General features: G+C 45.8%; 3 protein-coding genes across 3 annotated transcripts in view; 1 reads left to right on the plus strand and 2 right to left on the minus strand.

Annotated features, from left to right (window-relative positions):
* Nucleotides 1-10,755: 10,755 nt before the first annotated feature.
* ttll3 (tubulin tyrosine ligase-like family, member 3) lies at nucleotides 10,756-66,337 on the plus strand (the record flags this gene model as incomplete). The annotated part of the gene is made up of 13 exons (XM_084315608.1): nucleotides 10,756-10,834; nucleotides 11,519-11,634; nucleotides 26,851-27,001; nucleotides 27,780-27,844; nucleotides 27,992-28,105; nucleotides 28,851-28,965; nucleotides 29,113-29,217; nucleotides 35,734-35,926; nucleotides 37,035-37,183; nucleotides 58,603-58,846; nucleotides 62,711-63,146; nucleotides 64,729-65,498; nucleotides 65,659-66,337. The coding sequence occupies exons 1-13, from the start codon at nucleotides 10,819-10,821 to the stop codon at nucleotides 66,335-66,337; spliced, it is 3,153 nt and encodes a 1,050-aa protein (XP_084171734.1). The 5' UTR covers nucleotides 10,756-10,818.
* Nucleotides 66,338-71,831: 5,494 nt separating this feature from the next.
* On the minus strand, nucleotides 71,832-76,424 carry LOC311231236 (class E basic helix-loop-helix protein 40-like). The gene is made up of 5 exons (XM_084317782.1): nucleotides 76,075-76,424; nucleotides 75,581-75,644; nucleotides 75,176-75,283; nucleotides 74,505-74,628; nucleotides 71,832-74,067 (listed from the first exon to the last, which is right to left on the minus strand). The coding sequence occupies exons 1-5, from the start codon at nucleotides 76,131-76,133 to the stop codon at nucleotides 73,139-73,141; spliced, it is 1,284 nt and encodes a 427-aa protein (XP_084173908.1). The 5' UTR covers nucleotides 76,134-76,424; the 3' UTR covers nucleotides 71,832-73,138.
* A 5,361-nt stretch (nucleotides 76,425-81,785) lies between these two features.
* LOC311229533 (inositol 1,4,5-trisphosphate-gated calcium channel ITPR1-like) overlaps nucleotides 81,786-128,476 on the minus strand; it is a 323,615-nt gene continuing 276,924 nt past the window's right edge. The window contains 6 exon segments of the mRNA XM_084315609.1: nucleotides 81,786-83,771; nucleotides 86,720-86,881; nucleotides 89,936-90,096; nucleotides 120,255-120,420; nucleotides 127,860-128,014; nucleotides 128,140-128,238. Coding sequence (XP_084171735.1) covers nucleotides 83,685-83,771; nucleotides 86,720-86,881; nucleotides 89,936-90,096; nucleotides 120,255-120,420; nucleotides 127,860-128,014; nucleotides 128,140-128,238 — 830 coding nt within the window. The 3' untranslated portion in view covers nucleotides 81,786-83,684.

Here is a 128,476-nt window from a genome sequence, read left to right on the forward strand (position 1 = left end):
CTTCCATTGGCTGATTTGCTGAGGACCCTCGCTTCCATTGGCTGATTTGATTTGGGTCACGTGACCGTCCCACCCAATGGCTGAATTGGAGTGTTGCACTGCGGGCATTGGCTGATTTGGGAATCAGACTCCTGGTGGTGGAGGGGGGCGGCTACGACGCGCTGACGAAGAGCGGGCTTCCGGTCACCGCATGTCTCGTCCTCTACAGGGGGGGAGGGGGATGGATACTGGGGGGGAGGGGAGTGTACGCATTAAACCCATGTCGATTCGCCATATGATTGGTTTATTAAACTGTTCTTAGGCTTTTATGTAGCCTATTAGTAAGATTAAGAATACATCATGTGTTGTGTTTATTTTTACCTTTCCGTTTATAAAATAAAAGTTTTGCCATACGCCCCGTTTTTGTATTCATCAATGTATGTATCAATATCTGGAATGACTCCTATTTCCTATTAGTTGGCTATTTATATATTATATGGTTATTGTAAGGAAGTTATTGTATCTTATTTCTCAGGCTACACACATTGATATTGCAGAACCACGTCTCCGGCTGAGGATACGGTGGGCTGAGGACTATTGCAGAACCCGGCGGGCTGAGGACTATTGCAGAACCCGGCGGGCTGAGGACTATTGCAGAACCCGGCGGGCTGAGGACTATTGCAGAACCCGGCGGGCTGAGGACTATTGCAGAACCCGGCGGGCTGAGGACTATTGCAGAACCCAGCGGGCTGAGGACCCGGCGGGCTGAGGACGCTCGCTTCCATTGGTTCCATTGATTGAAAACTTTATTAACAGATTGCAGAATGGGTACACGTGACCGCCACAGGCCCTGATTTATTGATTGATTGAAAACTTTATTAACAGATTGTAGAATGGGTACAGTGACCGATTGATTGATTGATTGTTTGATTGAAAACTTTATTAACAGATTGCAGAATGGGTACAGTGACGTCACAGGCCCGGATTGATTGATTGAAAACTTTATTAACAGATTGCAGAATGCAGTACAGCGCAATACACACAATTGTTAAGGGGATGCAGACCATGCAGTACTGTTACATTTGTGACATACAGTAAATATATACAAGGGGGAGGGAACTGTACATTTATGATGAATTGAAAATGGAAGTCTTTCTCTGGTTTGCATCCCCTTAACAATTGTGTGTATTGAGCTGTACTGCAGATATATTTCATTTGCCTTACTTATTTACATAAGTATTATAGGCCTACAGCAGTATTGTACATACAGTAACTATAGAGAGTGTGCTGACCTACGGTGTGTCTGTGTGGTTCTCCAGCTGCACAAAGGCAGAGCAAGAGGCTCTACAGAGGGCGGTGAAGGCGGCAGGCAGGATCGTCGGGACTCCTCTACCAAACATCACCTCCGTCTTCACCTCCCGCTGCCTCCACCGCTCCAAGTGTATCATCAAGGACCAGTCTCACCCAGCACATCACCTCTTTACCGGCCATACATGCCAAGAGTTCAAGATTTAAGAACAGCTTTTAAGTCCAGTGTGTCATATTATTAATAGATGTATACAAGTGGGACTATGTCCAAAGAGATGGAAGGAGGCTAAGGTTACTCCTTTACCCAAAGACTCCAAATCATTTTTTAATGAGGGCAACTCCAGACCTATAAGCATTTTACCAGTTTTAATCAAAATCATGGAAAAGTGTGTTTTTGCACAAATCCAAGAATATTTTCAGTTTAACAGTCTGGCTACAGAGTCTCAACATGCATACAGAACTGGTCACTCCACATCGACTGCTCTAGTTCAGATGACTGACGACTGGCTCAGAGCTATTGATAACTCCATGATAGTGGGAGCTGTGTTTTTAGATTTCAGTGCTGCATTTGATGTGCTTGACCATTCTCTCTTGATTGATAAACTATGGTTTTAATCCCCTGGCTTTGATGTGGATGCAGTTATCCGTCCTCCAGATCTCAGCAGGTTTATTTGAATGGCAGCCTATCTAGTAGTAGAAGTTTGGAGTGTGGTGTTCCACAGGGGAGCTCCCTAGGGTCTCTGCTCTACTCAGTGTTCACCAATGACCTACCGTGGGCTACTAAGAATGCCAAATTGGTCCAATATGCAGATGATTCCACCTTGTATTATGCTTGTCCATCAAATGGTATGCTTAATGAAGTCCTGAGCAGAGAATTTAATGATGTGAATGATTGGATAGTAGCTAACAGGCTTGTACTGAACATCTCTAAGACAAAAAGTATGGTGTTTGGATCGAGGCATGGGTTGTCTTGTAACCCAAAGCTTATTTGAAATTCATGCAACTCCATAGTTAAGCAAGTTGAAAGCATTAAGCTCCTTGGAGTGACACTGGATAGTACTCTATTTTGGTCAAACCACATCACTAACATTGTCTCAAAGATGGGAAGAGCTGTAGGCATTGTTAGAAAATGTGCTTCTTTTGTTGATCGTCCTCTTCTACGTCAGATTATTCAGAGTCTAGTCCTGTGTCATGTTGATTATTGTTCTGTGATCTGGTCATCTGCCACCAAAGGTGAGATCAGGAGACTACAGGTAGTCCAGAACAGGACAGCACGGTTGGCTTTGGGTTGCTCACTAAGGTCCAATGTCAACCGTATGCATGCTGGTCTCTCCTGGCTCACAGTTGAAAAAAGGTTATCGTCTAACTCATTTGTATTGTGTAAATCAGTCATTAACAGCAAGACTCCATATTTTGTGTTTGAGCAACTTGTTTACAGAAGCTCTATACAAGACCATAATACAAGAGGGGCCAGAAATGGTCAGTTTGTACTCCCTCGTCCTAGAACCAATGCTTTAAAGCGTTTTTTTATTTATAGGTGCATAACACTCTGGAACAACCTACCTAGTTATCTCTACACTTTTAGTAAATCGATTTTTAAAAAGAAACTAAAAACTCAATTACAGCTGTTGCCTTAATGTATGGGTTTTTGCCTATTAGCCTACAAGTTATCATTTTGTATCTTTAAAAATGGATATTTATTGTATGTTTTGTTAATTGTTTAGTTTTTTATTTCTATTTATAGCATCTGTGAAAGTATCTTATTTGCTACTAAATCCTTGTTTTTAACTTTTGTATTGATCTATGCATTAACTGTTTTATGTATTGTGTTGTGTGGACCCCAGGAAGACTAGCTGGGAGCCATGGCACCAGCTAATGGAGATCCTTAATAAAAACATTTAAAAAACATAAAAACAGCAGTAAAAAATTAATAAAAAGACAGGCATAAAATGAGTTCAAGTTCTTTACTTGTCAAATACACAACGCATGTAATGACATTTTTGTATTTCGAGCTCAGACTCAACAGTGCACAACAATGAAAACAAGAATGATAACAATAAGTAGTAGCAGTAATTTTAAATATAAAATAAGATGAAATAGTAAATTATTTGCAAAATAAATGAATGCAACACTCCCAGACATACCCCACGCGAAGGTAAGGAAAAACTCACTAAAACCTAGCAATAGGGAAAAAATGCTCCACAGGCAGTGTGGAGGTGAGAAACCTTAGAAGGGCCATTCAAGGGGGGATCTCCCTTCTTAGATGTCGGTGATAGTAGTGTTGCAGACGGACAGTTGGTAAGCATGCACTCATGTGTGTAGTGAAACACAGATGAGTGCATGCAATAGCAAATCAAATTATTTATAAGGCCCGACAACACACGTTAATGTCCCCATGGGCCGTACATGTCTTCTTTAAACAAGTCAAGAAGAAAACATAATAATAAGTCAAGAACAGAACACCATAAGGTCCAACAAATTTAAAATAAATGCAAATAAATGAAAGAATGCAAGCACTCCCAGACATACCCCACGCGAAGGTAAGGAAAAACTCACTAAAACCTAATGGGGAAAAATGCTCCACAGGCAGACCTTAGAAGGGCCATTCAAGGGGGGGGGATCTCCCTTCTTAGATGTCGGTGATAGTAGTGTTGCAGACTACACACTTGAGGGCATGCTTACCAACTGTTAGTGAACACAGATGAGTGCATGCAATAGCAACTGAACATTTGAAAGATTGAAGATAGAGCTGATAGCGAATCTATTTGAGGCACAGGGGCGGCGCAAAGAGGGTCGCGTCCTCCCCGTCTTAATCACGGGACATTCAACACTCCGGTCATTGCTCAGAGACAGTCGGAGACAGGGAGATAGGGGCGGCGCAGAGAGGGTCGCGACCTCCCCGACATCATCGCGGGACGTCCAGCACTCCAGTCACCACTACGAGACCGCCGGAGACAGGAGGGCACGCAGAGAGGGTCGCATCTTCCCGGCCTTCATCAGGGGACGTCCGACACTCCGGTCAGCACTCCAGGACAGCAACTCACAGGGGGACAGGGAGACGGGACAGGCGTTAGACAGCTCGTGTGATTCTAGTGGGCGGACATAGCAATAGATACCACAGTGAATAGAGTAGATATATGAAGTAAGCATATTATGTGAATAGAATAGAAGTACTTACCCAGAAATGAAAGCCGTGCTGTAAGCTCGGTGGTGATGTCATGATATATTTCCATCATCTGTCTGTCTGTCTGTCTGTCTGTCTGTCTGTCTGTCTGTCTGTCTGTCTGTCTGTCTGTCTGTCTGTCTGTCTGTCTGTCTGTCTGTCTGTCTGTCTGTCTGTCTGTCTGTCTGTCTGTCTGTCTGTCTGCCTCTCTCTCTGCCTCTCTCTCTCTGCCTCTCTCTCTCTCCCTCTCTCTCTGTCTGTCTCTCTCTCTGTCTCTGCCTCTCTCTCTGTCTGTCTCTCTCTCTGTCTCTGTCACTGTCTTTCTCTCTCTTTCTTTCTGTCTCTCTGCCTCTCTCTCTGTCTGTCTCTTTCTCTCCGTCTCTCTCTCTTTCTGTCTCTGTCACTGTCTTTCTCTCTCTTTCTTTCTGTCTCTCTGCCTCTCTCTCTGTCTGTCTCTTTCTCTCCGTCTCTCTCTCTTTCTGTCTCTGTCACTGTCATTCTCTCTCTGTCTCTCTTTCTTTCTGTCTCTATATTAGGGGAGAAGGCATTTCTAATTCCCTTCATGTTAAAAGGAACACACCAACATTATGGGAAATGCCCTTACCGTCTTCTCCAAAGTCAGACAAGAAGATGGATACCAGTTTCCCTTGCGTGCGTTCAATATAAAGCTATCTGTCTGCATGCTAGCCTAGCTTAGCACACATGAATGGAAGCGGATACGGACCAGCTACCCTAGCTGTTGGCCAAAAAGCTAAGCTAGTGGTCCGTATCCACTTCCATGCATTTGTGCTGAGCTAGGCTAGCATGCAGACGGATAGCTTTATACTGAACACACAGAGAGGATAATAATTAGGATCTATCTTCTTTGTCTGACTCTGGAGAAGACGGTAAGTGCACATCCCATAATGTTGCCGTGTTAAGAAGTGACCCAGAGACCTGTTCCTGTTGCATTGACCTATTCAGAGAGCACAAATGTAACAGTACTGCATGGTCTGCATCCCCTTAACAATAGTGTGTATTGAGCTGTACTGCATTCTGCAATCTGTTAATAAAGTTTTCAATCAATCATTCCGGGCCTGTGACGTCACTGTACCCATTCTGCAATCTGTTAATAAAGTTTTCAATCAATCAATCAATCAATCAATCAATCAATCAATCAATCAATCAATCAATCAATCAATCAATCAATCAATCCAGGCCTGTGACGTCACTGTACCCATTCTGCAATCTGTTAATAAAGTTTTCAATCAATCAATCAATCAATCAATCAATCCAGGCCTGTGACGTCACTGTACCCATTCTGCAATCTGTTAATAAAGTTTTCAATCAATCAATCAATCAATCAATCAATCAATCAATCAATCAATCAAACAATCAATCAATCAATCGGTCACTGTACCCATTCTACAATCTGTTAATAAAGTTTTCAATCAAACAATCAATCAATCAATCGGTCACTGTACCCATTCTACAATCTGTTAATAAAGTTTTCAATCAATCAATAAATCAGGGCCTGTGGCGGTCACGTGTACCCATTCTGCAATCTGTTAATAAAGTTTTCAATCAATGGAACCAATGGAAGCGAGCGTCCTCAGCCCGCCGGGTCCTCAGCCCGCCGGGTTCTGCAATAGTCCTCAGCCCGCCGGGTTCTGCAATAGTCCTCAGCCCGCCAGGTTCTGCAATAGTCCTCAGCCCGCCGGGTTCTGCAATAGTCCTCAGCCCACCGTATCCTCAGCCGGAGACGTGGTTCTGCAATATCAATGTGTGTAGCCTGAGAAATAAGATACAATAACTTCCTTACAATAACCATATAATATATAAATAGCCAACTAATAGCCAATCATATGGCGAATCGACATGGGTTTAATGCGTACACCCCCCTCCCCCCCAGTATCCACCCCCCTCGCCCCTCCCCCCCTGTAGAGGACGAGACGTGCGGTGACCGGAAGCCCGCTCTTCGTCAGCGCGTCGTAGCCGCCCCCCTCCACCACCAGGAGTCTGATTCCCAAATCAGCCAATGCCCGCAGTGCAACACTCCAATTCAGCCATTGGGTGGGACGGTCACGTGACCCAAATCAAATCAGCCAATGGAAGCGAGGGTCCTCAGCAAATCAGCCAATGGAAGCGAGGGTCCTCAGCCCGCTGGGTCCTCAGCCCGCTGGGTTCTGAATTGCTGCAGCTGCATACTATTGTTCATATGGGGCTGCATGGCGTCTCGTGTCTCCAGGGTACGGTCGTCATGGGAACTATAAACAGTCTGCGATAATGTGAGGGGGGCGGGACTGCGCAAGTGTAAAGAGAGTGGTCGCGACTCGGGTGGGTCACTGCCTGGGAAAGTGAGCTGCTGGCGCTGCAGAACGTAACCTAGTCTACTGTGTGCGCAATTCTTGCACACATAGAAACAAGATATGTTTATTTACGAATGTGCGTAGTAGTGGCATTTGATCTTTCACTCAACAACTCAACAACAGGTTCACACAGGTAGGCACATTTTCTGAAGCGTTTTTATTGTGAGTCCTCGATGCCTAGTCAAGTCAAGAGTTTTATTTGTCACGCCGGCATACAACTGTATACAATGAAATGCGGGTGGCCTATACTTAAAAAGAGAGCAGTGACCTACAACAATATGTTGGTCAATTTAGCCAGTTGTTTTGTAAAAAGAAACAGCCGTTCGTATGAACTTTGTTTTGTGCCTCGTTTGTGTGCCTCTCTCTCTCTCTCTCTCTCTCTCTCTCTCTCTCTCTCTCTCTCTCTCTCTCTCTCTCTCTCTCTCTCTCTCCCCCCCTGTGCGTGTGTGTGTGTGTGAGGCAGGTGACTGTTTTGTCTCTCTCAGTTTAGCTCCAGATTAGCTGGCTATATCTGAACCAATTATAGACTCCCTCTCCGAGACAGTGGGTGCCAAGCGCCATGCAATATATAGCGGAGGCATTGTCTCCTCCCTGATTTAATTACACAGAAGAACACTACTGTGAAGCCTGTTATGGTTGGTTGGCATGATTGATTTGGAAAGACAAGGTTCATCCTGCACACATGTGTCCATGACATCCATCCAATTAGGAACCTAAGGGGACAGCCCCGCCCCCCCCCCCCCTCCGTCCTGTATGTGTTAGGGTGGTGTCTACTGTCTAGACTAGAGAACCCAAGAGCAGACCACAAGGCACAGGAGAATGAGGCGGTTTAGGGTATTTAATAACAAACCCAGAAGATGACAAGGCAGGCAGTGAGAAAATATAGGTGGGGGATGTGTGTGTCCATGAGGTCCCGGGATAGTGCAGCCTGGTGATGTCCGAGGGTGGGGGTGCAGGCCGGAGGTGTGTGATCCTACACACACAGGAGCCAAGGGTATGTATGACGCGGAATACTGAGCATACAGGTAACACAAGGAGTAACACATCATAGTGTAACAGCTACCATAGGTGACGTCTAAAGAAGGTCCTACTACCAAGGCAGGTGAAACAACACTTGGACCAGAAGTGGCAGGGGTGCAGCACCGTGCAGGCCTCTTATCCTGGCTCCGTGATGAGTCTTCGGTTAAAAAAACTAACTCTGCAAGACCGACGGCTTCTCAGTTACAGTGGGTGACAATATTGTCACAATAGGAAAGATGAAATTACATACCTAGGTTCAAGTTCAAGTTCAAGTTTCCTTTATTGCCACACAACCAGGTTGGTGGTATTCTTGATCGGTACAGAGTGGATACATAAAACAGTACAACATGACTAAATACATAAATACAGCACAGCACGACACAGCACAACATAAACACACAGAAGAATCTAGTCCATCAGGTCAGGAGCTTGGTTAGTGTGGGGGCGGAAGGGGGAGAGGGGGGGGGGGGGGGGGGCCAAGGGAGTTCAGGGTCCGAATGGCGGTGGGGAAGAAGCTGTCCTTGAAGCGGGTGGTTTTTGAAAAGATGGACTTAAAGCGCCTACCTGAGGGCAGGGGCTGAAACAGGGGGTGTGCTGGGTGTGAGGGGTCCTTAGCAATTTTTTTTTCTATACTAGAGGCAAATCTTTCCTGTGACAAAATGGCATCCAATGTAATAAAAAAAAAGTCAACCAATGAACTATATTCTTGTACCGGATCTCCTCTCTGGTAAACAAGAATACCCTGAAGACTCTGGCAGGAGCACTCATTCAAGGGTACTACGACTATGCTTGCACCTCATGGTACCAAAGCACCTCAAAGGTGCTAAAAACAAAATTACAAACATCACAAAACAAACTGGTCAGACTACTGCTTGACCTTACTATAGAACCCACCTCACCCCTGCCCACTTTGACAACCTAGGGATGCACCGATCCGATATTGGTATCGGTATCGGCCGCCGATATCAGTAAAATAGCTGGATCTGGTATCAGTAAAAAAAAAAAAAAATCTGATTCTTTTTTTTTAAATTATTATAATTTTTTTTAATAATAAATAAAGTAAGAAATAACCATCAGTACATTTATATCTATGTGTTAATTTGTTACATTTAGTTTCACTAAGTTAAGAAAGTAATGTTTTAAGTCAAGCCTGATAATAATGATCCCAGTCTCTTCCACACAGTGACAGTGAGGCATACAGTTTATTAATTGAATGAATGAAGTTTATTTTCTGTCTTTGTTTACAACAAATAAAAAACACACTTGTGATCCTTTACAATTCTTAAAAACAAAATATATTTGAATAAAAAAATAAACATGGATTAAATGATTTTCTTTTAACTTTTTTGTATTGGCCGATACCCAAACCCAAGTATCGGTATCTGTATCGGGACTGAAAAAGTCAGATCGGTGCATCCCTACCTAGGATGGCTTAGAGTAGACGAAGAGTACAGCAACTTGCAATGGGCCTGGTCTACAAGATACACTACACCACTAAGTGTATTTTGACCATGTACATGTCAAAATACTTCCCAAAGGTCAGTGAATACCATGACCACAACACCAGAGGGAGCTCCACAAATCATGTTAAACCCACATTCGGCTCAAACAAGGGACTAAACACATTTCGCATTTATGCCACAACAATGTGGAACCCCACCTACCCAACCTCCTCCAATGTACAGTTTCTTCCCCCTCAAATGTATATACTCTCTTTTTAGACTATTTTTGTACTCACAAACAGTACTGTATATTTGTAGATCTGGTATGTCATAAATGTCTAGATGTAACAGTACTGTCTATCTGTATGTCATGTATGTCATATATGTTATGATGAATTGAAAATGGGGGACCCTGATTTAAACAAGACGAAAGTCTTTCTCTGGTCTGCATCCCCTTAACAATTGTGTGTATTGAGCTGTACTGTATTGTACCCATTCTGCAATCTGTTAATAAAACTTTCAATCAATCAATCAATCAATCAAAGTCTCAGGTGTGTAGACCGGCCCAGGTGCCTATTGCTTAATAACAGCGGAGCAGTGCTGCCTTTGCTTCCGCGTTTTCCCTGATTGGCTACGACACGCCCCGTGGCAGGCGCGGCAACCGCAGAGCGGAGCTCTGCTGCCGAGCGGAGCGGCAGAGCTTGCGGAATTATGTAACCGCCCTAATCCGCCATGATTTTCATTTGGCGCTTCAGCTCACCTGGCAGAGCAGCGGTCCTGCGGTCCGTTGTTGACGAGTTCGAATCCCATCAAATTTTTTTTTTTAACGTGATTTTTTTTTTAACGTGTATTCTTTCGCCGGTTAAGGTTAGGCATGGTTAAGGTTAAGGTTAAGGTTAGGCATTGTTTCGGAGTTGGTTAAGGTTAGAACGGTTAAGTTTAGGCGCTGTTAAGGAGCTGGTTAAGGTTAGAGTTTGTCTTAGAGACAGCCTATTTCCGCACTGCCGCTCTCCCGCGTTGCCGCGGTCACATGGTCAAATTGTCACATTCTTGCACTGCTCCGCTGTTAAAAAGCAACACGCGGCCCAGGTAGACAGGCTGAGAGTGAAGCGGGATCATGGAGGGGCCCATATATGGTAGCAGGGACCTGCTGATAGACAGGGGGGAGAAAGGCCCTGGCTGTGGCTGTAACAGTATGTCCACATGTACCCCTCATTGGAGAGTGGTGCATTTAGCTAGAATGATGATAAGAGGATGGATCTGTGTCACCATAGAAACATTTGAAAATGTCTTCCCTGTTAGGTTACCATGGGAGACAAAGTAAGTAACATTGCTCACTAACTTCTGTCAGAACGTGTGACCCATCCCCTAATTCTAGGCACTTTAGGGAGAGCAGGATGGTGACGTCACGTGAGAAGGGGCGTGGCTTTTGTTGTGTATTTTTACATTTTAACTGATTCATGTTGTTTTTCCAAACTCGTATAGGGCAGCTTTAATGATGACGGGGAGAAGAATTCATCACTGAAACATCTTGGAGAGAGTTCTACATGAAAGCAGGATGCAGCATATGCCACGTAAAACACACACACACACACACACACACACACACACATTAAATACATTATTTGAATTCACAGATTATTATCGCACATACACAGGATTCATATTGAGTATTGAATATCATTCAACTTATTGCGTTTCAGTAAAAACGTAGGGGTACTGAAAAAACAGTGTCCTGACTTAACTACCCATTAGGGCAGAGGCGTGATATTTTTTTCCGTAGCCTCTGTTTGCGAAGACGCTCTGATTGGCTAGGCCGCGTACAGCGAAGAAGAAAAGACCCTCTCTGACTGGTTTAGCTCCGAAGGGTCTCTTCCGCCTTGTACATATATTCTCTGCTTCGAAGTGGTTATGCTTAGGCTTCTTTCGAAGTGGTTAGCTTAGGCATTCTTTCGAAGTGGTTATGCTTAGGCATTCTTTCGAAGTGGTTATGCTTAGGCATTCTTTCGAAGTGGTTATGCTTAGGACCTCTTTCGAAGTGGTTATGCTTAGGCCCTCTTTCAAAGTGGTTATGCTTAGGCCCTCTTTCGACGTGGTTATGCTTAGAGTTAGGGTTAGGGTTAGCAAATCGGAGAGCGTATTTTTCTTCTTCGCTGCAATCAAAGAGCGTCTTCGCTCACAGAGGCTACGGGGGAAAAAGCATGCAGGGCAGAGATCCGTGAAGCTATTTGACTGAGATGGACTGTTGTGATCCACAGTGCCCCCGGTGGAGGGGAGATTGTTACGACGCAGTGTGCTGAACCTGCCGAACCTGCCTGTGATCAACCCGGACCGGCTGAGAATGGCCAAAGGCCTGGTGGAGAAGGCCGTCAAGGTGATGACAGGGACTTTTCCAGTTATGTACCTCTGTATGTGCCCCCCGACCCAAAAAAACCTCGATATATATATATATATGTAACGGTTGTGACAACATCACCTCAAACTTCGATGCCTTGAGGGAGATTCGAACACGGGTCTGCCACGCTGCGTGCAACAACACAGACCGCTATACCAAGTGGTGAATTCACTTCTTTGTACCGTGTCTATGTGTCTTTTGAGGATGTGAGAGTGAGTTTAACCCAGTGGTCACCAACCTTTTTAAGCCCAAGATCCCTGACATCGGCCTTGGTGAAGGCAAGATCTACCTATTGAAGCGTTGAGAGAAAAATACAGCCAAGATTGTACTTTAAACATAATGACTTTTATTTGCCTGTATTCTAATTACATGCAATGCTTTGGTCCAACATTAAAACGTCAAAGTAGAACTGTAATATGTACTTTCTCAGTCAGTGCTAAGTGCAGTCATCTTATGCAGCATCACTTTTCACATCAAAACAAAAGTAGAACTGTAATGTGGACTCTCAGGGAAAGATCTAAAAAAAGATATTTTTTTCTTTCTGGGAAAGATCTACAGGGAAAGTCTCAAAGATCTACCAGTCGATCGCGATCGACGGGTTGGTGACCACTGGTTTAACCCATAGCACCGCTACTCACCCCAGCCCTTCTTGACTGCGCTTCACGATACCATCCGTTACATATATATATATATCTCTCTGCGGGGGAGGACATACATGTACACATACACATATATACGTACATTTACATTTTAGTCATTTAGCTGACACTTTTATCCAAAGAGACAGTTCAGTAGGAAGGGTACAACTATTTCAGCTGATTAACAATGTAATGGGGGTAACTGTACATTGGATTATCGACGAAACCTTACTTGGTCCCAAGAAGAGGGTCTCGTGTATTATTGGGTTAGGACATTTACTGTACATTGGAGGGGGTTGGGTTAGGACATTTTAAAGCCTGACAGTCTTTCTTCTTGCTTGATACTCACATAGTTCGATACCTGACAGTTTAGAACCTGTGATAAAAGTCATAAAAGAGTAAATAGTGTAATCAGTACAATCAGCAGCGGAGTGTATTAACTCATTGAACGCCAATAAAAGCAGTATTTTTATTTATTATTTTTTTTTTTTTTTATTATTATTATTATTATTCTAAACAGTCCGCCGGACCTTCTTGTGTGAGCTCTGTGTGAATTGGAATTGAAATCACGATTGAATCCCGATAGGTGGCAGTATCACCTACCTTTTTGAACTGGGCTATTTTACTGTGGGGAAGTGGTTGCTCACTCACTGCTGGCTCACTCACTGCTGCTGCTGGCTACCACTAGCCTGCGGACTGTCTATGCAATGGCGAGCGAACTATTGGAGATTATTATGAAGAGGACAAAACGATCACACTTATGGATGATAAGGTGCGTTTTCACCAGACTACATTGGACTCAGAACTTTTGGTAAATCATAAAAATACTAGAGTCAAACCGGCCGAGCATGTAACATCTGTTCACCGCTCCGTGGTAGTTGCCGACACTAGAGTTGAGAGCACTCCAGACTAGGGCCAACTAACATTTGGCAATGGCGATCATCTAGACAAGCGAACTATTGGAGATTATTATGAAGAGGACAAGCGGTGACGATCCATCCATAGCATAAGGTGCGTTTTCACCAGACTATGTTGGATTCTAGTATTTTCAAACAGGCTGTTTGGATGTAAGGATAACGTTATCTGTTGGGCGCTGTCAGGGCCAACTAACGTTATTTATTGTTCTACTATGGTCATGTTACCTTTGACCTGGAAATAATATAGGTGGCAGGCGAGCAACCCGCATGAAATGCGCATATGCACACAAAACACAAAATATCTCGCGTTCCAGGAAACTGAACTGGATTATTTTGAAACGGGACAATTTTTAGCATGGGATGGCGCAGGAACGAAGGTATGTAGAACTAAACGTTTTTTCCCCTGTTGGAGTATACATATTTCCTTTCAAATGAGCCATACTATTGTCTCCATAGCTATAATATAGAATATACGATGGGTCTGCAAACATCGTGAAAATTGTCAAAAAAGGAGTACAGATGGAAAAACAGTGTGGCAGTCAAAGAGTTAAAAGGCTATGGTGAAGAGGTACGTTTTTAGCTTATTTTTTAAAATATTTAGAGATCTGTACTTTAGTTCGTACTTTAGTTGTATATTGTATAATTTGTATAGTGTTTGGTCTTTATTCTTTTTACTTTTTTACTATATGAAGCACAATCTCAGGAGGCTCATACAGAACCAAGCATTTCACTGTAATGTACATGTACCTTATACAGTATGTGACAAATAAAACAAAACTTGAACTTGAAGATTATCTAGTTCAAGTTCAAGTTTCTTTATTAGTTGTCATACAGAAGTACAGAATACTTTTATACAAAATGCTTCTTTCTGTTACGCTCCAGAGACTGTGCTAGACAAAAAAGATAAGTATAAAATAAAATAAGTATAGCAAGTAAAAAATAGAAGTCACGTACGTAGACACAAGTGTTCAGTATGTACATATGTACAATGTTCAATGCAGAGTAGAAGTAACTGAGTTACCATACAATATACTATACAATATCCTAATATACAATATACTATATAGTGCAAAGCAGAAATGGGATGAGGTACAATTAGGTACAATTTAGGTACAATTTACAGTAAGGTGTACTGAGGTATGGGTTGTAGTGCAAATTATTTGCCAATAAATATAAAGTGTGTTTAATAATAATGGCGTGGATTTATATAGCGCTCTTCATGACACCCAGAGCGCTTCACAGAGTCCATTATTCGTTCATACACAGTCATACCGGTGGTGGTAAGCTACAATTGCAGCCAGAGCTGCCCTGAGGCAGACTCACGGAAGTGTGGCGAATAATCATCGCCTACGGCCCCTCCGACCACCACCAACATTCATTCACATGCACATTCATACGAGGCAAGTAGGTGTTCTAAAGTGTGTAGAGTGGGTGCTGCAGTGAGTTGTTTGTTTAAAGTGAGTGTGTGCATGTGGATGTGTGTGCTGTGAGTGCATTTGATGGTTGTTGCATAGTGTTATTGTTCGTTGAGCAACCTGATGGCCTGGGGATAGAAGCTAGTAGCAAAGTGCATAATAGTAAAAGATAGTACGCAGTTTATTAAAAAAATGTCTTCATATATATATACTGTGACGAGCCTGGTGGTGTTCAGACTCGTCACGGTTAAAAAACAAACAAATTCCAATGTCCACACAAGTGCAATATCAATCAATAAGAATATTTATTGATTATAGGCAGAATATAGTTCGACGGGCAAATAGAATGGTCGTAATACAGTCCGATGGTCAAAACACAAAACAGGCTCTCGTACAAAGAAAGGGATTGTTCAATACTCAGAGTAGTCGTCCGGTCCAGGGTCAGTACACAAGAGAGTTTCTCAGCCAGTCTAGGGTCCAGTACACAATGAACACCTTCTCGCCTTCACATCTCCTCTCACTACCTCTCACCTTACAAAACTCTGTATACAACAATCTCTCTCTCAATGCAACAACTCCAACCTCACCTCCACTCAACTCACCTCTCACTAACCTAGTGTATTTGTAGTGTGTGTCTGGGGTGTGTGCGTGTGAGATGTGGGTGAACTAATGATGCACAGGTGTGTTCTATCAGTGTTGTGAAGGATCAGATTAAACCGAATATATATATTTATTTATATATATATATTTAAATAGTATTTGTATATCGTTTGATATCCCCTGTATATTCCTTGTACAATATGCACTGAATATCCCTTTAGTCTACTAAACAGCCCATAATAGTTTCATTCTACCATTGGACGAGAACCTGGCACCAGCAGCCATACCCCTAGGTTCAAGTTCAATCGTGCCGCCCAACATGTCGTGGCAAGCCCCGGTTCCGCGTAGGAATACGTCTGGCGAAATACGAATGGTACTATTTGTTCATAGCGCATATATATATGGCGCAAGTAAAGTAGAACTTTCTTTTAGTCCAGTTCTTTACCCTCCAACCGAGTAACAGACGCGAAGCCTCACCCACGACGCACGTGTGGTGCAGTAAGGCCTACTTGGCCTCAGAATAGGCATTGAGATATCGTGTGGATTAATAGTTGAATTGTCATAGTTTGGCACTATACCGTCGAGTTGGACGTATTCTATTAAGCTAATAATAGTCTATTTATGTATGGTGCATCGTTCGGTTAGAGTTATAAAGTTATCAGTACCCCCATCGTTCCTGACGTTATCTGGAGTCTTAACCAGGCTGGGCAGACCACTAGTGGTGCTTGCATCCGAGGAGCTCCGGGCCAGGACGACCAGGACCTGTATATTGGATTACTCTACCCGGACGACGGCGAGCCTTCCACGGCTTGGATTATGCTTTGGGTGCTTTGATTATTCCATGGATAACGGCCAACACTGCGGAGTGTTGGAACTACCCCCCGGAGAGGACTCCAGGTGAGACGGCGCTCTACACCAGTGAGGTCGCCTCACGTCTCTCCGTTGTGGACCGGCAGCTACCGTCCACCAGAGGGTCCAGCTGTATTCGTCTGCGGACCGAGGTTCTGTGGGCACCGTGTTCAAGACTTTGGATTCTCCCAAGAAATCGTCGGCCAGATGGGATACCGCCAGCGGCTTCTCTAACCCCCCCCTCCTACTGTCTTACAACCAGCGGGACCCCCCCCCCCCTTAGTGTATCCAGCTATAATCATTTAAGTACCATCGCTATAGTTTCCTAAAGAACCGGGTTGTATACTTACTCCCTGCGTAACCAGAGATTGGACATTCAATGTTGATTTACCTACGAATACTCATTTGCCATACAAGTGCATTTCAAATCATAAGTGTAAACAAGTGAACGTTGTATATACCCTTTGCTATATTAAATATTCGATTTGTACATTTGTGTGGACTTCGTTTCATCAGGTGGGAAAGTGTTCATCATATTTATATCATGTACTGGATGGCCAGAAGTTAAAGTACAAGAGGTAGTGGTTTAATATTACCATACCTAACAATACAGTCAGGGAATTGTACCCCTCAGTTACAATTGGTCCTTCGAGCCGGAGGGTAACTAGTGTAATATTAATATAGTGTTATTAATATTAAAATGGCCTATGATGAACACTCCACGAAACGGTCCTCCTAACCTAGAACGCCCGCGGCGCAGACGACAGCCACCTCAGTACTTAGAGGATTACACTGTCAGTCAACTACCTAGCCTTCGACAAACGGTAAACGCGGTAAAAGTAGAAAGTAAAATGATGTCTGACCTTAACGACCAGGTTTCCCCGACCACAGAGGCCCTAGTAGGTTCTAATGTAACTGACCAAGCTCACGGTGGGGACCAGGAGGGAGCTGACATGCCTTTACCCCCCGCCACTACCGAAGAAGTAGTCCCCGACCAGCCCCGGGAGGAAGACAACCCTACAGAGAGAGAACTCTGCACGGAAGAAGAGGAGGAGAGCGCCGAGGAAATAGAGCTCCAGGACTCCCCAACGAGTACACCCAGGAGCGGCTCACCCAGGAGCGGCTCACCTCCACAACCGCCTTCCCCCAGCGAAGCGGAGAGGATGCTACAACAGGCGTTCCTCGTCAGCCTGACAGCCTCTACCGAACGCGATCGACTCCAAGCACAGACGCTTAGCGAGCGCGAACATTTTACTATTGAAAGAGAACGCCTCCAAGCGCAGCAACGGAGCGAAGAAGAGCGCACACGCCTGGAGATGAGACGCCTTCAGACGGAAGAGAATATGGCAAGAGACCGGGCCGACGCCCAGCGCGCCGCTGCCGGTGCCCAAAGAGAAGCAGATCTCACCAAGCGCGAAGTCGAGCGCGACAAGCTACAAGCGCAGCTAATGGAGCAGCTGATCCGCAAGGCAACACCCTCTCCCTCCGCCAGGGGTTCAAGGAACTCGTCGAGACAACAGTCAAGGGCAGCGTCTCCTCACCGAGCAAGCGACCCTGAACTTGACCAACAGACCGAGCCTATACCCCCCGCAGACCCCCTTCCCAGACCGGTCCAAGCGAGACCCAGCTACAAGGAAGGAGCGGCATACACTGCGGAGAAGCTAAATAAACGATTACAGGATCGGGAAGACCTGATAGAGGAAGAAGAGGGAGAGGAGGAGAACCAAGCCCGACGACAGCACAGTACTCCACCGGACCAGGAGGTCCAGTACAGCCCAGGCTATACCCCCGCGGCGCTGCGCTACAGACCCCCGACTCTATTCACGGGTGAGCACGACGCACGACCAGCCCCGAGGAATAGCACCTGGACCAGCGGGCCATGGTACCCTGTCGGTACCAGCCCACAGAGAGGCGCAAGAGGGGACTCGCCTAGGAGGTCTCTCCCCCAACGCTCGCCGATGTATCAGCCATCCACGGCGTCATACATTGCCACGCCGTCGTTTCCAGACTTCGCCTATGAGAGTCGAGCACAGTACACGGAGCTCCGGATGTGCTTAGAGACAATGATGGTGGATGTCGCTGATGAACGCTACAAGTATGCAATATTACTGAAGCACCTGAAAGTACCGCGAGCGCACAATATAGCGCTGGCCTATGCTACCTCTACGACCCCATACACAGCGGCCCTTGCAGCGCTGGACCAGAGATATGGACGTATATGGGATTACGTAATCCAAGAGATAAGGCATATTGATCGCCTACCCCCAGCAACAGACAATCGCTCATTAGACGACCTGTCAATCAAAGTGCAGTCCCTGGTAGGGATGCTGGGAGCGCAACGGGAAAAGGGCATGCATGAGCTATACGCCAACTCTAACGTCGAGAGGATTTTGGAGAAGCTGCCACCCGCAAGACAAGAGCGTTTTAGGCGGCAGAGAGACTACCAGGATCCCAACGGCCCCGAACCATCCCTCCTTGATCTAGCCGACTTCCTGGCGAGAGAAGTCAGCAGCTTACGACTGGATACGTTCGGGCGGAGCACGCCAAGCTCCAGAGAGGGACCCAGGAGAATAAATGATGGAAGAAGATCGGTGACTGTCATGCACCAATCAGAGTCAGTACCGAGCAGTAAGAGCCACAGTACCCCCTCGAGAAAGGAGAAGTGGAAGATAGTGTGTCCCTACTGTGAGAAAGAACACTGGCTGTCACAATGTGACCTGTTCACAAAGATGAATGCAGAAGAAGTGAGTCAATGGATAAAGTCCAACAGGCGCTGTTACCGATGTGCGCGACCACACATGGCAGCCGAATGCCGCCTAAAGAAAAGGTGCAGTCGGTGCGACGGAGCCCATCTAGATATACTACACGAAAGTAACAGAAGACGGCCTCCACCTGCACCATCGAGCGGCACCAAGGCAAGTGTCATGTACATTGACCCCGCCAGCAGCAGCGGCGCCCAAGTGCTCTTAAAGGTAGTCCGTGTGACATTGAGCTACCAAGATAAAGTCATGGACACTTACGCCGTCCTTGATGACGGGTCAGAGAAGACCCTTCTGCTCGCGTCCGCTGCGGCCCAGCTGGGACTGCGGGGGAGCAAGAACGAAATGACGATTCGGACAATAAGAAGAGATTTAAAGACGATAAAGGGCGAGAATGTCTCCTTCACTATCGCAGCAAACGGGCAGCCAGAGCGACGGTATAAGATTACAAATGCTTTCACCAGCCAAGAAATAGGACTATCGCAGTACACCTACCCTATCGCCAAGTTGATGGATAAATATGTGCACCTGCGACAACTACCTATCCCGCTCATAGACGGCGCTACCCCGACCCTGCTGATAGGCTCCGACCATGCAGAACTCATAGTCCCGATTGACCGGGTCCATACAGGACCCCGAGGCTGTCCTGCAGCAGTCGAGACCCGCCTAGGGTGGACACTACAAGGCCCCCTCGCTAAATCTCTCAACCGAACAGCAGCCACTAGCTGCCTCCACTCCAGAACGACAGAAGAAGACACCACTCTCCTGCAGCATGTCGAGAGGCTATGGACACTAGAGACAATGCCCTTTAAGAACGAAAGGAAAGATATTCGTTCTAAAGAAGACATTTACGCCATCAACCTACTCGAGCAGGGGACAAAGAGAGTCACAGTCGGCGGAGTGATGAGATACGCAACTCCACTCCTGAGGCGAGAGGGAATGCCCACCTTTCACGCAAAGAAAGACGCCACGGAGCGCTATCTATTGAACACGGAGCGGCGCCTAGCCAAAGACCCCGCTCAAGAGCGTGTGTACCGCGCTGAGATTGAGAAGCTAATCACAGCGGGACACGTAACAAAGATTGACATTAAAGAGGCCGATCAGACGACCGAATCATGGTACGTGCCGCATCACAAGGTCCACCACAACGGCAAGGATCGCATTGTGTTTAACTGCAGCTACCAGATCGGATCCCAAAATCTGAATAAAGAGCTCTTGCCCGGCCCCACACTCGGCCCCTCCCTACTAGGCGTGCTACTGCGCTTCCGCCAGGACAAGGTGGCTATCAGCGGGGATATCAAAGGGATGTTCCTGCAGGTGAGACTAGTAGAGGAGGACAAGCCCCTGCTGCGGTTCCTATGGAGAGAGAGGATCGGAGATGAGAACCCAGCCATCTACCAGTGGGAAGTACTCCCCTTCGGAACCACATGCAGCCCGTGCTGTGCTACATTTGCACTACAGAAACACGTCGCAGAGGACCCAGCAGCAGATGAAGAGGTCCAACACAGTGTGAAGAACAGTTTCTACGTGGACAACTGTTTACAAAGCGTTTCGACTCAAGAAGAAGCCGAGGCTCTCCTAATCAAGCTACGCGCCTCCCTGATCAAAGGCGGCTTTGATCTCGGGCAGTGGGCCAGCAGTGACCCGCACGTATTGCGCAGCCTCTCCCCCGCGGACAAGGCTGCCAGCAGCGAGACCTGGATGGCGACCATCCCAGGAGAGACCCAAGAGATGACACTGGGACTAGTCTGTCGCTTCGGAACAGACTCGCTCCACTATAGACACAAACCCCTGACAGAGCAGGGAGGGTCGACGGCGACGCCGACCACCAGACGGAGTGTGTACAGAGCACTCGCCGGACGGTATGGCCCGTTGGGATGTATTCTACCTTGCACCACCAGGGCAAGGATGATTGTACGGGCACTATGGGACAAGGACCAGGGCTGGGACGACCCAATACCCGCACACCTTGCCTCAACATGGAGAGAGTGGGAGACGGAACTCCGCTCACTCCCAGGCGTCAATATACGCCGCAGCTACTTCCCATCCACAGTGAGGCCAGAGACATGCGAGATTGATCTACACGTCTTCAGCGACGCCTCCGAAGTAGCCTATGGTTCGGTGGCCTACTTGCGTGCCCAAGAGAAGGGAGGAAAGATACACACTGCTTTCATCCTGGCCCGCTCAAGAATAGCCCCACGAAAGCAACAATCTATCCCGCGTCTAGAGCTCTGCGCAGCCCTAGCAGGAGCGCATCTAGCCACGTTAATCCAACGTGAACTCACCATTCCGGTGCACAGAACAATCTTGTGGTCAGATTCCACGACAGTACTCACATGGATCAAGTCTGATTCATGCAGATACAAAGTCTTCGTGGGAGTCAGAGTCACCGAGATTCAAGAGTTAACAGAAGCAGCGAGCTGGCGGTATGTGGACACCAAACACAACCCAGCTGACGTCATCACCCGGGGAATGTCTCTGGATGACCTCACCCGTCGCAACATCTACAGTGACGGACCAGAATTCCTCAAGCTCCCGGAAGGAGAGTGGCCTACGCCCACCCCACGGGAAGCAAGTAACGAGGAGGCCGAGAACAAGAAACCTATGTTCTGTGGACTGAGCACAGTCGCCTCCACAGACCCCAACATAGATGACTGCATTACCCTAGAGAGTGCGCAGCAGAGGACATTCCTGTGGCACCACCCAGAGATTCAGTCCACCACTGACATGTCAGCAGCTGACTACGAAGAAGCAGAACTTCTTCTACTACAACGAGCCCAGAGAGACTCGTTCCCCGATGAGCTAGACTGTCTACAGGGAGGAAAGCCCGTCCCATCAGACAGCAGACTGCTCCACCTGGCACCCGAGAGTGATGCCCATAATCTCATCAGAGTGGGTGGTCGCCTACGGAGAGCCCCCGATCTACCGGATGACATTAAGTACCCGATAGTCTTGAACAGCCGACACAAGGTCACAGAGCTGATCATAAAGAAATACGACGAGGATGTGCACCACGCAGGAGCAGAGAGAGTCTTCGCGGAGATCAGACGTCGCTATTGGATACTTCAAGGAAGAGAAGCGGTGCGACGCTTCCAGCGAACCTGTCTAGACTGCCGAAAGTGGCGCGCGCAGCCCAGCATACCACGGATGGCTGACATACCTCCCTGTCGCCTCCGACTCGGCGACAAGCCATTCCACTCCACAGGCATGGACTGTTTTGGCCCGTTGTATATAAAGAGAGGAAGAGGAACCGAGAAGCGGTGGGGTATTGTATTCAAATGCATGACCACCAGAGCGATACATATCGAGCTCCTTCCGACCATGAGCACAGACTCATTCCTTATGGCCTTCCGAAGATTCACATCACGGAAAGGAAAACCGTCTACATTGTTGTCTGATCACGGGACAAACTTCAAAGGCGGAGAAAGAGAGCTGAGAGAGAGCTTCCAAGCTATGGGCCCAGAACTTAAGACCCACCTAGCTCCATCCCAGATTGACTTCCAGTTTAATCCCCCGAACGCACCCCACTTCGGTGGAACCTGGGAACGAGAAGTACGTTCTATAAAGACAGCCCTGTACGCCGTGCTTGGGGCCCAGACGGTGGCGGAGGAAGTCCTAATGACAGTCCTCACGGAGATCGAGGGAGTATTGAACTCAAAGCCCCTCGGTTACGTCTCCAGTGATGTAGCAGATGTCGACCCAGTCACCCCCAACACACTCTTAATGGGGCGGCTGGACCCTGCGCTACCCCAGACAATGTACAGGCCTGAAGAAGCGAACGGCCGAAGAATGTGGAGGTACAGTCAAGTACTAGCTGACAAGTTTTGGAGCAGCTTCCTACTCCACTACCTACCGTCTCTACAGACCCGCCAGAAGTGGGTAAAAGAGAGAGACAATTTGACAGAAGGAACAGTCGTTATGATTATCGACCAGTCCCTACCCAGAGCTATCTGGCCGGCTGGCCGCGTAAGCAAAGTGATCACCGGTGCCGATGGCAAGGTCCGAGCAGCTGAAGTACTCGTCCAAGGGCGCACTTACACACGACCCGTGGCGAGGCTAATAGAACTGCCCCGACTCCCAGATACTATCGATGATGACCATGACCCCATGACTTTGTGAGTTGACTGACCCTTACAGCGGACCTTGAGTGGTAGACAGTGCGGTTAATCTGTCTCTGCTTAGCTAATTAGGTGGGACTAATTAGGGGGCGGCTGTTGTGAAGGATCAGATTAAACCGAATATATATATTTATTTATATATATATATTTAAATAGTATTTGTATATCGTTTGATATCCCCTGTATATTCCTTGTACAATATGCACTGAATATCCCTTTAGTCTACTAAACAGCCCATAATAGTTTCATTCTACCATTGGACGAGAACCTGGCACCAGCAGCCATACCCCTAGGTTCAAGTTCAATCGTGCCGCCCAACATGTCGTGGCAAGCCCCGGTTCCGCGTAGGAATACGTCTGGCGAAATACGAATGGTACAATTTGTTCATAGCGCATATATATATGGCGCAAGTAAAGTAGAACTTTCTTTTAGTCCAGTTCTTTACCCTCCAACCGAGTAACAGACGCGAAGCCTCACCCACGACGCACGTGTGGTGCAGTAAGGCCTACTTGGCCTCAGAATAGGCATTGAGATATCGTGTGGATTAATAGTTGAATTGTCATAGTTTGGCACTATACCGTCGAGTTGGACGTATTCTATTAAGCTAATAATAGTCTATTTATGTATGGTGCATCGTTCGGTTAGAGTTATAAAGTTATCAGTACCCCCATCGTTCCTGACGTTATCTGGAGTCTTAACCAGGCTGGGCAGACCACTAGTGGTGCTTGCATCCGAGGAGCTCCGGGCCAGGACGACCAGGACCTGTATATTGGATTACTCTACCCGGACGACGGCGAGCCTTCCACGGCTTGGATTATGCTTTGGGTGCTTTGATTATTCCATGGATAACGGCCAACACTGCGGAGTGTTGGAACTACCCCCCGGAGAGGACTCCAGGTGAGACGGCGCTCTACACCAGTGAGGTCGCCTCACGTCTCTCCGTTGTGGACCGGCAGCTACCGTCCACCAGAGGGTCCAGCTGTATTCGTCTGCGGACCGAGGTTCTGTGGGCACCGTGTTCAAGACTTTGGATTCTCCCAAGAAATCGTCGGCCAGATGGGATACCGCCAGCGGCTTCTCTAACCCCCCCCTCCTACTGTCTTACAACCAGCGGGACCCCCCCCCCCCTTAGTGTATCCAGCTATAATCATTTAAGTACCATCGCTATAGTTTCCTAAAGAACCGGGTTGTATACTTACTCCCTGCGTAACCAGAGATTGGACATTCAATGTTGATTTACCTATGAATACTCATTTGCCATACAAGTGCATTTCAAATCATAAGTGTAAACAAGTGAACGTTGTATATACCCTTTGCTATATTAAATATTCGATTTGTACATTTGTGTGGACTTCGTTTCATCAGGTGGGAAAGTGTTCATCATATTTATATCATGTACTGGATGGCCAGAAGTTAAAGTACAAGAGGTAGTGGTTTAATATTACCATACCTAACAATACAGTCAGGGAATTGTACCCCTCAGTTACAATCAGTATTAATCAGCTACCTAATTGTTTCCACTCCTTCCGTGGCAGTAATATCTCCCATCTTTCACATATCCATGAGAGGGGGGGTGATATCTGCCACAATACATATATTCAGTCTTTTTTGCATTTTCTCATATTTTTGAAAGTCTGAAAACGTCCTGCACTCTGAGGTGTAAAATGCATGCAACCTTCGCCCCAATAAAGTATGATCATTGGGCCTAATTTATCAAGAAAAATACACAACAATTGTACAGAGATATCTTTAAATATTCAACACTTAAACCCTGCAGTAGGTAACTTCTTCCAATTAACATGTCTATTTGAATTCTAACACCAAAAAGAATTTCATGAAAAGGTTTGTCACCAATGAGGTAGATAATGTGAGAGAGTCTGAGAGAGCCTGAATTAGGAATATCTTATCTTAACAACCTGCTCCAATAGAAAACACATTAAATCACAGAATATGTTCTTAATGTCATTTCATGTGGGCATTTTAAACACATAATACAGCGGCCTGGATATTTTGTTCTAGCCTTTGGTTTGATAAATAATGAATTTTGGCAAGTGCAAGATAATAAGCATAATTTTTCCATGAAGTGCCCCTGTAGGTGCCTGTGTTTACATGCTGTTGTCATGGTTTTTGCTTTATTTTGTCTTTCTGTGAGGGACAGCTGTCTATTTCGTCTTCCTGTGAGGGACAGCTGTCAATCACTGGCCTCTGTGGTTAATTGCCTCATGGTAGGGCAGGTGTGTGGGCTTGATTGTACCTGATTCAGTGCAGCTGTGCCTATGGTATCTGAGTCTATTTAAGTTTGAATCTCGCAGTGTTAGCTAGTGATGGTGAGATGAAGCTTCATGAAGCATTGAAGCTTTCCATCCAATAGTGTCACTCATGTGCCGAAGCTTCATGGTGGTTCATTGCTCTACTGTGCCATCAAGTGGGCAATAAATGTACAACAGGCAGAGTGATTATAATACCATGGCTTTGGTGTGTGAAGCTTTGATGTGTTGAATGATGATGCCAATAAACAAATAATATTGTGTCTGTTTATCTGACAGAATGATAGCAGGGACAGAGGAGAAAGTTCTTGTGTTACTTCATTCATTTTTATTCAGAAAAAGCAACTCAAAATCGACATGCCGTCCTGCATTTGGATCATACAGATTTGGTCACCCTATAGGCACAGCAAGTTAAACATTACAGCGAGTTTATATGTAACGGAGCTGATATCGTCACCTTTTTCGATGCCCCGAGGGAGTTTCGAACCCGGGTCTGCCGCGACACGGGCAACAGCACAGACCGCTATACCAAGTGGTGAATTCACACTTATTATCGTGTCTATGTGTCTTTTTAAGTGGAGTGAGTTTAACTCGCAGTACCGCTACTCGCCAGTCACTTCACAACACTTGAAGTCCATCGTGACTGTGTGCCTCGCAGTACCATCTGATCTGTTACAGTTAGGATACACATTTATTTGTCTTTCCCAGTACTCCAGGGGATTCTCCAACGCAAAGAAACGCGTAATGAATTCCTACACAGACACAATGTGAAGGGATAGGAAATGTCCATTGTGTTTTGTTGCCTCTTATAAAGTTATACACTTAAAATTGCGCACCAACCTCGAAGCCATTTCCTGAATCGGTGGCCGCGGAGCGATGCTTCGGACGTCATCACATACTGTCCTGTTTTTTGGACTTTATTTTCTTAGAATACTCATGTTGAGGCTTCCACCTGTAAAGGTTGTTTTTTTGTTGTTTACTTTTCCCCTTCTCCTTAATTAATGTCTGCTTAGCGGTTTAGTGGTTATTCATTATACGAATAACTCAAAGAGTCGCTATTATCTGCTCGTGACCCAAACCATAGATATCTATAGAACACTAGATAGCTTAAGGCGGAGTCACCAGCGTCACTGAACCGCCGCCATCTTGGGAGGGTCAGCCTTGAGTGAGAGTGAGTGAGCTGCACAGACAAAAATACTCATAACTCGCTGACATATTGACGGATTTACAAACGGGTTGGTTTGCTATAAACATCAAATATGTAGTTATGATACTGCATACTTATAAAAAAAATAAAAAATGTAAGATGTTTTTTTTTACAAACCGCTTGAATCATAGCCACGTTAATAATGATTGTAATAAACCAAACCGTTTGTAAATCCGTCAATATTTCAGCGAGTTATGAGTATTTTTGTCTGTGCAGCTCACTCACTCTCACTCAAGGCTGCCCCTGGCAAGATGGCGGCGGTTCAGTGACGTCGCTCTCCATTGGCCGGCAGCGCGGGCAAGCTATCTAGTGTTCTATATATATCTATGACCCAAACACCCGCAGCCCTCACAGCTGTAAACATTGTCTCATCCTAGGATGTCTCTGTTCTTAAACCTTCTACCCCCGCTTCTTTCTCACGGTAGTTGCGGAAAGTGTTCGAGGTGCATGGACCCTATCCGGTGATCCGTGCCGCCTTGTGGGCGAGAGGATGGGTGGAGCGTCGTTTGCCATGCCCCTCCCAGCGAGTGCCTCGTTGCCGTGACGACGAAGGGGACGATGGCAACGATGCAACTGGTGAGAAGCTATATTAACCCTTTCACTGCCACACTACAGAAGGTTAACCCTTTACTGTCACACTACCGACCCAACCTGCTCTGCCACCTCTTGTAACCTTTTAACCGGTAACCTTTGGTTTCAACATAGTGTCAACAAATGAAGACGATATAAAACAATTCTTGATTGTCTATTTACTGAGAACCCCTCCCCCCAAACACATTTTTCTTTCTCTTTTACCATTGGTGGGGGCACCTAAAGGGAGGCGGGCCTTGAGCACAGTGCTTGATTTGCCTGCAGGAATGTTCAAATATCATAGAGGTTCAACATGGTCTTGCTGTAGGACATCTATGGACACAAAGAGCATCTTCTTTGCCACACTGTCTGTCGTCTTACAAGCTGTTTGGACGTTCTCCTTGACAGGCATACAATCTTCAGGCCATCAACGGCAATGAGGTTACCAAATATATCAAAATCAATAGCCTGCAATTATAGCCAAGGCCTCTGATTTGTGTGGCCATCTGGTGATACTTTGTCCAGGGAGGCTCGTTCCATAGAAAGGTCAAATTCACAACCTCTCATCTCAAGGAGAAGCACTCCGTCGTGATCTTCATCGACAAGAGTGATGTCTGGGGTGTTTGGACACTTGGACACACACACACACACACACACACACACACACACACACACACACACACACACACACACACACACACACACACACCTCCACCCACAACTGAGAGAGACACCACTCATACACACCTGATACAAACAGACTGGTGCTGCTCTCTTTTTTCAGACACGATGGAGGAAAGGCATAAGGGGCAGAAAGATGAGGACCTCGATGAAATCTGTGACCTCATGGTAAGATATTGTACCAAAGAACCCCACGACAGCTCGATGACGCACTGCATGGTCTGTAATCTTTCCCCTCCGTGTATTCACCTGGAGTCTCATGACCCCTCGCATTCCAACCATCCCGTTGGTGTTCGTCTTGTCAATTTCTTTCAGTCTCGCTTAGTGCGAAATGAAACGACCTACTTTTACTGGACGACGCGCAGGCACTCCTTGATGAAGGACCAGATGACCAATCACTACGCCAACTCCGGCACCTTCACCACCAAGGTCTCGTCTAACAGCAGCTTCTACTTATTGACTAGCAAATACACATCTTCTTCAAATACACATTTACATTTAGTCATTTAGCTGACGCTTTTATCAAAGTTCTGTACGACAGGTCAGCAGGAAGGGTACAACTCTGCCAGCTAAGTAACAATGTTCATAAAACAGTGTTGAACTTGAGTGCTACAGTCGTGAGTGCATAGTAGTAAAGACATATTAGCATAGTACAGTAGGTAGTAATATAGGCAAGGTAGATTACTTAGTAGCAAAGTGCATAATAGTAAAAGACAGTACGAAGGTATTATTTATTTTATTTATTTTATTTATTTTATTTATTTTATTTATTTTATTTATTTTATTTATTTTATTTATTTTATTTATTTTATTTATTTTATTTATTTTATTTATTTTATTTATTTTATTTATTTTATTTATTTTATTTATTTTATTTATTTTATTTATTTTATTTATTTTATTTATTTTATTTATTTTATTTATTTTATTTATTCTTCCTTGTCTATATTACTACCTACTATGCTAATATGTCTTTACTACTATGCACTCAAGACTAGCACCAAAGTTTCAACATTGTTTGAACTTGTAAGTCGCTTTGGATAAAAGCGTCAGCTAAATGACAAAATGTAAATTTCAGATAGACACATGTTCCTAAAATTGAGAGAAAGTGAAACAGAGAGAGAGGGGGGGTGGTCTCTCTGCTTCACCTTCTCTCTATATTTCTCTCTGTCAGGTGGGGCTATTGCTGAACCTGCGTAACCTCCAGTGGTTTGACACGGTAGACCCAGACACCTTCTTCCCACGATGCTACAGGCTCGGGGCGGAGGATGAGAAGCATGCCTTCATAGGTCAGCTAACCTGTCAAACATCATCTTCAAGTTCTCTCTGTCCATTCATCACTTGATCCACACTTCCTCTTGTGTGTCTGTCTGTCTGTCTGTCTGTCTGTCTGTCTGTCTGTCTGTCTGTCTGTCTGTCTGTCTGTGTGACTGAAGAGGACTTCAGGAGGACGGCGTGCACCAGCCTGCTACAGTATGTGGTCGAGAGGACCAGCTGGAATGAAGGAGAACTACCAGCTGAGGAAGTAGTCTCTGTGGAAGGTAACACTTTGGTGCAAATTAACTCATTCAGAGCCACGCCCATATGACCAAATTAGGGCTTCTATGCCAGCTAGGTCTGACCTTCGAAGCTTTTTTTGGCAATCGAAGCTTCGGGCCGAGGTTCGATTTTAATTCGAAGCTTCGAGAAAAAAATTAAATTAAAATTCTTTTTTTATTATTTAATTTTTTTATCTTATGTTGTGGGACTTGTACAGCACTTTGGTAAACGTTGTTGTTTTTAAATGTGCTCTATAAATAAAGTGGATTGGATTAATTAATTAAGTAGCCCCTTTCGTGACTGTGACGAAGCCAACAAGGTTTCACTCGGCTGTGTGATTTAATTCAAGGTGGATCGCTGTTGTCATTTGAACAACTTCAGATTTCATGAGAACTACCAATCCCCAAAATCAAGAATGTTTAAGATGAATGAAGTAAGATTTTGATTATTTGAAATATGGCCTGTGTAGACTAAACTATGCACAGAATTATGTCAGTCTACAAGGTCCGGATTCTACATGGTCCGGCAATGTAGACCTTGTAGACTCCACTACAGACCAATTATCAGTGAATGTTCATGCATTTTTAAGAAGGGCTACTTCCACAAAAAAACAAAGAACTCACCAAAACATCTCAGTAGCACCTTATCTAAATGTTCTATTTCATATATGGAGATTCATATTTATTGATGTATTGCATGCATTTCTACATTTTATTTCCTATTTTGTTTATTCATCCCAGTATCTTTCTTTCTTATGCGTGGAATTCTACAAGGCATGTAGGTGTATGTGTTTGAGGATGATATCCTCCAAACAGGCAATAGTTATGATATAATTTGGGCAGTGCTGAGCTGGGTTACTTTCCTCCAGTGTATTTGTCCCCCGGCCCCACCCAATGGCCCCATGCACACACACACACACACACACACACAGACACAGACACAGACACAGACACAGACACACACACACACACACACACACACACACACAAATCGAAGTAAACATTTATTTATTTATTTTTACTTCGATTATTTTTTTATGTTCGAAGCTTGTGCCATCGAACGAAGCTTCGAAGCTTAGAAGTATTTAAGACAGCCCTAATGCCAGCGCTTTAGTCAATGGGAGGACGGGGATATTTGTGAACGCTTAAACTATATCTTAAATTATGGCTATGGGTCTAATACACCCTTCGCTTATCAATGACTTGCTTGCAGTCAACATGTACGAAAGGATTGTTTTTTCATCGGTACATTTCCGTTTTATACCGTTTTGAATACGAGTATAGTTTTGGAGATTTCTAGTAATTCCAGAGAAAGACACTATAATAGCCCTTTAGTGGAATACACAAAACACGTTGTAATTTTTCGGCTGATTTATGAATCGTTTTCAAATAAACACTAGATTATCGATAGTATGTGTCCTCATGTACGAAGAGAAGCGGGGTCTGAAAAATCGCTTCTCCGTACTTTGGTCGGCGCAAACCTCACACACACACGCTCCGATGGCGGAGAAAGGAACATCTGATTACCTCAAGATTCGTAACATAAAGATTAATCCAATTCCTGATCGCCATTCCAAATATCGATCGTGTCCATTGATCCAACGTTATAGTCCAAAACACATAATCCACGATGCTCCCAGTGGGGGGACTCAATGCAATTGTATCCAGCTGCATGCCCGAGAAGTAAAACCTGGACCGGAGTTATTTTTTTGATGCACAGTCCCAGCCAATACAATCCAATGATGTGCAATACCATCCGGGAGACGATAGGAGGCGGTATTTGCCCTTTGCTAGCTTAGACCCATTCCCAATGATAACGTCAGGCTGGATGGATGAAAAATGAATGAATGAATCCACTGACGATGCGGTCTCCCAAGTACTACACAACACACTATCTCACCTTGACAGACAGAAGGGGGGCTACATGTATGTGAGATTGCTGTTCATTGACTATAGTTCAGCTTTCAACACCATAGTCCCCACCAGACTGGTTGACAAGTTTCAAGTTTCAAGTTTCTTTAATAGTTGTCATACAGAAGTACAGAATACTTTTATACAAAATGCTTCTTACTGTTGCGCTCCAGAGACTGTGCAAGACAAGATAAGTATGAAATAAAATAACATAGTAAAATTAGAAGTAAAAAAAATGAGGTCACAGTGTTCAGTTTAGACATATGTACAATGTTCGATGCAGAATAGACGTAGTTACCATACAATATACAATACTGTGCAGTGTACTAATATACAATACTATATAGTGCAAGGCAGAAATGGAGAAATGGGACGAGGTGCAATTTAGGTACAATCCACAGTAGGTGTACGAGTTGTAGTGCAAATCCTTTATCAATAAATATAAAGTGTAAGTGTGTTTGTGTGATCTAAAGTGTGGAGAGTGGGTGCTGCAGTGTGTTGTTTGTTTGAGTGAGTGTGTGCGTGTGGGTGTGTGTGCTGTGTGCATTTGATGGTTGTTGCATAGTGATTATTGTTCGTTTAGCAGCCTGATGGCCTGGGGATAGAAGCTTCTTCTGAGTCTTTCTGTGCTCGCCTTAAGACTCCGGTATCGCTTGCCTGACCGCAGCAGTTCAAAGAGGCAGTTGTTCGGGTGGCTCGAGTCCTTAATAATTCTCTTAGCCTTCCCCTTGCACCGCTTGTTGTAAATGTTCTGGAGGGTGGGAAGCCCCCCTCCAATTGTGCGTTCGGCTGAACGTGTCACTCTTTGTAGTCTGCTACGGTCTTGTGCAGTGCTATTCCCAAACCAGGAGGTGATGTTGCCGGTCAGGATGCTCTCTATTGTACATGAGTAGAAGTTCCTAAGGATCTTCTGACTGACTTGGAACTTCCTTAGGCGCCTGAGGAAGTAGAGGCGTTGTCGTGCCTTCTTCACAACACTGTCAATGTGTGTGGTCCATGTCAAGTCCTCGGATATGTGGGCTCCGAGGTACTTGAAACTGTTCACTCTCTCAACCGGTGCCCCGTCGATGCTGAGGGGGCTGTAGTCCTTGACCCCCGACCTCCTGAAGTCCACAATCATCTCTTTTGTTTTGCTGACGTTCAGGGAGAGGCAGTTCTCCTGACACCACTGTGACAGGTTCTCTACCTCTTCCAGGTAGGCCCTTTTGTCGTTGGCAGAGATCAGGCCCACCACTACTGTGTCATCAGCAAATTTGATGATGGTGTTGTTGTTCCGCTGTGCTACACAGTCATGTGTGTACAGGGAGTAGAGGAGGGGGCTCAGAACACAGCCCTGGGGGGCCCCTATGTTGAGCGTGATGGATGAGGAGGTGCAGTTGCCGGCTCTTACCACCTGGGGTCTGCCCGTCAGGAAGTCCAAGACCCACTGGCAGAGGTCATAGTTCAAGCCCAGGTCCCTGAGCTTGGCTATGAGTTTGGAGGGGACTATGGTATTGAATGCTGAGCTGTAGTCGATGAACAGCATTCTCACATAGTTCCCCTGCCTCTTGTCCAGGTGTGATGCTGCTGTGTGCAGCACATGGGCTATGGCGTCCTCCGTGGACCTGTTGGGGCGATATGCAAATTGCAGAGGGTCCAGGTTGATGGGGAGGGAGGAACAGATGTAGCCCTTCACTAGCTTCTCAAAGCACTTCATGGCTATGGAGGTGAGGGCTACAGGGCGGTAGTCGTTGAGGCAAGCGGGCGTAGATTTTTTGGGTACAGGGATGATGGTGGACTTCTTCAGACAGGTGGGGATGACAGCCTGTTCCAAGGACAGGTTGAAGATGTCAGTGAATACCGGGGCCAGTTGGTCGGCACAGACTTTTAGGACGCGGCCGGGGATGCCGTCCGGTCCTGCTGCCTTCCTGATATTCACTTTTTTAAAGATCCGTCTCACCTCATGCTCTGTTACCCTGAACACTGAGTCTCCATCAGCAGACCCCCCCCCCCCCCCCCCATTGCCGTGGTTTGTAGGCTGGTGTTGTTATTCACAGCCTCAAACCTCGCATAGAAGGAATTGAGATCATTTGCTAAGGAGATGTCACAAGCTAATCAATCTGGGTCTGAGCTCCGCCATTAGCGCCTGGATCCTGGACTTTCTAGTGACAGGCCCCAGGCGGTCAGGGTGGGGGGTCATACCTCCAGCAAAATCACCCTGAGTATCGGGTCCCCCCAGGGCTGCGTTCTGAGCCCCCTGCTGTATTCACTGTACACACAAGACTGTGTGGCCAGGTTCAGCTCCAACTCCATAGTGAAGTTTGCGGATGACACAGTGGTGGTGGGGCTGATCTCTAACAATGACGAGAAGGCCTATCGGGAGGAGGTTGATGAACTGGCACGCTGGTGCCGGGATAACAGCCTACTCCTGAACATTGGTAAAACCAAAGAGCTGATCGTGGATTTTAGGAGAATACAGCAGGGGACACACACGCCACTGTGGATAAATGGGGCTACTGTGGACAGGGTGAGCAGTTTCAAGTACCTGGGAGTCCACATCACAGAGGACCTGACATGGTCAACACACATAGATTCTGTGGTGAAAAAGGCGAAACAGCGCCTCTATCACCTGAGACAGCTAAGGAAGTTCAGAGTATCAGGGAAGATACTCCACTCCTTCTATTCCGGGGCTGTAGAGAGCATTCTGACTGGAAACATCACTGCCTGGTTTGGAAACAGCATGGCACAGGACAGGAAGGCACTCCAGAGAGTGGTGCGCTCAGCAGAGCGTACTACGGGTATTGCACTACCACCCCTGCAGGACTTATATAACAGGAGGTGCAAATCCAGAGCCTGCAGAATAATGAAAGACCCTCACCACCCCAACAACAGCCTGTTCAAGCTGCTGCGGTCAGGCAAGCGCCTACGTACACACGCTGTGAGAACAGAGAGACTCCGGCTCAGCTTCTTCCCCCAAGCCATCAGAACACTGAACACTGAACTCTCCACTCACAAGTACACATGAGCACACACACACACACACACACACATACACACACACCCACACACACTCATGTGGCAACCGCTAAAACAATCACTTTAAAGAAAATGTCACTTTAAATAATGGAAAAGTCACTTTAAAGGAAGGAGGTATTGTATCGTTTAGATACACTAAGTATAGAAATGGCGGAGTTAAAATTGTAAATTGTATATTGTATAGTAGTGTACATAGGAACCAGTTTCTCAGGAATTTAGCATGTCTTTTTTTATCATGCACATCTTGTGTCTTACCTATTTTAATAAAATTTGTATTATTGTATTTTGCACAATCGATGCAGGCATGACCACCCGCATTTCACTGTATGCCCTGGTATGTATGTGACAAATAAACCTCTTGATTCTTGATTCAGGTAATAATCTGGTGAAGGAAACGGAAAAGGTCAATCTCTCCACTAGAGGTCAGTAAACATACCAATACAAGATATGTAAATATAGAATATATCAAGAGGACAGTGCATAAGTCTGTCTAGCCTGGAGGCGTCTATGCTTTTACTAAACGGTTCGTGTTTTCCGCGTTCCCGTTTTGCGCTCTGATTGGCCACGCACGTTTCTGGTCATGTGACATGTGCGCCCAATCGCATGACGAGCAGTGTCTTAGCCCATTTCCGCGTCAAACAGCCTGCAAACGACCTAACGCCTAGTTTATTACTGGTTAAGCTTAGGCGACTCTTTCGCAGTTGGTTAAGGTTAGAGTTTGGAATCGGGGCTGGCGTTCTATCGCCATGCTCTAAGACAAACTCTAACCTTAACCCACTTTGAAAGAGCGCCTAAGCTTAACCGTCCAAAGAACTTGCCGTCACACGATTGGGCGCACATGTCACATGACCAGAGACGGACCAGAAATGTCAGTGGCCAATCAGATTCGCAAAACGCACAAACCGTTTGGTAAAAGCAATGAGGCAGCCTGCGGCTTATAGATCCAGAGTCATTAAGACCAGAGAACATCATAGCCTGGAGCTTATAGATCCAGAGTCATTAAGACCAGAGAACATCATAGCCTGGAGCTTATAGATCCAGAGTCATTAAGACCAGAGAACATCATAGCCTGGAGCTTATAGATCCAGAGTCATTAAGACCAGAGAACATCATAGCCTGGAGCTTATAGATCCAGAGTCATTAAGACCAGAGAACATCATAGCCTGGAGCTTATAGATCCAGAGTCATTAAGACCAGAGAACATCATAGCCCTGGAGCTCATAGATCCAGAGTCATTAAGACCAGAGAACATCATAGCCTGCGGCTTATAGATCCAGAGTCATTAAGACCAGAGAACATCATAGCCCTGGAGCTCATAGATCCAGAGTCATTAAGACCAGAGAACATCATAGCCCTGGAGCTCATAGATCCAGAGTCATTAAGACCAGAGAACATCATAGCCCTGGAGCTCATAGATCCGTTGGCTCTCTTTTTGGTTGAGTATTTGTTAGGATGCTTAAAGGTATAATTAAGGTTTGCTTGATCTGTTGAGCATGCACTGACAGACGTATATATGCAAACATAATGTATGTACAGTATATGGTAGCTGAGAGACACACATGAATGTAATGCAAGGTATGTTCTTCTCAACAGGCCAACAGAGACGGCAGAAACACCCAGGACATCGATGCATTGGCCCGGGAATTATCGACAAAGCTTTACATGTATGCCAGGAGTTCCTCAACAGCCTAGACCACTGTGACATTGACATCACCATGGAAACGCCCCCCTCCCTGACAGAGCAGCAGTGGGCGGAGTTCTTGCGCGACTACTACCTGGTTGTACAGTGAGTGTGCTGCTTGGGGTCGGCAGTTTGACGGAATGGCTTTAGAATACTGGATATTTGAAAGGTGCACTCAGAAAGATGTTTGATCATTTGGACTAAGGACCATGTAGACTCCACATACATTACGTGGAATTATTTTTTTTTTTATCCACTTTTTCTCCTTATTTTCTATTTTTCTCCCATCCCAATTTCGTATTTCCAATTCTCCCCTCCCCTGTCTTGAACGTTGCTAGACTATGCCTCCCACTGGTCGGCTGTAGTGAGGATAGAAGCCTTGCATCACGTGTCCCCTCCAGTACACGAGGAGGCAGCCTGTCGCATCTTTTCACCGCAACAGCTCGAACTCTCAGTGGCGAGGAGTAACGCATGGGAGGCTCACGCTGCCCCCGATACTTCCTGTTTCCGTCGTACCGGCGTCACACAACCAACCTGTAGGAGTCGCTGTCCACAACGTCCGATCCCCACCCACCGGCTTTCCCACCCTCTAACACTGCCAATTGTGTTAGTATGACGGCCGGCCAAGCCGGTAGCAACGCCGAGAGCTGGGCTCGAACCCAGCGTCTCCTGCGTTAGAGGCGAGCGTCTTGCCCACTGCGCCACTCAGCCGCCAACATTACGTGGAATCTTAATGGTTGAGTCATGCTGGTATACGTAATAGTGAGGACTGCGTAGACTCTACCAGGACATGACGTTCTTATTCCACGCAATTCTAGCCCACATCATTGAGTATGTACTGTCCTCATTCCAAATGATTGAAAGCCTTACTTAGTGCACCTTTAATTTCAAACTTTATCTGCAGTAGATACTAGGAAGATTAGAGAAAGTTTTAGTTACAATTTACAAATTAAGCCAAAATGCAAGTGGCAAGCTAATAACACGTGCAGGTGACAGTGGCTCTGAAAGTAGAGCGGTCGTCTGGTAATCAGAAGGTTCCTGGTTCGATTCCTCCTGGCAGCGTGTCGAAGTGTCCTTGAGCAAGACACTTAACCCCTAACTGCTCCCGATGAGCAAGTTGGCACTCCGCCGTTGGTGTGAATGGGTGAATGTGAGGCATAACTTGTAAAGCGCTTTGGATGAAAGGCTATTTACATTTATTTTGTGTGTATAGTGGAGGTGTGTTGATCAAAGGTGGTGGAGTTTATGTGAAGGGCTGCCAGACCATGCTAACCAGGCTACAGGAGTTATGCCCCCAGCTGGACACGGATGGACTCCACAACATCTGGATCATAAAGCCAGGGGCCATGTCACGGGGAAGAGGTGAGGCCTCTTTCTCAGCAGCAACATGGCTGCACTACATTCTGGGGTTTTCCTTCCCCCTCTCCCAACCCTCGTCCGAGGCGAGACATCATCGGGCTGAGTGTTCCCAAGATAGCCGGGACGCGTGAACACTTTAGGCAACCAACATGCGCTTCCGCGTTTCTCTGATTGGCCGAGCGCCTTCCGCGTTTCTCTGATTGGCCGAGCGCGGCTCCCCCTTAAGCTCCAGGAGAGAGGAGAGAGGCTGAAAACCCGCAGTTCTTGCCCGACTGATGGGAGCCGAATCCCGGATCCGATTTTTCTGATGAATACCCCTAAAACATGGAGGTCCCGAACGCATGGAAGTATTGATTGCGCTGTAACGAATCATTAAAAAAATATACCGTTAACTGGAATATGTTGTGCCTTTACACATATGTTGGATTATGTAATTGGTTTGTCATGACAAACTAATAAAAAATCGCGTTCATTGTAAACAATGATGAATGTAGTCACTGTGTGTTGTTTTAGCCACCGGGTAAATCGCAATTTTTTATTAGTTTGTCATGACAAACCAATTACATAATCCAACATATGTGTAAAGGCACAACATATTCCAGTTAACGGTATATTTTTTTAATGATTCGTTACGGCGCAATCAATACTTCCATGCGTTCGGGACCTCCATGTTTTGGAGGTATTCATCAGAAAAATCTGATCCAGGATTCGGCTCCCATCAGTCGGGCAAGAACTGCTGGTTTTCAGCCTCTCTCCTCTCTCCTGGAGCTTAAGGGGGAGCTTAGTATTCCTGCCTCTGAGGAGCGCGTCGCGGCTCATGCGCATGCGCGCGCTCGGCCAATCAGAGAAACGCGGGAGCGCATGTTGGTTGCTGTCATGTACAAAATAGTAACTGGAGCCGGCTGCACATGAACAAAAAACAGCCTCTCTCAGTAAATGCTTTCAAAACAGTCCCGGGCAGGTAGGTAATAAACAAAGACGTTTTCAAATGGTAAATAATATTTATTGTAGCGGGACTTGAAACCCACTGCTTTTCCCAAAGGGAAAATGATGTTTATTTTAGAGGGGATTTAAACCCAGAACACACACAAAGGGAAAAAGGTAAGGGGAGAACAAACAAGGTAAGAATAAATAAACAAACTAGATTAGCGTCCACCGACACTAACCAACCAGCCAGAGGTTGGTACTGGGAACCACCCAGCCAAAACGTACCAAAGGTACAAGTCCACACAAAGTGGCAATGGCATACAGTTTACAAATACATATATATATATACAGTTCCACTTAAAGGGAACAATAGCAAAAGGGCAGCAAAGTATCACTCCACACTCAGTGGAAAATAGGCGCAAAGGCCAACAAGAGGATACTCACTCAGGTAGAGAAGTGGCACATAGGCCAACAATATATATATATGAACACACAGTACTTGGTCCACCCAAAGAGGTAAATAAGCACAATAATAATCCCACACAACAGTGGAAAACAATGGCAACCCCACTCCACTCTGGTCACTGGCAATTGACAGAATGAGGCGCCCCGATGTGTGTCACCTCCCATTCTATTAACCACCCATCTCCACTGCCTGTCCGAAGGTGCACCAATCAGGCGCAACCAATCCAATCAGGGAGATGAGTGGCATCTGTGGAACAGAACATTATTACTTATTACCCAACATCAGATTAGTACCACATACCAGGGAGAACAGAAACAACAACAACCTCTACTTTGACAGGCCGCTCCACCGATACCGACCGGTCAACAGGAGACAACAAACTTCACTTTGACAGGCCGCTCCACCGATACCGACCTGTCAACAGGAGACAACAAACTGGAAACTTTTCCTGGGAAAAAAATAAAGGACAGAAAATCATCTCATCGCGATTAACAGGACAGCAAACAGGGAAACAAAAATCAGCACATTTCCCTGGCACCATCACAGCGCCCATCTCCTTTCAAAATGGCGTCACAAAAATAACATGGACAGGATCCAAAATGGTGTCACTCAAATTAGAACTTTGGTAATGGCCGGAACACTAATTCCCCCTCCTTTATCACAAAGGCCGGGTTCCTACTAACAGCAGCACTGGCCACTGCCGCAAAACAGCTTGATAGGGAGGAATCATTGTGCTGAGTAGTGATCAATGCGTGACGTCTCAGTGACAATGGTACGTCAGCAAACTTGGGAATTACCAGCTCCCCCTGAACGCTACTTACAGCAACCTTTTCCATCTCGCCAATAGATGGCCCCCCTCCTGTCCTCAGCGAGAGCCTCGCCACAGACAGAGTCACCCAACGTCAAAGCTTGAGTTCGCTTCCTCTCCTGTGCCTTGGTGACAACACAAGTAGAAAAAACATTGGGGTGATTATTAATCAATTCATCACAACACAAGTCAGTCAATGGAGCGTTTTCAACCTCCACTCCTTTTGGTTCCTGGACTGACCCTTTTCTCTCCTGTCGCTTCCTCAGCGTATGACAACTTTTTACCATATGGCCCATCTTTTTACAATAATTACACACCACCGGTCTCTTAGACGGCGGTGAGCGTGGCTGGAATGCTGACTCACGAGGAGTGAATGAGCCACCTCCACCACATACATTAGGACGTACAGAAACACGTTTGTGTGACCATTCAAACTCATCTGCCAAAATCGCAGCCTGTCGGAGTGTTGACACCCCCTGCCCATGTAAATAGAGCACAGTTCGGTCTGGCAGGGAGGCTTTGAACTGCTCCATAAGTACCAATTCACTCAATGATGCAAAGTCTTTTACCTCACACGCAGAACACCACCGATCAAAATTAAGTCTCTCCTCCCGGGAGAAATCAACATGGGTTTGGGAAGGAGACTTACGGCGGTTGCGAAAATGCTGCCTGTATGCTTCTGGTACCAGTTCGTACACACGCAAGACAGCGCTTTTCACACACTCATAGTTTAAGCCGTCATCAAATGACAACGCGGCATGTGCTTCTTGTGCCTTCCCCATGAGCCTGCATTGCAACATAATTGCCCACATGCCCAGTGGCCAACACAGAGCCTGCACGATGCGTTCAAACGCAGAAAAGAACACCTCCACTCTAGACTCATGAAAGAGAGGAACCAAGGACATATGCTGGCTAATATCAAAGGGTGCCTGGGGGTCGGAAAGTACTGGAGAGGAAATGGTGCTACGTTTAGCGTCACCACACTCCAACTCCAGTTTCCTCATCGCCAATTGAAATTCCCTATCAGCCACCTCCTTTCTCTCCAGCCTGTCTCTCTCCTCCTTTCTCTCCAGCCTGTCTCTCTCCTCCTTATCTCTCACCTCCCTTCTCTCTTCTCTGTCTCTTTCCCTCTCCTCCATCTGGAGACGGAATAAACGCAGCTTAAAGCGTGCGCTCAATTTACCAGAAGAAGCAGTAGAACTATGGTCTGAACCTAGTGCAGAGTCAACACTCTCAGGATCCGACACACCAACATCCTGATCACAAACCTCCATAGCTCTACTCATGAAAAATCTTTACTCTGCACTCTGCACTCTGCACTCTGAATACAGTTATGAAAGAAAGTATACTGCCGTAGCAACACACAATACTACCCACAATACTACAACAAATCAGACTTCAATAAGCCAGCGTTTCCGTTAGCCGGTAATTACCGGTATTTGACCGGCAAAATCTGTTGAAGTCCGACATATTTAATCTCTCCGGTCATAATGTCCGGTGAAAATAATTCCCTCTAAGCACAATTAGATTATTTGAATTGTATTAAAATAGACTAAAATTAAATAGCCTATGCGATGAACGAAACAATCATTACATTTTGTTTCATCGTTGCTTCACCAAGCAGCCGGTCTAATAATGACACCGCTGTGTCAGCGCGAGCTTGCTGCTCCTAGATTTGTGAGAAGCATCCATCTGCAGCCCCACAGAATGCAGTACTCCAATCCAGCCATTGGCAATTCAGCTGTTGGGTGGGCGGCGCTGCTGAGCCCAGACCGGACCGGACCTAAAAACACCGCTGCTCTGTCGGTCTGCAGCTCCATGCTTCACGTAAATCTAACAACAGCCAGCTCGCGCTGACACAGCGGTGTCATTATTAGACCGGCTGCTTGGTGAAGCAAAGATGAAACAAATGTAATGATTGTTTCGTTCATCGCATAGGCTATTTAATTTTAGTCTATTTTAATACAATTCAAATAATCAAATTGTGCTTAGAGGGAATTATTTTCACAGGACATTATGACCAGCACCAAGTCGTTGGGAGGTGGAGTCATCACGCAAACCCACGATAATGTTGCCGTCTCTCTCTGCCAAATTTCTCAGTTCTTCGCTTGATATAATTAATACAAATGTCCAATATAACGGAATTCGTTAGCTCATAAAAATGTGATTATAACAGACTGCTGTTTAATGTCGGGCAGACTGCCCACCGACACCTCAAGTTGGCAGCAGCACGAAGTCTCGAGGGACTTATTTTATTTAGAATATATTAATGACTGTATATGCAAAAGTAGCCTAGTTTTAAGTTAAAATATTATAAATGCCTTGATGATGTCATTCTTTATATAGGCCTATCAATTGTTTTTAAGCTCAATAAACTCTGACCGGAATTTATCCCATTTGTCCGGTAGATTGAAATCTACCGGACACTCAGACCTGCAAAAAAAAATTCTAACGGAAACCCTGCAATAAGCCCTACAAAATAGCCACTCACCCATAGTACTCAATAATGTCCCTGTGCAACACTTAACAGCCACATTATGCAGTATGACAACCTGACCAATTCGATTTAATATCCACATCTAACATTCATGAAAACAATAAATGTCGGTTCTAACCACCTAACTAGGATCACCTGGGTAACACTAACTACCCCGTCTAAACTACTTCCCTAGCGGAATGAGGACTACACATATCTTCAGTCGCTTACCGATTTCATTGCGCGCTCCACCGGAATAGACAACGCGTGCCCCCCTCCCCCTAACCAAGCAGGTGATCCACCCTTTACCTATGTGGAAAAAATAGAATGGTTAAGAGCATAACTTACAACGGTTTACAACAGTCAAGTGTGCAGCACGGAAATACGGATATATAATAATATAACTTACCAAATGAAAAAACGCAACCTACCTGACACGCCCCAATCGACAAGTCCACATGTCACATAACAACAAGGAACTATACAATTGTGCAAACTAGCGAGCCCCCATGTCATGTACAAAGGTCTGATGACCACACAAAATAGTAACTGGAGCCGGCTGCACATGAACAAAAAACAGCCTCTCTCAGTAAATGCTTTCAAAACAGTCCCGGACAGGTAGGTAATAAACAAAGACGTTTTCAAATGGTAAATAATATTTATTGTAGCGGGACTTGAAACCCACTGCTTTTCCCAAAGGGAAGATTATGTTTATTTTAGAGGGGATTTAAACCCAGAACACACACAAAGGGAAAAAGGTAAGGGGAGAACAAACAAGGTAAGAATAAATAAACAAACTAGATTAGCGTCCACCGACACTAACCAACCAGCCAGAGGTTGGTACTGGGAACCACCCAGCCAAAACGTACCAAAGGTACAAGTCCACACAAAGTGGCAATGGCATACAGTTTACAAATACATATATATATACAGTTCCACTTAAAGGGAACAATAGCAAAAGGGCAGCAAAGTATCACTCCACACTCAGTGGAAAATAGGCGCAAAGGCCAACAAGAGGATACTCACTCAGGTAGAGAAGTGGCACATAGGCCAACAATATATATGAACACACAGTACTTGGTCCACCCAAAGAGGTAAATAAGCACAATAATAATCCCACACAACAGTGGAAAACAATGGCAACCCCACTCCACTCTGGTCACTGGCAATTGACAGAATGAGGCGCCCCGATGTGTGTCACCTCCCACTCTATTAACCACCCATCTCCACTGCCTATCCGAAGGTGCACCAATCAGGCGCAACCAATCCAATCAGGGAGATGAGTGGCATCTGTGGAACAGAAACAGTGATTAGGAGATGACACAACATCACACATACAAAACACAACACACACATATACTAACCTGTGAGATGGCGCTGCTCCGACCGGCTGCCTTTCTGTTCGCTCCGTCGAGACTGTGCTTACTTTTGTTAATATTTATAGTTTTAAGAGTTTTGTCTGTACCAACAGTAGGTGCATTTAATGTGTATGACCGTCAGTCACTTATAGACATCGGATTACGGGAAACTTACCGATTGGATTACTCACTGGATAAGCTTTCCGAACCGCAACAATGGCCTGTGGAGATTCTCAGGAAAATGGGACCAGAGCCCGACCCCAGGAACAAAGGAACCAGACGGCGTGGGAAGAGAGCTGGGATCCGTAACAGGCTGAGATCCAGACGACACCGAACGCCATTACCCAGTATATTGCTAGCCAATGTACAATCAATTGACAATAAACTGGACGATATCCGAGCAAGGATTCAATACCAAAGAGACGTTAGGGACTGCAACGTTCTCTGCTTCACCGAGACGTGGCTCACGCCGGACGTCCCAGACCACGCTATCCAACCGGCCGAACACTTCTTCATCCACCGCAAGGATCGAACAGCAGAATCCGGTAAACAGCGGGGAGGTGGAATAGCCTTCATGTTGAACAACAATTGGAGCGATCCAACTAACGTGAAGGAATTATCCAACCACTGCTGCCCAGATCTGGAATATATAACCATCAAGTGTCGTCCTTTCTTCCTCCCGAGGGAGTTAACGGCGATCGTCCTGATCGGAGTGTATATTCCACCGCAAGCCAGTAACAACGTCGCGCTCTCCAGACTCCACAACGAGGTAAATAGAATACAAGCGGCGAACGTTAACGCCGCCATTTTAGTGCTGGGTGATTTCAATAGCGCCAATCTGAGAAAGGTATTACCTGACTTCTATCAGCATGTGACTTGCAACACCAGAGGCGGTAACACCCTAGATCACTGTTACACGCAATTTAAAGGTGGCTACAAGGCTCATTCTGATAGTGGCTTTGGTAAATCAGATCACGCGTCCATTTTCCTTTCACCAAAGTACAAACAGAGAATCAAAAGCACTCCCGTAGTCTCGCGAGAGGTGCAGAAATGGGATTTGACGTCAGAGGAGACACTCCAGGCTGCGTTTGACTGCACAGACTGGAACGTGTTCCGCGACACAGATAACATTAATGTCTACACGGAGACAGTGCTGGACTATGTTTGTACTTTGGTGGAAGAAACAATCCCCACTACCAAAATGAGAGTTTACCCAAATCAAAAACCCTGGGTAGACAAATCCGTCCGTGAAGCTCTGAGAGAGCGCACCAAAGCATACAACGACGGCCTAGTGGCAGGCAACATGAATGACCACAAGGTGGCGCGATACAACGTAAGGAGGACAGTGACAGAGGCCAAACGGCGCTACAGGGATAAAATTGAACTCCAGTTTGAACAAGCTGACTCTAGAGCTATGTGGCAGGGGCTCAAAACGATGACAGACTACAAAGGCGCCTCCCTCAAACTGAACAGTGACATCTCCTTAGCAAATGACCTCAATACCTTCTATGCGAGGTTTGATGCTGGTAATAACAACACCAGCCCACAAGCCACGGCAATGGGGGGGGGGGGGGTCTGCTGCTGATGGAGACTCAGTGTTCAGGGTAACAGAGCATGAGGTGAGGCGGACCTTTAAAAAAGTGAATATCAGGAAGGCAGCAGGTCCGGACGGCATCCCCGGCCGCGTCCTAAAAGTCTGTGCCGACCAACTAGCCCCGGTATTCACTGACATATTTAACCTGTCCTTAGAACAGGCTGTCATCCCCACCTGCCTGAAGAAGTCCACTATTATCCCTGTACCCAAAAAATCCAAGCCTGCTTGCCTCAACGACTACCGCCCTGTAGCTCTCACCTCCATAGCCATGAAGTGCTTTGAGAAGCTATTAAAGGGCTACATCTGCTCCTCCCTCCCCATCAACATGGACCCCCTGCAATTTGCATACCGCCCCAACAGGTCCACGGAGGACGCCATAGCCCATGTGCTGCACACAGCAGCATCACACCTGGACAAGAGGCAGGGGAACTATGTGAGAATGCTATTCATCGACTACAGCTCGGCATTCAATACCATAGTCCCCTCCATACTCATAGCCAAGCTCAGGGACCTGGGCTTGAACTATGACCTCTGCCAGTGGGTCTTGGACTTCCTGACTGGCAGACCCCAGGTGGTGAGAGCAGGCAACTGCACCTCCTCATCCATCACCCTCAACATAGGGGCCCCCCAGGGCTGTGTTCTGAGTCCCCTCCTCTACTCCCTGTACACACACGACTGTGTGGCTCAGCGGAGTAGCAATACAATCATCAAATTTGCTGACGACACAGTGGTGGTGGGCCTGATCTCTGCCAACGACGAGAGGGCCTACCTGGAAGAGGTCAAGGTCCTGGCGGGATGGTGCCAGGAAAACAGCCTCTCCCTGAACGTCAGCAAAACAAAGGAGATGATTGTGGACTTCAGGAGGTCGGGGGTCAAGGACTACAGCCCCCTCAGCATCGACGGGGCACCGGTTGAGAGAGTCAACAGCTTTAAGTACCTCGGAGCCTACATATCCGAGGACTTGACATGGACCACACACATTGACAGTGTTGTGAAGAAGGCACGACAACGCCTCTACTTCCTCAGGCGCCTAAGGAAGTTCCAAGTCAGTCAGAAGATCCTTAAGAACTTCTACTCATGTACAATAGAGAGCATCTTGACTGGCAACATCACCTCCTGGTTTGGGAATAGCACTGCACAAGACCGAAGCAGACTACAAAGAGTGACACGTTCAGCCGAACGCACAATTGGAGGGGGGCTCCCCACCCTCCAGAACATTTACAACAAGCGTTGCAAGGGCAAGGCTAAGAGAATCATTAAAGACTCCAGTCACCCGAACAACTGCCTCTTTGAACTGCTGCGGTCAGGCAAGCGATACCGGAGTCTCAAGGCGAGCACAGAAAGACTCAGAAGAAGCTTCTATCCCCAGGCCATCAGACTGCTTAACGAACAATGAACACTACACAACAACAACCACCAAACGCACATAGCACACACATCCACACGCACACACTCACTTTAAACAGACACACTGTAGCACCCACTCCACACACTTTATAGCACACACCCACTTTAAACAAACACACTGTAGCACCCACTCCCCACACTTTATATTTATTGATGAAGGATTGCACTACAACTCGTACACCTTACTGTAAATTGTACCTAAACTGTACCTCATCCCATTTCTGCTTTGCACTATATAGTACTGTACATTAGTACACTGCATAGTATTGTATATTATATGGTAACTCAGAACATTGTACATATGTCTATACCGAACACTGTGACCTCATTTTCTTCTTCTAAATTACATGCTATACTATGTTATTTGATACTATCTTGTCTAGCACAGTCTCTGGAGCGTAACAGTAAGAAGCATTTTGTATGAAAGTATTCTGTACTTCTGTATGACAACTATTAAAGAAACTTGAAAACTTGAAACTGATGTTCAGATGGTGTCATAAATACAGTAATAATGGTAATGACCAACCCACGTACCCATGTACGTCACAGTTGCCTAAAGTGTTCACGCAGCCGGGACAGCTGGAGAAGTCTTATCAGCTCTGTGGTTCGTCCGCTCTTTATCTTTATCTTTATTACGGATCCCCATTAGTCATCACCGCAGCAACAACTAGTCTTCCTGGGGTCCACACACAAAAACAGTACATACATACATAACATTATAGTAGCATACATTTAAAAATATATTCCAATATTCCTACATATTAAAATAATTCCAAATAGTATTACAGTACACAAACAGAGTATCAGATCACAGAAAATACAATAAAAGGGATTAAACTCTCAGACAGTCATATCTTTACAGTGTAAACTACAGTATATGTGTTTTTCTTTAATGTAAACTAATTTCTTTTTCTCTCAATGCTCTTTTCAAATTATTTTTAAAACGTATCTTACTGGTTATCCGAGTAAGATGTACTGGCAGTTTATTCCAATATGACATGGCTCTATATAACACAGTTTTCTTTGCTGCATTGGTTTTTGGTAGTAGCAGTGTGAACGTTTCCCTACAGGCATGCCTAGTATTATACTTATGTCGATGATGTGTACATGTTAGCTGTGAACAGATAGGTTCTCTTGAAATATATATATTCCTCTCTCTTCTCTCTGGAATTTGTTTTGGCTGGCAGGCATTTCCAGAAGGGAAAAATGCCACGTCGTCATCATCCATTTCAAGTCTATTTAGTTTTGAGTAGTAGCCGAGTGAATTTTGACACCTCCGTCCAAAATGACTGAATGCACCCCTGTTGGTCCTCTGCGTGAAACGCAGCAAGTGTCTTAGACAGTTCATTGAGGCAGGTCCTTTGCGTGGCAAACGGATCCAAAATCTTCTTATAGCAATCCAAAATCTTCTTATAGCATAGCCAACCACATAACGCAAGTGCTCCAAAGCCGAGTAGCATGAATGCGATAATCCAAATGTCCTCCACGTCTTCAATTTCCAGGGGGAATAGGCATGCACTACGCCACGCACCCCAGCTGTCGATTTGGTCGCCAGATTGAAATGTTCCTTGTGGGCAGAGAGAGTCAACCTTCTCCTGCTTTCTTGACGAAAATATGCGATCCACTACTGAAAGTGACCAGCTAATTAGATCCATATAGAGTTGATTTGAGTAGAATCCGACAAGCGGCACGAAGCACAGAGAGTAGCAGATAGCAGGTAGGAGAGGAGCGGAGAGGAGCGCGAGGAGGATGCGACTGTTATAACCAAAAATGTAAACCATTGATTTCTTACACCACCCTGCCCACCTTCTCCACCCTGCCCACCCTCTCAGACTTCTGTTAGCCATAGCAACGTCTCTCTCTCTCTATCTATCTATCTATCTATCTATCTATCTATCTATCTATCTATCTATCTATCTATCTATCTATCTATCTATCTATCTATCTATCTATCTATCTATCTATCTATCTATCTATCTATCTATCTATCTATCTATCTATCTATCTATCTATCTATCTATCTCTCTCTTTTTCTCTTTCTCTTTCTCTTTCTCTTTCTCTTTCTCTTTCTCTTTCTCTTTCTCTTTCTCTTTCTCTTCTCTCTCTCTCTCTCTCTCTCTCTCTCTCTCTCTCTCTCTCTCTCTCTCTCTCTCTCTCTCTCTCTCTCTCTCTCTAAAATAATGGCAGTGAGTTTGTGAAGTGTGTGTCAGTGGGGGGGTGTTCTTAGTCCAGGTTCTGTGGTGGCAGAGTGAGAGCGGGGGGAGAGCTGTGAGAGAGTTCAGCTTCCTGACAGCCTGGTGTATGACCCTGTCTTTTAGTCTGCTGGTCCTGGCTCCTCATTCTCCTCCCGGAGGAATGTCTGACTCACTAAAAGTGTGTCTGACTCTTAACCACCAAAACCTGCACGTATGACGTATATCATGCCAGTCAGGGTACCTTGTGTATACTGTTTACTTTTACTCCTACTCATAGTATATATTCAGATTTAAATGTTGTATTGCCTATGTAACTGAGGGGTACAATTCCCTGACTGTATTGTTAGATATGATACTTACTACCACTACCTCTTGTACTTTAGACTCTGGCCACCCAGTACTAGGTATAAATAATTATGATAAACACTCCCACCTGATGAAACGGATCCAACACAAATGTACCAAGTCGAAAGTCTGCGTTTAATAATAATACATAGCAAAAGGTATGTACAACGATCACTTAATTACATTTATGATTTGAAATAGTATGCACTTTTATGGCAAATGAGTATTCGTAGGTAGATCAATATCGAATGTCCAATCTCTGATTGCGCAGGAAGCAAATATACAACCTGGAATATTTAGGGAACAATAGCAATGATACTTGAATGATTATATAGCTGGATACACTAGGGGGAGGTTCCGACTGCTTGTAGGACAGCTGGAGGGGGGGGGGTAGAGTCTGGCTGTATCCCGTCTGGCCGAGGGTATCCTGGGAGAGCCCACAGTCGTGCGACCCGGTGCCCAGCGATCCTCGATCCACAGATGAAAGCAGTTGGACTCTCTGTGGCCGGCGTCCTCCGGTCCACGATGGAGAGACGTGAGGCGACCTCGTCGTGTAGAGCGTCTTCTCACCTGTCGTCCTCTCCGGGGGGGGTATTTCCAACACACCGCAGTGTTGGCCTTTATCCATAGAATAATCAAAGTACTCAAAGCATAATCCAAGCCGGGGAAGGCTAGCCGTCGTCGGTAGAATAATCCAATATACAGGTCCACTCGCTCTTTGGCCTGGAGCTCCTCGGGTGCAGCTTCACGTGGGGTCAACCACCCTGGATAAGCGTCCAGCTGATGCCCGAAACGATGGGGGTGCTGATTACTATAGAACTCTTACCGCACGAGGCACTACATATGAATAGACTATTATTAGCTTAATAGAATACGTCCAACTCGACGATATAGTGCCAAATATGACTATTCAAATATTAATATACACGATGTCTCAATGCCGATACTGGGCCGAATTGGCCTTACTGCCCACACGTGGTTCGCGGGGAGGCTTTTGCGTCTGTCACTCTGTTGGAGGGTAAGGAATTGGACTAAAAGAAAGCTCTACTTTAATAGCGCAGTATATATACGCACTATGAACAAATAGTACCATTAGTGGTGCGGTAGACATATTCCTACGCGGAACTAGGACTTGTCCATACATGTTGAGCGGTACGATTGAACCTGGTCTGAGGGGTATGGCGACCTGGCACCAAGGTCTCGTCCAATGGTAGAATGGAGACTATTATGGGATGTTCAGTAGACTAGAAGGGATATTCAATGCATATTGTACAAGGAATATACAAGGGATATCAGGGGATATACAAATACAATTAAATATATATATATAAATAAATATATATATTCGGTTTAATCTGATCCTTCAGAACAGCCGCCCCCTAATTGGTCCCAACCCAATTAGTTAAGCAGAGACAGATTAACCGCACTGTCTACCACTCAAGGGTTCGCTGTAAGGGTCAGTCAACTCACAAAGTCATAGAGTCATGGTCATCATCGATTGTGTCTGGGAGTCGGGGCAGTTCTATGAGCCTCGCCACAGGACGGGTGTAAATGCGCCCCTGGACGAGTACTTCAGCTGCTCGGACCTTGCCATCGGCACCGGTGATCACTTTGCTTACGCGGCCAGCCGGCCACATAGCTCTGGGTAGTGACTGGTCAATAATCATGACGACTGTTCCTTCCGTCAAATTGTCTCTCTCTTTTACCCACTTCTGGCGGGTCTGTAGAGACGGTAGGTAGTGCAGTAGGAAACTGCTCCAAAACTTGTCGGCTAATACTTGGCTGTACCTCCACATTCGTCGGCCGTTCGCTTCTTCAGGCCGGTACATTGTCTGGGGTAACGCGGGATCTAGCCGCCCCATCAGGAGGGTGTTGGGGGTGACTGGGTCGACATCTGCTACATCACTGGAGACGTAACCGAGGGGCTTTGAGTTCAATACTCCCTCAATCTCCGTGAGGACTGTCATTAGGACTTCTTCCGCCACAGTCTGGGCCCCCAGTACTGCGTACAGGGCTGTCTTTATAGAACGTACTTCTCGTTCCCAAGTTCCACCGAAGTGGGGTGCGTTTGGGGGGTTGAATTGGAAGTCAATCTGGGCTGGAGCGAGGTGGGTCTTAAGTTCTGGGCCCATAGCTTGGAAGCTCTCCCTCAGCTCTCTTTCTCCGCCTTTGAAGTTTGTCCCGTGATCGGACAATAATGTAGACGGTTTTCCTTTCCGTGATGTGAATCTTCGGAAGGCCATAAGGAATGAGTCTGCGCTCATGGTCGGAAGGAGCTCGATATGTATCGCTCTGGTGGTCATGCATTTGAATACAATACCCCACCGCTTCTCGGTGCCTCTTCCTTTCTTTATGTGCAGCGGGCCAAAACAGTCCATGCCTGTTGAGTGGAATGGCTTGTCGCCGAGTCGGAGGCGACATGGAGGTAGGTCAGCCATCCGTGGTATGCTGGGCTGCGCGCGCCACTTTCGGCAGTCTAGACAGGTTCGCTGGAAGCGTCGCACCGCCTCTCTTCCTTGAAGTATCCAGTAACGACGTCTGATTTCCGCGAAGACTCTCTCTGCTCCTGCGTGGTGTACATCCTCGTCGTATTTCTTTATAATCAGCTCTGTGACCTTGTGTCGGCTGTTCAATACGATCGGGTACTTAATGTCATCCGGTAAATTGGGGGCTCTCCGCAGGCGACCACCCACTCTGATGAGGGTATGTGTGTCACTCTCGGGGGCCAGATGAATCAATCTGCTGTCTGATGGGACGGGCTTTCCTCCCTGTAGACAGTCTAGTTCATCGGGGAACGAGTCTCTCTGGGCTCGTTGCAGTAGAAGCAGTTCTGCTTCCTCGTAGTCAGCTGCTGACATATCAGCGGGGGACTTAATCTCTGGGTGGTGCCGCAGGAATGTCCGTTGCTGCGCACTCTCTATGGTAATGCAATCGTCTATGTTGGGGTCTGCGGAGACAACAGTGCTCAATCCACAGAACATGGGTTTCTTATTCTCAGCCTCCTCGTCACTTGCTTCCCTCGGGGTGGGCGTGGGCCAATCTCCTTCCGGGAGCTTGAGGAATGCTGGTCCGTCACTGTAGATGTTATGACGGGTTAAGTCATCTAGGGGCATTCCCCGGGTGATGACGTCAGCTGGGTTGTGTTTTGTATCAACATAGCGCCAGTTTGCTTCTCCGGTTAACTCTCCGGTTAACTCTTGAATCTCAGTGACTCTGACTCCCACGAAGACTTTGTATTTGCATGAATCCGATTTGATCCAGGCGAGTACTGTCGTGGAATCTGACCACAGGATTGTTCTATGCACCGGAATGGTGAGCTCACGTTGGATGAGCGTGGCTAGATGCGCTCCTGCGAGGGCTGCGCAGAGCTCTAGACGTGGGATAGACTGTTGCTTGCGTGGGGCTATTCTCGAGCGGGCGAGGATGAATGCTGTGTAGATCTCTCCCCCCTCTTCTTGGGCCCGCAAGTAGGCTACTGATCCGTAGGCGACCTCGGAGGCGTCACTGAAGACGTGTAAATCCATTTTACATGTCTCTGGCCTCACCGTGGGTGGGAAGTAGCTTCGGCGTATATTAACGCCTGGGAGTGAGTGGAGTTCCATCTCCCACTCTCTCCAGGTGGATGCAAGGTGTGCGGGAATGGGGTTGTCCCAGCCCTGGTCCTTGTCCCACAATGCTCGTACAATCATCTTTGCCCTGGTGGTGTACGGTAGTATACATCCTAACGGGTCATATTGTCGGGCGAGTGTTCTGTACACACTCCGTCTGGTGGTCGGTATTGCCGTCGACCTTCCCTGCTCCGTGGTCAGGGGTTTGTGTCTATAGTGGAGCGAATCTGTTTTGAAGCGCCACACTAGTCCTAGTGTCATCTCTTGGGCTTCTCCTGGGATTGTGGCCATCCAGGTCTCGCTGCTCGCTGCCTTGTCCGCGGAGGAGAGGCTGCGCAGTACGTGCGGATCGCTGCTGGCCCACTGCCTGAGATCAAAGCCGCCTTTGATCAGAGAGGCGCGGAGTTTAAGTAGGAGAGCCTCGGCTTCTTCCTGGGTCGAAACGCTTTGTAGACAGTTATCTACGTAGAAGCTGTTCTTCACACTGTGTCGGACCTCTTCGTCCGCTGCTGGGTCCTCTGCGACATGTCTCTGTAGTGCAAATGTAGCACAGCATGGGCTGCATGTAGTTCCGAAAGGGAGGACTTCCCATTGGTAGATGGCTGGGTGCTCATCTCCTGGCCTCTCTCTCCATAGGAACCGCAACAGGTGCTTGTCCTCCTCTACTAATCTCACCTGCAGGAACATCCCTTTGATATCCCCGCTGATAGCCACCTTGTCCTGGCGGAAGCGGAGTAGTACGCCCAGTAGGGAGGGGCCGAGTGTAGGACCGGGCAATAGCTCTTTATTCAGATTTTGGGATCCGATCTGGTAGCTGCAGTTAAACACGATGCGGTCTTTGCCGTTGTGATGAACCTTGTGGTGGGGCACGTACCACGATTCAGTCGTCTGGTCGGCCTCTTTAATGTCAATCTTTGTGACGTGTCCCGCTGTGATGAGCTTCTCAATCTCAGCGCGGTATACACTTTCTTGGGCGGGGTCCTTGGCTAAGCGCCGCTCTGTGTTTAGTAGGTACCGCTCTGTGGCGTCTTTCTTTGCGTGAAAGGTAGGCATCCCTTCCCGCCGCAGGAGTGGCGTGGCGTATCTCAACACGCCGCTGACTGGGACTCTCTTTGTTCCCGTCTCGAGGAGGTTAATGGCGTAGATGTCGTCTTTAGAGCGAATGTCTTTCTTTTCGTTCTTAAAGGGCATTTGTTCTAAGGTCCATAGCCTCTCTACATGCTGCAGGAGTGCGGTGTCTCCCTCTGTGACTCGGGAGTGGAGACAGCTAGTGGCTGTGGTTCGGTTGAGAGATTTGGCGAGTGGGCCTTGGAGAGTCCATCCTAGGCGGGTCTCGACTGCTGCAGGACAGCCTCTGGGTCCGGTATGAACCCGGTCTATCGGGACAATGAGGTCTGCATGGTCGGAGCCTATCAACAGTGTCGGGGTAGCACCGTCTATGAGTGGGATCGGTAGCTTGCGTAGATGTACATATTTCTCCATCAGCTTGGCTACGGGGTATGTGTACCGCGACAGTCCTATTTCTTGGCTGGTGAAAGCGTCTGTAATCCTGTACCGTCGCTCGGGCTGGCCGCTTGCTGCGATAGAGAATGAGACATTCTCGCCCTTTATCGTTTTCAAATCTCTTCTTATTGTCCGAATTGTCATTTGGTTTTCGCTCCCCCGCAGCCCTAGCTGGGCCGCAGCGGACGCGAGCAGAAGGGTCTTCTCTGACCCGTCATCAAGGACGGCGTAAGTGTCCATGACTTTATTCTGGTAGCTCAATGTCACACGGACTACCTTTAGGAGCACTCTGGCTCCGCTGCTGCTGGCGGGGTCGATGTACATGACGCTTGCTTTGCTGCTGGATGGTGCGGGTGGAGGCCGCCGTCTGTTACTGTCGTGGAGTATGTCCAGATGGGCTCCATCGCACCGACTGCACTTTTTCTTTAAGCGGCATTCGGCTGCCATGTGTGATCGCGCACAGCGAAAATAGCGTCTGTTGGACTTTATCCATTGACTCGCTTCCTCCGCATTCATCTTGGGGAATGAGTCACATTGTGACAGCCAGTGTTCTTTCTCACAGTAGGGGCACACTATCTTCCACTTCTCCTTTCTTGAGGGGGTACTGTGGCTCCTACTGCTTGGCACTGACTCCGATTGGTGCATGACAGTCACCGATCTTCTTCCATCATTTAGTCTCCTGGTTCCTTCTCTGGAGCCAGGGGTGCTCCGTCCGAATGTATCTAGCCGTAAGCTGCTGACTTCTCTCGCCAGGAAGTCGGCTAGATCGAGGAGGTTCGGTTCGGGGCCATTAGGGTCTCGGTGGTCTCTCTGCCGCCTAAAGCGCTCCTGTCGGGCGGGCGGTAGCTTCTCCAAGATCCTCTCTACATTTGAGTTGGCGTATAGTTCATGCCTACAGACGCAGCGCTCAAAAATCAAACCAATTCTGCTGCTTGTCTGCTGCTTGTTGCTGCTTGTGTGCCACTTAAGTCTACTCAGGTGTTAATTTTCCGGGGGTGTTGGCTGGGGGAACAAAGGGAGGGTAGTTAACTTAAGTGCTTCCCCAGGGAGGGGGTCGGGGGCTACTGCCCTCAGACCCCCAAAATAATTTGTATATGGGCAGTCTGACTTGGGGTACTGACCATATATTAGTGTTGCAATGCATGATAAGTAAACAGTGAAAAAAGCTAAGAAATCCGATGGGGCTGGGACATTTGGGACGAATACAAATGTAAGATGAAAATCTGCCCAGCCTGTGGGAGGAAGTGGAGGTGTGAAATCTGGCCCGGTCAAGAACAATAGAGGAGTGGTAGAGAGTGGTAGAGAGGCATGAGAGGTTTGAGTTTTGAGTGCTGTATCTGTACCCTTTTCCCTCTGCGCTCCCAGCATCCCTACCAGGGACTGCACTCTGATGGACAGGTCGTCCAGTGCTCGATTGTCTGTTGCTGGGGGTAGGCGGTCGATGTGCCTGATCTCCTGGATCACGTAATCCCATATACGTCCATATCTCTGGTCCAACGCTACCAGCGCTGCGGTGTATGGGGTCGTGGAAGTGGCGTAGGCGAGCGCTATGTTGTGCGCGCGGGGTACCTTTAAATGCTTCAGTAGTATCGCGTATTTATGACGTTCATCAATGACATCCACCAACATTGTCTCCAGACACATGCGGAGCTCCGTATACTGGGCCCGGTTCTCCTGGGTGAAGTCTGGTACCATAGGTGTGCCAATGTATGACGCGGATTGTTGATACATCGGCGAGCGTTGGGGGAGAGGCCTCCTAGGCGAGTCTCCTCCTGCTCCTTGGCGTGGGCTGGTACCGGCTGTGTACCATGGCCCGCTGGTCCAGGTGCTGTTCCTCGGTGCGGGTCGTGCGTCGTGCTCACCCGTGAATAGCGTCGGGGGTCTGTAGCGCAGCTCCGCGGGAGTATAGCCTGGGCTGTACTGGACCTCCTGGTCCGGTAGAGTACTGTGCTGTCGTCGGGCGTGGTTCTCCTCCTCTTCCTCTTCGTCTTCCGTTAGGTCATCCAGGGCTTGTAGTCTCTGATTTAGCCTCTCCGCAGTGTATGCTGCTCCTTCCCGGTGGCTGGGTCTCGCTTGGACCGGTTGGGGAAGGGGGTCTGCGGGGGGTATAAACCTCGTCTGTTGGTCAAGTTCAGGGTCGCTTACTCGGCTAGGGGATGCCGCCCTGGAGTGATGTCTAGACGAGTTCCTGGAGCCTCTGGTGGAGGGAGGGGGTGTTGTCCTTCTGATCAGCTGTTCTATTAGTTGCGCTTGTGCTCTGTCGCACTCGGCTTCGCGCTTGGTGAGATCCGATTCTCTCTGGGCACCGGTGGCGGCGCGCTGGGCGTCGGCCCGGTCTCTTGCCATATTCTCTTCCATCTGAATGCGTCTTATTTCCAGGCGTATGTGCTCTTCTTCGCTCCGTTGCTGTATCTGCAATCGATCGCGTTCACCCTGGAGTCTATCGCGTTCAGTAGAGGCTTTCAGGCTGACGAGGAATGCCTGCTGTAGTGTCCTCTCTGCCTCGCTGGGAGAAGACGGTTGTATAGGGGAGCCGTCCCTTGGGGTACTCCGTGCGGAGTCTTGGAGCTCTATCTCCACGGTGCTCTCCTCATCTTCTTCCGTGCCGAGTTCTCTCTCGGTAGTGTTGTCTTCCTCCCGGGACTCGTCAGGGACTACTTCTTCGGTATTGGCGGGGTGTAAAGTCATGTCTGGTTCCCCCTGGTCCCCACCGTGAGCTGGGTCAGTTACGTTAGAACCCATAGGGGCCTCTATGGTCGGGGTAGCCTGGTCGTTAGGGTTAGACATAATTTTACTTTCTAGTTTTACCGCGTTTACTGTTGGTAGAAGACTAGGTTGTTGACTGACAGCGTAAGCCTCTAGGTACTGAGGGAGCTGTCGTTTGCGCCGCGGGCGTTGTTGGTTAGGAGGATCGTTTCGTGGAGTGTTCATCATAGGCCATTTTAATATTAATAACACTATATTAATATTACACTGATTACCCTCCGGCTCGAAGGACCAATTGTAACTGAGGGGTACAATTCCCTGACTGTATTGTTAGATATGATACTTACTACCACTACCTCTTGTACTTTAGACTCTGGCCACCCAGTACTAGGTATAAATAATTATGATAAACACTCCCACCTGATGAAACGGATCCAACACAAATGTACCAAGTCGAAAGTCTGCGTTTAATAATAATACATAGCAAAAGGTATGTACAACGATCACTTAATTACATTTATGATTTGAAATAGTATGCACTTTTATGGCAAATGAGTATTCGTAGGTAGATCAATATCGAATGTCCAATCTCTGATTGCGCAGGAAGCAAATATACAACCTGGAATATTTAGGGAACAATAGCAATGATACTTGAATGATTATATAGCTGGATACACTAGGGGGAGGTTCCGACTGCTTGTAGGACAGCTGGAGGGGGGGGGTAGAGTCTGGCTGTATCCCGTCTGGCCGAGGGTATCCTGGGAGAGCCCACAGTCGTGCGACCCGGTGCCCAGCGATCCTCGATCCACAGATGAAAGCAGTTGGACTCTCTGTGGCCGGCGTCCTCCGGTCCACGATGGAGAGACGTGAGGCGACCTCGTCGTGTAGAGCGTCTTCTCACCTGTCGTCCTCTCCGGGGGGGGTATTTCCAACACACCGCAGTGTTGGCCTTTATCCATAGAATAATCAAAGTACTCAAAGCATAATCCAAGCCGGGGAAGGCTAGCCGTCGTCGGTAGAATAATCCAATATACAGGTCCACTCGCTCTTTGGCCTGGAGCTCCTCGGGTGCAGCTTCACGTGGGGTCAACCACCCTGGATAAGCGTCCAGCTGATGCCCGAAACGATGGGGGTGCTGATTACTATAGAACTCTTACCGCACGAGGCACTACATATGAATAGACTATTATTAGCTTAATAGAATACGTCCAACTCGACGATATAGTGCCAAATATGACTATTCAAATATTAATATACACGATGTCTCAATGCCGATACTGGGCCGAATTGGCCTTACTGCCCACACGTGGTTCGCGGGGAGGCTTTTGCGTCTATCACTCTGTTGGAGGGTAAGGAATTGGACTAAAAGAAAGCTCTACTTTAATAGCGCAGTATATATACGCACTATGAACAAATAGTACCATTAGTGGTGCGGTAGACATATTCCTACGCGGAACTAGGACTTGTCCATACATGTTGAGCGGTACGATTGAACCTGGTCTGAGGGGTATGGCGACCTGGCACCAAGGTCTCGTCCAATGGTAGAATGGAGACTATTATGGGATGTTCAGTAGACTAGAAGGGATATTCAATGCATATTGTACAAGGAATATACAAGGGATATCAGGGGATATACAAATACAATTAAATATATATATATAAATAAATATATATATTCGGTTTAATCTGATCCTTCAGAACAGCCTATATTTATTGTAACGTAAAATATAACCAATAGGTCATACAGACCCTCATCTGCACCTTTGTTTACACTTGTTTTACACTTACATTTGTTAGTTTATCATATTCTTATATTTCAGATCTAATTGTATTGCCTATATTTATGTCTTTCTGCTATTACAGTTATTGCTTAACTTAACTTAACTTAACCTTAAGTTAACTAACCTTAACTTAACTTGTTGTCTTGTCTTGTCTTAACATACATAACCATCTAGTATATGTCCTGTCCTGTCTTGTCTTGTCTTAACATACATAACCATCTAGTATATGTCCTGTCCTCCTCTCTCAGGTATAAGGTGTATGAATCGTCTGGACGAGGTGCTGACGTTGGTGGACTGCGACCCCACCCTGATCAAGACCGGTAAGTGGGTGGTGCAGAAGTACCTGGAGCGCCCGCTGCTCGTTCACAACACCAAGTTTGACCTGCGCCAGTGGTTCCTGGTCACGGACTGGAACCCTCTGACCGTCTGGTTCTACAGAGAGTGCTACCTCCGCTTCTCCACCCAGCCGTACTCCACCAAGACTCTGGACAGGTGAGACAGGGAGGGGGAGAGTGAGTGGGGGATGTGAGAGGGAGGGAGGAGGAAAACGGAACGCTAGACACGAGGAATAATACAATTTCAAACACTTTTATGTAGATGATGTGCAAAAGCAAGGATGCAAATCGAATCAGAATAGTCCTCATGTAGTGCTGCTGAGTGGCGCAGTGGGCAAGGCGCTCGCCACTAACGCAGGATATGCTGGTATCGAGCCCAGCTCTCTGCGTTGCTACCGGCTTGGCCAGCCGGCAGTGTTAGAGAGTGGGAAAGCCGGTGGGTGGGGATTGGACGTTGTGGACAGCGCCTGTACAGCAGAATCAGGAAGTATCGGGGGCAGCGTCCCTCCACGCGTTACTCCTCGCCACTGAGAGATTGCGCTGTGCAGGTGAAAAGATGCGACAGCTGCCTCCTCGTGTACCGGAGGGGACATGTGATGCAAGGCTTGGTCCTCACTGCGGCCGACCAGTGGGAGGCATAGTCTAGCAACGTTCGAGACAGGGGAGGGGAGAATTGGAAATACGAAATTGGGATGGGAGAAAAATAGAAAAATGGGGAGAAAGCATGGATAAAAAACAAAGAATAGTTCTCATGTGTGTGAATGTTTCTGATTTCATGTGATGTTAATGTACATCTATAATTAGGGGTGCACACTAGGGTTGGGTACTGAACTCTGTACTTTTAAGGGTACCGACTGAACTACAGAGTACCAATTCATCCAAGGAGGGGTCCGGGAGGGGGGGGTTCGAGCTGGAGCATATGTGTGTAGGGTTTTAGAAAATAGGTATTAGGGGTATGTCCTATATAAGCATTTGTATAATTGTTAATTTCGCTGGATATACACTGTATACGGTAAAATATTATTATAGACTTTTTTTTTTGTCTTGTTTCTGTACTTGCATGTCATTTTAACCACCTTGACTGTTAGTTTCATTATGCATTATGTGTTGAGTACTGACTTTTAATCATTTCTGTTTTGCAATAATAAAAAAAAAAAAAAAAAAAAAAAGTACCAATTCATGCTAGATCAATCGGTACCACATTTCGGTACCTTTACATGTTTAGTATAAGAGTGTAATATGCTAAACAAGAGGGATCTTTTTCCACAAATATATATATTACTGTCCCGTCTCTTGGGTCTTTAGAAAGACCAGAGGAGTTTGATCATATTTACTGAGGATGTCCAGATAATGTATAATAGAACACAATACATGTATTTAGTGTGGTGTGTTACAACAATAAATAACAAAACTATAAATAACAAAATAAATAATAATGTTGAAATTGAGATGTTTGGACATTTTTACAACTGAAATCGTTTTTTTGTTATTACAGAGAGAGTTAAGTATCGAAAAAAATTTACCGTTGGTAACTGGTACTGGTACCGGTATTGGTTCAAATGTGAACAGTACCCAACCCTAGTGCACACGCCAATACTGGTTGGTGTCAGGGGATTTCCCCTATACTTAAATTTGATACTAGGAGCCAGTGTTGTAGTCGAGTCACTAAATCTCAGTCCCCAGTGTCACCAAAGAAGAGCCCAAGTCGAGTCCGAGTCAAGTCCCCATTACCCTAGTCCGAGTCCAAGTCCAAGTCATCAAGGTTGAGTCTGAGCTGACATTAAACATAAATGACACAGCGGTCACCATTTCAAAGGGAGTTTATTTACTTTGTGACACAATAGCCAAACAAATGCACTAGCCATCAATATCTTATGCCAAATTATTAGGGCCTATTACAAAAAATATATAATAACTGTATTTATCAATTAACAAGTCTGAGTCCGAGTCTGCACCTTCCGAGTCCGAATGCAGTCAATGCTCAAGTCCAAGTCCAGTCACGAGTCCTGAAAATAAGTCCAGGACTCGGACTCGAGTGCTACAACACTGCTAGGAGCCACGTGTAACATGTCAGAGCAATGGGACTTTGAGTCCTATTTGTCCAGTGACCCTAAACTGAAGGACTATGTCTATAGTGTTCAGTAAAAGCAGTGCACTGAAATTGTACTTGATATATGGACCAATACTGAAGGTTTAGGACACAGAATTGTGAGAGTGGAGGGTGACAGTGACGGAGGCAGTTCCCACCCTACATGTAAAGCTCTGAGTGTCTAGAAAAGCGCTATAGAAATGTAATGATCATTCACTCCTTCATGATCATTAATTCATCCTGCATCTGCACGTGACAAAGCAGCAGGGGTGTGTCCCTATCATCCAGTCAGTGTTGTAGTAGTCGAGTCCGAGGCCAGGACTGATTTTCAAGACTCGTGACTCAGACTTGGACTTGGACTCGATCATTGACTGCATTCGGACTCGGAAAGTGCAGACGAGGACTCAGATTTGTTAATTGATAAATACACTTATTTCTTAATTTTTTATTTTGTAATAAGCCCTAATCATTTGGCATAAGATATTGATGGCTATATTAATACCCTAACATTATTTAATTTCGGTGGTGACCACTGTGTCATTTATGTTTAATGTAGACCCTTTCAGGCGGTCAGGTGGCGTAGCGGAGATTGCGCTCGTCACCAACGCAGGAGACGCTGGGTTCGAGCCCAGCTCTCGGCGTTGCTACCAGCTTGGCTGGCCGTTCACACTAATACAATTGGCAGTATTAGGGGGTGGGAAAGCTGGCGGGTGGGAATCTGGCGTTGTGGACAGCGACGCCTACAGGTCAGGTCTCGGCGCTTGCTAAGCGGGGCAGGACGCGTTACACTTCACCAATGAGAGTCCTCGCTGCCAAGTGTAAAGAGCGTCACTGGCTTGACGGCGCACATCTCGGAGGAAGCGTGCGTTCGACATCAGGACACCCTTGTACCGACTCGTGGGAGAACATGCGTACAACAACCAGGTAGGGGAGGGGGGGAATTGGCACAATGACTAATTGGGACGGGGAGAAAATCAGAGAGAAATAGGAGAAAGAGAAGGTTAAAAAAAGAAAAGAAAAAAATTTAGACCTTTTTTTTGTTTGTATGTCAGCTCTTTGACTGCCAGAGTGGAGTGGACTCAACCTTGATGACTCGGCCTAGGGTAATAATGGGGACTCGACTCGGACTCTTCATTCGTGACTTGGACTCGGACTCTAACACTGGGGACTCGAGACTCGACTCAGACTCAAAACTCGAGATTTAGTGACTCGACTACACTAACACTGCATCCAGTAACTTTTCACTAACACGACCTCCGACCCCCCGCCTCCCCCGTGGTTCTGTGGCAGTTTTGAGGTAGTCCAGGACCAAGGCGGCTGGGTGGCGCAGCGGACATTGCGCTCGTCACCAACGCAAGAGACACCGGTCTCGAATCCGGCTGTCAGCGTTGCCTCCGGCTTGGGCCGGCCGTCATACTAACTCAATTGGCAGAGTCAGCGGGAGGGAAGTCGATGGGTGGTAATCTGGACGTTGTGGACAGCGACTCCTACACTACAGGTCGGTCAGGGCGCCTGCCTAGCAAAGACAGGAGATGGCGGGGGTAGTGTGAGCCTCCCACACGTTACACCTCGCCAATGAGAGTCCGCGCTGGCAGGTGAAAAGATGTGGCTGGCTGCCTCACGAGAGGAAATTGGGATGAGAGAAAAAAGAAATCACAGAAAAAAGGGGGAGAAAAAGTTTAAAAAAATAAAAAATAAAAAGGAGGTAGTCCAGGACCGGATGTTCAAAAGATTGCATCGCTACTGACTGTGGGTCTACTCTGTAGTCATTGAGACAGGTTCTTTTGGTGGTTTTGGGGACTGGGATGATGGTGGATTGCTTAAAGCACTGTGGGACTGAACAGAGTTGTAGGGATGTGTTGTAGATGTCAGTGACTTTATCATCCAGTAACGCTTCACTAACACGACCTCTGACCTCTGACCCTCCCGCAGCTCCGTCCACCTCTGCAACAACTCCGTCCAGAAGCACTTCCTGCCGTCTCAGTGGCGCCACCCGGCGTTACCCGAGGACAACATGTGGTCGTGCTCCGAGTTCCGGGAGTTCCTGCGCGGCCGGGGCCTGGGCGCGGAGTGGGCGGCCACGGTGGTCCCGGGCATGCAGCGGGCGGTGGTGCACGCCCTGCAGACGGCTCAGGACCTGGTGGAGAGCCACAAGGCCAGCTTCGAGCTCTACGGGGCGGACTTCATGCTGGGGCGGGACCTGAGGCCCTGGCTGCTGGAGGTCAACTCCAGCCCCACCATGGCCTGCTCCACGGCCGTGACCGCGCGCCTCTGCCCCGCCGTGCAGCTGGACACACTGCGGGTGGTGCTGGACCGCCGGGCCGACCCCAGTGCCCACACGGGGGGCTTCCAGCTCATCTACAAACAGGTCAGAACCGAGAGGAGCGTGTGTGGCAGGGTGGGAGGAGGTTATCATGACGTGGAGCGTGCGGCAGGGTGGGAGGAGGTTATCTCGACGTGGAGCGTGCGGCAGGGTGGGAGGAGGTTATCTCGACGTGGAGCGTGTGGCAGGGTGGGAGGAGGTTATCTCGGTGTGTTGCGTGTGGCAGGGTGGGAGGATGTTATCTCGACGTGGAGCGTGTGGCAGGGTGGGAGGATGTTATCACGACGTGGAGCGTGCGGCAGGGTGGGAGGAGGTTATCTCGACGTGGAGCGTGCGGCAGGGTGGGAGGAGGTTATCTCGGTGTGGAGCGTGTGGCAGGGTGAGAGGAGGTTATCTCGACATGGAGCGTGTGGCAGGGTGGGAGGTTATCTCGACGTGGAGCGTGCGGCAGGGTGGGAGGAGGTTATCTCGACATGGAGCGTGCAGCAGGGTGGGAGGATGTTATCTCGACATGGAGCGTGCAGCAGGGTGGGAGGAGGTTATCTCGACGTGGAGCGTGTGGCAGGGTGGGAGGAGGTTATCTCGACATGGAGCGTGCAGCAGGGTGGGAGGATGTTATCTCGACGTGGAGCGTGTGGCAGGGTGGGAGGAGGTTATCTCGACATGGAGCGTGTGGCAGGGTGGGAGGATGTTATCTCGACGTGGAGCGTGTGGCAGGGTGGGAGGAGGTTATCTCGACATGGAGCGTGTGGCAGGGTGGGAGGATGTTATCTCGACATGGAGCGTGTGGCAGGGTGGGAGGATGTTATCTCGACATGGAGTGTACGTATATCGACTCCCGACGCCGGGGCGACAGCGGCTTGGGAGGTAGAGGGGTCGTCAGGTAATGCGGGGGTTCCAGGTTCGATTCCCGCTCATCCCGGGCAGCGCGTCGAAGTGTCCTTGAGCAAGACACTTAACCCCTAACTGCTCCCGATGAGTGGGTTGGCACCTCGCATGGTTGCCTCCGCTAATCAGCTAAGACAGTTAAAGGTCGACACACAGTGGTCGGAGATCATCCTTTTAAATCAAAGGAAAAAGCCGTTTTTCCTAGTTCAGAGCAAACTGGAGGACCAACCAGTAGAATACAACGTGTAGAATAGGTTCCAAGATTCCATTCCAACAGTGTTGTGGTGTAAGAGGGAAGTTTACCAATAAGGGGCTTTAAAAATAAACAAATACCAATTATAGTTACGCCTTTCAACCAGAGAAGGCATAAAGGAAAGGTTGGTCCAATTTCACAGTCGAAATTGGATCTATTTCTGTACAGGAAGCCAATTTTCTGCCGGAGCTCGGAAGCAAGACTCTCAATGTTAGAACTGTTTGCTGTAGATATGTGTACTTCATCATAATCAACATTTCTGTCTAGATAGATAACGAGAGAGAGAGAGAGAGAGAGAGGGAGAGAGAGAGAGAGAGAGAGACTTTACCCCTTCTGTTTGTGAATTAAATCGATACTGCAGTTATTCTAAAACATGCAAAATGATAGGACAATATGAACACTACTGTGTTTCATATCAGATAACAGTCTAATTTCAACCCAATTCCAATCACCTGTACATGCATGGGTTTTGTTTCACACACACAGGTGGCGGTTGAAGTCCCTCAGTATGTGGGAGTGAACCTGGTGGTGGAGGGAGCCTCGATAAAGCGGCCCAGGCTGCCATCTCAACGAACCTTCGCCGTTCACCATCCGCCTCTCGCCACCCAGCTCTCTTCAGAGCACCCGCCTTCGGAGGAGGCTGAAAAGACAGCTAAACCGTCCAATCGCAGGCCTTCTGCGGTCGCCACTCACTTCCCCCCGGGCAAAGAGAGGCAATCGGACGGAGCGAAACGGAGGCAGCCGTCGTCGGCGTCTCCTAAGAGGGAGAGCGACGCGAGGACAGCGGACCGGCAGGACGTCCCTGCCGCCGCCTCCGGGTCGTGTCGCAGGCTGGCCCCCGAGCAGTCCTTGTCGGAACCCCAGAAGAGTGCTCGCCGTCTGAGTCTGAGCGGCGGCGGGGTGCCCCTGGTCCCCACGACGTATTCCCTCGTGCCCCTATGCAGCATGTTGAACTCTCAGCCCCGCCCCCGCCTCGTCAGATTCCGGGCGGTGTTGGAACCCCAGCGCAGGGCCCTTCCTCGAGGGCTTCCCTCCCTCGGCTGCGCACTCGCCGCCATGGAGGGGGTCAGCCTGCGCCCCGGGGCCCTGACGGGGGGGGGGCCTGTTCTCTCATCCCGGCCTCCGCAGGCACCGACTCCCTCCCGGCTGCCACGTGTGAGGAGGAGGCGGCGCCGGGAAAACACAAACACTGTGCCCCTGGGTGTTTCAGAGGGGCGGGGGAGGGAGCTCTGTGCAGTAGTGGCGGCGGGGGATTGGTTTTGTGAGATCAACAGTTGAGTCCTTCAGAGGAAGAAGCGTGTAACTCTGTTTTTTAAGTTTTCATATGAACAATGGCTTCAAGCCTAATAAAGGCCTCACACGGAATGGTCGTTCTCTTTTCTTCCAACATGGCTGCCTGTAAACCACTGTAAATAGCTACACTACATTTTGCCAATCATCCCTCCCCACCCTCTCCAACTTCTCCACCCTCTCCACTCTCTACACCCTCTCCACCCTGCCCACTCTCTACACCCTCTCCACTCTCTACACCCTCTCCACTATCTACACCCTCTCCACTCTCTACACCCTCTCCACCCTGTCCACTCTCTACACCCTCTCCACTCTCTACACCCTCTCCACTCTCTACACCCTCTCCACTATCTACACCCTCTCCACTATCTCCACCCTCTCCACCCTGCCCACCCTCTCCACTATCTACACCCTCTCCACCCTGCCCACCCTCTCCACTCTCTACAACTTCTCCACCCTGCCTACCTTCTCCACCCTGTCCACCTTCTCTACCCTGCCTACCTTCTCCACCCTGCCCATCTTCTCCACCATCTCCACTCTCTACAACTTCTCCACCCTGCCTACCTTCTCCACCCTCTCCACCTTCTCCACCCTGCCTACCTTCTCCACCCTGTCCACCTTCTCCACCCTGCCCATCTTCTCCACCCTCTACACTCTCTCCACCCTGCCCATCTTCTCCACCCTGCCTACCTTCTCCACCCTGTCCACCTTCTCCACCCTGCCTACCTTCTCCACCCTGTCCACCTTCTCCACCCTGCCTACCTTCTCCACCCTCTCCACCTTCTCCACCCTGCCCACCTTTTAAAAAGGCATTAAACATACATACAGAAGTGTTTTCTCTTATTCAAAAAACGTTTGTTTATGTTTTGCTCACAGACTTATTTTAATGAGGCAACACACGGGTGGAGTTTGTGTGGAAATTACTATTATTTTGATATTATGTCGTTATTATTGGCTGCAGCTTTGGAGGAAAATAATAACCATCTGAACTAGAAATGTATGTATCCCGTTTCCCCAGCAGGTGGCGACGTAGGACCTAATAATTGACCAGCGAACCAAGCTGGGAACAGCAAACCATGTATAATGATGGTCCAAATAACAGCATCAACCGTTTCCTCTGTGATGGTGACTGACAATGGAGTGAGGTTTTCATTTGTATTTATAGCAGTTAGGATGCTGTATTGTCATCATAAAGCACAAGTATAATACAACTAAAAATAAGTTTGTCATCCAACCAGAGTGCAAATGCAAATGTAACAGTAAAGTGCAATAGTGATATACAATGTATAGGTGATAATTAAACTGGGTATAAAATATATAAAATAGTACTACTGAGTAATAGTGCTAATCAGATGTATGTACAGAAAGTTGTAGTATTAATATGTACAGTGATCCAGGTATAAAGTCACTATGGTAGTAAGTCATACTGACCAGCAGTGTAACTAGTAAGAGTAGGTAAGGGATATGGGAGGTAGAGCAGTCGTCTGGTAATCCGGAGGTTCCCGGTTCGATTTCTGGGCAGCGTGTCGAAGTGTCCTTGAGCAAGACCCCTAATTGCTCCTGATGAGCAGGTTGGCACCTTGCATGGTGAATGAGTGAGTGAATGGGTATAAAATGTGAGGAACAAATTGTAAAGCGCTTAAAAAAATTCAGCCATTTACCATTTATATATATATACGGTATACAGCATTATTGTACATGCTATCATACAGTTATATGGGTTATACATTTCAGCTGAGTAACAATGATCAAACAGTGCTGAAACTTGGGTGCTGCATTATTGAGTGCATAGACATAAGACATATTAGTATAGTAGGAGGAGTGCATGGTAGTATAGGACAGTAAAGTGTTTTCTTCATTTGGTTATATGGTTATATGCAGGTGTATAAGGAGGTACTGTATATACAATGGTTATATATATATATATATATATATATATATATATATATATATATATATATATATATATATATATATATGCTATCATACAGAGTTATATTGGTAGACTGTAGTATAAGGTAGGTAGTCATGCTCATTATGATTACTGTGATTACAGTGAAAGCAGTAGGTAGGTATACATTTAGTATACAGGAAGTACATCCCATAATGACCTGTTGTCAGGGGTGGACAACCACGACAGCTGTCCCAGGCCCAAAGAGGCCCATACACAAGATTATTGATGGGCTAGTAACGTCATGAGCAAGGCCCAGATATCCAGGTTATCCCCAGGCCTTAGGAACCCCTGCCATACCAGCACAGAGGCACCATCTCGTCTGTTGGCATTTCCTTTATTTGGACACAAAGGAAACTTAGAGCAGAGCGACCCGATACGTGGGTTGTCAGCAGCAGGCTGAGCTTAAGATATTCCTTTATTGATCCCCTTGGGGAAAGGCGAGCATTGTAACAGCGGTATCATTCAACCCAGTGAGCCTAATACACTTTAAGATCCTCGACGGAGGCAGTTGTTTCAAGTTGTTGTTTCAAGTCAGCAGGCTGAGCTGTTAAGATAAGATAAGATATTCCTTTATTGATCCCCTTGGGGAAATCCGAGCATTGTAGCAGCATGGGGGGGGGGGGGGGGAGGTACAGGTATGGTCAGGGTAATAGTAGAAAAACATGAATATAGGCAATACTATTTGATCAGAATGTGTGTTCTTTAATAAAGCCTCTGAGGACCGGTACAAAGCAGTTTCTGAACCATTAAGCTTGTCTTTACAAGGCATCAGGGTCATCAGTCATCTGTTTCAGTCATCTGGCGTGTTATCCATCCCTTCTGACTTTTGGTACAAAGCAGTGAGCGGTATCATTCAACCCAGTGAGCCTAATACAATTTAACATCTGCGACGGAGGCGCAATTGGCTAAAAGCGCGACGGCGTGGGTTCGAGTCCCGCTGCCTCGCGTGTCATTTCCATCTAGGCGTTTAGCTGATGCTTTTATCCAAAGCGACTTAGTTACAAGTTCTGTACAACAGGTCAGCAGGAAGGGTACAACTCTGGCAGCTAACAGTGTTCATCAAACAATGTTGAACTTGGATGCTACAGTCTTGAGTGCATAGTAGTAAAGACATATTAGCATATTGATTGATTGAAAACTTTATTAACAGATTGCAGAATGGGTACAATAATAATAATAATATCTTGGATTTATATAGCACCTTTCATGAGACCCAAGGCGCTTTACAGGAGGGGGCAGCTAGGGGAGGGGATCAGGGGAACAACGTAACAACAAAGTAAAAAGAGAAGAAAAGGGGGAAATTAGGCAGAGTAATTTATAAATTTGGTGAAGAGGTGAGTTTTGAGTTGGGATTTGAAGGAGTGCAGGGATGTAGCACTACGGATGTTTGGAGGGAGGGAGTTCCAGAGGGTGGGTGTGGCAACAGAGTAGGCTCTAGGACCAACAGTCCGCATGTTGGTGGTGGGGATGGAGAGGAGACCGGAGTCACAATACAGTACGGCTCAATACAAACGACTGCTAAGAGGATGAAGACCAGAAAAAGACTTTCGTCTTGTTTACATAAGGGTCCTCCATTTTCAATTCATCAAGGCATTTATGACATACAAGACATACAAATATATGGTACTGTGTAAGAAACATCATAAAAATATTGAAATCTGAAGGGGAAGAAACTGTACATTAGAGGGGGTTGGGTGGGGTGAGGGAGTGGGGGGGAATTTTGACATTTACAGGGGCCAGTTTCTAATTGCAGCCACCCCTAGGTGCTCTTTGAGAGCGGTTTTGAAGGAGGGTAGGGATTCACATTCATTTACAGCTGTGGGTAGGGTGTTCCACATTATTGTGGCATAATTGCGAAACGTGTTTCCCTTGTTTGAATCTGGGTTGAACGTGATTTGTGGAGCTCCCTCTGGTGTTGTGGTCGTGGACTTCACTGACCTTTAGGAAGTATTTCGACAGGTACATGGGTATCTTTGTGGTGTAGTGTATCTTGTAGACCAGGCCCATTGCAAGTTGCTGTACTCTGTCGTCTACTCTAAGCCATCCTAGATTGTCAAAATGGGCAAGGGTGAGGTGGGTTTTAGGAGTAAGGTCAAGCAGTAGTCTGACCAGTTTGTTTTGTGAAGTTTGGAGCCTTGTTTTTAGGGCCTTTGAGGTGCTTTGGTACCATGAGGTGCAAGCATAGTCGTAGAAACCTTGAATGAGTGCTCCTGTTAGTCTTCAAGGTATTCTTATTTACCAGAGAGGAGATCCTGTAAAAAAATGATTTTAGTTGGTTGACTTTTTTGATTACACTGGTTGCCATTTTGTCACAGGAAAGATTTGCCTCTAGGATGTAACCCAGGTAAGTAATTTCATCTTTCCTTGTGACAATATTGTCACCCACTGTAACCGAGTTTGTTATTTTATCCAAAGAGAATGGATTCCGTTTTACCCAGGTGTAATGATAGTTTGTTATCAGTGAGCCATGTGCAGATTCTACCGAGTTCAGAGCTGAGGGCTTTTTCAACCTGCAACCTGTCCCTGTCAGAGACCACCAGGGCAGAGTCGTCCGCGAACAGGAACAAGTTGCAGTCACAAGCTGATGACATGTAATTTGCATAGATTAGAAACAGTAACGGTCCTAGTATGCTTCCTTGTGGAACACCCCAGCTCACTTGGAGGGGGGGGGGGGCAGTGTACCGTTCACCTCCACCATCTGTTCTCTCCCCTCCAGGTAGGATTGTATCCAGCTCACTGAAGAACTATCAAAACAAATTTCTTTTAGCTTATCAATCAAAATGGAGTGATTGACAGTGTCAAAAGCCTTTTGTAGGTCTAGCATGACCATGCCGCAGTATTTGCCCCTCATGTTTGATGTGGTCGTTAAAATAGAGAAGGCATGTGTCAGTGGAATGGGATGTTCTGAAGCCAGATTGGAATTCGTAGATTAGCTTTTTTTCTGCAAGGTACTTTTTGACATGTTCGTAGACTATTTTTTCCATCACTTTTGAGATGGAGGTAAGAATAGAAACAGGGCGGTAGTTGCCTGGGTCTAATTTGCTGCCTTTTTTGTGCAGGGGGGTCACTCTCGCAATTTTGAAATCTTTGGGGATGTGTCCCTGTTTTATGGAGAGGTATATTATGTAGGTGATGATGATTGGGGTGATGGTGGCCGCTGAGTCTGAGAATTTGGAGGGGATGTTGCCATGGCCAGTAGGTAGTAATATAGGCAAGGAATATTACAGTATATATATATATATAGTATATATAGTAGTTCAGCAATCAGCATACATTGTTAACAGAAACAGCTCCAGCTCTTAGTAAGGTCTGTGGCTCAATGTCAATAAGACATAGATTGAAAAGTATCCGCCCAATTTGTACAAGTGATGACTTGTTTTGAAGGTATGAAACTGTACTTTCATATCATGTAATCTTTTTTTGAAGATTGCTCAACAAGACCATAAAGTCTGTGCCTGGTCACATTTAATAGCGAAGATATTGACATCAGGCGTGGATATTGTGCTCCGTCTCCTTGCATTCGATTGGAGGTGCCTACTTAACCCTTTCACTGCCACACGACAGAAGGTTAACCCTTTACTATCACACAACCGACGGTCGCCGGCTGTTGTGTGGCAGTGAAAGGGTTAACCTTATGTGAATTGTCGCAGTGAAAGGGTTAACCCTTTTGGTAGCGCGGTGGTGAAAGGGTTAATAACTTCAGGTCCATGCATCCTACCTGACTGACCCCCCATCTGATTAGGTTGTCCAAGCGTTCAACTCTCTCAATAATGACATTATAGGATAGTTCTATCTATCGGAATCTGTCGAATTAGCCATTTAATAGAATTGTGTGAACTCAATAACACAACCAGATCTGATGTTAAAGCGTCTGCTCCTTTGACAATAAAATTGTACGCATCACTTATGGACTGAAAAAAACGAGTGAAAAAGAGAAACCAACGGTACTGTAAAAAAGATCATCGGATTTATTACCCCTGCCTAGGTCAATAATAAATATAAATATATTTGAAACTAAACTGATTACAAGATGGCTTTAGGAGTTTGACTGAACCTGTGTGTGTATGTGTAGTGTGTGCTCAGTAGTAGCAGCAGGAGGCACCAACAAAGCCAGGCTACAGCATTACATAAGTGTTCCCTCGGACACGAGGCTGTGGTGCTGTGAGAACTTGATCTGGACAGATTACGTTTCACTGCTACACGCAGTGCTCTCTCTCTCACCCCCCCCCTCCCTCCCTCCCTCCCTCTCTCTCTTATCCAAACACCCACACCCCCAGACAGTACTGTACATAGTGTACATAAGTATATTCAAACTCACATGCAGGAACAAGGCGAATAGGCTCTCCACGGGAAAAAAAATACTTTATTAATACACATATATAATGTATATCAACATTTATAGACAAAAATATGTACATCAAACGTCTTTCTTGCAGGTCCCAAAATATAAAATCTCAAGTACCTCTTTCTATAGAAAACTAATTCTGTTAAAACGTTTTACATTCATTTCTCTTCACTCCGCTCCTTTTGACTCCAGTATTCATTACCAAGTACAGAGAATAAACATTTTGAGCTTTTTTGTTGTTGTTTTTCTCCCACAAGTAAAAGGCATCGACAGCATTGAACAAACACCAGGTTTGACTTGGGCAGAAAACAGATGTGTTGGAGATGCAGACCAGGTCCAGCACAGTGCTACAGTATTTACAGTATTCTTGAGTATACAACAAAATATTGCCAACACTTGTCTCTCTCCCTGTCTCTCCCCCTCTCCCCGTGGACAGAGTGATTCTAGGACAAGTATCAAAAATAGAGATGTACAAGAGGTCTATTAACAATAATTACAGTGGGTTCCGTCTCGACTGTCTGCGACGGTCTGAGTAAGACGGTCTTCACGTTCAACATGGTCGTGTGGTGGGCGGCCCCTCCCTCTGCCCCCCCCGGCGTGGATAGGTGCGACCACGCCCTCGTCTGCACACGCTCGAGGGAAAAACCCTTACGCATCTATGTGGATGCTAGTCATCATCACGGGGGGCAAGGTCAAAGGGCATTTTTCAGCGAGGGTACCGGTTGACCCTAGGATATACATCAAACAGCAATCTTTGGGTGAAAGGTTACCACTAAAAACATTTGGTGTTGATGAGGTTTTACAAGTCTTTATGGCAACGGCTGAGACACGGCGGCGGCGGCGGCGGCCTGCCTACTTCGATAGCAGCGTCTGAAAGAACATTTCCTCTTTTACATTCAACAGAGTGTGTGCGCCGCGTGTGTGCGGGGCGGGTCCAGGTGAACTGGCCTGGCCACCGACACACCGAAGCATCAAGTCCAAACATTCAGTCAGAGCAGAGGGCTAACTGGAGCTCAGCCGTCGGCCTCAGCAGGGTGAGGATGGATGGATGGATGGATGGATGACGCCCACCTCTCCCTGATGCTCGCTTGCTTTCTTTCTCTCCTCCTCCTCCTCCCGTCTCCTGCTGTCCGACCTCTGCGCTGAGTGAACAGGGTGAGAATGGGTCACGGAGCGGTCCGCTTGTGTTCTCCTCCTCCTGCCAGTGTCTCTCCTCCTCGTCACCGGGGGGGGGGGGGGGACGGGGGGACGACGACGACACACAAAGCGTTTGTCTTCTACAAGAACGCTTTTGCTCCTCGCAGCTCTCAGTCTTTGGTCTCCAGGTTGAGGAGCGGCACCTGTTTCAGGGCCTGGAGGAGGGCGGGGGAGTCCATGGGGCTCTGTGGCACGGCGGGGGCCGGGGAGCCGCCCCTGGGGGACACCATGAGCTGGGCAGGCTTCTCACTGTGCATGGCGGGGTAGAGCATGGGCATGGCGCCCGGGTACCAGCACTTCTCCAGCATGGGCAGGTAGGCGGCGGCCGAGGGCGGGATGAGGTAGAAGGGCATGCAGATGGGGTGCGGGGCAGGCGGCTGGTGGGGGGACATGCTCATGTAGCTGCTGTGGCCGCTGGAGGACGAGGAGGACGACGACTCTCCGCCCGAGAGCGACTCGTCCTCGGACGTCTCCACGCGGGGCCGCTTGTTGTGGCGCGCCTCCTCGTCGCCCTCGTGCTTCACGCCGGGGGCGCCCCGCCTCTCGCCCAGGCCCCTCTTCAGCTGGCTCTCCTGGCCATAGTAGCCCGGGCGGCACTGCAGCAGCTGCTGCGCTCCCGCGGACTCGCCCTTCTCCAGCTCCCCTCCGTAGCCGCTGTCCGTGTCCGTGTCGCTGCCACTCTGCTCGCCGCCCGCCTGGGCGTGTGTCCGCTGGATGACGGGCACGCAGTTCCTCCTGTAGCCCTCGCTGGGTTTGGGGGCTACGCTGGCGGGTTTCTCCTTGTGGGTCTGGTGGTGGTGGTGGTGGTGGTGGCTGTGGGCCGGGGGCTCCTCGGCCCGGGCGCTGGGGGGCGTGCGGGGTCGGGGGGGACCCTGCAGGACCTCAGCGGCCACCGTGTGCAGGTGGTTGATCAGGTGGGAGGGGGTGAGGTCTCCCTCAGCCTCCTGGTTGCCCAGGTAGTGCAGGATCTCCTTGGCACACATGTGGAAGCCAGAGCGGAACATTTCCTCCGTCTTCTCCTGACTGATAGCAGGCTGGTCTACAGGCACAAGGGGAACAGGCGCAAAGAGTCAGAAACACTGCAACTCTAATATCTATATCTAATCTAAAGTTAATCACATGATGCCGACATTGTTTTTGTTTTTTGGTCACTTTCTCTTCACGTGTTCAATGACATACATTCTTGTAAATAGACCCGTTTCCCCCGTATTGTTTCAATGTCTCTTTATAAAGCTGTTCTCAGTGTGTGGTGGCCGTCTACATTAAAACCAGCAACGGTCTGCATTAAAACTCACTTATTTGCATGCAGTTCAGCAGAGTCACGTCATTGTGTGTGTGTGTGTGTGTGTGTGTGTGTGTGTGTGTGTGTGTGTGTGTTGCGCAGGCTTTAGTTATATTTGCATGCCGTCTGACATAATCACCCTATTCAGTGTCTGTGTGTGTCTGTGTGTGTCTGTGTGTGGCGCCCTTCCTCACCTATTTGCATGCCGTTCTGCAGGGCGAGGATCTTCTGTTGCTGCTGCTCCAGCAGTGAGGAGAGGGCCTTCACGTGCTTCAACGTGAGCTCCAAAACCACAGCCTTCTCCAGGTGGCCCAGAGTCTATACAGGAGAAAACAAACCCGTCAGCTCATCCTCTCAACCTCTTATATAACAGAGAGAAACTGCACCCTACTACCATTAGAATAAAAAAAATTAAAAAAGGGATTGGCTGCCGTTCCAACAACACGACGACAGCCGCAGAAGCAGGAACAACTGCAACTATCGACTAATATAACAATTTAATGATAGAAGAAGTAGCCTATAGGAATGACGTAGGATTACACATTTCAGGCACATGTTGTTATAAATGTTATTTATTCTTAAATAATTAATTTCAGGTTATATCAACAATACAATCGCTAGACTATATCTTGAACAAATGAGAAGTAGCCTACAGGCCTACGGTTATATTTCCCTAAGCCTAAAAGGTATTCACTCAACAACAGATGTTTGTTTGTTCATTCATCAACAGACGCATTTATTTTTTGTAAAGAGTGTGTAACACCACCAGACAGCAACTGGGGGGTGCTGCGTATCACCAGAGCCAGCTCATACTACTAGTCTACTACAGTGTCATTCAAACACATCCCGGAGGAGGTGAACTTACCGTGAGTTTTAGGTGCTCTGGCAATAAATCTTTCAACTGAGCGATGCACTCGTTTATCCGGTCTCGTCGTTTCTTCTCGATAAGTCTGTGGGGCAGCTTGTAGGTTTCCTGTCAGGATAAAGAACAAGAGTGAGTCCATGTGATCTTCGACATAGTTCACATTAATGTCTCAGACACGTTTAGGCTGATAGCGAGGTGAGTTATGTCACCACGTCTCCTCTGGGACATAATGAGTACAGCATGTGCTGAATGTTGTTATCCTCTATTCTATATATTATATGGAAATCACATTTTAGACATATTAAAATAGCCATGGATAAGGCACGTTTTATTACTATTATTATTATGAATAATAATAATAATAATAATAGTATGTATTATTAAAAGAACATTGAATTAACAAACCTTGCTTTCCTCCCCTCTCTTCATCCCCCGCCGGGGTTTATAAACATACATCGGGAAATCCATCCTGAAGAAACAAAGAAAGAGCAACAGTGAGCAACGAGGTATCTTACTGTGGTAAAGAGCAAAGACCTGGTCTGGTAAAGCCAAGGTACAGAGCTGGTCTGGTAAAGCCAAGGTACAGAGCTGGTCTGGTAAAGGCAAAGAGCTGGTCTGGTAAAGGCAAAGAGCTGGTCTGGTAAAGGCAAAGAGCTGGTCTGGTAAAGCCAAAGTACAGAGCTGGTCTGGTAAAGGTAAAGAGCTGGTCTGGTAAAGGTAAAGAGCTGGTCTGGTAAAGCCAAGGTACAGAGCTGTTCTGGTAAAGGCAAATAGCTGGTCTGGTAAAGGCAAATAGCTGGTCTGGTAAAGGTACAGAGCTGGTCTGGTAAAGGTAAAGAACTGGTAAAGGTAAAGAACTGGTAAAGGCAATTTAGTTCCCCCCCAAACTTCCAACTCACCCTTGCTGCATGTCTGACAGCTCAGACGGTGGTGGCTGCGTGCTTGGAATTCGCTCCATTCTCTTTACTCCAGTTTTTACGCAGCAGGCAAAGTCAACGTGCGGTGTCCAGTGCACTCACGAATGCATACGCATTTATTATGTATTTGATTTAAAAAAAATCGTGTAAAAAAGTGTTTCAAAATAAATAAATATATTTTTTCATCAATTTTTTAGTGGTTAGTTTTTTTTTTCTTTGGGGCGAGTGTGTGTCTCCCTCGCGATCTCCAGGTCGTTCAGTCAGCAGTCAGTGGTCCGGTGGCGGCGGAAAGCTTCCCTCTGTGGTCGGTGCGTTGTGTGAAAGTGGGGGGAAGGACAGAGAGACGTGTTAAATAAACCTTCTGTGAGTCGACATGAGCCTCACGTGCTAAACGGCGCGGTGTGCCCGGCGTAGGGTCCCGCCCACATTATACCAAATTGGAGTCTCGGGGGGCGGTCCGCGGCCTACGTCAGAGCGGAGGGGGCGTGTCTCCCGGGTCCCGTGTATCTCCACGCTGAACTGTATGGAAACAAGGCTCCGCGCGCGAGCCCCACGGCGCCGGAACGTGCTGGCGCGAGAGCGAAACATGTTGAGCACGCGCTTCTTGGACGCGGATGTGCACACGCGCGTTTGTGACTATCAAAGCAGCCTACTGTGGACAATGGTTCTGTTTATTCCACACGTTAGGTGGGGCTAGGGGGCCATTTAAATGATCGATATATAGTTGGGAGAATGTTGTTGGGAAATAATATAGATTTTAGGCACCATATATGTATAACAAAAAAGGTAACATTCAAAAGCTTGTTTTCACCAGGCTAAATCAATCTGCACTTCAATGACACAGCAATGGACCTAAAGGAAGGTATTTATAAGGTATATTTCTCTTTTTATATTCAGAGTTAATTGTATTGTTTACACTGTTTATTATTATGTTTTTATATTCAAATAAAATTGTATTGCCTATATTTATGTATTTCTACTAATACAAACCAGTACCCCCTCCCCCCTGCTATTGATGCCCGAATTTCCCCAAGGGGATCAATAAAGGAAAACTGATTTTTATCTTTATCTTATTTTCACACTATAGCTTATGGTAAAGGTAAAGCCCCACGGGTCGGTCGTAAAAGGTTGTGAACGGTGACTCATCCATCCATGTCAAAATTACATAAAAGCAGCAGCAGTACCATCTGTTTGTCCACGTGCACCTGTCTGTCACTCTGGACACAGACAAGTGTCTGAAGTCAGGTTGACGTGTTGTCGCGTGCACTCCACCGGTTGTCACGTTGATCTCCTCATGGCCCCGGAGCACGCTGAGTATAGCGCAAGCGCACATTTAACCCTTTCACTGTCTGCCACACGACAGAAGGTTAACTCTTTACTATCACACAACCGACGGTCGCCGTGTGGCAGTGAAAGGGTTAACTTTCTGCGTATTGTCGCAGTGAAAGGGTTAACCGTTCGGTAGTGCGGCGGTGAAAGGGTTCACGGTTGTTGTCGCTGCAGCTGCCCTGCACGCGCTGTGGACACAACAAAGGCGCAAGACTTCTAACACAACAAGGCTAAACTAGGCTACATAGAATGACAACGACCCAGTAAAATCAAGGTGGGGCATACAGTAGCTCTCTCATGGCCTATCGGATTCGGATCAAGACAAGAATATTGGATATTTAACACTGTAAACCGTCTTGTACACTTATTTGGATTGAGTTAAATAGTTAAAATGTGTGATGTCATTATGATGTATTAGTACTCCTACTAGAAGTATCGCAGGAAGTAATAAATAGGCCTACAGCTCAGTGAAGTTATGAAAATTAAAACTATCATTAAAAAAAACGACCTTAGCTAGTGATAAAGTTCCTGGAAAGCCATATGCTACTGTGTGTATATATATATATATATATATATATATATATATATATATATATATATATATATATATATATATATATATATATATATATAACTAAATAAGACTTGTGCACATCTAGTTGGACCCCGACTGGAGGTGCAGGTCAGCGCAAGAGAGATGTATAAAGCTAAAAGAAGAAAACCTTCAAAAGAAGGGACCACACACTCCTCAGGACTGATTTCGCTTTTTTATTTGTTTGGTGCACAACGCGTTTCACTTCTGCTTCCTAGCACCTGAAGCGGACTCCAGGGAGGAAAAACAGCGTGGCAGTCAATGAGTTAAAGGTGAATAATGTCGCACAGGTATTCAGAGTATACAACTTGCATTTTGATTATTGCAGAACAATAGATTCTCTGCAAGGTTCCTGGTAAATTTCTACCTCCATCATCATCATCATCATCATCATCATCATCATCTCAAAATTCACCAAATAAATGTTTTGATGATGTAAATACAAAAAAAGGTCCTTTCTGGGGAGCTTGCCTCTGGACTACTGGCACCAATACATCCAATCCTATAACCCAGTCAAAGATCCTGCTATGATCATAGACATGCAAGAGGAAATCTTAATTCCAGGCTATCAGCCAATTTTAGAAGATTGGGGTGCGAAAAATAATTAATTTTGTTCTTACAGCACAAACACGTTTCATATCTAATTAGTTGTAGATACGTTGTAGAACCAGTCTCTCTGACCGGTCTTCACACCATGGTTCTCCTCTCTTCTGTACACTTTCTGAACGAAAAGTCCTATAAGGCCGATAAAGCCGTTTAACCGAAGGATCATGAACTAATTTCAAGAATGCGGTGCATTACGTGGAAATGGAGAGGGCCAAGACGATATAATTATAAAATGACTGTGACACGCATGTCACATCGTGATCTAATCCTGAAATAATGAGATAACTCTTGGGAATGGAGACCACTACGGAAAGCCCCCTGGACACGGTACTCCATTCAAAATTATACTTAAGTAGAAGTATCTGATAATGGATGTACTTTAAGTATCAAAAGTAAAAGTATGTATTCTACATGATGTTTGTGTATTCCAGTGATTGGGAGTAATTCGATCCCCGAACCATTGACCTATAAAGGTTATGTTTAAAGTGGTATGTGGTCCAGTTATGCTGCTCTGATTACATCCTCTTGATGTTCGCAGGCTTTCAAAGTACATCATCTTAATCAATCTTTGCCGCGTTTTCTATGCAAAATCCTTTTAATCAAAGTAACTAGTAACTGATGGGTTCAGATGACTATAGTGGAGTAAAAAGTACAATATTCCCTTTGCACTTTTACTTCACTACATTTCAAAGTTCCCTGGAATGAAAATACTCGAGCACAAGTACCTCGGGGCGCCACGGTGGCGCACCACGTAGCTGCGCTCGCAATGTAATCGCAGCGTCCTGGGTTTGAATCCGGCCCAGGACCTATGCTGCATGTCCTCCCCATCTCATCACCCAACTCTGTGCCTGTCCTATCCACAATAAAGCTGTAAAATGCTGAAAAAACATATCTAAAAAAAATTAGGTACAGTACTTGAGTATAAAATACTTTTTTTTTCTCCCATTTTCTATATTTTCTCCCATCCCAATTTCGTATCATCCAATTCAACCCTCCCCTGTCACAAACGCTGTTTCTTGCCTCCCACAAGCCGGCTGCAATGTGGACTAAGTCATACATAGCACAAGTCCCCTCCGGTACTTGAGGTAACAGCAGTCGCATTTTTTCACCTGCGCAGCTCGATCTCTCAGTGTCGAGGAGTAACGCGTGGGAGGCTCACGCTGCCCCCGACACTTGCTGATTCTACTGCGCAGGCGCACCAACCGACCTGTAGGAGTCGCTGTCCACAACGCTCGATCCCCACTCATCAGTTTCCCACCCCCTAATACGGCCAACCAGCTAAACTGAAAGCAATGTGGAGCGCTGGGCTCGAACAGGCGAGCCCAGCGTCTCCGCATTTGTGGCGAGTACCTTGCCCACTACGCCACGTAGCTGCCCAGAGTATAAAATACTTTCTTAGGCAAATGGTACACAATAAAATCATCTCAACCTGATAGGCCCCGAGAGCTTAAACTCTTAAATGAAACATAAGCTTCACTGCTCAAAACGCGGGAATCTGGATTTCCTGACTATTATTCACTTACAAAAGTCTCAGGTATCATGTGATGTTACGTTTTATCTACTGTATAAATATGGAGAAATTAAAACGCATACAAGAGGAAAACAAAGGACCGTTTGCAGCACGGAGCTCAAACACCATAAATGTTGTGGCACGCTAAAAATCCATTACCCTGAGGTCACAGCCATTGTGCTGTAGGCTATTGGCCATCCCTCTCTCTCTCTCTTTGTCTTGGTAAGTCAACCCACTCTTGCCCTCTGGCCAACCTTGTACCAGACTTAAACAGGAACTGGGCTTGTCCGGGTCTTTGGCACGAGGTCGAACTAGGAAAACATCTAAAAGGGACATTGGATTTGCTCGACTTTAAAACCCTGTGTTGAATGATCACGTCAAAGCCCGTTTCCTATAGGCGGCGGGGTCGGGAACGGTAATGTTTGACAAAATCTCAGTCACAAGTGTTAGTTTTTCCAAGGACTGTGAAGTGAGGTAACAGCATTTTCTACGGTGCCACAGTATATGTCATGAGGCCCCACGGTAAGAGAACGTTCTCGCATGACAAATGCCTTGTGAAGGTGCACATGCAGTTTGGAGAGAGGGAGAGAGATTTGGTTAACATTTGCAAAGCTTGCAAATTCCTTTACAAAATATGATTTACAACACATGGAATTCCTCGTTAAGTCGGAAACAAATCATTTTGAGGCACTGTGAACTGTGAACCAAACGTAAGCCTAGATGATAATCATTTGAACAGAAAATATGTTGCAGGGCCCTTCATTGTAAACCACAAACGAAATGGTAACTGTTCCGGTAGCATTCTAGTTTCAAACAGTGTTTTCCAGGGACCCAGTTTTCCTCTGAGGACAGTTTGTTTATTCAGTCGTGAAGATATACCATAGAACGACTTCCATTTTCTCAGAGATTCCCCAAACTACGTAGTGTACCTTTAAGAAATGTCAGTTGCGGGGGGCTCCAGTAGCTCACCACGTATCTCGGCGCTATTTCTGCGTCGGGAGGAGCCGTGCTACGTCACGGTTCTGGTTGACTCCGAGTTCGATTCCCGGACCCGCCGTCATTTGCCGAATGTCTTCCCCTGTTCTCCCTCCCGTTTCACTCTACAACTGTCGGTCATGCTTGACCAGAAAAGCGATAAACGCTAAAAAAAAAAGTAAAAAAAAAAAAGTAATGTCAGTTGCAATAGGTGAGGCACCCGTGGGCTACATATCACAGTGATCAAATCCAAAAAGAGTAGATTATATTATGCACCCTGTAGCATATAATGAGGAGTTAAAGAGCACCATAGCACTTCCTCATTTGCAGACGAGATCAGATTTCACAGTTATTCTTGTGATCAGATTTCACAGTTATTCTTGTGGCATTCCCCTAAATCTGCTTCTGTACGTGTGAGCCTCTTCATTCAGCGCTCTCACCACGGTCGGCAGCGCCAGGGAATAAATGGCACTACTCTAGTTATAATCGGATGAGCAGTTACACGCATCATATGATACACATTGAAGAAGCGAACAGAAACCCCGCGCGGAGACGCCTCTGGAGGAATGTCTCCCCGCGGCGACGTCTTAAAATCATCGCGTACTCGCTCATCCCTTTGTCTCGACTTCCTCGTTGATAAAAATACAAACCCGGTGCGTCTCCACCACGTTAGATTTCGTAAACTCATCTTTATTAAATAGACTCCAAAGAATGGAATGTACATTTCAAGACTCAAAACCACAGTCATATTAGTATAAAAGTCGAGTTTGGTCAAAAGGCACTCCAAATGACCTCTATTCATTCTTTGTGTGTGTGTGTGTGTGTATGTTTTACATCAACACCGAGTTCAAACCCATGGAGGCCATTTTAGAAAGTGACAAATCGAGTGAAAACAACATTCATTCATGTGTTACAGACAAAAAATAATATAATATCAGTGCTCAAAGACTAAATAGCATTAATGGATGATTACATACGTAAATCAGTGCCAACATATAAAACGAGGGGAAACCATAGTACCGCTTCAGTGTTATCTTTGCTCCCAGAATCCATCTGAATGTGGCTCCTGACTCCTACCACTGATATAAAGCACTACATTCCCGATGACCCTCAGCGTGAAACAAGCGAAGGATGTGTTCCCTCCCTCTTCGCAGGAAGTCAGTGTCATTTCTCACAATAGCATCTGAGGAACTCCGACTCAAGCTCCGACGGCTCCATGTATTTCAATCAAGCTTCAAACACTCTTTCTGAATTCAAATCTGAACCCCAACCTGAACCTGAACGCTTCCTGGAATGACTGTGACCTTCATTTCATTTTTCATTTTTTTCTCATTATACTTTTCTTTTACAATATAAGGAATTATGGAAGTATAATAATTCATTTATATACCAGTATGCCCTAAAATAAAATGTGTTAGAAAGACTGTAGTCCTTTCATAGCGTTTAGAAATATTGAAAAATATAGCGAACTATTTAGGATAGCTTTCAAGAAAACGGTTTCTCTCCACCACGTTTTAAATACATGACCTTATGATTTTGAATACAAAAGCAAATAAACAGATTTTCCAAAAAATAAGTCTTCCTTCATGTCCTTCAGACATTGCATATCATTAAAGGGGCACTTTCCTGAAAAACAGTGCTGATTAACTTCGCATGCAACCTCAGTTTTGTAATTTAGTAATAATATGTCCTCCTGTGATGTCATCGGAGGTCACGGAATCCATCCTGTGCTAATTACAGCTCAATTAAATTATGTAGATGAAAAGAAAATACTAGCAATCCCTATTGTAATCTCAATTGCTGTTTCTCATCTACATCATTTCACTGAGCTGTAATTGACACAACAATGTGGACAACAGGATTCTGTGTCCTTCGATGGAGGACATTATTCAAACTCATTAGCTCTCAATAACCGCCAAACTAAATGAAAGCGTGCGCAAAGTGGAGACTATGGAAAATAAATCCGCATTCCAATTTTCAGCGAAGTGCCCCTTAAGTATTCCTACTGCGGTCGCACGAAAGCACAATGTGAAATACTGTTTACCCCGACAGGCATCAAAAACAATCCTTCAACCTCACGATAGGACCTGAGTTCGCTGGTGCAAAGTGGAGGCGTCAAAGCCCCGGGTACAAGGCCACTTGAGAGGAAAACATTCTCAGGTACAATGGCTGAACTTTGGTGGCGTGCTTTTTCCGAGTGTCACGTAACAACAGAGAAGGCGTTAAGTGTAGTAAATATCAAAGTCGGTACATTCAGGACCGGCTTCAACTCCAATGTCCCGGGGGCACTTAGTGCACACTCCAACCCACAACAGGTATATCCACACAACAACGCCACGTGTAACGTAGCGACGCGCGCACAACAAATGTCCCCTTCACACGACACGCCTGCCGCCGGAAGCATGTAGCCTCCAGAAACCCTTACCGCGGGAGTGTGCCTTGTGAAGTATATAGTTGGACATCATCCCACGTTCACATCCAAGACAGACACTGTATACGCATGCTTTTTGGCATTCTCCTGTCTTAACGCGTTACGGTAGACCGTTCTGCTCGGGCACTGTTGGAGCCAGCCCCTGGTCCTCAGGCGGGCTGTTGGGGGTTGATGTTCAGGTGAGGAGGGTGACCCAGGAGACCGATCCTCTGCTTCTGCTTTCTCTGCTCCGTCATCTGAGCGGGGATAGATGGAACAAACAAACTATTATGTAATTTGTCCGTAGAGCAGGTTTTGGGCTCAGTTCACTTTCTACGGTGCCCCCATGTGTGAAGCCATCTTGTCCATCTTTATCCAAAGAGCTTTACAATTTGTTCCTCACATTCGCCCACTCACTCACGCATTCACACACAGACGGCGGAGGCGACCATGCAAGGTGCCGACCTGCTCGTCGAGAGCAGGTATAGGGGTTAAGTGTCTTGCTCAAGGACACTTCAACACGCTGCCCGGGTGGAGCGAGAATCGAAGCAGGAACCTCCGGATTACCAGACGACTGCTCTACCTCCCGAGCCACTGTCGCCCCCCCAATACGCCCCCCAATATGTATGAAATCCGGATGAGTGGAATTTGTGTCGCTCCAAAGAAAATATAGAGATGCAAGAATGTTTGGCTCATGTTCACTTAAGCAATATAATCTGAGCATCGTGATGAAGGCACTATGCCGAAACACGCCTGATGTAGCTAAATAAAATGTGAACCTGAGCCAAAATAGTCTTCAATCTCTATAATTCCTTTAGAGTGCGGCTACTTCCACTCAGCGTGTGTATTCTTCTTCTACAAATTATCGACTGTAGCCGAGCGCCCACGGCCAAGGAGGCCATTTGAGGCTGCTCTGCATCGCATACCTACGAAATCCACTCCTCGCCTCAAAAAGATGCCAGTTTATTTTATTAAATCAGAAAAGAGAGTAAAAATTAGTCTACAATGACATTTTATAATTTTATTTCAGAATTACTATTATTAAAACTGTATTACAAAAGTGATGCCTAGTTTTATGCTCTATTGCTTATATTTAAGTCTTTCTAATATTACCCTGCCCATACCTCCCCTCCCCCATGCTGCTATGACACCCAGACTTCCCCAAAGGGATCAATAAAGGAATATCTTATCTTATCTTAAATCAATGTCTAATTTAAAGTGTATAAATCTAGTCCAATGTACCTAATACAATTCATAATGTTTGTACATTTTCAGTTGAGCGTCGAACTCTATAACCTCTTAACACACACGCTAGGAATGTGAATCACTACCCACTTTCAAAAACACTCTCAAAGAACACCTACGGGAGACTGCAATTCGAAACTGGCCCCTGTAAATGTCCTAACCCAACCCAATGTACAGTAAATGACCAAGTATGGTTTTGTCAATACTCCAATGTACAGTTTTGCCTGTACAGTTGTACAGTGTCCCACCCCACCCACCCAACCTCCTCCAATGTACAGTCCCCCCCCCCCCCCCCCACCTACCCTCCAATGTACAGTTTCTACATCAAATGTATATACCGGTACTCTCTTTTCTGGACTCTTTTTGTATCACAAACAGTACTGTATTTGCAAATCTGATATGTCATAAATGTATAGATGTAGCAGTACTGTCTATCTGTATGTCGTGTATGTCATATGTTATGATGAATTGAAAATGGGGGACCCTGATGTAAACAAGACGAAAGTCTTTCTCTGGTCTGCATCCCCTTAACAATTGTATGTATTGAGCTGTACTGTACTGTACCCATTCTGCAATCTGTTAATAAAGTTTTCAATCAATCAATCAATCAGTCCTCCCTGACCTCACCCAGCGCTTCCTCCATCTCCATTCGGAGTCATGCACAAGCAAACCGGTCCCAGAGACTTTCACAAATCTTCTGCCTGACTTACTTCAGTGATAAAAAAAAAACTTTTCACATCGAGCCTGTCTAACCTCTTCAAAAACCGTACGGCAAGTCTCAGAACTCCCCCGTCTACACAAACAAACTCATCTGAGGCACGAGCAGATGGGACATAATTAGATTAATAAATCAAGCAATGTTTTTTTTTTTTTTTTTTTGACTAATGGCCAATTAGTCATGGTATCATGGTAATTGTACAGAAACAATAGGAAATTAAAGTAATTTATGGGGCAGCGCTAGCGGTGTGCTTATAGGGAAGTGGAGCACGCCAGTCACCGGCTCTAATCCACCCACCGGTGGGAAGGAAAAGTCGATGAAGGGAGAGTTGCAAACATGTAAGTGCTACTGTAACAAGTAAGTGCTACTGTACTGATATGCCCTTGAAAGGCGAGGCTTCGGAGGACGCGGTAGCGATATGGTAATCCTGAGTGGGCAATCACCGGGGGGAATCCGTATGGATTTCTTTCGCTCTCTGTTCCCACAACTTGATAATACAGTCGGGCAATCATGGAGGTGAACGTGTATGGATTTCTTTTTCACTCCCTGTGCCCGCAACTTCCCCTTGGCCATTGCCGCAAAAAAGAGAGGCCTCAGTCGAGCTAACTGGGTTAAAGGAGCTGCAAGTGGTATTTTATTTGTGGTCTGCATGTTATAATAATACACTGGTCTCTCAATCCCTCTGCTCTGCAGTAAACAGAAAATACATTTCTTGGTATCCCATTCCCACTTTATCCAATCAGGAGAGAGAACTCGACACTACAACCCTTGAACTCCCTCCTCTCACACCTTTTTATATCACTTTTTATTTATTTTCTCTACTAAAACTGTATTGTATTGTTTCTTTTGTAAAGTGTCTCTGAGCATTAGGAAAAGCGCTTCATAAATCTGATGTATTATATTATTATTATTACAAAAAATATATATAGTTTTAAGCAAATCATTTATGTGCTTGAAACAAGTAAATTAATCTACCAAGCAAATTTGGCTTTGGTAATATTTCTTGAAATAAGTAAAACAATATCTAGGGTTCTCTCTCCTGATTGGATAACGTTGGAACGGGATACCAGGAAATGTATTTTCTGTTTACTGCAGAGTGGAGGGACTGGGATACCCATGTTACTGACCAGACACTCGATATTAGTGATGGCTGTCAGAATATGGAACTACTTAACACTTATTTTAACCAAAGAAATACCACAAAAACAAGGACTGCTTTATTTATACTTCTTTGTATTTTACCTGCTCCTTGAGCTCAGTGAGCTGTCCAGACAGGTTGGCCACCAGCCTCATGGCCGACTCCAGCTTCTCCTGCAAGTTCCTGATCTCGTTCTGCTCGCCTTCTGCGTCGCTGCTGACCAACGACATGGCACGCATCCGCGGAAACCAGTCCAGGTTATGCTCCTGTGGGGGGGGGGGGCAACCAATCACAGTAGGGCTCATCAAAAGCTCATCAGACATCTGATCTGTTTTCGTCTTCCATCCAAGTGTGTTGAGTCAAGTGTCAATCGGAAGACAGAGCTGACCCCAGGCCTGGTCCGAGAATGGCACGTCTGTAATATGAATAGGAGCGTGCTCCTAATATTGTACATGTTCAAAGTGTTTCAGTGTTAATCGAGTCACTGAGGCGCGGTAGGATATACGCGGGAGAAGAAAAAGCTCTAGCTCTCTTTCTACTGCTGCAAAGAACAACAACACTAGATCAGACAGCGATAGAGAACGTAGACAACACAGGGCCGGAATTCCCAACCATCAGCCCGCATATCCGTCGAATCCTTATCATGTCTTAAATCTTAATGCTGGGGTAGTGGTTTGTGTGTGTGCTGTCTTCCTGTCTGGCTGAACCAGTGTGGTTGTATCATCAAGTGTGTGTGTGTGTGTGTGTGTGTGTGTGTGTGTGTGTGTGTGTGTGTGTCTGTGTCTGTGTCTGTGTCTGTGTGTGTGTGTGTGTGTGTGTGTGTGTGTGTGTGTGTGTGTGTGTGCGTGCGTGCGTGCGCGTGTGCACGCCTGTGATAAGTGAGCCAGAGCAGGTCCAGGAAGCCTGACTCAGAGGCCTGGCTTGTTGACCTTTGACATTCTTGGGTCACAATGTGACACAGGGGGGGGGAAACGGGGATCGCATTGGTCAGCCCCTTGGAGAGACACTCATCAAGCAGCCAATAAGGCGACCGCTCCCTCCACAGAGCAGGCTTTTTAGTTTCTGAAAGAGCAGGGAAATAAATATGCACAGTGCTGTCCAAGGTCAGCAAGTCGTCAGGGGATTTGACTGAGTAAACAGGCCCTACATGCACTGTGCAGACCTCCGATCAGACCTCAGCCCTGTTGCTTATATGTATAGCTACAGTGTAGACTGTTCCCTCCAGAAGAACGCAGATCGTATTGGCCTCACACATTTGTTTTGTAGAGGTTTGATGGTAATTAAATGTTTTATTATTAGCTGCGACCAGCATCTCTATAGGTCGCTCTGCGGTCGGTCCACAAAATCCCCCACCCCTCTAGTGACCAGTTTTTGCCCCCTAACAGGCTGGCATTTTGCATGGAGGTTAAGTGTTTGTGTGTTTATGCCAATTGGCTAAAAGGGGACATGGAAATGGGAGTGGCCTACCGCGAAAAGGCGTACACCTTCCTAGAGTTTGTGGAAAGTTTGGTCATGACCCAAATGACTAAAACAAAAAGGCACATCACTTCTAAACTGATTCAGGTAACATGAGCTTGATTATGGGGGTGTGGAAATATGAAACAAAATATTCAGAGATTGAGCAACAGGACTGGGTTGATGCCCAGTTTAACTTTAACTGGGAATCCCCATTCTTCAACGTGAGGTTTAACTATTGCAACGATCGTCCTGCTCTATTCCTTTATCTGTAATTCATCAGTCTCCCCAGTTAGTAGCTCGATTAATGTGCGCATTATGTGCATGCCGTGATGCGAGGGCTTTTTAACTGGGCATGTGTCAGCCCCAGTCTCCTCCGTAGACCAGACCGTCTCATTTAACAGCCCCAGTCTCCTCTGTAGACCAGACCGTCTCATTTAACAGCCCCAGTCTCCCCGTAGACCAGACCGTCTCATTTAACAGCCCCAGTCTCCCCGTAGACCAGACCGTCTCATTTAACAGCCCCAGTCTCCTCTGTAGACCAGACCGTCTCATTTAACAGCCCCAGTCTCCTCCGTAGACCAGACCGTCTCATTTAACAGCCCCAGTCTCCCCGTAGACCAGACCGTCTCATTTAACAACCCCAGTCTCCTCCGTAGACCAGACCGTCTCATTTAACAGCCCCAGTCTCCCCGTAGACCAGACCGTCTCATTTAACAGCCCCAGTCTCCTCCGTAGACCAGACCGTCTCATTTAACAGCCCCAGTCTCCCCGTAGACCAGACCGTCTCATTTAATAACCCCAGTCTCCCCGTAGACCAGACCGTCTCATTTAACAGCCCCAGTCTCCTCTGTAGACCAGACCATCTCATTTAACAACCCGTCTCCCCGTAGACCAGACCGTCTCATTTAATAACCCCAGTCTCCTCCGTAGACCAGACCGTCTCATTTAACAGCCCCAGTCTCCTCTGTAGACCAGACCGTCTCATTTAACAGCCCCAGTCTTCTCTGTAGACCAGACCGTCTCATTTAACAACGCTCGATTCAGCCTTCGCAGTCTATGAAGGACATGCCTTTGTAGACCGCGTCCTTCAAAGGCTACAACCCCTGAATTGAGACTTTTTATTCATTTAACCTTTATTTAACCAGGCAGGTAAATTAAGAACAAGTTCTTATTTACAATGATGGCCTGGCAAGAGGACAAAAAGGCCTCTCAAAGGATAACAGGGAAAGGGGACCAACAACATATACATACACCACAGAGGTAAGGGAAATAATTAAATAAACAACCAAATAAAATGACAAGGTATGTAATACATGAAGTAGAACGGAAACATTACAGTTAAAAGGCTGGGTGACAGTTGCAGGTGTGTGTAAACAACTCTGAGTCCTTAAAAGTAGTGAGGGGTGAGATATGGTGAGCAGCTCTGGTGTTACAGGGACTAGATGACAATTTTAACAAATTCCTGTATCAAATAAGGAGGGGTCAAACCAAGGAGGTTTTTGTAAATGAGTGCAAGCCAATTTACAGATGTGTCAATCAATCAATCAATCAATTAATCAATCAATCAATCAAATCCTTTATTTAACCAGATAAGCATCATTGAGATTAAAATCTCTTTTTCAAGAGCGATGTGGCCAAGCAAGGCAGCAGAAAGTTTCAACATAAAAAAAGAACATAACAATAAAATACAGATAAAACATTCACAGCAAGCTCCAATTTCAGGCAAGTTATCAAACACAGTTGCACAGTGTACAAGTCACAGTGTTAAAAAGGGGGCATTGGTAGCAAACCTAATTGCTGACTGATACAAAACATTAAGGCGATCGAGGACACTCTTGCTTGCATGTGTGTGTGTGTTTTACCTTGATCATCTCAGCCACGTAGCTCTCCGGGCCGGTGTACTCGGTGGAGTCCTTCACCTTCACCAGGACGATGAAGAACAGGTAGTGCCACATGTTGTGCTCCTCTTTGATGTGCTCCTCGAACGTCACAGTCTTGTTGTCAAACTTGTCCCTCTCCAGACCTGCACGAGCGGGAGACACATGGACCGCGTTTATATAGCTCTTTTTATCCCAACCTATGCCTCACATTCACTCATAAATAAAATGTATTTGTAAGGCCCGACAACACACGTTAATGTCCCCATGGGCCGGACACGTCTTCTTTAAACAAGTCAAGAAGAAACATCACAATAAATCAAGAACAAACCAAAAACACCATAACGTCCAAAATCTTTTAAATAAATGAATGCAACACTCCCAGACATACCCCACATGAAGGCAAGGAAAAACTCACTAAAACCTAGCAATAGGAAAAAATGTACCACATGCAATGTGGAGGAGAGAAACCTTAGAAGGGCCGTTCAAGGGGGGATCTCACACAACCAGGGTTTAACATACACTTTTTGGCTCACCAGCCACTGTGGCTACTAGTAGTTTTCCAAAGTCACTAGCCACTCAGCATTTTCACCAGCCAAAAATCCCCACACTCGCCCCCACCCAAGAAGTGTCAGTAGTATGGTGTGTGATAAAATAACATCTAATCCAATAACATCTGTCCCCACTCGAACATCCCACCCACCCAGACAGTCACACTTTACATTCTCTGTTCCTGTGTAGCTATTTGTGTAATGACAGTATAACAAGTATTGTACTTAGTCATTGTTGCAATGTACTTACTGCATTGAATTGACTCAATACCTAGGAATAAGGTCAGGGTTAGGATTAGGAATATAGTTAGGGTTATTGTTAATGTTAAGGAAGTGTAATGCGGTAAGTACACAATGAGTGTAACAATGAGTATGTAATTACAAAAACTAAGTACAAACTTAATTAAATTGTAGTTACCAATATTTGCTTTGATGTCTAGTCCTCTATTCAGTGTGTGTGTGGGGGGGAGAGAGAGAGAGAGAAAGACAGAGAGGCATCTGGGGCAGCTGTCCATGGTGCTGAGAGATAATCAACTAAGCGACCAACAGTGGCACGAGACCGCGCACAGTGATAATGTGCAGAATATTTGCGAGTGCTCTCTTGACTGAGAGGGTGGCCAGTACCGCGGGAATTTGTATAGTGTCTCGTGCCACTGTCAACTAAGATACAATTGACATCTCCGTTTGCGTCCCGGGGAGGATTTCTGTTCATCTCAAATACATATCGTCCCCAGCATGATGGGACTGTGTTAGTCTCGAGCCCTTATGCTTCTTAACCTGTTAATCTGTAGACCGTTTTCGCCTAAAGGTACATGCCTAAGTAAATGGAAGATTGCTCCACTTCTGCAAGGTCAATTTGCATGTTCTTGGTATCTAGGAACATCTAGGGACCTGGGGGTATGTATTTCCAGTGTCAGAAATATTGTGTCTGTTACTAGGCTGAGTAAATTGTAATGAATAAATTAATTATGATTTATGATTTTGATGATGATGATCAAAAATTGATACGGGTAGGAGAAAATGCTCACTGAGCTCATTCACCACCTTATTGAGATCATGTGTACAAAAAATCTAAGCAAATGAACCACGGGAAGATGATTAAACAGAAGGATTTGTAGATACAGTAATGAATGATAATCGACTTTAATTATAAATTCATATTTGACCTTGAACTTGACCTTGACCTTATTATGGCCAAATCATACATCTATGGATAGGGAAAATGCTCCTCTTTCCAATGGCAGGGTTGAATCTGGATTTAGTAATTTCTTGCGGTTTTTACGATAATTAGCATTTTCAGATAAATGTGTATTTCCGATAAATCGTATAAAACATCGGTAAAAATGAAAATATACACTTTGACTACTGTTTTTGATAGGGTTATGGTCTTTACTCTTGGCTACAAAAAAAATATTTAAAAACATTGACCTCTTAACATCCAAGGGCCCACATGTGGACGATTCTTTGCCGACCTCTAGTGGCTCGGGTGTGCATTTCTTTTAATACAATATATAGATAGAATTAAAGCCCTATTTGTTGCCTGTCGATTGCCCTTTCAGGTGACAAAATCCGTTCAGCGGTTCTCGAGTTACATGCCGATATGTGAGGCGTGCCCCAAAGTACGCAAAAGTACACATTACCACCCCCGACTCCCGGGGCTCTAGCTCCGTCAATCATTTGGCGATCTCGAAAATCTTTGCACAGGGTTGTAGCCAATGAGTGTGGCTTTCCAAGGATACCCCATGATATGATGATTGCGGATCTAATACGGTCTCTATTGATCGATTTATGATAAAGAAAAGGCTTAACAGGTTAATGTTAAATGAATGTGGCTAGCTAGCTAACAAACACCGTAATATTAGTTTAATAATACACGTTACATAATACAGGTTAGTTTGTTTAAAACATACTCACACATCCACAAATAGTCGGTGAAGGGTCTGCCTTTCTTCCCGATTGCGTGAACGTTGCGGAACATTGTAACGTTAGCCAACTGTCTTGCTAGTGTAAACTATGGATGAGTCGGTCGCACTAACCAGTTGAGCTAACAGGTCCTCCTAGTCAAATGTGAGCTATTAACGTTAACAGCATTCGTTCAGCTGTCAGCTGTCACACACGGAGGCAACACGACGCATGCGACAGGGCGAAGTGGATGGGCCAATGGAATGAGTACACTGTTCGCACCCAGTCCTCGTGGGAGTTGTAGTATTATGTAGTATCACCTGGATTGACGTAATTCACTTTAGGACTCACCTAACGCCAGCCCACTTTAGCAGGCTGGGATGGCTTAGGGTTGAAGAAAGGGTACACCAGCTTAAAATGCTACTGGTTTTTAAAGTACTAAAAGAAACGGTCCCCAAGTACCTAGTCAATTATTTTAATAAAGTAGGAGATGTCCACAAACACGCCACAAGAGGAAGCCCCACGGACCTGGTCCCGCCGAGAGTCAGGACATGCATGGGGAAAGATGCATTTTTTTACTCGGCTACAGTAATGTGGAATGCCCTGCCAACATTTATAAAACTCCTGAACTCCCCTCTCGGATTTAAATCCGCCCTAAAAACATGGCTCAGCAGCAACTCAAATTGGTCTTAAAATGTTTTTTTTTTTTTTTTTTTTTATTTATCTCTTTTATCATAACTTGGCTTTTATTTCTTTTATCATGAGTTGCTTTTAAGGGTTTGCGGATTTTCTTTTAACATTAGTTAACTGTATGAGTTGTCAGGTTAGGTGTTTTTATAAAAAAAAAATAGAATGTGTCCTGTCAGTGTACATGTCCATTTGTGTTTCTGTGCCTTTTTATGTTCCATGTATGGACCACAATGGAAACAAGCCTTGGCTTTATTGTGTTTTATCCATTTTTGACCTGCGTTATTGACACTGTTATTGTCTTGTCTTTTAAAATGTTTTTTTGTCATACGATTTGTGTCAAAATAAAGTATTCAATCAATCAATCAATTATTGCAGATGCCTTTTGTAAACTACAATGATTTCTTTTCATAGAAAAAAAGTCACCCGACACTTTGGCGGGTAGAGTGACGGAGTTACCCACCACTGCCGAATTCTACCCGCATTTGGCGGGTGTTAATGTCAAGCCCTGCACACAACTCAGTTCTTGCAGGGCTACCCAGCAATGCCCTGAACAGGCTGCAGTATGTCCAGAATTCAGTTGCTAGGGTTCTCACCCGCACCAAGTCCTGGCACCACATCACCCCCACCCTCATCCACCTCCACTGGCATCAATTTTAAGATCCTCCTCATCACCTACAAATCCCTTCACTCCCTTACCCCCCAGTACCTAGCTGACCTCCTCCATCCCCACCACCAACCTGCGCACTGTCGGTCCCAGAGCCTTCTCTGTTGCCGCACCCACCCTCTGGAACTCCCTCCCTCCAAACATCAGCAACATCCCTGGAATCATTTAAATCTCAACTCAAATCTCACCTCTTCACCAAATGTATTAATGACTGCCTGATTTCCCTCTTTTCTTTCCTTTCTTTCTGTTAAGCACCTTGGGTCTCATGAAAGGCGCTATATAAATCCAAGACTCAACTATCACCCCCTCCCCCCTGGTTCGCAACCTCGGCGTCATCCTGGACCCCAACCTCTCATTTGACCCCTGCGTCCGCTCCGCTCCTACTTTCACCTCCGCAACATCGCCAAAATCAGACACTGCCTCTCCCCCCTGCTGCTGAATCCATCATACATGCCTTCATCTTCTCCCGCCTTGATTACTGCAACTCCCTCCTCACTGGCATTACCTCCCACTCCCTCCATAGACTTCAGATGGTCAAAATTTCAGCTGCTCGCCTCCTCACAAACACCCGCTCCCGTGACCACATCACTCCTGTCCTCCACGCTCTCCACTGGCTCCCGATTAAGATAAGATAAGATAAGATATTCCTTTATTGATCCCCTTGGGGAAATTCAGGCATCATAGCAGCATGGGGGGGGGGGGGGGTACAGGTAGTAAAAACAACACAGGCAGTGTAAACAATTTGGTCAATTTGGTCAATATAATTTACTATCTGAAGAAAATATTCACATTATTCACAGTGTCACATAAGGTGCAGTATGCATAAGGTAGTGTTATAATTTACTATCTACTGAGTATACATTATTCACAGTATCACAGTATCCACTGAAATATACATTATTCACAGTATCACAGTATCCACATAAGGTGCAGTAAGCCTAAGGTAGTGTAGGTTGTCCTCCTTGGGTTCCTATAAGACCAAGATCAATGTCTGGTAGCAGTCGCTGTCGCTGCCCACTGTTGTGGAGCCTGATGGCTGCTGGTATGAAGGACTGTCCGAGGCGGTTAGTTGAGTGTCGGGGGGGAATGAGTCTGTGGCTGAACGAGCTTCTCATCTTGACTAGCTCGTCGTAGAGGGGGTGGTAGGGGTTCTCCATGATGGCAGCCAGCTTCCTTATCATCCCCCTCTCTGCCATCACCTCAAGTCTAAGTAGCTCGACTCCCACCACGGAGCTAGCCTTCCTCACCAGCTTGTTGAGCTTGTTGGTGTCCCTTGAGAGTTAAGCAACGCATCCAGTTCAAACTATCACTCCTCACCTTCAAAGCCCTCCATAGCCTGGCTCTCCCCTATCTGACTGACCTTCTCCCTTACCGCCCCACCCGATCCCTCCGGTCCTCTTCTACTGCTTCCCTCACTGTCCCGTCATCCAAACTCAAAGGTTTTGGTGATCGGGCCTTCTCATGTGCTGCACCCAGACTCTGGACCATCAGAGACTCTCCCTCACTCTCCACCTTCAAATCCTGTCTCAAAACCTACCTGTTCTCCCTAGCATTTAACCTTCCCTACCCATAACCACCCTCCTCCAACCTGTCACCCCCCTTTTCCCCTCCCCTACTGGCTCCTGTATTTTTTTTTTGTTATCTGTTACTGTGGCTCTACGTTCCTGTGCATTCATATTGTTTCCCGTTTCCCTGTGGTTCTATGTTTCGTTGTTTCTCTTTTTTCCTACTGTCAGCGACTTCGGGTTACTGAGAAGCGCTTTATAAAATAAATTAACTATTATTATTAAGAAATTTGTATTATTATTATTACATTCACACACAGACGGCGGAGGCGACCATGCAAAGTGCCTGCTCATCTGGAGCAATTAGGGGTTAAGTGTCTTGCTCAAGGACACTTCGACACACTGCCCGGGGAGGAGCCGGAATCGAACCGGGAACCTTCGGATTACCAGACGACCGCTCTACCTCCTGAGCCACCTCCTGAGCACACACACACACACACACACACACACACACACACACACACACACACACACACACACACACACACACACACACACACACACACACACACACACACACACACACACACACACACACACACACACACACACACACACACACACACACACACACACACACGCACACACGCAGATATAAACAGAAACAAAGATACACATAGATAGGCAGATACACAAACACACACAGAGACATGTAGACACAAACACACACACGCGTGTGTACGGTTATGTAAGGTGCAAAGTAATGGTATGCGGCCTGGTAATAGAAGCAAGCGTATTAGTTACAATACAGCTCTCTGTCACCCCCAGGCTAGGCTTGCCACGATAGACGGTGATACCGGTGTTGCTCCGGCTCCACCGAGTACATAACTTGCCCGTGACCCCCCACCGGTGTATGCTTTTTTTCTTTTTTATATATTTTTGCTCCCATCCCAATTTAGTCGTTATGCCAATTCCCTTCCTGGTCGTTGCGCGTATTGCTCCACTGTCGGCCTAGAGAGGGTGTAGAACTACCACATGCCTCCTCCGATACATGTGGAGTCAGCCAGCCGCTTCTTTTCACCTGACAGCGAGGACTCTCACTGGGGGAATGTAACGCGTGCAGAGGTTCACGCTATTTCCCCCCGATCCCCTCCCTGCTGAACAGGCGCCCCGACCAACCAGTAGGAACCGCAGTTTACAATGACCAGGACACATACCCCGCCGGCTTCCCACCGGCTAACACTGCCAATTGTGTTAGTAGGGACGACTGACCAAGCCGGAGGTACCACTGACAGCTGGATTCGATCCCAGAGTCTCTGCGGTGGTAGGCGAGTGCATTCTCCACTTTTTTATATAGAAATAAAACCCTTTTAGTTCATGCTCATCAAATAAAAACTCTCAAATACTAAGCGTGTTGTCAATAATACAACATTATAAACTCAAGAGTGTCTGCGCGGAGTGTCTGGCTCTAGAGACGACACGACGGCGGAGGATTCTCTGCAATATTTTGGATTCAAACCCCCGCAGCAGCTCGACTAGAGGAGCTCAGAGGACCAGTCCAAACCAGCAACAGTATGTTTGCACGATGTGCTAAATAACAGCTACATTGATCTATCAATGAACTGATAGAAGGCAATTTTCTTATTAGAACCCGATGTAAATAATGGTGCATTTTGTATAGCAGCTTTTACCCAAAGTGCTTTACAATTTTGGATCATTTTACAGATGGATCAAGTAGCCACATGATGTTAGGCGCTCTACAGACATCAATCGTAATTTTCTAAAACGTCACCAGTCTCACCGGTAATACCGGTGTTGTTGTCATGACTTTATTATTCATGGGAGGATTTCACATCACCGTGGCAACCCTACCCCAGACTACACTGGCTCCATTATGGAAGCGCACAGCTTCTGCTGCTGAGCTGCCTGCCATGTTGATCAATAGAGCATCCGTGCTCTCTGTGTGATGAAGCGTCCTAACGGCGGCTCTGCATGCTCGAGTGTGCGCAGACCTCATTATCCGGCTGGAAGTGCACGCGTTGCCTAGCAGACGACAGCGGCGAGCGTGACATGTAACTGGTCATGAGAAGGTCCCCGGTTAGAATCTGGCTCCTACCCGGGCAGCGTGTCAAAGTGTCCTTGAGCAAGACACTTAACCCCCTAATTGCTCCCGATGAGCAGGTTTGGCACCTTGCATGGGTTAGGGTTAGGGTTCTGGAAAAACGTATATATTTGCATATTTGTTTGAAGAAGCCTCCAGCCGCATGGGCAATATAATGTAAATAGAGAACGGAGTAGGGCCAAGAATGGAACCTTGGGGAACTCCTACGGTGAGGGGCATGGACTGAGAGACTATAAGTTCAGACCTCAAACTCTTCCTGAGGTTAAATGATTGGGAAACTGGGCCAATGAATGTTTGGAGACACCAGTGCCTTTCTGCTGGAATTGACCTATATCAAATCCCGCCCCCTCTTTTCTTGATCTTCCAATCACAACCTTTGCTTTCCTTGGACAAACAGTTAGGGCTTTTTCAATAGGGAGGTGTAGGCTGACGTCACTTTGGACCACGTGGTTGGTCCACCTGTTTAGGGATTTATCATTGGGAAAATGGATTATCGGCTATTGTAACAATTCTGCCTCATGAACATTGGCAAGCTTTCCATTTTTGCACAAAATGAGTTCCCTTCTACCACTAACATTATTGTTTAAGCATTCCTGGTTGAAATAAAGGTAGTTATAAGGTTTTTAATTTGTCGTTTAAAAAAGAACTACACTTACCAGTACAGGCAGTAGAACGCCTGTCATTCAGTGCTTTCACCTAATACACGTCACGGCCAGCTGATACCAAGCTAGCTAACGTTAATATTACCTAGCTAAACGTACTAGACGTTAGCAATGTCTACTGTCATGTCTATAAGTTCCCTGGCAGAATACTTTGTTGGTGAGGACAAAAGTATACAAAGAGGAGAGAACCATTTTAAATCGGGGCATGTAGAGGAGTTTCGGGAATGAGTTAAATGTGCAGGTCCTCTTCTCAGACCTGTGGTTACACTCTGGGGCAAAGCACTGCACCATGGCGGCTAGCAAACTAGCTAGCTATTAACGTTACGTAAAAAACAATAACGTTATAAACTATACACTATGTACAACAAAAAATGATTCACATTTACAGTGATTTAATATGCAGCGAAATAATGATTATATACGATTTAAATATATAAATACAAATATGGTAACGTGGTTGTGGCTGGTGGTTGGCTTTAGAGATAAATGGTTATGATCACCAGAGCACTAGTGTTGGGTGAAACAGATACTAGCCACAGATTCAGGGTCAGTTATTTCCCCATTGTACGAATTGTTAAGCTTATGGATTGTAAGGGAAATCTGATCCTAGGTCTGCGACTAAAGCCAGGAGTCTACGCTGTGGTGAGCGCCAAATGGCAGTGCAGTTTCTCAGTGAACGAAAACAACAAACGTTGTTATTTTCTACCTTTACGATTAATTGTGAATATTTTCATGTTGAGCTATATAGATTGTGGATGAATACGCACAGAAAGGTACACCATGCAAATGTTCATTTGTTTTAAACGAGACAATTTAGAAATGGGCAATGGGGAAATACATTGCGTTTTCAAGAGGGTGGACCGCGGGCGGCTGGGCGGCGTAGCGGAGATTGCGCTCGTCACCAATGCAAGAGACTCCGGTATCGAATCCCAGTCTCAGCATTGCCTCCGGCTTGGGCCGGCCGTCGTACTGGCTCATTTGGCAGAGTCAGCGGGTGGAAGTCGATGGGTGGGGATTGGACGTTGTGGACAGCGACCCCTACAGGTCGGTTGGGAGACGCCTGCACAGCAGAGACAGGAAGTGGCGAGGGTAGTGTGAGCCTCCCACGCGTTACTCCTCGCCACTGAGAAAGATGCGACAGGCTGCCTCCTCGTGTGCCGGAGGGAACACGTGATGCAAGGCTTCTATCCTCTCTACAACCGGCCAGTGGGGGGCATAGTCGAGCATCGTTCAAGACAGGGGAGGGGAGAATTGGATACACGAAATTGGGATGGGAGAAAAATAGAAAATAAGGAGAAAAAGTGGATAACAAAAAAAGAGGGTGGACCACGGAGAAACGGCAATGACGCAACCACTACACCAATCAATCAATCAATCAATCAAACCTCCCTATTGCAAGGACTGAGCATCCCGTCAACAGTCATGTTGAGTCGCTTGATTGATTGAAAACTTTATTAACAGATTGCAGAATGGGTACAATACAGTACAGCTCAATACACACAATTGTTAAGGGGATGCAGACCAGAGAAAGACTTTCGTCTTGTTTACACCAGAGTCCCCCATTTTCAATTCATCAGGACATATATGACATACATGACATACAGATAGACAGTACTGCTGTGGGGGGGGGGGGGGGGGGCTGTACATTGGAGGTGGTTCGGTGGGTGGGGTGGGGGGGGGGGGGGGTTGGTCAGGAGGGGTGGGGGGGAACACTGTACAACTGTACAAGCAAAACTTTACATTGGAATATTGACAACCATACTTGGTCATTTACTGTACATTGGAGGGGATTGGGGCTAGGACATTTACATGGGCCAGTTTCGAATTGCAGTCTCCTGTAGGTGTTCTTTGAGAAAGTTTTTGAAAGTGGGTAGTGATTCACATTCCTTTACAGCTTTGGGTAGGGCGTTCCACATTGATGTGGCATAATTACGAAACGTGTTTAGGCCCTTGTTTGAGCCAAATCTGGGTTTAACATGATTTGTGGAGCTCCCTCTGGTGTTGTGATCGTGGTATTCACTGACCTTTGGGAAGTATTTTGACATGTACATGGGTACCTTGGTCGTGTAGTGTATCTTGTAGACCAGGCCCATTGCAAGTTGCTGTACTCTGTCGTCTACTCTAAGCCATCCTAGGTTGTCAAAGTGGGCAGGGGTGAGGTGGGTTCTAGGAGTAAGGTCAAGCAGTAGTCTGATCAGTTTGTTTTGAGATGTTTGTTTTAGCGCCTTTGAGGTGCTTTGGTGCCATGAGGTGCAAGCATAGTCGTAGTACCCTTGTATGAGTGCTCCTGCCAGAGTCTTCAGGGTGTTCTTGTTTACCAGAGAGGAGATCCGGTACAAGAATCGAGTTCGTTGGTTGACTTTTTTTATTACATTGGATGCCATTTTGTCACAGGAAAGATTAGCCTCTAGGATGGAGCCCAGGTAGGTAATTTGTTATCTGATCAGTGATCAGGGGTGTAAAAAGTACCCAGAAATTATACTTAACCCTTTCACTGCCACACAACAGCCGGTTAACCCTTTCACTGTGACAATACAGAAGGTTAGCCCTTTACACAACCGACGGCGATGCTCCATCATTAGCATCATTAGCTCCACGATGCTAATGATGGAGCATCGCCGTCGGTTGTGTGATAGTAAAGGGTTAACGTTCTGTCATGTGGCAGTGAAAGGGTTAAGTGAAAGTATGGGTACCGTCTCAAAATCTCACTCAAGTAAAAGTCAGAGTATCTGGGCTAAAAACACACTTGAATAAAAGTTTAAAAAAAATCTACTTTTAAATGTACTTAAGTACCAAAAAGTTAAAGTAAAAAAATTTTTTCTGACTGTCGGTAGTTTAATCAAAGATCCCCACTTTCTAGTCTTGCACAAGGACCAATCAGCATGGGTATGGGCGGGTTCATTTTCCGGTGATGGGGATTTGATTGGCTGTTTTTAAATAAAGTGCGGCAGCAGGATTAATAACCTTAACGTTAGTTCGGCCAGAGAAACAAATATACTAATTAAAATTGTTGGACCTGCGAGATTTGTACTTTGTACTTTGTAGGTCTGCATTTAAAATGTAAGGAGTAAAACGTATGTTTTTTTTCTCTGAAATGTAATTGAGTAAAAGTACAAAGTATACAAACCTAATAATACTCGAGTAAAGTACAAATCCCCCAAAAAAGTACTTAAGTATTGTAACGAAGTACAATTACTCAAGTACTTTACACCCCTGCCGGCGACCATGTGGAGGTGGTGGACATACGCTTCATACAACAAAGAGAGCCACTTATACATATGGAGACATCCTGCTAATCTCTCTATCTCCTCTTATCTTGTGTTCTTGCTGGTGACCATGGTTACGGCAGCACCCCCAGTCGCCGGGCCTTATTTAACTTGAGTGAGTCAGAGCTGATTAGGGATGGGTACCTTTCACATTTGAACCGATACCGGTACCTGTGAATCGATACCGGTACCCAACGGTACCTTTTTTCGGTACTTTAGTCTCAAGAAATTTAATTTACCTACCTCAGTCGTAAAAAAAAAATCCAAACTTCAAATAACTACAATTTCGACAGTTTTCGGCTTGCCATTGCTCCGACTGCTTTGTTGTTGAATCAAGTCAAATCCTAGGTAAGCATATATTGTGCGTGTGAACGTTGACATGAAAAAAAAAAAAAAAAAAAATCTTTAATTTTTTTTTGGTTTCTCACTTGATTCGATACTCGGTAGTACCGACGTGTTTCGGTTCGGTACCTCAAAAGTACAGAATTCGGTACCCATCCCTAGAGCTGATGGACTCCACGCGGCTAGGATTGGTGACACGACAACACTGTGTTCATTCCATACGATGCCTACTGGGCCTCACTGCCGGACCACGGGACGGACGGACGGACGGACGGACGGACGCACACACACAATCATGTGTACATACATACACACATATAACAGCATGTGGTCCTGTACACACACACACACCTGACAGCATAATGGTCCTGCACACAAACACACACATAACAGCATGTGGTCCTGCACACACACACACACACACACACACACACACACACACACACACACACACACACACACACACACCCCCCCCCCCCCCCCCCCCACACCTGGCTGCATAATGGTCCTGCACACACACACAAACACACACACACACATAACAGCATGTGGTCCTACACACACACACACACACACACACACACACACACACACACACACACACACACAAGCATGTGTACATACATACACACATATAACAGCATGTGGTCCTGTACACACACACCTGACAGCATAATGGTCCTGCACACACACACACACACACACACCTGACAGCATAATGGTCCTGCACACACACACACACACACACACACACACACACCTGACTGCATAATGGTCCTGCACACAAACACAACAGCATGTGGACATGCATACACACATGAACACATACACGTGACAACATGTGGTCCTGCACACACACACACACACACACACACACACACACACACACACACACACACACAACAGCATGTGGACATGCATACACACATGAATACACACACGTAACAGCATGTGGTCCTGCACACAAACACACACACACAACAGCATGTGGACATGCATACACACAACAGCATGTGGACATGCATACACACACACACACGTGACGTGATAGCATGTGGTCCTGCACACACACACACACACACACACACACACACACACACACACACACACACATGCAGAAGTACACACAGAAGCAGCAGCATGCAGCAGTCTCACAGGCCCATAGGAAAACTATATTGAGGCCAAGGTATGGATCGTCAGGAAGGCTGAGCAGAGCAGCATGTACGTATACAAAAAAAAGGGTGTGAAAGATTCTCTGTGTGTGAAAGAGAGAGCTAGAGAGAGAGAGAAGATGAATTATGGAGGCGGCCAGAGCACAGGCAGGAAGCATCCATGACTCAGCCTTCTGAGGAACGAGGGAGGAGAGGAGAGGGGAGGGGAGAGGAGGGGGGTTGCAGCAAACGAATCCTTCATAAGAAGGAAAACAGCATTACTCTAGAAGGTTCTTCTGACAGGGGAGTTTAGCGCTTCAAAACTAGAGTCTTCCGACACAGAGGAGTAGTCCAGGACGCTGAGGTCGATCCCCGGCGTGAGACAGCAGATGTTGATCCTTGTTGTCCCCGAGCCCCTGCCTCCCGGAGTGAGGGTTATGTACAGTAGAGCATTCACTATATGCCTTTTGATACACGGTCATAGCGGCCACCGTACCGACTACCGTTTAATGTGCACCCTCGGTAGAGCCTGTGTTAAGCCATGTGTCGTGGTAATAAATATAATACTTTATCAAGTATTCCCTCCGTCTGGTCATTCAACATGGTGTCAGAAGTCAAAGCGGACATACTGGATTACGCACGTTTTGAGAAGGACAAAAAAATGTATAAAAGCAAGGAATGATTTATCGACTGAGTGAGGATAACAAGCTAACGTTGAACTTGTAGCCTACTAATAATTAGCCACGCACAGACAGTGTCGTCGTGGCAGACGGATTCCGCAGACCCTGGTATTTGATGGGAACATCGCGGAGAACTGGCGAGTGTTTGAACAAGAGTATGACATGTTCATTGCGGCGGCACACTCTGAAAAAGCAGCACACACACAGGCGTAATTATTCTACTCAATCTGGCAGGATCAGAAGCCATTGAACGTGAGAGATCATTCACATATACGCAGCGGAAGTAAGAGCACCCAGTGAAGGTGGAAACGTCACCACTCCCGTGGAGATAAAAAGGAGAACCCAGTATGTTGAACCTCGTCCACCCGTGCGGTCCATCGGCGGACCGCAAATGACATCACGTCATAAATCAATCTCTCCAGACTGTTTGACAAAAGTATAGTTTTTTTTGTCAAGCCATGTCTATGCGTATGGTAACACACCAGCGTAGCCAAGTTAGGATCGAGGAATGCAGATCCTGTGAGGTCCGACCCATCTGTAATATACCGTAATTCCTCTAATAGTAACCTCTATTCTATTAAAATCCGGGTCTCTATTAATATCCGGGTGCGCTGTTGAGCTAAGCAATTATAAGCCGGCCTCCTAATACAAGCCGGGGTTACTATTAGAGGAATTACGGTACCCCTAATATTGGAGGAAAAACAAAAACACAGGCACAAATAGTGGTGCCGACATATACCAGTGAAACATGAAACATAAAAACCCACCCTCCCCTCCCTTTCTCTACATCTATATTCTACCCTGCTAACCTTATTGGTTAGCCTTAGGTCCGTGTCTTCCAGGTCTTCTAGGACGAGTAGAGCCTGAGTGCCAGCTGTTTTGGGTATAAATGTGGGCAGAGCATTGTTCAAAATAAAAAAAAGTTAAAGAAATAATATATATAACAAAAGAGTTTGGATAAGGAGATTCCCATAGGAATTGGCAAGGATATCCAACAGTTCAAGATAAATTAAAGTCAAGCATCCGCCTTTAACCACAGTTACCCTAATAGTTCTGGCTTTGTCCTCAAATTTACTGATAAGGTAGCAAGAAAACAAGCGTAGTTAGACACTAATTAAATATGGGGAAAAGCTGTGTCTTACATAATGTATAGAGTTCCTATTTATTTTACACAGCATTCAACTAAAATAAAATAACACGTGGGGGCAAAAAAACAAACAGGCCTATCCTATACTTATAACCCAAGCAGAGCATACAAGTGAGGTAAATTCTATAAACATAATTAGAATGGAGACATGGTTAATTACATTTGCTTTTTTCCCCCTTGCTCTCATGCACTAATGAAATATTCCCGGTGTCATTTTCCCCTCCCTGAAACGCAGCACTTGCATATACATGGCCATGTGATACAGAATAGTCAACATGATTAACAGAATTACTTGGTGATAGCTTGTTTATTTTTTATTTTTTTTATGTTTATCCACAATGGATATAATTTGTTATAATATACAGTATAAGTATAATTTATGTGGCCCCTGTCCGGCCAATAACGGCAGCATCCTGTTCCATACTGTTCATATTGTGTTGAGGTCTGGGGGAATGTATATAAAACCAATATAGATCCTATTATTAAACTACAGAAAAGAGCTATTAGAATAATAAACAAAGCTAGTTACCTTGAATCGACCAACCATTATTCATAAAGTCCTACATTTTGGGAGTTAAACTATGGAATAGCCTTAGTGACGGGTTGAAGTTGTGTACTTCTCAGGGGAGATTTAAAAAAGCCTTAAAAAATGTAATAATTCAGGAGTACAGTTGAGTAAAACATCAAACATTTGTTTTATAAATATCTTGCAGCATATTTTAAGTATTTAAAAAAAGAAATGTATCCACTTTTTCTCCTTATTTTCTATTTTTCTCCCATCCCAATTTCGTATCGCCAATTCTCCCCTTCAATTCTCCCCTCCCCTGTTGTTACATCCCAATGTATATATTCCCCAGTGTGTGTCTCCATGTGTGTGTGTTCTCCATTTTTCTTTCCTCCCTCCAGCCATTGTTCCCTCCACCATTGGTCCCTGCCAGGCCTGCCCTTCCATTACCCAGCACAGCACCGATTGGTGGATGGTTTTCCAGACTCCAACACTCAATCAACACCACCCAATCATGGATCACCACACACCTGTTAAAACATGGCTTCTCACTTCAGTCACTCTCTCTCTCTCTGGCATGAGGCTAGGCCTAGTGTGATTTTGTAACCTTGACTTTGACAATATTGCATTTCGTTTATTGGCCTTTGTGCTTAGTGGAAATTGCCTTGTGTGTGTATGGCCACAGAGAGAGCATTGCTAGTTATAGTTTGTTTTTGTATATATTCTGCCTTTGTTTTATGTATCATTAATGTGTTTTTCTCTCTTTCTCAGGAAGCACAGATGGGGTGAGCTGCCATTTCCTTCGGATATTGTTTTCTCCTGTTTTGGTTAGGTAAGAGTAGTTTAGGTAATGTATTTTCTTTTACCATAGATTAGATTGGGTTTATTTGGAGTATAGTGGTGTTTGTTTGTTGTTTTGGCCTGGGCTCACCCTTGAGCTACATGTGCTTCCTTTGCATCTATCAATAAATATCATTGTTGTTTACAAACGTGGTCCATCTTTTCTGTCAACCAACTGTTATGTTACAGCCCTTTACCCTTAGACTCACAGGGGTCGTAACATAAATGGGGGCTCTGCCTGGATCTTGTAACCCGTGTTCAATTGTTGGTTGATGGATTTGGTGAACTGTGTTTGTTTACACTTGTATAGTGATTAATTAATTTGTGTGTAAAAATGGCATTTGTGTAAAAAAATGGCAGTTAGTACTTTTGATCTGGGGAAATTCTTGAGCAATCCTACTTGGGAAGCGCTGGATAGCTGCCGCAAGGCAGACTTAGTGGAGATTGCCACACATTTTAAACTCTCGGTTCAACAAAAGCATCTTAAGCAGGATATCAGGTGTCTTGTGGTAGATAAGCTGTTGGAGCAGGGGACGCTTGTTTTACCTGTGGTCTCTGATGAACATGCAAGTCCTCCTGGTGAACCTACGGAAGCACAGCCTTCTGAGGAGCAAGCTCATGGTGCTGAGAAGGCAGGTGTGAAAGTCACATTGCCACATTTTCACTTGGCCTCTCCTGTGTCATCTGGGTCTCGAGAAGGGGCCCAGGTCAAGGTTAGAATAGCCCGTCTCCAGATGGAGGCTCAGGAGAAGGCACAAGCACGTGAGGCAGAGTATCGGCTTCGTAGAATGGAGCTTGAGGCGGAAAATGAAAGGGCTGTTAACATCCGTAGGTTGGAGCTTGAGGTGGAAAAAGAGCTCAGACTGCGGGAGTTGGAGATGGGAGTCCAAAGGAGTGAATCCAACTCTGCTACACCGACTCCTCCACAAGGCCCGGGTATGTCCTCCTCCACAGCTTATTCATCACACACTTTTGATATAAGTAAACACATTGCTTTGGTGCCTCCGTTCCGAGAGACAGAAGTTGATACTTATTTTAATGTGTTTGAGCGTATTGCTGCTTCATTGCGCTGGCCAAGAGAGGTCTGGCCTTTGTTGCTTCAATGCAAATTGACTGGTAAAGCCCAAGAGGTTTGTTCAACACTTTCCCTAGAAGGTAGTTTACTGTATGATACTGTGAAGGCTGCCATCCTTCGTGCATATGAGCTTGTGCCCGAAGCTTATAGGCAGAGGTTTCGCAGTCACAAGAGAGCTGTCAACCAGACCTTTGTAGAGTTTGCTAGAGAGAAGGGAACTCTCTTTGATAAATGGTGTGCAGCAAGCAAGGCCTCAGATCTTAACTCTCTCAGAGAACTCATTCTATTAGAAGAGTTTAAGAATCGTTTGCCAGAGCGTATTGTCGTTTACCTGAGTGAGCAGAAAGTGTCCACTCTGCAGCAAGCTGCTGTATTAGCTGATGAGTTTGCGCTAACCCATAAAACTGTGTTTGTAGATAGGCGTGACTCGTTTCTCCCCCATGATTTCTCTCAGAGACATTCTGTGCCCAACCATCCAGAATTCACACACCCCCGACCAAAAATGTCACCTCCACGCTCAAAAGAGGAGCGGACATGTTACTACTGTCATAAATCTGGTCATGTTATTTCTGACTGTTTAACATTGAAACGTAAGCAGCAACCGTCCTCTCAGAACTTTAGGCAACCCAAAGGGGTTGGTCTGATTAAAATGGCACCTGGTTCCGATCAACAGATGCACAATGATCAGGATGTTCTCGATCCTTGTTTCAGGCCATTTACTTCCAAGGGTTTAGTTTCCTTGACAGGGGATCCAAAAGATCAGTGTACAGTTCAGATCTTACGAGATACTGGAGCCTCACAATCCTTTATCCTCTCTGATGTACTACCTCTGTCTGAGAAATCTTCCTGTGGTTCTAGTGTCCTAGTTCAAGGTATTGAGATGGGTTTCGTGCCAGCCCCGTTACACTGTATTCATGTACAATCTGATTTGGTCACTGGTTTCTTTAAAATAGGGGTGAGACCAGTTAAAGGCATTTCCTTTATCATGGGAAATGATTTAGCTGGAGGACAGGTGAACGCTGTGCTGGAAGTGTTCACCCAGACACAGATTCTCTGCCTGATGACTTGTCACAGAACTTCCCTGAAGTTTTTTCTGCAAGTGTTGTCACTCGGGCTCAATTGAAAAAGAGAGGTGATGAAATTAATTTGTCTGACTCTGTTTTTGCTTCAGCCTTTGTCAGGGAGGAGTTGCTGGCTCCAACTTCTGATACCGCTGACAAACCACCGACTCATAGTAAGGTACCCCCACAGACAACTGTAACTAGTTCCGACGCATTGAAGTTACCCGTTACTCGTGAAATGCTAATTACTGCCCAGAAGGCTGACCCTTCTCTTGCAAAATGTTTCTCTTCTCTTGAAACAGAACAGAGGAGAGAGTTGCATTCTTATTTTGTGGATGAAGGAGTTTTGATGCGTACATGGAGGTCCCATGGTACTAGACTGGCAGAGCATGCACAATCGGAGATAGGGCTACCAGATCAGGTACCAGACTGGAGCACTGTTTATCAGATTGTTGTCCCTGCAGTTTATCATCAGCATGTACTGTTCTTGGCCCATGACCACCCTTGGTCTGGACACTTGGGAGTCACTAAAACATACAACAGAATACTTCAACATTTCTTTTGGCCCGGTTTGAAGTCCGATGTAGCACAGTACTGTCGTACCTGTAGTACTTGTCAGATCACCGGAAAGCCAAACCAGGTAATTCCACCTGCTCCCCTCTGTCCTATACCAGCGGTCGGTGAACCATTTGAACATGTCATAGTTGACTGTGTTGGTCCGTTGCCAAAGACCAAAGCCGGCAATCAGTTTTTGTTGACAATAATGTGTACCGCCACCCGTTTCCCTGAGGCTATCCCTCTTCGCAGAATTACAGCGCCTGTAATAATTAAGGCTTTGACGAAGTTCTTCTCCACGTTTGGACTGCCTAAGGTAGTACAAACTGACCAAGGCACCAACTTCCTGTCTAGGTTATTTGAGCAAGTGTTACAGTCCCTGGGTATCCGACATATAGTGTCCAGTGCCTACCACCCTGAAACTCAGGGGGCTCTAGAACGTTGGCATCAGACCTTAAAGTCCATGCTGCGTAAATATTGCTTAGACACAGAGAAAGATTGGGATGAGGGTGTCCCCCTTGTTCTATTTGCTGCGCGAGAGACCATACAGGAGTCTCTTGGTTTCAGTCCTGCTGAGCTCGTTTTTGGGCACACTGTTAGAGGGCCTCTGAAAGTTCTTAAAGAACGGTTCATGTCAAAGGGTGCCAGCACACCCACTAATGTTCTAGATTTTGTTAGCCAGTTTCGAGAGCGACTGCATCAGGCGTGCTCTCTCGCAAAAGAAGCGCTCTCTTCTTCCCAGAGAACTATGAAACGGCACTATGACGAGAAAGCTGTTTCTCGATCTTTCCAGCCAGGTGATAAGGTTCTAGTCCTGTTACCTATCCTTGGTTCTGCTCTTTCCGCTCGTTTTTCCGGACCGTATGCAATAGACAAGAAAATAAGTGATACAGACTATGTAGTTCGCACCCCTGATCGTAAACGTCACTCTCGTGTTTGCCACATCAATATGCTTAAACCATATTTTTCCAGAGATAGTGTGCAGGTGAAGACCTCAGACCAGACAGCCGGACTGGCCGTCTCTGCTGTTGCCTCAACTCCAATAGTTCCGGACTCTCCTGACGTTAGTGGTGAGGATGTAGATGGCTTAGAGTTGCGCAATGCAGCCCATCAGGGTGCTAGATTGTCCAACACTGAGATGTTATTGAACCAGCCCACTCACTTAGCACACTTACCTGAGGAGCAGCGAGAGGACATCACAAATTTGATTCAGGCCTACATGGCTCTGTTTGGTGATGTTCCCTCCTGTACTTCTGTATTGGCCCATGATATTAATGTTAACAATGCTGTGCCTATCAAGCAACATGCATACCGTGTTAACATCACCAAGAGAGCCATGATGCAACAGGAGGTTGACTATTTGTTAAAACATGGTTTAGCCAAGCCAAATTGCAGTCCCTGGAGTTCACCTTGCTTGTTAGCTCCCGAATCGGATGGAACTCCTAGATTTTGTACTGATTTCCGAAAGGTAAATGCTGTCACCGTGCCTGATTCCTTCCCACTGCCCCGCATGGAAGATTGTATTGACAACCTTGGATCTGCCACCTATGTTAGCAAACTAGATTTGTTATAGGGTTACTGGCAGGTCCCTTTGACCCCCCGTGCCTCGGAAATCTCTGCGTTTGTTACTCCTGACAATTTTTTGCAATATACTGTGATGCCTTTTATACTGTGATGCCACCACAATCAGCGCCTCATGCGTTGGGCGCTCATAGTGCAAAATTATAACCTCAGCATAAAGCATAAGAAGGGGTCTGAGAATGTGTTGGCGGATGCTCTATCTCGGAGTTAAATCTCTCGTGCGGTCGACTTGTTTGTTGACTGGTCCATTGTTGTAACCACAGCTTATTTTTGTTTTTTTCATAGCTCTTTACTTTGGAGTACCAGTTATCTCGGAGATGAGGATCTCGTTGTTAAAGAAAAACATGTTTGGTTGGTGTCAAACATGTTTTTGTCTTATGTATGGGGGTGTTACATCCCAATGTATATATTCCCCAGTGTGTGTCTCCATGTGTGTGTGTTCTCCATTTTTCTTTCCTCCCTCCAGCCATTGTTCCCTCCACCATTGGTCCCTGCCAGGCCTGCCCTTCCATTACCCAGCACAGCACCGATTGGTGGATGGTTTTCCAGACTCCAACACTCAACACCACCCAATCATGGATCACCACACACCTGTTAAAACATGGCTTCTCACTTCAGTCACTCTCTCTCTCTGGCATGAGGCTAGGTCTAGTGTGATTTTGTAACCTTGACTTTGACAATATTGCATTTCGTTTATTGGCCTTTGTGCTTAGTGGAAATTGCCTTGTGTGTGTATGGCCACAGAGAGAGCATTGCTAGTTATAGTTTGTTTTTGTATATATTCTGCCTTTGTTCATTGTTCAATGTATCATTAATGTGTTTTTCTCTCTTTCTCAGGAAGCACAGATGGGGTGAGCTGCCATTTCCTTCGGATATTGTTTTCTCCTGTTTTGGTTAGGTAAGAGTAGTTTAGGTAATGTATTTTCTTTTACCATAGATTAGATTGGGTTTATTTGGAGTATAGTGGTGTTTGTTTGTTGTTTTGGCCTGGGCTCACCCTTGAGCTACATGTGCTTCCTTTGCATCTATCAATAAATATCATTGTTGTTTACAAACGTGGTCCATCTTTTCTGTCAACCAACTGTTATGTTACAGCCCTTTACCCTTAAGACTCACAGGGGTCGTAACACCTGTCTTGAACGTTGCTAGACTATGCCTCCCACTGGTCGGCTGTAGTGAGGATAGAAGCCTTGCATCACGTGTCCCCTCCGGTACACGAGGAGGCAGCTTGTTGCATCTTTTCACCAGACAGCGCGGACTCTCAGTGGCGAGGAGTAACGCGTGGGAGGCTCACGCTGCCCCCGATACTTCCTGTCTCTGCTGTACAGGCGGCCTAAATTCTTTTTTTTTATCCACTTTTTCTCCCATTTTCTATATTTCCCCCATCCCAATTTCGTATCATCCAATTCAACCCTCCCCTGTCACCGACGCGGTTTCTTGCCTCCCACAAGCCGGCTGCAATGTGGACTAAGTCATACATAGCACAAGTCCCCTCCGGTACTTGAGGTAACAGCAGTCGCATCTTTTCACCTGCGCAGCTCGATCTCTCAGTGGCGAGGAGTAACGCGTGGGAGGCTCACGCTGCCCCTGACACTTCCTGATTCTACTGCACAGGCGCACCAACCGACCTGTAGGAGCGCTGTCCACAACGCCCGATCCCCACCCATCAGTTTCCCACCCCCTAATACGGCCAATGTGTATTAGTACGGACGACCAGCTAAACTGAAAGCAAATGTGGAGCGCTGGGCTCGAACTGTCGAGCCCAGCGTCTCCAGCATTTCGTGGCGAGCGCCTTGCCCACTACGCCACGTAGCCGCCCAGGCGGCCTAAATTCTTATCCCAACCCATGTTTGCTTCCGTGTTCGCGTTTTGCGCTCTGATTGGCCACTGACGTTTCTGGTCGCGCCTATCGTGTGACGGCAAGTTCTTTCGCCGGTTAAGCTTAGGCACTCTTTCGAAGTTGGTTAAGGTTAGAGTTTGTCTTAGAGCAGGGCGATATCGTGTGACGGCAAGTTCTTTTTCACACAGGGGCTGTTTGGTCCGGACTTTCGGACCAGAATTCGATAGTCCGGTTTTTCGGGTGTGTGTGAATGCGTGTCGAACTCGGTTCGCGGACCAAACAGGCGAACTCTGGTCCGCCTGAAAACGTCGGTCGCGGTTCGCTTCATCGGACCAAACGCGAACCAAATATAGGAAGTGATTATTATTACCACTGCTCGCAGCACTCACTGCAAAACAAGCACACTGCATCTATCTCTCTCTCTATCTATCTCTCTATCTCTCTATCTATATATCTAACTGTGCATCTTGGGAAGAAGGAAGAAAAAACGCGGCTTATTATTATTACCGAGGCGCACGGCATTGGATCAATGGATCAATGCCACGTCAATACTATTATTACCTTACCACTGCTCGCAGCATTCATTCACTGCAAAACAAGCACACTGCATCTATCTCTCTATCTATCTATATATCTGTGCATCTTGGGAAGAAGGAAGAAAAAACGCGGCTTATTATATTATTAATAAAACAGCTACTTGTGGGCACTCCTAAAAACACTGTGGTCTACAAGTTGTTTAGCAAGAGGATGGTGGTAATGTGCTTCAATAGAACAATGGATCAATGCCATGTCAAAACTCGCCTCCGCAGACAGTCCACACACAGACACACACACACGCACGCGCGCGCACACACAGGCTCGCAGCCACACACACATTTCCACTGTCCAATAGACAAGCGCCCTTTTCGACCGCGTGACATTGTTCAGAAGGTTCGGTGCGCCTCACAGATTTCTATGTGAACGCAGGCGAACCAAATGAAGAATGCAACAATGTTGCAACTTCACCACCAGAACCGCACCGAGTCCACCAAAACTATACTGTATGTGAAAGCGACCTTAGGCACTCTTTCGAAGTTGGTTAAGGTTAGAGTGTGGATCGTAGGCGTTAGGTAGTTTGCTGCTGGTCGAGGCGGAAATGGTCGCGTCACGCGATTGGGCGCACATGTCACATGACCAGAAACGTCAGTGGCCAATCAGATCGCAAACATGCAAACATGGGTTGGGATAAGAATAGACGCGTACAGGCATCACCCAACCGACCTGTAGGAGTTGCTGTCCACAACGTCCCATCGACTTTCCACCCGCAATTGAGATAGTATGACGACTGGCCAAAGCCGCAGGCAATGCCGACTCTGGGAGTTTTGACCGGAGTCTCTTGCATTGGTGACGAGCGCAATCTCCGCTACGCCACCCAGTCGCCCCAGTATTTTTTTTTATATTAAAATATATTTAGTTTTTAAGAATTGTAAAGGATAGGCAAAAAATAGTACATGGATCCGCTAAGTACTACTTTAAGTTTTGTATTGCAGTATCATTCCCTATTACAGATTGTTGACAGAATTGGCTATGGGGCGACAATAATATATGTAGGAGGCATGAATTCCATCTTTAGCCTTTGGCTTGTTTATTCATTCATAGTGATTCATAGCAGCACAGCACATGGGCACTCCTCTCCGTGAGAGGCAGATGTGGTAAGAAGATAGAGGGGGAGGGAACAAAGGCTTAAATACTCCCAACCTGGCGTAGACAGTAGAAGCTCCGCCTATAGCGCCCTCCGGTGGACACAGATATATATGCAGTCATGGGAGCAGTAGAGTACAGTTACAGTTAGTTACAACCCTACATACAACCTCTAAATTCAACACAGATTATAGGCTTTGTTTATAAGTGAGCTAAATTATATATAGGGTTACATCATTACTAAAGAAAAAAAAAGTGTAGACTACTATTCCTCTCAGTGCTTCCATCAGAATAGCCGGTGTTCGCCAGTAGTAAGAGTTATAATGACGCACACAGTGTACTTTACCGACGCCGGATGAAGTCCATCGCTCTGTCTGGATTGTCAAATACTCGCGGGGTATTTCCATCGATAAATATTTTTATTAGTGCAGGGTACAGCATGCCAAACTTAATCCGCGCTCGTGGAGGGCTTTTTTGCATTGGTAGAAAGCCTCTCGCTTCTTCTGTGTCTCCTTGGAGAAGTCCGGGAACATCATTACCCGTTTGTCGTCCCACATGATCCGCTTCTTTTTCTTCGCCGCATCCAGAACCTTTTGCCGATCTTGAAATCGGAGAAAACTAACGAGTATAGTACAGGCTTTGCCATTCGCTTTAGTTGACAGATGTTTGCCTATTGTTTGGAGCCTGTGCGCTCTTTCCATTTCAAAACCGCCCGGAGGGAGGTCAATATCCAGGGTGGTTGAGATAAACATATTCATGAATGTGATCATATTGCCATTCTTCTCGACTCCCTCTGGTATTCCATACAAATCTCAAATTGTTCCTTCTGTCTCGGTCTTCAGCTTTGGCAAGTTTATCCGTCAGCATTTCTATATCGTGTTTTGTGGCTGGTGGGTCAGCCTTCAGCCTCTCTTGGTTATCCTCGACCACACTCACTCGGTCCTCCACCTCTACGATGCGGGAAATAAGGTTAGATAGTTTTGTGTCCACGGAGGATATTGATAGTTGAATTTCTTTCAAATCTGAAGTTTCCTCCAATATCTTGCTCAACATCGCCTCAATTTGAGCCATGTTATTTCTTGAGCTATTGTTTTCCACTTCTATAATTGCATGATCTTTAGTTCCAACTTTGTTTGTAGCGTCAAAAGCGGCGTGCATGTGAAATTGTGTTGGTATAGCCCAGGGGTGGCCAACCAGTCAGAGATGAGCCACAAAAATTACTGTGGTACCACAAAGAGCCACACCATATATACCAGCGTTTCTCAACCTCCGGCGTGAGACGACGTGCCAGCCATCACCACCTGTCGCCGTTTGCCTGGAGTGGGACACCGCCTTCGCTCTCTAATTCTCTACGGGAGGTTTCCAGTGTTCCCACTCCAGACATCAAGCCGGCTCGCCATCGCTCCCGATTCCACGGGAGGATGGCGTGTGCTCATCCCGTTCCCCTCGGACCCCGGCTCGTCGTCGCTCCCTATTATTCCACGGGAGGATGGCGTGTGCTCATCCCGTTCCCCTCGGACCCCGGCTTGTCGTCGCTCCCTATTATTCCATGGGAGGATGCCGTGTGCTCATCCCGTTCCCCTCGGACCCCGGCTCGTCGTCGCTCCCTATTATTCCACGGGAGGATGGCGTGTGCTCATCCCGTTCCCCTCGGACCCCGGCTCGTCGTCGCTCCCTATTATTCCACGGGAGGATGGCGTGTGCCCATCCCGTTTCCCCTCGGACCCAGGCTTGCCGTCGCTCCCTATTATTCCACGGGAGGATGGCGTGTGCCCATCCTGTTTCCCCTCGGACCCAGGTTCGCCGTCGCTCCCTAGTATTCCACGGGAGGATGGCGTGTGCCCATCCCGTTTTGCCTCGGACCCCCTTTGTTCTGCGCTGCGCGTCTGCAGCATCCGAGGAGGAGGAGGAGGATTCCTTCCTGAGCAGCAGAGCCCTACTCGGTGTAGGGACGGGAGGAGGATCTCCGTGCCCGGCCTCCGCTGTCGGGCCCCTGTCCCCGTGCCAGGCCTCCGCCGTCGTAACCCTGTCCTCATCCCTGTAAGCGGTCCTGGCCCTGACACTTAGCCCTGGCCCTTAGCTCTGGTCCTGGCCCTGACACTTAGCCCTGGCCCTTAGCTCTGGTCCTGGCCCTGACACTTAGCCCTGGCCTTTAGCCCTGGCCCTTAGCCCTGGTCCCTTAGCCTGTTCGCCTGTTAAAGGCACAGTGCCGCAGTTTCGTATTTCATGGACTCTTGTGTTTTTTGTGTTCTCCCTTAAAGGGACTGTGCCGCTTTTTGTTATTTAATAAATATTGCCCAGTTTTGGCTTACTCTAATACCTGTCTTGTGTTGTGCGATTGGGGTCGGTTTCAAACCATAACAAGTGTAGTCTTTTGAAGGAAGAGACCCAGGGCTTTCGAATTCCGAAATACTACACTACCCAGCTCACGCCAGCCCCTGTCAATCATCTGACTTCTGGATTTACTTTTTTATTTATAAAATTTTTCAGGATTATCTCCCACAAATCTGAATGTTATTGCCATAAAAACAGAACGCAGTTCGTTGCTCTACCTTTCTGTGAACGTCTAGCAAAAAACGGCGTTGCAATCTGATGAAAAATGGTGGAGAAATTTACATTATAAAAAAGTAACTGTACTTACAGTAGATTTCATTCACGGTTTGTGAATCACGCCTGGTGATCCAAAAATGCAGATTGAACTCTGCCATTGGAAAGGGGAGATTTGGCCCGATCCATAGATGCGAGACTTGGCCATAATAAGGTCATTTATAGGCCTGATATCAAATTGCATGCGTCCGGATGGCAGAATTAAGTACTGGATCTACAAAACCTTCTGTTTAATCATCTTCCCTTCATTAATTTGCTTAGATTTTTCAGGTCTGGTAAATTTTAGCATGGTGTTATTCACAGACAAAGATACAAAAAAATATATATAGAATTGATATTCTCCTTTGGTTCATTTACAATTTAATCCATAGATGTCCCTAGAATCAGATACCAAGAACATGAAAATGGACCATAAAAAAAAAGTCTATAAATGTTTATTCTACGTTCTTATGGAATAAAATAAATAAATAAATAAAGATAATTTTTTTGTAATCAATGGATTAAAGAGCCACGCATTGACGGGCAAAGAGCCACATGCAGCTTGCGAGCCACGGGTTGGCCACCCCTGGTATAGCCAAACTAAGTTTTCTTTGTTCCAAAGCATTGGTAGTCTCTTCTCCCGGTCTTACATTATCCAATTTTCAAATGTTCTTTAGTAAATTGTAGATTTGAGCGCCTCAAGGGTTAGATAAAAGGATATTAATTTCCCAAAACAGTGTGAGCTCTCGTCTTAGGCTCCCATCTCTTCCGCCTGTGTCCATTCAACGATTATGTCTATGGAAAACCAGTAACGGTGGAAACCGACCACCAACCCCTGGTCACAATCATCAATAAGCCGATCTCCACAGCTCCAGCACGACTCCAACGTATGATGCTACAGTTGCAGAAATATAACATCAACCTCGTCTACAAGAAAGGGAAAGACATGTACCTGGCCGACACTCTCGAGCCCCCAGGACATCAACCTTTCAGCACACAAATGAGAGGAATGACTTTGAGGTGATGTCGATAAATAAACCTCTTGAATCTTGAATCTACCAAGGGATGAGATGTCAAGTCCTCCATGAAGGATGTATATCAGAAGCTTTCGAGGTCCTGACTGGTGTGCGGCAGGGGTGCCTGCTCTCACCCTTTCTTTTCCTCCTCTGCATAGACTGGGTGATGAAAGAAACAACCAGCAACAGAAAAACCGGCATACAATGGAGCTCGACAGAACAGCTGGAAGATCTGGATTTCGCTGATGACCTGGCACTACTGGCTCACACACATCAACAGATGCAGGAAAAATCAGGAAAACTGGAAGAAACTGCTACTCTGCTCAGGCTCAAAATAAACTCATCCAAAACCAAAGTAATGCGTATCAACAGCAGGAACAACACACCCATAACCATAACCATGGAACAAAACCCATTAGAGGATGTAAATAGCTTCACATACCTTGGAAAGCATCATTTCTGTGGAAGACGATGTCCAAGCCGGGATTGGAAAGGCAAGGACAACATTCAACATGCTAAACATTATCTGGAAGGCAAGCTACAAATCTTCAACTCAAATGTAAAGACCACTCTACTGCGCAAGGACATTGACAATGCAGTACTCTCATGCTGTGTGTGCAACAGCACAAAGCCACACCAGCCGAAGGAACCACTCCAGCCACACCCCTGATTCCTGACCTGCCTTGGTCTACAGTGGCAACAGACATTCAGACAGACAATGGAACGGGAAACATTATCAAGTGCTCGTGGACTCATATTCTGGATGGTATGAGATTGACCAACTTCAAGGACATCACGGTCATCACAAAACTCAAACGGCACTTCTCGGTCCATGGATCACCACACACACTCATCTCGGACAACGCTAGGCAGTATACCAGCCAGCAGTTCAAGGACTTCGCCACACAGTGGGACTTTAAGCATGTCACCAGCAGGGCAAAATTCCCACAGAGCAACGGTTTAGCTGAGAGGGCAGTCCGTAGTGTGAAACAGCTGATGGAAAAGTCGAAAATGGATGGAACAGACGGTTCTAAACCTACTGAATCTAAGAAACATCCCTCGAGATGCACAGCTAGGTTCACCTGCACAGAGACTCATGTCAAGGCAGACACGCACCACCCTCCCAGTCAGCAAACAGCTACTGGAGCCTACCACTCGCGACACCCAACAAGTCAAAGCCCAGCTCCAAAAGAAAAGACTCTCAAAAGCTGATGATAAGTCGAGTCCACTACGGGCTCTTTATGAACGTGAGGTAGTCAGGATGCAGACCCCCCCATGGGTACAATCGCATGGGCATGCTAAAAGAGGTCTGCAAGGAACCAAGAGCTTACCTCATCCAGTCTGAAGGTAGAGAGTACAGGAGAAATCGCAGACATATCCTACCTGTAGCTGAGCCACTTCCAGAACAGTCAGACGATGCCGACTGGCTGCACTTCAGTCCAGCTGTAGAGGAAACTCCCACTCCCCTCGCAGAGAGACATAAGCTCACAGACAGTGAGACACCCTTATCTCAAGAGCCTGTAGCTCTGACGCCCACATGCACCAGTGGGAGCACATAACACGCTCAGGTCGCAAAAGTAGGCCAAACCCCAAATATTTGGACTGAGTATGCTGAACTTGGTGTGGACTTTAAGCACCACACGCTCATTGTTAATTACAGTACACCTGTAGTGTTGTTAAAAAAAGTATAATTAAAATAAAAATAAAAAAGTGTTTACTGGGTATCTAAAATAATTGTGCATTGAGTCAGTGGAGTTAAATGAGATACCATGCTTTTATTATTTTACATATTTCAATCAACATATTTGATGATTCTGTTATGACATAGAAATGGCATTGTTGTTTCCAGTTAACCATATTATATCATCTTGTTGTCAGGACTACAAGCTAAAGAGAGAGAGGATGTAGAGCATTCACTATATGCCTTTTGAAACACGGTCATAGCGGCCACCGTACCGACTACCGTTTCATGTGCACTCTCGGTAGAGCCTGTGTTAAGCCATGTGTCGTGGTAATAAATATAATACTTTATAAAGTATTCCCTCCATCTGGTCATTCAACACGTTACATACAGGAGGCTGTACGGCACATTAAGCTCTCGGGCACAACACAAAGGAAACGATAATGATAATAAACTCATTAATGAATTAATTTGCCCACAACATGCGTCACACGTGCGTCATGTGTGCGTCACCGTGATGCGGGTGCTTCGAAGCCCCGCCCCCCAGATATAAACCAAACACCCCGTCAGACTGTAGCGAGCCGAGTCCCTTTAATCCTCCTCTCAAGGTCGCATCTCAGTTACAACAGGTATGTTCCCGGGTCGATGGCGATGATAATAAATGTTTACCCCTCGTTTGCGTTTGACCTTACTTACCAAATGGTCACTCATCTACAACAATGATGTGAACGATATGAATTATATGGTACTTGTTGTACTTGTATATATATGTACTTAATAGACTATATGGACTATATGGACATAATTTACTCTATGACACACCAATAATCTTTTTTTTTTTTCACATTTTGCAGCATCTTGATCATTTGTCAACGATGTAGATATGAGAGACGGTCATAGACTTGATCCGCACCTCTGTTCCTGCACTCTGCTGCCTTTTCAATCACCATTCTGAACCACCAGGTCAAATAGGAGCCCCGACAGTACCTCAAGTGACGTAGAGGCTTCATAAAAACATAAAAATCGACATGTTCATATCCATACTGTTGAGGATGACGTCAAGTTTCATCAATACATCAATAATGTTTACGGGTGTTTCAGTGCTGTTAAAACTCTGAAACAGGTCATTTCTTTGACCTGAACATAACAGGAGGGTTAAGCCTGAGGCCAGATGACAGCCCCCCCCGCCCCCCCCCGCTCACCACAGATGAAGCAGGTGGTCTTCAGGACCTCTTCCTTCTTCTGCTTCTCACTCCTCAGGTCAGCGAAGGTGTCGATGATGACACCAAAGATGAGGTTGAGGACGATGATGATGACCATGAAGAAGAAGAGCAGGTCATAGATCACCCTGGCTGCAAACAGGGGCTCCTGGGAACCACGGAGGAGGAGAGTAGAGTCATAGATTTCATTTTCGTCCCCCACGTCGTTTCGTTTCAATGTTTATTTCAACTCGAAAATGAATTGAGGGCAAACCCTCATTTCCAAACATACACAATAAATATAATACATGCAAACAGAATACAATTATGGTAGAATGGTTGGTGACTGAATCATTCTGGCTGCAATTTTTATTTATTTTTTATATATATAACTGCTATTACCCCTACTACTACTACTGCTATTATTATTATTATTATTATTATTATTATTATTATTATTATTATTATTATTATTATTATTATTATTATTATTATTATTATTATTATTATTATTACTACAATAATAATACTATTCATTATTATATAAAATATGTATTATATCATTATTATATCTGTATTCAATGATATGGTTACACATACAGTGGGTTATGTCTGGAGATATGCCATGCTAACTCGGGATGCACCAAATAACTGGTATTGGATATCGGGCCAAGACCTACCTGAATAAAACAGGGGATCCGTATCAGGAGAATTTCCCCAGTACTAAAATCTGATACCAAACAGCCATGAGTGTGATATGTCAGAATATGTATGTCAGAATGTGTGATATGTCAGAATATGTGTGATATGACAGAATATGTATGTCAGAATGTGTGATATGTCAGAATATGTGTGATATGTCAGAATGTGTGTGCTATGTCAGAATATGTGTAATATGTCAGAAGAATATGTGCGACATGTCAGAAATCAAGGACAAGCCACTTGACTTTCTGAAAAAGTGATATCAGTGCATCCCTAAAACTAACTACTGTACAAAGCTACATCACTAAGGCACGTGGTGTGGACAGTTCAACAGTTCAAACATATTCTTCACCTAGATGTTTGTTTGTTTGTTGACACAGTTAGAAATGAACCTGTTGATTCAGTCATGAGCTGATAACTGAGCTAAGGCCGTCGTCATGGCTGTCCGTGGGAAATACAAGACCACAGGTGCAACCTGGCAGATGCCAATGTAACAGAGACTCTGTTACGCAAACAGGCAGAAAGGCGGATGACCTAATGATGTCTGTTATACAAGGCCTTCACCTAGATTCTAGGTCTTAATTGTGCTGAAAGTTTTATAACCAATATAATTATAATAAAAAATAAATATATATATAAAATAAAGAATTCTAGTTTTTTGTGTTTTATGTAAAATAAATGTGATACATAAAATGTATTGCATTGGCCATATTAAATTAATTCTATATTCAATTTATTCTGCATACAATACAACACAAAAAAATGTCAAAGCGTAGCAAATTAATGGCACATTCAATAAGCTTATCTGGACACTACAAAAGAAGGAAGGGTCATCACGTCAGAATACCAGCGTTCTATACTCTATCTGAGGAAATATACACCAACCAATATATCAAACATTAGGTGGTTAACAATGCAACAGATTGCAGATTATTCTGACACTTGAGGTAATAATCTGTTTAAATGACGGGTCCTAAACGAGGAGATGGCTGATCCCAACTGTCGGCCGAACTGATCGTTTCCACACTTGGCACCAATGCGCGCTACACAGTGACATGATGACCCTTCCTTCTTTTATAGTTTCCTTGTCAAACACCAGGAAGTGAACTGACCGGTGCTACCTACACTCTTATAATTTTCTCTTAACATATCGAATACTACTTTTTTTGTCTCTTTTATAAATAATAACTATAATAATAAATTATTTCACAGCGGCTGCGCAGCCTTGTTTATTCACTGTGTCCATGGAAACGATGACGAACGCAGCCATAAGAGTTTCCAGACTAAATACTTTTCTGATAGCTACATCGCTGCATACTGTACATGTTCAGACAAAGCTTCATGTTTGGTTATTTGTGATACTCTGTATACACCCAATTCAAAGTTATTGACACATTTTCTTTCAAACTAATTTGGTCACGGATGTCCTGATTTGGTACAGTATAGGGCTGGGAGATATACTGAATATGAAGGTATACCATATATATATATACAAACTGTATATTTTTATACAGTACTGTATACTGTATATTTTTAAGTTAATAAAAAAAATATTCCTTGCAGTAGTATTTAAAAAAAGTTAAAGAAAACAGACCATTTTGTGCGACGTACAGGTGCAGAGACAGCTCTGGGTAGGAGTGGGGTCATCCCTATGTTCCCCGGGTTCTATGTTCCCCGGGTTCTATGTTCCCAGTTTTTTTTTATTTTTTATGTTGAAAAAGGGTTCTATGTTCCCCCACCTGCAAAAGGGTTCTATGTTCCCCGGGTCCTATGTTCCCCCTATGCTTCCCATGTTCCCCGGTAGCCGCAAAAGGGTTCTATGTTCCCCGGGTCCTATGTTCCCCCTATGTTTCCCCGGTAGCGATAAAGGCTCGCCCCAGGCTCGCCACAGCAGTGGATTTCAAAGATAGCCACTTTTATAGATAATTCATTTGTATCGCAACGGAGTCACAGATCTAGTCGGGCCACGTAGCATTATGTCGAGAAAAATCAAATACAATAAACAAGTGTAAAATAAATAATTTAAAACGAAGTTTAGCCTATTACATCGTTTTATAAGCGTTAGTTCTTATTTGCGGTCTGTGTGAGAAGCATCCATCTGCAAAACGTCAGCCCAGCACTCTCTGTCCCCACGCTGTCAGGCCGTCACAGGCCCGCTCAGCAGCGCCACCCACCCAATGGCTGAATTACCAATGGCTGAATTGGAGTATTGCACTGTGCGGGATTGATTGATTGATTGAAAACTTTATTAACAGATTGCAGAATGGGTACAGTACAGTACAGCTCAATACACACAATTGTTAAGGGGATGCAGACCAGAGAAAGACTTTCGTCTTGTTTACATCAGGGTCCCCCATTTTCAATTCATAATGACATTTATGACACTCAATGCAGTACTGTTACATTTGTGACATACAGTAAATATATACAAGGGGGAGGGAACTGTACATTTATGATGAATTGAAAATGGGGGACCCTGATGTAAACAAGACGGAATCTTTCTCTGGTCTGCATCCCCTTAACAATTGTGTGTATTGAGCTGTACTGTACCCATTCTGCAATCTGTTAATAAAGTTAAAAAAAAATAGTTCCCCTTTAAATAAAGTTTAAATAAACGCATCACGGATCTGCCCGCAGGAACGCCCTACCCAAAGCTGTAAAGGAATGTGAATCACTACCCACTTTCAAAAACACTCAAAGACCACCTACGGGAGACTGCAATTCGAAATTGGCCCCCACAAATGTCCTAACCCAGTTGTACAGTAAATTACCAAGTATGGCTTTGTCAGTATTCCAATGTACAGTGTACAGTGTCCCCCACCCACCCCCTACTCAACCCCCACCCACCCAACCCCACCCCACCTACCCAACCTCCTCCAATGTACAGTTTCTACGTCAAATGTATATACACTCTTTTCTGGACACTTTTTGTATCACAAACAGTACTGTATTTGCAAATCTGGTATGTCATAAATGTATAGATGTAGCAGTACTGTCTATCTGTATCTAGGGATGGGAATCGAAAACCGGTTCCCGATGCCTGGAACCGTGTGGCTCCCATGACTTTCGATTCCATTATCGCTGCCAGGTCCTACAGCAATAACGTTAGCACGTAGCCATGGCAGACTATTTGATTCCTTAAGGGCTCGAAATTGCCTGGGTTTTGGTAATATGCTCCCGAAATGCTCCCGCTGTTTGGCTACTTCTATGTGCAGTGAAAACTACTTGAATGCTTTAGAACCTAGTCATTGATTTAGTTGAGGGTGAGCTAAAATTAGCCGCGGAGCTAACGCTATCTAACGTGAGCTAACGCTATTTAATCAAGCTCACAGGTACAGGTACAAATACAATAAAACAGCAGGTGGGGGCTGTTGTGTAAACCTTGTACTCTTTAGTTCACATAATAGACCAGGGGTGGCCAACCCGCGGCTCGCGAGCCGCATGCGGCTCTTTGCCCGTCAATGTGCGGCTCTTCCATCCATAAAAAAAAATAAAAAAAATATATTTATTTTTTTTTTTTTTTTACTTTTTTTTTTTTTTTTACTTTTTATTTTTTTTATGTCACTCATTCCATAAGGACGTAGAATAAACATTTACAATTTTTTTTTAAATGGTCCATTTGCATGTTCTTGGTATCTGAATCTAGGGACATATATGGATCAGTGTCAGAAATAGTGTGTCTGTTACTAGGCTTGAGTAAATTGTAATGAACCAAAGGAGAATATCAATTCTATTTAAAAAAAAAAATTATCTTTGACTTTAAATAACACCATGCTAAAATTGACCAGACCTGAAAAATCTAAGCAAATGAATAAAGGGAAGATGATTAAACAGAAGGTTTTGTAGATACAGTACTGAATTCTGCCATCTTTTTTATAATGTAAATTTCTCCACCATTTTTCATCATATTGCAACACCGTTTTTTGCAAGACGTTCACAGAAAGGTAGAGAAACTAACTGCGTTCTGTTTTATGGCAATAACGTTCAGGTTTGTGGGAGATAATCCCAAAAAATAAGAGAAATTAAAAAGTAAATCCAGAAGTCAGATGATTGACAGGGGCTGGTGTGAGCTGGGTAGGGTAGTTTTTCGAAATTTGAAAGCCCTGAGTCTCTTCCTTCAAAAGACTACACTCACTTTTGGCTGTGCCACTTCCTCCTGTCAATATGCGCCGGTTTCCGACTCAATGCCCTGAGATTTCTATAATCTTATATTTCACTAATAACAGTTCAAATAATTGGTAAACAAACATAATGCTGAAAATATACACTTTTACTGTATATCTCGGGCTTAAGAGGTTAACCCTGTGAGGCCCAAATTAAAAAGAAATTAGCAACTTCAGAGGCCAGATGGTGGGACATATAAACACATTTACTATCAAATAGCATTGTGAGGCTGAACAACAGGACCAATTGACTATACATGTGCTTAAAGGGGAACTATCTTATAAATGGCTTTTTTCAGTGTTTACCATTGTTTCTTAGCTATGTGGACTTATATTAATAGGATATATGTCTCTAATTCTCATATTGGCGAATTCTTCCAATTCTCCTCTCACAATATTCACCCTCACTGAACTGAGTCATCTGAAAATGTGCATATCTGTGATGTCAGAGATTTCTCAGCTGCATAATAATGTGGCAGTTGATGTGGCAGTTGGCACCAGGCCACACAGTGGTTGGAGCCCAGCCTCAAAACGGCTTAAGATCTTGAGGTAGAAAAATGCGGTTTTTAGTACTTGATTAGAAATACAAAACAATGCATTTTTTTTGAAAAAAACCTAGGTGTTCCATAGACTCACAGGAATTGTGTAAAAGTGCCCAAATAGTGAAAGAAATAGTAAAATAGTTCCCCTTTAACATTTTTTAAATAAACATTATTTTTTTAAATGGCTAAAAGTGATTTTGTAATTTTGCAACCGTGGGTCTCACAGGGTACTTTTAACCCTGTGAGGCCCAAATAAAAAAGACATTAGCAACTTCAGAGGCCAGAGGGTGAGACCTATAAACACATGAAGGGTGCCGTGACTGAAAAAAAAGGTTGAGAAACGCTGGTATATGGTGTGGACCGTGTGGCTCTTTGTGGTACCACAGTAATTTTTTTGTGGCTCTTAGTCTCTGACTGGTTGGCCACCCCTGTAATAGACGGAGTGTTTGTTTACTTCTGTACTCTGTAAGCCAGGAAGTACAAGTGGTGCAACATACAAATGTGTCCGTGTAGCAACACAAGCCAATACCTTATAGGACAGGGGCCCGGGGAGGGAGCTCTGTGTGTGTGTGTGTGTGTGTGTGTGTGTGTGTGTGTGTGTGTGTGTGTGTGTGTGTGTGTGTGTGTGTGTGTGTGTGTGTGTGTGTGTGTGTGTGTGTGTGTGTGTGTGTGTGTGTGAGACAGAAGTCAGAGGAATAACGACCTGTTATTCAATAGATTAAATTAGTTTAAGAATAAAAAAATAAATACATTTTAAGAGAATCTCAAATAAATTATTTTATTTAAGTGTAGGCTATAGTTAATGTTTTATTTTTTACAGTTTTTGTATTTTTCTGACATGGGGGCTCAACAATAAATGACAATCAGTAATGTCAAGTTGCATGTTGTTATTCTAACCAGCTTAGACCCCTACGCTCTGCATCTTCTGGCCGCCTCAGACCTACTCCTATCCAAGCTCCGGGAGGGTCATCAAAGAGAAGTCGCCTATTCTCAGTCCTTGCCCCACAATGGTGGAATGAACTACCCACCCCAGTTAGGACAGCCGAATCACGTCCAATCTTTCGCGGTCGACTAAAGACGCACTTCTTCAACCATTATCTGAATAAAAAAAAATATATCTAACCCTAACTAACCGTACGGTCATGCACTTGTCCTAATAAACTAACCTACACTGTAGCACTCAACACTTTGATGAACATTGTTGCTCAGCTGATAGAGTTGTGCCCTTCCTGATGGCTTGTCGTACAGAACTTGTAAGTCGCTTTGGATAAAAGCGTCAGCTAAATGACTAAATGTAAATGTAAATGTAGTTCTGTTGCATTTCCAATTTATTTATGTAAATTATAAATTGATCAGGTATCGATAAGGGTATCGATAAAGAATCGAATCGATAAGCAGAATCGATAATGGAATCGTATCGATAAAATCCTATCAATTCCCTTCCCTATCTGTATGTCATATATGTTTTGATTAATTGAAAATGGGGGACCCTGATGTAAACAAGACGAAAGTCTTTCTCTGGTCTGCATCCCCTTAACAATTGTATGTATTGAGCTGTACTGTACTCATTCTGCAATCTGTTAATAAAGTTTTCAATCAATCAATCAATCAATCCCGCACAGTGCAATACTCCAATTCAGCCATTGGCAATTCAGCCATTGGGTAGGTGGCGCTGCTGAGCGGTCCTGTGACGGCCTGACAGCGTGGGGACAGAGAGTGCTGGGCTGATGTTCTGCAAATGGATGCTTCTCACACAGACCGCAAATAAGAACTAACGCTTATAAAGCGATTTAATAGGCTAAACTTCGTTATAAATTATTTATTTTACACTTGTTTATTGTATTTGATTTTTCTCAACATAATGCTACGTGGCCCGACTAGATCCGTGACTCCGTTGCGATACAAATTAATTATCTATAAAATCTTTGAAATCCACTGCTGTGGCGAGCCTGGGGCGAGCCTTTATCGCTACCGGGGAAACATAGGGGGAACATAGGACCCGGGGAACATAGAACCCTTTTGCGGCTACCGGGGAACATAGAACCCGGGGAACATAGAACCCTTTAGCGGAAGGGGGAACATAGAACCCTTTTTCGAGAAAAAAAAAAAGCGGGGGAACATAGAACCCGGGGAACATAGGACCCGGGGAACATAGACATGTTCCCGTAGGAGGGTGGTGTTTTGCAGGCTGTGTGACGTACAGGCATAGAGACAGCTCTGGGTAGGAGTGTGGTGTTTTGCAGGCTGTGTGACGTACAGGCGTAGAGACAGCTCTGGGTAGGAGTGTGGTGTTTTGCAGGCTGTGTGACGTACAGGCGTAGAGACAGCTCTGGGTAGGAGTGTGGTGTTTTGCAGGCTGTGTGACGTACAGGCGTAGAGACAGCTCTGGGTAGGAGTGTGGTGTTTTGCAGGCTGTGTGACGTACAGGCGTAGAGACAGCTCTGGGTAGGAGTGTGGTGTTTTGCAGGCTGTGTGACGTACAGGCGTAGAGACAGCTCTGGTTAGGAGTGTGGTGTTTTGCAGGCTGTGTGACGTACAGGCGTAGAGACAGCTCTGGGTAGGAGTGTGGTGTTTTGCAGGCTGTGTGACGTACAGGCATAGAGACAGCTCTGGGTGGGAGTGTGGTGTTTTCAAAGACAGACACATCACATCCTCTTTTGACACCATTAGTGATGGAGGCTCAGTTCAGAGGAAATCTATTTTCAGGCACGATTCCCACACAAGGCGGAGACCTCGCAGCTGCAGGGTTTTTTCAAAGGAACTATTTCAAAACCTCAAATATATATTTTTTTCTTCTGAGAATTATGTGCTGATGGAC

This window comes from Notolepis coatsorum (genome assembly GCF_963971535.1).
Source record: "Notolepis coatsorum genome assembly, chromosome: 6".
In the NCBI taxonomy this organism is placed as follows: domain Eukaryota; kingdom Metazoa; phylum Chordata; class Actinopteri; order Aulopiformes; family Paralepididae; genus Notolepis; species Notolepis coatsorum.

Excerpts from the sequence above, each read along its gene's own strand:
- LOC311231236 (XM_084317782.1), bottom strand. The coding sequence starts at position 76,133 with ATGGAGCGAATTCCAAGCACGCAGCCACCACCGTCTGAGCTGTCAGAC. Across the intron at positions 75,284-75,580 it reads AGAGAGGGGAGGAAAGCAAG|GAAACCTACAAGCTGCCCCA; the intron begins GTTTGTTAATTC and ends TTATCCTGACAG. Across the intron at positions 74,629-75,175 it reads CAGAGCACCTAAAACTCACG|ACTCTGGGCCACCTGGAGAA; the intron begins GTAAGTTCACCT and ends TCTCCTGTATAG.